This window comes from Oncorhynchus kisutch, linkage group LG24 (assembly GCF_002021735.2).
Source record: "Oncorhynchus kisutch isolate 150728-3 linkage group LG24, Okis_V2, whole genome shotgun sequence".
Classification (NCBI taxonomy): domain Eukaryota; kingdom Metazoa; phylum Chordata; class Actinopteri; order Salmoniformes; family Salmonidae; genus Oncorhynchus; species Oncorhynchus kisutch.
Window position 1 is genome coordinate 18,385,644 of NC_034197.2, and position 144,179 is coordinate 18,529,822.

At 42.5% G+C, this 144,179-nt stretch overlaps 1 protein-coding gene across 3 annotated transcripts; it reads left to right on the top strand.

Moving 5' to 3' along the window:
* The first annotated feature begins 33,904 nt into the window (after positions 1 to 33,904).
* Positions 33,905 to 117,308, top strand: LOC109869863 (vitamin D3 receptor A-like). Of its 3 annotated transcripts, XM_020460146.2 has the most exons (11): positions 33,905 to 34,021; positions 34,413 to 34,549; positions 64,214 to 64,242; positions 85,440 to 85,587; positions 96,367 to 96,497; positions 104,065 to 104,249; positions 104,479 to 104,578; positions 108,098 to 108,281; positions 112,177 to 112,331; positions 115,079 to 115,195; positions 116,026 to 117,308. In XM_020460146.2, exons 3-11 carry the CDS (start codon positions 64,236 to 64,238, stop codon positions 116,277 to 116,279), a joined length of 1,281 nt encoding a protein of 426 aa, XP_020315735.1. In that variant the 5' UTR covers positions 33,905 to 34,021; positions 34,413 to 34,549; positions 64,214 to 64,235; the 3' UTR covers positions 116,280 to 117,308. The 3 variants fall into 3 exon arrangements, with proteins under 3 accessions (XP_020315735.1, XP_020315737.1, XP_020315738.1); XM_020460148.2 differs by lacking the exon at positions 64,214 to 64,242 and having other exon boundaries at positions 33,963 to 34,021; positions 116,026 to 116,752; XM_020460149.2 differs by lacking the exons at positions 33,905 to 34,021; positions 34,413 to 34,549; positions 64,214 to 64,242 and adding an exon at positions 72,634 to 72,824 and having other exon boundaries at positions 116,026 to 116,907.
* The last annotated feature ends 26,871 nt before the right edge of the window (positions 117,309 to 144,179 follow it).

Sequence of the window (144,179 nt, forward strand, 5' to 3'; positions counted from 1 at the left end):
GGCTCATTCATCACAAAGCCCACTGATATCGCAAACTACTTTAATGACTTTTTCATTGGCAAGATAAGCAAACTTAGGGATGACATGCCAGCAACAAATGCTGACACTTCACATCCAAGTATATCAGACCAAATTATGAAAGACAATAATTGTACTTTTGAATTCCGTGAAGTCAGTGTGGAAGAGGTGAATTTTTTGTTGTTGTCTATCAACAGTGACAAGCCACTGGGGTCTGACAATCTGGATGGAAAATTACTGAGGATAATAGCAGACGATATTGCCACTCATATTTGCCACATCTTTAATTTAAGCCTACTAGAGAGCGTGTGCCCTCAGGCCTGGGGGGAAGCTAAAGTCATTCCGCTACCCAAGAACAGTAAAGCCCCCTTTACTGGCTCAAATAGCCGACCAATCAGCCTAATACTAACCCTTAGTAAACTTCTGGAAAAAATTGTGTTTGACCAGATACAATGCTATTTCACAGTAAACAAATTCACAACAAAATTTCAGCATGCTTACAGGGAAGGACACTCAACAAGCACAGCACTTACACAAATGACAGATGATTGGCTGAGAGAAATTGATGATAAAATGATTGTAGGGGCTGTCTTGTTAAACTTCAGTGCAGATTTTTAAATTATTGATCATAGTCTGCTGCTGGAAAAACGTATGATTTATTGTCACGACTTCCGCCGAAGTTGATGCCTCTCCTTGTTCGGGCGGCGTTCGGCGGTTGATGTCACCGGCTTTCTAGCCTCCACCGATCTTCATTTCTTTTTCCATTTGTTTTGTCTGTATTGTACACACTTGGTTCCCATTACGTTTGAATTATTTCCCTATTTAACCCTCTGGAGCCATCATGGTTTTGTGCATGTTAACTGTTGTCAGTTGTCTCGTTTATGTGATTCTGGATTTTCGTTCTCCTTGTTGGAAGATTATATTTGAGTAAAGTTACTATTATTACTCATCTCTGTGTCTTGCGCCTGACTCCGCCTTACCCACATCACCTAGACTCTGACAGTTATGGCTTTACACACCCTGTTATAATGTGGATAAAGAGTTACTTGTCTAACAGAACAGGGTGTTCTTCAATGGAAGCCTCTCAAATATAATCCAGTTAGAATCAGGAATTCCCCAGGGTAGCTGTTTAAGCCCTTGCATTTTTCAATTTTTACTAATGACATGCCACTGACTTTGAGTAAATCCAGAGTTTCTATGTATGCAGATTACTCAACGCTATACATGTCAGCTACTACAGCGACTGAAATGACTGCAATACTCAACAAAGATCTGCCGTTAGTTTCAGAGTGAGTGGCAAGGAATAAGTTAGCCCTAAATATTTCTAAAACTAAAAGTATTGTATTTGGAACAAAACACTCATTAAATCTAAACCAAACTAAATTTAGTGATAAATTATGTAGAAATTGAGGAAGTTGAGATGACTAAACTGCTTGGAGTAACCCTAGATTGTAAACTGCCATGGTCAAAACATATTGATGCAGTAGTAGCTAAGATGGGGAGAAATCTGTCTATAATAAAGCAATGTTCTGCCTTAACAACACTATCAACAAGGCAGGTCCTACAGGCCCTAGTTTTGTCGCAGCTTGACTACTGTTCAGTCTTGTGGTCAGGTGCCACAAATAAAGATCAGGGCAGCACGGCTGGCCCTTGGATGTATACAGAGAGCTAATATTAATAATATGCATGTAAATCTCTCCTGGCTGAAAGTGGAGGAGACATTGACCTCATCCCAACTTTTATTTATGAGAGATATTGACATGTTGAATGCACCAAGCTGTCTGTCTAAACTAATGGCACACAGCTTGGACACCCTTGCATACCCTACAAGACATGCCACAAGAGGTCTTTTCACAGCCACAAGAGGTCTTTTCACAGTCTCCAAGTCCAGTACAGACTATGGGAGGCACACAGTAGAGCCATGACTACTTGGAACTCTATTTTCCATCAATTAACTGACGCAAGCAGTAAAATTAGATTTAAAAAACAGATTAAAAAACACCTTATGGAATATTTGGGGACTATAAAGCAACACAAACGTTGGCACAGCCACACACATACACACAGACACACACACACACGCACACACACAATAACATACGCACTATACATACACATGGATTTAGTACTGTAGATATGTGGTAGTGGTGGAGTAAGGGCCTGAGGGCACACAGTGTGTTGTGGAATCTGTCAATATATTGTAATGTTTATAAATGTCATGTTCTGACCTTTATTTCCTTTGTTTTGTCATTATTTAGTATGGTCAGGGCGTGAGTTGGGGTGGGCAGTCTATGTTTGTTTTTCTATGATTTTGGGATTTCTATGTTTCGGCCTAGTATGGTTCTCAATCAGAGGCAGGTGTCATTAGTTGTCTCTGATTGAGAATGATACTTAGGTAGCCTGGGTTTCACTGTTTGTTTGTGGGTGTTTGTTTCCGTGTATGTGTTTTTCACCACACGGTACTGTTTTGGTTTTTGTTCGTTTCACGTTTTTGTTTTTGTATCAGTTGTGTTCATGTTGAGGATTTCTTATTAAAGGAACCATGGACACTTACCACGTCGCATATCGGTCCTCCGATCCTTCTCGTCTCTCCTCTTCAGACGAAGAGGAGGAAAACCTTTACGATAAAATTTTATAAAATGCCTTAATCTTGCTGGACCACAGGAAGAGTAGCTGCTGCTTTGGCAGGAACTAATGGGGATCCATAATAAATACAAACACAAAAGTATAAACCCTTTTCCAATCCGCGACACACTGACGTCACGCACGGATGCGAGCAACTCTTGGTGGCAGTAAGAAAGCCATCGCCATCTGCGCTCATTCAACATAGCCTAGATTTACGTTATTACTTCGACACTAAATTACTTTTTGGGATTCTCTCTTACAATGATGTTTTGATTCTTACCTGAACAGTTGCTGATATTATATTTGGTTGTGATCTTTGCAAATAACTATTTTGGATGCAGCAGCTGTTAGCTAGAACGGTAACGTTCATTGATTGGCTAGCTTTTGCTACAGCCTAAGAGCCACTTACTGGTTGAAGTTGAAGTGTTTAAGTAGAATGTAGTTGATTTGCAATGATGACACAAACATTATATTAATTCTGGGCCTTAAAATCCATTTATAATCCAAAAGTAGTATGAAATGCACTCATAAGCAACATGTAAATCGAGGCATTTTTTGCTGGCGTTCTGCAAGAACTCCCCCTTGTCCTGCCACCAACTTGCACACGACACCCTTGCAAAGCAATGTTTGCAAACACAGAAAGCGGTCTATTGGATTCTTCACACACCACAGTAAGACATCCTGTTACACTAACTTGTCATGCTTTTCTTTATCCAATGAAAGAAAGATTTGCTTTTACACTTACAAGACCATCACGCTTGATTGAGCTGTTTTGTCTTTTAGTAATGTGCTGCATGCCTGTATTTCCTTAAACCTTTATTTTAGCAATACGTCATAAAATAATAACAATAACATTTTTGTCAGTAGGTACCCAACATAACAACAGGTGGTGGTTTGTTGGACACAGTAGCTCAGATAGAGCCTGTATGCAACTGTTAACTTACCTGTTTAATGTTTTCAAACATGGTCCTGTTTTATCATTTGCTGTGCTGATCAACGGACAGTTCATTAACTCTCTCAAAATAATGTGTAGCTTAGCCTCCCGAGTGGCACAGCAGTCTAAGACACTGCATCACAGTGCTAGAGGTGTCACTACAGACCCAGGCTGTGTTGCAGCCGGCCGCGACCGGGTGACCCGTGAGGTACCACACAATTGGCCCAGCGTCGTCCCGGACAGGGGAGGGTTTGGCTAACTGGGATGTCCTTGTCCCATTGTGCGCTAGTAACTCCTTGTGGCAGCCGGGCGCCTCAATGCTGACTTTGGTCGCCAGCTGTACAGTGAGTCCGTACGGGAGTTGAAGTGATGAGACAAGACTAACTAACAATTGGATATCACAAAATTGGGAAGAAAAAGGGGTAAAAAATTCAGAAGTTTGGGGTCACTTAGAAATGTCCTTGTTTTTGAAAGAAAAGCACGTTTTCTTGTCGATTGAAATAACATCAAATTGATCAGAAGTACATTGTCGACATTGTTAATGTTGTTAATGAATATTGTAGCTGGAAATGGCAGATTGTTTATGGAATATCTACATAGGCGTACAGAGGCCCATTATCAGCAACCATCAATCATCTATTCCAATGGCACGTTGTGTTAGCTAATCCAAGTTTATCATTTTAAAATGCTAATTGATCATTAGAAAACCCTTTAGCAGGCATCCCGGGTGGCGCAGTACTGGGTTCGTGCCCAGGCTCTGTTGTAACCGGCCGCGACCGGGAGGTCCGTGGGACGACGCACATTTGGCCTAGCGTCGTCCAGGTTAGGGAGGGCTTAGCCGGTAGGGATATCCTTGTCTCATCACGCACCAGCGACTCGTGTGGCGGGCCAGGCGCAGTGCACGCAAGGTTGCCAGGTGCACAGTGTTTCCTCCGACACATTGGTGCGGTTGGCTTCCGTGTTGGATGCGCGCTGTTAAGAAGCAGTGCGGCTTGGTTGGGTTGTTTATCAGAGGACGCATGACATTCAACCTTCGTCTCTCCCAAGCCTGTATGGGAGTTGTAGCGATGAGACAAGATAGTAGCTACTAAACAATTGGATACCACGAAATTGGGGGGTAAAAAAAAAAACCCTTTTGCATTATGTTAGCACAGCTGAAAACTGTTGTTCTGATTAAAGAAGCAATAAAACTGTCCTTCTTTAAACTAGTTGAGTATCTGGAGCATCAGCATTTGTGGGTTTGATTACAGACTCAAAATAGCCAGAAACATATAACTTTCTTCTGAAACTCATCAGTCTATTCTTGTTCTGAGAAATTAAGGCTATTCCATGCGAGAAATTGCCAAGAAACTCAAGATCTCGTAGAATGCTGTGTACTACTCTCTTCACAGAACAGCGCAAATTGGCTCAAACCAGAATAGAAAGAGGAGTGGGAGGTCCCGGTGCCCAACTGACACAAGAGGACAAGTACATTAGAGTGTCTAGTTTGAGAAACAGACGCCTCACAAGTCCTCACCTGGCAGCTTCATTAAATAGTACCTGCAAAACACCAGTCGCAACGTCAACAGTGAAGAGGCGACTCCTGGATGCTGGCCTTCTAGGCAGAGCTGCAAAGAAAAAGCCATATCTCAGACTGGCCAATAAAAAGAAAAGATTAAGATGGGCAAAAGAACACAGACACTGGACAGAGGAACTCTGCCTACAAGGCCAGCATCCCAGAGTCGCCTCTTCACTGTTGATGTTGAGACTGGTTGAGACTATTTTCCCTCATCAATATGCACACAATACCAATACCTGATAATGACAAAGAGAATTTTTTTTTTTTTATGTTTGAAAATGTATATATATAAAAAACTATCACATTTGCATAAGTATTCAGATCCTTTACTCAGTACTTTGTTGAAGCACCTTTGGCAGTGATTATAGCCTTGAGTCTATGACGCTACAAGCTTGGCACACCTGTATTTGGGGAGTTTCCCCCATTCTTCTCTACAGATCCTCTCAAGCTCTGTCAGGTTGGAAGGCAGAGCGTCACTGCTCAGCTAGAGTGGGGCAAAACAAGTATTTAGTCAGCCACCAATTGTACAAGTTCTCCCACTTAAAAAGATGAGAGAGGCCTGTAATTTTCATCATAGGTACACTTCAACTATGACAGACAAAATGAGAAACAAAAACCAGAAAATCACATTGTAGGATTTTTTATGAATTTATTTGCAAATAAAATAAGTATTTGGTCAATAACAAAAGTTTATCTCAATACTTTGTTATATACCCTTTGTTGGCAATGACAGAGGTCAAGCGTTTTCTGTAAGTCTTCACAAGGTTTTCACACACTGTTGCTGGTATTTTGGCCCATTCCTCCATGCAGATCTCCTCTAGAGCAGTGATGTTTTGGGGCTGTTGCTGGGCAACTCCAAAGATTTTCTATGGGGTTGAGATCTGGAGACTGGCTAGGCCACTCCAGGACCTTGAAATGCTTCTTACGAAGCCACTCCTTCGTTGCCCAGGCGGTGTGTTTGGGATCATTGTCATGCTGAAAGACCCAGCCACGTTTCATCTTCAATGCCCTTGCTGATGGTAGGCTGTGTTACTTTGGTCCCAGCTCTCTGCAGGTCATTCACTAGGTCCCCCCGTGTGGTTCTGGGATTTTTGCTCACCGTTCTTGTGATCATTTTGACCCCACAGGGTGAGATCTTGCGTGGAGCCCCAGATCGAGGGAGATTATCAGTGGTCTTGTATGTCTTCCATTTCCTAATAATTGCTCCCACAGTTGATTTCTTCAAACCAAGCTGCTTACCTATTGCAGATTCAGTCTTCCCAGCCTGGTGCAGGTCTACAATTTTGTTTCTGGTGTCCTTTGACAGCTCTTTGGTCTTGGCCATCGTGGAGTTTGGAGTTTGACAGTTTGATGTTGTGGACAGGTGTCTTTTATACTGATAACAAGTTCAAACAGGTGCCATTAATGCAGGTAACGAGTGGAGGACAGAGGAGCCTCTTAAAGAAGAAGTTACAGGTCTGTGAGAGCCAGAAATCTTGCTTGTTTGTAGGTGACCAAATACTTATTTTCCACCATAAATTGCAAATAAATTCATTACAAATCCTACAATGTGATTTTCTCGATTTTTTTTTCTCATTTAGTCTGTCATAGTTGAAGTGTACCTATGATGAAAATTACAGGCCTCTCTCATCTTTTTAAGTGGGAGAACTTGCACAATTGGTGGCTGACTAAATACTTTTTTGCCCCACTGTATTTTCAGGTTTCTCCAGAGATGTTCGATCGGGTTCAAGTCCGGACTCTGACTGGGCCACTCAAGCACATTCAGAGACTTGTCCCGTAGCCACTCCTGTGTTTGTCTTGGCTGTGTGCTTAGGGTTGTTGTCCTATTGGAAGGTGAACCTTCACCCCTGACTGAGATCCTGAGTGCTCTGGAGCGGGTTTTTATGAAGGACCTCTCTGTACTTTGCTCGGTTCAGCTTTCCCGCGGTCCTGACTAGTCTCCCAGTCCCTGCTGCTGAAAAACATCCCCACAGCAAGATGCTGCCACCACCATGCTTCACCATAGGGATGGTGCCAGGTATTCTCCAGACGTGACATTTGGCATTCAGGCCAAAGAGTTCAATCTTGGTTTCATCAGACCAGAGAATCTTGTTTCTCATGGTCTGAGAGTCCTTTAGGTGCATTTTGGCAAATTCCAAGCACGCTGTCATGTGCCTTTTACTGAGGAGTGGCTTCCATCTGGCCACTCTACCATAAAGGTCTGATTGGTGGAGTGATACAGCGATTGTTGTCCTTCTGGAAGGTTCTCCCATCTCAATAGAGGGACTCTGGAACTCTGTCAGAGTGACCATCGGGTTCTTGGCCACCTCTTGACCAAGGCCCTTCTCCCCCGATTGCTCAGGTTTGGCCAGGCGGCCAGCTCTAGGAAGAGTCTTGGTGGTTCCAAACTTCTTCCATTTAAGAATGATGGGGGCCACTGTTTTCTTGAGGACCTTCAAAATGTTTTGGTAGCCATACTGTCTCTGAGCTCTACGGACAATTCCTTCGACCTAATGGCTTGATTTTTTACCACAGGTGGACTCCAAGTTGTAGAAACATCTCAATGGAAACAGGACGCATTTGAGCTCAATTTCAAGTCTCATAGCAAAGGGTCTGAATACTTATGTAAATTACGTATTTCTGTTTTTTATTTTGAATACATTTGCAAAAATGTCAAAAATCGGTTTTCACTTTGCCATTATGTGGTATTATGTGTAGATTGATGAGGATTTGTTTTAAATGTAATCCATTATAGAATAGGGCTATAACAACAAAATGTGTAAAAAGTCCAGAGGTCTGAACACTTGCCGAATGTACAAAATTTCAATAGCAGTGCACTGTAAAGTCCACTATCCCTGTGAAGAGTATGGATTTAGGCTGTTTGAGTAGTTTTGAATCCTAAGCCACATGCCTACACAGTTATAAGTACAATACCAACATAGCTACTGTAGTTGGTCAAAGCTGTGTGCTGGAAAACCTTGGTCGAGCATGGGTGGAATAGGCATTGTGGTGCTCATGTGAACTTCCTTTCTTTTTCACCTTCAGACCAATGCTTATTCTCTTTTTTGTTTTAAATGTCTGTGATTTTTACTCCAAAGGTGATTATGCAACATCATTATACAATAATATAATACACCATAACACAGCAATAAATGTTAAAAGTAAACAATAATGACAAACGGCAAAAGAGATAATGTAGTTGTTAGTATTTATTTAATATTAACAGCTTTTCCAGAAGAAAGTGGGGGAAAAACAACAGAAACCCATTTAAGCCAATATTGAGTAATCTGGCGATATTTCTCCTGATCTCTCAAGACAATCAAACAAGCTCCTGGAAAATATACAAATAATTAACATGTACCCATTAACAATTTAAGTGAAAATGTACCTGACAGTAGTTTACTGAAGAAAGGCCTAGTACTACATTACCTGTAAGCAAAAGTGAGTTATCACTAAATATACAATTTACAACCAAATGTACATTCAGATCTAGTCAACTTTGTAAATGCAGTTCACGGATGGTCACAATTGCTCTTGATAAGCTACAGGTTTATGTAGGCTTTTTTGTTCAAGCCCAGTTCACCAACACCTGATTCTACTATTCATGGTCTCGATGAATGAACAGAAATTAATGCATAACACTGTGGATCATCAATGGCAATTTTGGTAACTCCCTAAACAAGTACTGCAAAAAATAACAAACTGTCGAGAAACAGCTGTAATATAGTCATGAGACAAGTACAGAACTTTTTTACACATCTGAAATTGGATAGGTGCTCTAAATCCTTCAATATTAAACTTCAGCTACAAATGTCCTAAGTAATGATGTACACAGCTGTCCTACTCCAGTAACAGAGCACAAGTCCTCATTTATAAATACCAGTATAAATATGAAAACAGATGGGAGTACTCAGATTTGGAACAGAACATACATTTTAAGTATTGATAGTGTGCAAAGTACCATGTGTGCTGTGTGCATTTGAATTGGTGTAAGCTGTTTGTCAGTTCCACATGGGCCAGCTTGCATTTCTCATTGACATGTGCATGCCCACGATCTGCCACTCTGCCGTAAAGCACTGTGTCCCTGGGCAGTACTGTTCAGATGGCGTGCATCTCACTGATGAGGGCAACGACCTCTTTCTTCCTTGAGAGTCTGAGAGATGGTCTCTCCTCTGTTCTAGCAAGACTCAAGCAGTTGTACACACCACCATTGTCACTTGCCTGCCATTCCACAAACCCAAAGGCTATTTTAAGAGCCACCTAAGCAATGCAAATAAGCACTGTGTGTCAAAACTACACACTAAAGTGAGTGGTCAAAATGTATCCTCAGACAGGCAAACCCAGGACCTTCAGTTCCAAAGGCAGTGACACTAACTGTTACACTACAAACCTTGTTATAAACACAGCAACTTCACAGTATTTTAATGGGCAGTATGGTGATGACAGGAAGCTTTAATTGTAATGCATGTAATGCTTTGTAGGTTAGCAGTTAGCAGTAAAACCTTGAAATCAGCCCTTGTTTGACAGGAAGCCAGTGTAGAGAGGCTAGCACTGGAGTAATATGATCAATTTTCTGGTTCTAGTCAGGATTCTAGCAGCCATATTTAGCACCAACTGAAGTTTATTTAGTGCTTTATCCGGGTAGCCGGAAAGTAGAGCATTGCAGTAGTCTAACCTAGAAGTGACAAAAGTATGGATTAATTTTTCTGCATCATTTTTGGACAGAAAGTTTCTGATTTTTGCAATGTTACGTAGATAGAAAAAAGCTGTCCTTGAAATGGTCTTGATATGCTGCAACCTGATCTCATAGCATTTCGTATTGTTTGGTATGTAAATTGAAGACACCCTGTTAGTATAATATGTATATTTCGTATGGTATGTATTCATTTGTGGATGTCCAGCATCCATTTCACATAATATGTTACAAATTACAATTCGTATGATTTGTTGCGAATTGCAATTCGTATGATATGTTGCAAATTTCAATTCGTAAAATATGTTATGAATTGTCATTACGTATGATATCTTATGAATTACAATTCGTTGTGGCTAATGCTAACGCTAATGTTAGCTAGGTGGCTAAGGTTAGTTAGTCTAGGCCCGGGGTTAGTAATTGACCATGATGAGATCAGAACACTCAACCTTTGGGTTGCTAGACATTCACATTATACACCCATCCTTCCACCCTGACCAAGCACCCTTGTTTTTGCCTTAAGTAACCTTCTGTCTTATGTAACCTTACCAAACGTACATACTGTATCATACTAATTTCAGTGTCCTGGATTTACATTTACTATGTTACATCTAGTGTATGAGACCAGGCTGTAACATGTGATCATCCTGGGAAAAAAATCTAAGGGAAGAGAACAAAAGAGAGCAAGGAAAGGAAAGAGATGATACAAATGAAAACATGTCAATCAATGACAGTGGTGGAAAAAGTACCTAATTGTCAAACTTGACTAAAAGTAAAGATACCTTAATGGAAAATGAGTAAAATAAAAGTGAGTCACCAAGTAAAATGCTACATGATTAAAAGTCTAAAATAATTTGTTTTAAAATATACTTAAGTATCAAATTAAAGGTATAAGCAAACAAGACGGCACAATTTTCTTGTTTTTATTTTATTTGCGGCTAGCCAGGGGCACACTCAGACATAATTTACAAACAAAGCATTTGTGTTTAATGAGTCTGCCAGATCAGAGGTAGTAGGGATGACCAGGGATGTTCTCTTGATAAGTGTGTGAATTGGAACATTTGCCTGTCATGCTAAGAATTGAAAATGTACTTTTGTATTTGTATTTACTATGGATCCCCATTAGTTCCTGCCAAAGCAGCAGCTACTCTTCCTGGGGTCCAGCAAAATTAAGGCAGTTTATACCATTTTAAAAACATTACAATACATTCACAGATTTCACAGCACACTGTGTGTCCTCAGGCCCCTACTCCACCACCAACACATACCTACAGTACTAAATCTGTGTGTTTGTGTGTGTGTGTGTGTGTGTGTATGTGCATGTGTCTGTGCCAATGTTTGTGTTGCTTCACAGTCCCCACTGTTCCAAGGTGTTTTTTAATCTGTTTTTTAAATCTACTTTTACTGCTTCCGTCAGTTCCTTGATGTGGAACAGAGTTCCATGTAGTCATGGCTCTATGTAGTACTAGTCTTTCTGGACTTGGGGACTGTGAAGAGACCTCTTGACTGTGAAGAGATGTCTTGTAGGGTATGCATGGGTGTTTCCGAGCTATGTCTCTCATAAATAAAAGTTGGGATGAGGTCAATCTCTCCTCCACTTTAAGCCAGGAGAGATTGACATGCATATTATTAATATTAACACTTTGTTTACATCCAAGGGCCATCCGTGCTGTCCTGTTCTGAGACAATTGCAATTTTCCAAAGTCCTTTTTTGTGGCACCTTACCACACTACTGAACAGTAGTTAACCTGCAACAAAACTAGGGCCGGTAGGACTTGCCTTGTTGATAGTGTTGTTAAGAAGAAAGAGCATCACTTTATTATAGACAGACTTCTCCCCATCTTAGCTACTACTGCATCAATATGTTTTGACCATGACCGTTTACAATCTAGGGTTACTCCAAGCAGTTTAGTCATCTCAACTTCCTCAATTTCTACATCATTTATCACAAAATTTAGTTTGGTTTAGGATTTAATGAGTGTTTTGTTCCAAATACAATACTTTTAGTTTTAGAAATATTTAGGGCTGACTTATTCCTTGCCACCCACTCTGAAACTAACGGCAGATCTTTGTTGAGTATTGCAGTCATTTCAGTCGCTGTAGTAGCTGACGTGTATAGCATTGAGTCATCCGCATACATAGAAACTCTGGCTTTACTCAAAGTCAGTGGCATGTCATTAGTAAACATTGAAAAATGCAAGGGCTCAAACAGCTACCCTGGGGAATTCCTGATTCTAACTGGATTATATTTGAGAGGCTTCCATTCTGTGTTCTGTTAGACAAGTAACTCTTTATCCACATTATAACAGGGTGTGTACAGCCATAACACATACATTTTTCCAGCAGCAGACTATGATCGATAATTTCAAAATCTGCACTGAAATCTAACAAGACAGCCCCTACAATCATTTTATCATCAATTTCCCTCAGCCGTTCATCAGTCATTTGTGTAAGTGCTGTGCTTGTTGAGTGTCCTTCCCTGTAAGCATGCTGAAATTCTGTTGTGAATTTGTTTACTGTGAAAACACATTTTTTTCCAGAAGTTTACTACGGGTTGGTAACAGGTTGATTGGTCGGCTATTTGAGCCAGTAAAGGGGGCTTAACTGTTCTTGGGTAGCGGAATGACTTTAGCTTCCCTCCAGGCCTGAGGGCACACGCTCTCTAGTAGGCTTAAATGAAAGATGTGGCAAATAGGAGCAGCAATATCGTCTGCTATTATCCTCAGTAATTTTCCATTGTCAGACCCCAGTGGCTTGTCATTGTTGATAGACAACAATAAACAGCTGCCTCTGATTGGGAACCATACTAGGCCAACAAAGAAATAGAAACATAGATTTGCCCACCCTAGTCACACCCTAACCTAACCAAATAGAGAATAAAAAATGCTCTCTAAGGTCAGGGCAAACTGTCTGCTAAATCTTTCACACCCGCGGCCCAACGATGGTACTGGACCTGAAATTATTGGCCGTTTTTTGGATTCTTATAAGGCTAAAATCAGTTCTTTAAAATCAATTTTCAAATGTTCCAAGCTTGCCTTCCTGATGTTGTTTGACCTCACATGGTCTACAACAGTGTCAGCTATACTTTACTTTGTATGCGGTACAAGTCAAATTATTTTGGAAGCTCCTTCTTTGAGTATGATTTAGGCTGTTTGAGAAGGTTGAAATCATAAGCAACCTACCTACACATACTTTGAAGTACAATACCAACATAGCTAATGTAGTAGGTCCAAGCTGTGTGCTGGAAAACCTTGGTAGAGCATGGGTGGAATAGGCACTGTTGTGCTCATGTGAATTTCCTTTCTTTTTCACCTTCAGACCAATGCCTATTCTCTCTTAAAATGTATACAGTGGCTGGCTGGATATATAGCCTTAAAAGTCAACTATGTCCGACTCCCAACCTATGTATTTACATTGGTGTGAATGTGTTTATTACCGGGATGATTTGGGTTGTATTATTTTTCTGTATACTTAATCTCAAAGGAAGTGTCTTATGTAGGTGTGCATCCTTTTCAGACAAAGCTGCTGCTTGTTAATGTTTCCTCAGGAGCTCAAGTAAGTGGAAATTGTCCATCAAACATTTCCCTTGTATTATGTCGGCTGGGAACCCTCCCAACTCGCCTACGGGCCTGTATAAAGTGGATTCAGATGTTGGAAATAAGGCGTAATGCAGCAAGAGGTTAGAATAAGTGTTAGGATTTATGAATAGGTCATTTATAGTGAGTATACAAAACCATGCTCTTTCCATGACATAGATTGACCAGGTGAATCCAGGTGAAAGCTATGATCCCTTAAAGATCTCACTTGTTAAATCCACTTCAAATCAGTGTAGAGGAAGGGGAGGAAACAGATTGAAGAAGGATTTTTAAGCCTTGAAACATGGATTGTGTATGTGTGCCATTCGGAGGGTGAAGAGGCAAGACAAAATATTTAAGTGCCTTTGAATGAGGTATGGTAGAAGGTGCCAGGTGCACCTGTTTGTGTCAAGAACTGTAACGCTGCTAGGTTTTTCACGCTGAACAGTTTCACGTGTGTATTAAGAATAGTCCACCACCCAAAGACCATGTAGCCAACTTGACATAACAGTGGCAAGCATTGGAGTGAACATGGGCCATCATCCCTGTGGAATGCTTTTGACACCTTGTAGAGTCCATGCCCCGATAGATTGAGGCTGTTCTGAGGGCAAAGAGGGGTGCAATTCAATATTAAGAAGGTGCTCCTAATGTTTGGTATACTCAGTGTAATTGATGATGATTGTGGTAAATTATCACTTCTATAACGAATAGAGCCTCGATTCCACTTCATTTAAAGCTTACTACATTCACTCAAGATCAAGACTGCATTCACAGGCCTGGTTAGTGGCCTTTTATTTGCTTTTCCAGCTAGACTCACAGTGGCTTTGGGGCTTTTTAAGTAGGACAGTCTGGGATATGTGCCCCTGTGGTGATCACAGTAAAAGTAGAACAGTAATCATGGTGGACTGAAAATGGCAAAATTCCATTGTGCATCATCCTTTAAAGCTTTAATATGTCACTTTTTGGGCGACCTGACCAAATTCACATAGAAATGTGAGTTATAGATCTGTCACTCTCATTAAAAGCAAGTCTCAGAAGCGGTACATCTGTCCTACTGTATGTGTGCTATTTCTATGCTTCCCGTTGTTAAGGTACGTTTTTGCATCTTTTACTTTCAGTTTTCTACACCAGTTTTCTACACCAGTTTTCTACACACTTTTCCAACATCTGAAAAAACAATATTTTGGGTTATCGAAAATATATTTCACAGCGGTTTAGATGGTACAATGACTTGCAACACTGTTTGTTTTGTCACAAACTGAAATTAGACAAACTATTAGAATTTTAGCAACCAGGAAATGGGGGAGCAATTTATGCATATTGCACCTCTCATACAAATTTCACTTGCCATCAAGAGCACTGGGCAAATGGGAATTTCCACCGATGGAGATGAATCCAGAGGAAATGTGACTCCAGTGGAGTCTGCATTTGGGAGAGAGGGATGCCTTGTGTATGGAGGGGGTGTGAGCATGAGGTGTGCATGAGGTGTCTCCTGTTCCTCAGTTGCACTGTGATTACACAGCGGACACACCCCTGACCCAGGCACCAAGAGACACTCCCACATACATTGATACACCCATGAAACACAAACCCACAGTGATGGCCTAGATTCAGGCCCGTGCAGGAGCATGCACATAAAGGCAGAGGGAAAATATTACACATGCCACATATCCAGACAGATGTTCACATAGACATTCACACATAGCAAAATAGCGTTCATGACAGATTCTCACACACACACACGTCATCTGCAAAAGTGCTTTGTGAGAATGAGAGTTCTGTTAGGTTATTTGAGAGACACACCCAGGTCACAGAAAACTGCCTGAGTGGGGCCCATGTGGCCATACAACAACACTCCTTTCCAATGAGTGAGCTACTGTTCACAATATGACTTGGAGGAAACACTTGGTTCCTTTCTGACAAAAATAAATAATAGGTCTACCACTGGTCAAAAATGTGGGTCTGATTTCAAGGTCTGACATGTCCCAGCTCAGCTCACAGCCCCACACATGATCACTGACAGACAAAGAGGCCAGACTGTCCAGACTGTCTCCCAAGTTAAGCTCTAACTCAACAACACTGGGCTGCGTACAGAATCAGTTCCCCTATAACCTGAGGAGAGACAGAGAGATGCTTTGATTATATATAATTCATAACTAGACACATTTTTTTATCCCAATTGTGAATGTCTCAATAGAATCATAGCTCGCTGTAGAAATTCAACAACATTCTCTACGTCCCTTTTCAGTCATCATAGACACATAATTCCAAAACTTCACAAATGCTGAATTGTTTACCTCGTCTTAGCTGGTTGACTCTGATGTCAGGACACCCCCATGGCGCAGAGGCAGTTTTAACATGTGAATCTTGGTGTGGCAAACTTAAACTTTTTGCTTTTTAGATGCATGCCAGCAAAGCCACTACACAACATTTAACAACACATTAGTTGTGCTATAACGGTGACAAACGGTTCCCACAAACTGTTAGGGCCTACCTAAAGATGGCCCAACAGCAGAGCTTTCTTTTCAGCACCATAGAGTGAATCCTTACCACTGCTACACCTGGTTAACAGCAGAGCCTTGTCTGGCAGTGAAACAGTTCATTCAGCCTCATTTACTGCCTTTTTAAAAACTATAGCTGATATGACTGACTTGCTTAAACAAATGTGGTTACTACTGACTCCTTGTGGATTTGTTTAAGTCGATAAGAACCGCATTCTCCTTCAATAATAACGTATGCCAAAATGAGTTTTGAACCTTTTGTTCAGCACTTTCAAAATGGACACACACAGAAATTCAGATAGGTCAGATACATTTAGCAAGATGTTGAAGCCTTAACTTTGCTCTTCTTGAAGTCATCACACACAGAGAGAGAGAGAGAGAGAGAGAGAGAGAGAGAGAGAGAGAGAGAGAGAGAGAGAGAGAGAGAGAGAGAGAGAGAGAGAGAGAGAGAGAGAGAGAGAGAGAGAGAGAGAGAGAGAGAGAGAGAGAGAGAGAGAGAGAGAGAGAGAGAGAGAGAGAGAGAGAGAGAGAGAGAGAGAGAGAGAGAGAGAGAGAGAGAGAGAGAGAGAGAGAGAGAGAGAGAGAGAGAGAGAGAGAGAGAGAGAGAGAGAGAGAGAGAGAGAGAGAGACTCTGTTAGCCTACCATTTGAATAATTTTATTAGGCCTATTTGGTCTAAAAAATAAGGAAAATACAAACATTGGGATATACTTTTATATACAATTTAAGCAAATAAAACAACCCTCGCAATATCAACTGGAAATGCATGGATACTGAAATACTGAACTTTTTGAGACTGTCACTGGCAAACATGGTTACAGACAGAACAACATCATATAGAATCTCCTCCTCATCAAGAAAAGTACATGAGCTAATTATAATACACAAAGTAAGCAAAACAATGAAATCATTCCAACATTGCCTTAAATGATTAATAAGATATTAATGAGATAGACCTCTATAAGCAATAGGCCTCTAACAATTGAGAGGTACTATCTGTTGCATAAGGGAATGATGAGCAGATAACAGGCAATCCGTGACTTTGATTAAGACATTAATGAACGAGCTAAGATGGATGTAGTCAATATAACTATTTGTTCAGTACTTTTGAAATGTACAGCGACAGAATTCAGAACATGGGTCGTTCTTACAGTATTCTCCCTGTACACCAAGTCAGAACTGTAGGATCAATAAAGGGGGAATATAAGCAGACAAAGGAAGCTCTTACAATATTAGATTATTACATTTATCTAAAACAGGCTATAGTCTACATGTGCGCCACCAAGTCAGAACAGTCGGTTAAGTTATGAGGGGGAAAGGCTGAAAGGATTATTAGGGTGAGGCACATGGGCTACTAACAGCCTATTACACAACATACACTTAGTATTACTTTCTTAGCTGCTGTATACATATCCCCCTGGCATATTATGTCATTTTTGCAGCAGGCTACAATATATTTTTGGACTTACCGTTGTTGTGCTGTGTTAATTTGAACAGGAAGGTGGCGCGGCGGTACTTGTCATCAAACTTTGTCATCAGTCTGGCATTCTCTGGATTTATGGTGCTTTCAAGACAACTGGGAACTCTGAAAAAACAAGGTTGGTGATCTAGAAAGAGGCCAGAGTTCCCAACTTCGAATTCCAAGTTGGATGAATGTTCAAAACATATTTTCCCAGTCAGAGCTTGTTTTTTCCCAAGTTCCCAGTTGTCTTGAATTCACTGAAGTCTGAGATTTCCCAGTCCCTAGTTGTTTTGAACACAGCAGAAGTCATGATGGATTGATGGATTTTCTGGGGCCCTGGTGTTGCGTGTGAAAGTTGATCCTTTTAAGCTTGGAAAAGAGATCCTTTCAGACAGATGTTTTATATCCTTAAACCCAGACTTGGACCACACACTCTCCACCGAATAGCAGGCAGGGGAAGCAAAATAGTGATTGCTTTGCAATGCTTGCAGTTAGCCACTGATTCCTTCCAAACCTCTCATTGTTGAATTTGCGATTTCCGACATGTTGTGTAATGTTTATGTCCAATGGCCAATGAGCACCAATACGTGAAAATACGGGCCTGTATAAAGTGGATTCAGAATACGTGAAATCTATAATTTCTCTTCATATGACAAGGATTTGCCAGTAGATTGTCGACGTGATTCATGATGATTTCTTGTCTAGCTTGCTAGCTAAGATTTTGAAAGTATGACATTAAAATGATCAGTCCAATAAAAGCTACCGGTGAAAAGTGTAAGAACACCTACACCTACTCATTCAAGGGTTTTTCTTTATTTTTTACTATTTTCTACATTGTAGAATAATAGTGAAGACATCAAACTATGAAATAACACATATGGAATCATGTAGTTACCAAAAAAGTGTTAAACAAATCTAAATATATTTTATATTTGAGATTCTTCAAAGTAGCCACCCTTTGCCTTCATGACAGCTGTGCACACTCTTGGCATTCTCTCAACCAACTTCACCTGGAATGCTTTTCCAACAATCTTGAAGGAGTTCCCACATATGCTGAACACTTGTTGGCTGTTTTTCCTTCACTCTGTGGTCCAACTCAGCCCAAACCATCTCAGTTTGGTTGAGATCGGGGGATTGTGGAGGCCAGGTCATCTGAGGCAGCACTTCATCGCTCTCCTTCTTGGTCAAATAGCCCTTACACAGCCTGGTGGTGGGTTGGGTCATTGTCATGTTGAAAACAAATGATAGTCCCACTAAGCCCAAACCAGACGGGATGGCGTATCACTGCAGAATGCTGTGGTAGCCATGCTGGTTAAGTGTGCCTTGAATTCTAAATAAATAATAGACAGTGTCACCAACAAAGCACACTCACACGATTTACATTATTTTATTTAGCCTTTATTTAAACTAGGCAACTCAGTTCAGAAGAAATTCTTCTTTACACTGATGGCCTACCCAAAACCTAACCCGGACGATCTTGGGCCAAATTTGCGCCGCCCTATGGGAATCCCAATCACGTCCGGTTGTGTTACAGCCTGGAATCGAACCAGGGTCTGCAGTGACCCCTCTATCACTGAGATGCAGTGCCTTAGACCACTGTGCCACTTGGGAGTCCGAGTGGTGCATAACACCTCCACCTCCTCCATGCTTTACGGTGGGAAATACACTTCATCCATTCACCCACACCGCATCTCACAAAGACACGGCGGTTGGAACCAAACATCTCCAATTTGGACTCCAGACCAAAGGACAAATTTCCACCGGTTTAATGTCCATTGCTTGGTTTTCTTGGCCCAAGCAACTCTCTTCTTCTTATTGGTGTCCTTTAGTGGTGGTTTCTTTGCAGCCATTCGACCTTGAAGGCTTGATTTACACAGTCTCCTCAGAACAGTTGATGTTGAGATGTGTCTGTTATTTGAACTCTGTGAAACATTTATTTGGGCTGCAATTTCTGAGGTTGGTAACTAGGGTTGCAAGAGGTAATAATGACAATTACAACAATACTGAATTAGCACTTATTTTAACTTAATATAAAACATAAATAAAATCAATTTAGCAATTTAATAAATAATGAAACATGTTCAATTTGGTTTAAATAATGCAAAAACAAAGTGTTGGAGAAGAAAGTAATATGTGCCATGTAAAATATGTGCCATGTAAAAAAGCTAACGTTTAAGTTCTTTGCTCAGAACATGAGAACATATGAAAGATGGTGGTTCCTTTTAACATGAGACTTCATTATTCCAAGGTAAGATTTTTTAGGTTGTAGTTAATATAGTATTTATAGGACTATTTCTCTCTATACCATTTGTATTTCATATACCTTTGACTATTGGATGTTCTTATAGGCTCTATAGTATTGCCAGTGTAACAGTATAGCTTCCGTCCCCCTCCTCGCCCATACCTGGGCTCGAACCAGGAACACATCGACAACAGCCACACTCGAAGCATCGTTACCCATCGCTCTACAAAAGCCGCGGCCCTTGCAGCGCAAGGGGAATAACTACTCCAATCTAAAAGCGAGTGACTTTTGAAACAGTATTAGTGCACACCCAGCTAACTAGCTAGCCATTTCACATTGGTTACACCAGCCATTAGGCTGATGGGCTTGAAGTCATTAACAGCGATGTGCTTGCAAAGAGCTGCTGGCCAAACGCACGAAAGTGATGTTTGAATGAATGATTATGGGCCTGCTGCTGCTCAGTCAGACTGCTCTATCAAATCAGACTTAATTATAACATAATAACACACAGAAATACGAGCCTTTGGTCATTAATATGATCGAATCCGGAAACTATCATTTCAAAAACAAAACGTTTATTATTTCTGTGAAATATGGAACCGTTCTGTATTTTATCTAATGGGTGGCATCCCTAAGTCTAAATATTCTAGCAACCGTCAATGTATGTCTTAATTACATACAATTCTGGCAAATTAGTTTGCAATGAGCCAGGCAGCCCAAACTGTTGCATATACCCTGACTCTGCGTGCAATGAACGCAAGAGAAATTACACAATTTCACCTGGTTAATATTGCCTGCTAAACTGGATTAGTAGTTATAACTAGTGATTATGATTGATCATTTTTTATAAGATAAGTTTCATGCTAGCTAGCAATTTACCTTGGTTTCTACTGCATTCGCGTAACAGGCAGGCTACTTGTGGAGTGCAATGGTTAGAGCGTTGGACTAGTTAACTGTAAGGTTGCAAGATTGGAACCCCTGAGCTGACAAGGTGAAAATCTGTCATTCTGCCCCTGAACAAGGCAGTTAACCCACAGTTCCTAGGCAGTCATTGAAAATAAGAATGTGTTCTTAACTGACTGCCTAGTTAAATAAAAGGTATAATATATATATATATATTTTAATAATCGGAAATCGGCGCCCAAAAATACAGATTTCCGATTGTTATGATAACTTGAAATCGGCCCTAATTAATCGACCATTCCGATTAATCGGTCGACCTCTACTCTACATCCATCACATGTACAGCTGATTCTCAAAATCTTGCACACAAATGAGATGCTATTGAGCCCACACTACTACACTGTCTGAGCCAAGGACTGCATGCTTTCTGGTAAGTTTTGATTACGATACTGGATGGGGTGAATATATGTTTTATGACATACATGATTTTTTTGTTAACTAGTAAATAGTAGTCTACAGCAAAGTGTGTTTAAATCATTTATAACTTGTTAACAATTTATGCTACTTAGTTTTTGCTACCATGTGGATTTTTAGCTTGCTTGAGCCTGCTAACTGAGGAGTGTTAATTCACCTGTTTCCATACATGTTTCATTTGAAAACATTTATCTTACTAAGGAGTTGTTTTCTAATCTTTACAGGAAAAGGCCACAGGCATTATCTGATGTGTGGAGACATCACTGCAGCTAATGTGGAAGGAAAAGCTGTGTACATTTGCAAATACTGTGCAAAATCTATTGTGAAGAATGCAACAAAGATGAAGAATCATCTGGCCACGTGCAAAAGTTCCCTCAGCGCTCACAAGAAGCAATCTCTGACAAAAGTCCCTCTACTTCTATTCGAGGTGGAAATTATGAATCAGACACCTTATTGATAGCAACAGCTCATGGTCCTCCTGGAATCACAAGTGTTTTTGACTCAATGGAGGAACATAGTCTGAGAAATGCTGATGAATGTCTTCCTCGAGCTGTGTATGCAACTGGTTCACCTCTGATGTTCACAGACATTTGCACAGATTTCTGAATGTTCTTTGCCCAGCATACACCCCTCCAACCAGACATGCTTTATCTACTAATTTGCTGGATGCAGAGTTCAACAGAGTTCAAGTGAAGGTCAAGCAAATCATAGAGAAAGCAGACTGTATTGCAATCATCTCAGATGGGTGGTTGAAGGTTTGTGGGCAAGGAATAATTAACTACATCATCTCCACCCCTCAACCAGTATTCTACAAGAACACAGACACAAGGGACAGACACACTGGTCTCTACATTGCAGATGAGCTGAAGGCAGTCATCAATGACCTTGGTGCTTGCACTGGTGACAGACAATGCTGCAAACATGAAGGCTGCTTGGTCTAAAGTGGAGGAGTCCTACCCTGACATCACACCCATTGGCTGTGCTGCTCATGCTGCACAGCTCAAACTGCTCCTCAAGGACATCATGGCACTGAAAACAATGGATACACTCTACAAGAGAGCCAAGGAAATGGTTAGGTATTTGAAGGGTCATCAAGTTATAGCAGCAATCTACCTCACCAAGCAAAGTGAGAAGAATAAGAGCACCACATTGAAGCTTCCCAGCAACACCCGTTGGGGTGGTGTTGTCATCCTGTTTGACAGTCTCCTCGAGGGGAAGGAGTCTCTCCAAGAAATGGCCATATCACAGTCTGTCGATATGGACAGCCCCATCAAGAGGATCCTCCTGGATTATGTATTTTGGGAGAGAGTGGTAAGCAGCCTGAAACCTATAGCAGTAGCCATTGCAAGGATTGAGTGAGACAATGCCATCCTGTCTGATGTTCAAACTCTGCTTGCAGATGTAAGAGATGAAATCCATACTGCCCTGCCCACTTCCCTGTTGCTCCCACGAGAGAAAACTGCAGTTCTGAAATACATCAAAAAGTGTGAAGACTTCTGCCTGAAGCCCATACACGCCGCAGCATACATGTTGGACCCCAAGTATGCTGGCAAGAGCATCCTGTCTGGTGCAGAGATCAACAAGGCCTATGGTGTCATCACTACCGTGTCTTGCCTCCTTGGCCCGGATGAGGGCAAGGTTCTTGGCAGTCTGGCAAAGTACACTTCCAAGCAAGGGCTTTGGGTGGAGATGCAATATGGGAGTCGTGCAAACATACTGTATCTCATCAGCCACCTGGTGGAAGGGACTTTGTGCCTCCATCATCCTCCAAATCCCACCAACATCAGCTGTCTCAGAGCTCACCTGGTCTTTGTTTGGGAACACACACACACACCAAAGCACGCAACAGGCTGACCAATACAAGAGTTGAAAAAATTGGTGGCCATTCGGGCAAATTTGAGGCTTTTTGATCCTGACAATGAGCCATCCTCAACAAGGTTGGAAAGTGACAGTGAAGATGTGCCCTCAGTGTCTGATGTTCAAGAGGTGGACAGGGAGAAGACATGGAAGCCTGAGAGGAAGACAACCAAAGCTTTAGTTTCTAGACTTTCATTTTACAGATGTATGTTGAAAACGTTTTTGGGAGATGCGATGGATCATTGGGGATCATTCAATATTCCCTTTCTTTTGTTGTTCAGTGAAATTATCCCATGTGTAGAGTCAACTCATCTAATTAAAATTAAATTCTTAACAATTTTTATTTATTTATTGAAAGGATTTAATCATTTGCAATTATGTCTACTTATGATAAGGTAAAAGGGTTGTTTCTGTCTCCATATGAGATGTTAAATCCAATGCAAAAAACATCTACATTTAAATGGATGTTTAATATTCATATTCATTTGCATATATTCCCGTTAATTCCTATATATTAGTAATTAATTGCCACAGAAAGTTTCCACCTCTGAATTTTCCCCAAAATGTGCAACCCTACTGGTAACTCTAATGAACGTATCCTCTGCAGCAGAGGTAACTCTGTATCTTCCTTTCCTGTGGTGGTCCTCATGAGAGCCAGTTTCATCATAGCGTTTGATGGTTTTAGCAACTGCACTTCAAGAAACTTTCAAAGTTCTTGAAATGTTCCATATTGACTGACCTTCATGTCTTAAAGTAATGATGGAATGTCATCTCTCTTTGCTTATTTGAGCTGTTCGTTGCCATAATATGGATTTGGTCTATTACCAAATATGCCTATGTTCTGTATACCACCCCTGCCTTGTCACAACAGAACTGATTGTCTCAAATACATTAAGAAGAAAACAAATTACACAAATGAACTTTTAACAAGGCACACCTGTTAATTGAAATGCATTCCAGGTCACTACCTCATGAAGCTGGTTGAGAGAAAGCCAAGAGTGTGCAAAGCTGTCATCAAGGCAAAGGGTGGCTACTTTGAAGAATCTCAAATATAAAATACATTTAGATTTGTTTAACACTTTTTTGATTACTACATGATTCCATGTGTTATTTCATAGTTTTGATGTCTTCGCTATTATTCTACAATGTAGAAAATAGTAAAAATAAAGAAAATCCCTTGAATGAGTAGGTGTTCTAAAACTTTTGACCAGTAGTGTATAACGTGATTTGACGTCATTTTACCTGTGGCCAATGAACTTAAGCCTTCTTGGATGGGCATTTCTAATGTAAATCTATGGTAGCACCCAAGGGGGCTTGAACTGCCTAGCTCTCCCTGTAGATTCTGCAGCAACATAGTGTCCCCATGATTGACAGAACACTGAGCCAATCGCAGCGCAACTAGTGAAGATTACCAATGCCTATGCTCTGTATTCTCCGCTGGCTGCCCCTCCACCACAGAAAGCACTGAGCTAGGCTGAAACACCTGCATGTTGAAGCTACCTTACTCAAGGAAGAAAGAAAGAGACCATGTTGGTGTGCGACTTTATTCCCTCAATAAATTAGTTGAACTGATATGTGACACAAATTAATGCCAAAATAACATGCAAAATATGCCCCACCTGCCCTGAATGAGTCACCACTGCTATGGCGTCATCTTCAATGAATTCAGATGAGTTTTATCAGAGATACTTTGAGGAGAAACTCCATTGGAATAGTATTAATGCTCATTGTGTACGTTGCCCATAGTGCTGAGTGATTAGTGCTTTTGATGTCGTTTCGGATTCAGTTCGATTATGAAAAAATTATCACTTTTTACGATTTATTATTTTTTTGAACATTAAATACATTATGAAATATAACATTTTAATGGAAATACCAAAAGCCCAAAATAGTGAGTGTCCACTTGCCAAAACATTGAAAATATTCCATTGTCTCTGTCAGGTCCACATTAGGTAGACATCAATACAAAAATAAGAAATGACTATGAAATAATCAAATATTTCAGTTGTGTATATTACTTCGTTTTTATTTAATGACTTAACTGATTTTCATTCTTTAAAGTAACCTCATCTCTGTTCAGGCAGTAGCAGTCTGCCAGCCAAACCTAACGCAATCTGGCCCTAACCAGACTAGGAAAGAGGGATGCTGGCCTTGTAGGCAGAGTTCCTCTGTCCAGTGTCTGTGTTCTTTTGCCCATCTTAATCTTTTCTTTTTATTGGCCAGTCTGAGATATGGCTTTTTCTTTGCAACTCTGCCAAGAAGGCCAGCTTCCCGGAGTCGCCTCTTCACTGTTGACATTGAGACGAGTTTTACGAATACTATTTAATGAAGCTGCCAGTTGAGGACTTGTGAGGCGTCTGTTTCTCAAACTAGACACTCTAATGTACTTGTCCTCTTGCCCAGCTGTGCACAAGGAGCTTCCCACTCCTCTTTCTATTCTGGTTAGAGACCGTATGATCTGTTCTGTGAAGGGAGTAGTACACAGCATTCTACGAGATCTTCAGTTTCTTGGCTATTTCTCACATGGAATAGTCTTCATTTCTCAGAACAAGAATAGACTGACAAGTTTCAGAAGAAAGTTCTTTGTTTCTGGACATTTTGAGCCTGTACTCGAACCCACAAATGCTGATACTCAACTAGTCTAAAGAAGGCCAGTTTTGTTTCTTTAATCAGAACAACAGTTTCCAGCTGTGCTAACATAATTGCAAAAGGGTTTTCTAATGATCAATTAGCCTTTTAAAATGATAAACTTGGATTAGCTAACACAACGTGCCATTGGAACACAGGAGTGATGGTTGCTGATAATGGGCCTCTGTACGCCTATGTAGATATTCCATAAAAAATCTGCCGTTTCTCGCTACAATAGTGATTTACAACATTAACAATGTCTACACTGTATTTCTGATCAATCTTATGTTATTTTACAGGATTTTATTTTGTGCTTTTCTTTCAAAAACAAGGACATTTCTAACTGACCCCAAACTTTTGAATGGTAGTGTATGTCTCAAGTTTTGAGGGAACGTGCAATTGGCATGCTGACTACAGAAATGTCCACCAGAACTGTTGCCAGCTAATTTTTATGTTAATTTCTCTACCATAAGCCACCTCCAACTTTGTTTTAGAGAGTTTGGCAGTACGTCCAACCGGCCTTACGACCACAGACCACGTGTAATCACGCCAGCCCAGGGGCTCCACATCCGGCTTCTTTACCTGTGGGATCATCTGAGACCAGCCACCTGGAAAGCTGATGAAACTGATAAGTATTTCTGTCTGTAATAAAGCCCTTTTGTGGGGAACAAATGTATCTGATTGGCTTGGCCTGGCTCCCCAGTAGGTGGGCCTATGCCCTCCCATGGCTGCTCCACTGCCCAGTCATGTGAAATCCATAGATTAGGGCCTAATGAAAATTAATTTCAATTGATTTTTTTTCCTTATATGAACTGTAACTCAGTAAAATCGTTGAAATTGTTAGATGATGGGTTTATATTTTTGTTCAGTATAGGTTTCATAATTGCTTAATGAAAATTGAACAGACTTCGGTCAATCAGTTGTCCATGCGCTGTCAACAGGATTGCCAGGTATAGCTCAGATTTGGAGCTCAATTACCTGTGAAAACCCACCCACAAGGTTTGAAAACTAGAGAGGAGTTGCCACATTTATCAATTAAACCCTTTTTCCATAAGTTATTGAGTGAATTAAGAGGAACATCCACATCATTTATAGCATAGGCAAAGAAGCTAAAAATTCAGGTTTCCATCAAAATAACAATTATTGCAAGTTTAAGAATATGGTGCAAGAGAAAAGATACATCACCATTATTTTCCATTAATGGATGTCTATTTAACTTGTTTTAACTCTTATGATTAAGCAATTTTGCCTGGGGAGGTGAGGTATATGGCCAATATACCAGGGCTAAGGGCTGTTCTTAGGACATAGCCCTTAGCTGTGGCTAATAACAGCCCTAAGCCGTGGAATATTGCCCATATACAGTTGAAGTCGGAAGTTTACATACACCTTAGCCAAATACATTTAAACTACATTTTTCACAATTCCTGACATTTAATCCTAGTAAAAATGCCCTGTCTTAGGTCAGTTAGGATCACCACTTTATTTTAAGAATTTTGAAATGTCAGAATAATAGTAGAGAACTATTTATTTCAGCTTTTATTTCTTTCATCGCATTCCCAGTGGGTCAGAAGTTTACATACACTAAATTCTTATTTGGTAACATTGCCTTTAAATGGTTTAACTTGAGTCAAACATTTTGGGTAGCCTTCCACAAGCTTCCCACAAGTTGGGTGAATTTTGGCCCATTCCTCCTGACAGAGCTGGTGTAACTGAATCAGGTTTGTAGGCCTCCTTGCTCGCACACACTTTCTCAGTTCTGCCCACCAATTTTCTATAGGATTGAGGTCATGGCTTTGTGATGGCCACTCCAATACCTTGACTTTGTTGTCCATAAGCCATTTTGCCAAAACTTTGGAAGTATGCTTGGGGGTATTGTCCATTTGGAAGACCCATTTGCTTTAACTTCCTGACTGATGTCTTGAGATGTAGCTTCAATATATCCACATAATTTTACTCCTCATAATGCCATCTATTTTGTGAAGTGGACCAGTCCCTCCTGCAGCAAAGCACCCCCACAACATGATGCTGCCACCCCCATGCTTCACGGCTGGGATGGTGTTCTTCGGATTGCAAGCATCCCCCTTTTTCCTCCAAACATAACGATGGTCATTATGGCCAAACAGTTCTATTTTTGTTTCAAAGGCCGGGGGACATTTCTCTAAAAAGTATGATCTTTGTCCCCATGTGCAGTTGCAATCTGTAGTCTGGCTTTTTTATGGCGGTTTTGGAGCAGTGGCTTCTTCCTTGCTGAGCAGCCTTTCAGGTTATGTTGATATAAGCCTCATTTTACTGTGGATATAGATACTTTTGTACCTGTTTCCTCCAGAATCTTCACAAGGTCCTTTGCTATTGTTCTGGGATTGATTTGCACTTTTGCATCAAATTACGTTCATCTCTAGGAGACAGAACGTGTCACCTTCCTGGGCGGTTTGATGGCTGCATGGTCCCATGGTGTTTATACTTGGTACTATTGTTTGTACAGATGAACGTGGTACCTTCAGGCATTTGGAAATTGCTCCCAAGGATGAACCAGACTTGTGGAGGTCTACAATTTTCTTTCTGAGGTCTTGGCTGATTTCTTTAGATTTTCCCATGATGTCAAGCAAAGAGGCACCAAGATTGAAGGTAGGTCTTGAAATACATCCACAGGTACACCTCCAATTGACTCAAATGATGTCAATTAGCCTATCAGAAGCTTCTAAAGCCATGACATCATTTTCTGGAATTTTCCAAGCTGTTTAAAGGCACAGTCAACTTAGTGTATGTAAACTTCTGACCCACTGGAATTGTGAAACAGTGAATTATAAGTGAAATAATCTGTCTGTAAACAATTGTTGGAAAAATGACTTGTGTCATGCACAAAGTAGATGTCCTAACTGACTTGCCAAAACTATAGTTTGTTAACCAGAAATATGTGGAGTGGTTGAAAAACAAGTTTTAATGACTCCAACCCAAGTGTATGTAAACTTCTCACTCCAACTGTACCACAAACCCCTGAGGTGCCTTACTGCTAATATAAACTGGTTACCAACTTAATTAGAATATTAAAAAGTAATTTGTCATTCCTGTGGTACACAGTCTGATATACCATGGCTTTCAACCAAATTAGGGCACAAACAACACAGTTTATAATTGTAAATAAATCCTGTTTGCGCATGTGCACAACTATATTTAAATCTGACAGGAGAGTTTGTGTGATGAAAGTTGGACAGAGGATCTCAATCTCTGTGCAAGAAACACTTGGATGAACTTCAAAAACTGAATGTTAGTCTATTTCTGGCAATCGTGCCATTAATATGTGCCAGATGTTAAGACTACGAACAGTTATAATGGACAATTTGCAAGATTGACTTATTTGAATAGGCATATGCTACTGACTAAAATCTGGGTTTATAATTGCAATTTAACTTTGCCATGGTTTTCTGGGCTAGATGCAGACAGCCTATAACCCCTGATAGGCCAACATCTAATTTCAGGTTAGTCCACAATGAAATTGACATTAAATGTGGAGAATAATGTATTTGCAATAGAGCTGTAACCATGATCACAATTGATTACTTCCAATTTAATTAACTAAACATGGCCATTAATAATTGCATAATTACACAAGGCTACAACAACAAACGGGGTTATATGCTGTTTATTAAATATTTTGCCAGCTCCGGGTAGGCAACACAAGTGGCACAAATTGATTTGCAATGACTCCAGTGAAATCTTCCTTTCAACATATTTATCGCATCAAATGGTAGCCTACAATAGCATAGAAATTAATAAACTACTTCATGGCCAACTGATGCAAATGTAGCCTATCATTTTCCACATTTAATGCAATTTCAATTGTAAACTTTTTCCCATAACAGAAGCACGCGAGGGTGTTCCATAACTTCCATTCTAAATTCTACATGCGCATCGCTCCAGACACTAGAACTGACCATGAGTAAAACACTAAGCTTGATACGATTATCCATTATTATTTATTTCACCTTTATTTAACCAGGTAAGCTAGTTGAGAACAAGTTCTCATTTGCAACTGCGACCTGGCCAAGATAAAGCAAAGCAGTTCAACACATACAACAACACAGAGTTACACATGGAATAAACAAACATACAATCAATAATACAGTAGAAATATATATATACAGCATGTGCAAATGAGGTAGGATAAGAGAGGTAAGGCAATAAATAGGCCATGGTGGCGAAGTAATTACAATATAGCAATTAAACACTGGAATGGTAGGATGTGCAGAAGATGAATGTTGCTAAGTAGAGATACTGGGGTGCAAAGGAGCAAGATAAATAAATACAGTATGGGGATGAGGTAGATTGGATGGGCTATTTAAAGATGAGCTATGTACAGGTGCAGTGATCTGTGAGCTGCTCTGACAGCTGTTGCTTAAAGCTAGTGAGGGAGGTAAGAGTCTCCAGCTTCAGAGATGTTTGTAGTTCGTTCCAGTCATTGGCAGCAGAGAACTGGAAGGAGGGGCGGCCAAAGGAAGAAATGGCTTTGGGGGTAACCAGTAAGATATACCTGCTGGAGCGTGTGCTACGGGTGGGTGCTGCTATGGTGACCAGTGAGCTGAGATAAGGCGGGGCTTTACCTAGCAGAGACTTGTAGATGACTTGGAGCCAGTGGGTTTGTCGACAAGTATGAAGCGAGGGCCAGCCAACGAGATCATACAGGTCACAGTGGTGGGTAGTATATTGGGCTTTGGTGACAAAACGGATGGCACTGTGATAGACTGCATCCAATTTGTTGAGTAGAGTGTTGGAGGCTATTTTGTAAATGACATCACCAAAGTCGAGGATCGGTAGGATGGTATGTTTGGCAGCATGAGTGAAGGATGCTTTGTTGCGAAATAGGAAGCTGATTATAGATTTCACTTTGGATTGCAGATGTTTGATGTAAGTCTGGAAGGAGAGTTTACAGTCTAACCAGACACCTAGGTATTTGTAGTTGTCCACATATTCTAAGTCAGAACCGTCTAGAGTAGTGATGCTGGATGGGCAGGCAGGTGCGGGCAGCGATCGGTTGAAGAGCATGCATTTAATTGTACTTGCATTTAAGAGCAGTTGGAGGCCACGGAAGGAGAGTTGTATGGCATTGAAGCTCATCTGGAGGTTATTTAACACAGTCTCCAACGAAGGGCCAGATGTTTACAGAATGGTGTCGTCTGCATAGAGGTGGATCAAAAAATAACCAGCAGCGAGAGCGACATCATTGATGTATACAGAGAAGAGAGTCGGCCAGAGAATTGAACCCTGTGGCACCCCCATAGAGACTGCCAGAGGTCCGGACAACATACTGAAAAAAGGTGCAGATTCACAAAATTAGCATCGGTGCATTGGATTGAAAATGTTTCAATTAACAAAGCATGGCCAGCCGTAGAAAATTGCTTATTGAAATTCTCAATTATTGTGGATTTATCGGTGGTGACAGTGTTTCCTAGCCTTAGTGGGCAGCTGGGAGGAGGTGCTCTTACTCTCCATGGACTTTACAGTGTCCCAGAACTGTTTTGAGTTTGTACTACAGGATGCAAATTTCTGTTTGAAAAAGCTAGCCTTAGCTTTCCTAACTGCTTGTGTATATTGGTTCCTAACTACCCTAAAAAGTTGCATATCACGGGGGCTATTCGATGCTAATGCAGAAAGCCACAGGATGTTTTTGTGCTGGTCAAGGGCAGACAGGTCTGGAGTGAACCAAAGGCTATATCTATTCCTAGTTCTAAATGTTTTGAATGAAGCATGCTTATTTAAGATGGTGAGGAAGGCACTTTTAAAGAATAACCAGGCATCCTCTACTGACGGGATGAGGTCAATGTCATTCCAGGATACCCCGGCCAGATCAATTGGAAAGGCCTGTTCGTAGAACTGTTTTAGGGAGCGTTTGACAGTGATGAGGGGTGGTAATTTGACCACAGACCCATTACGGATGCAGGCAGTGATCGCTGCGATCTTGGTTGAAAACAGCAGAGGTGTATTTGGAGGGTGAGTTAGTTAGGATGATATCTATGAGGGTGCCCGTGTTTACGGATTTGGGCTTGTACCTGGTAGGTTCATTGATAATTTGTGTGAGATTGAGGGCATCAAGCTTAGATTGTAGGAAGGCCAGGGTGTTAAGCATGTCCCAGTTTAGGTCATCTTGCAGCACGAGCTCAAAAGATAAATGGGGGGCAATCAATTACATATGGTGTCCAGGGCACAGCTGGGGGCAGAGGGTGGTCTATAGCAAGCGGTAACGGTGAGAGACTTGTTTCTGGAAAGGTACATTTTTAGAAGTAGAAGCTCAAATTGTTTGGGTACAGACCTGGATAGTAAGACAGAGCTCTGCAGGTTATCTTTGAAGTAAATTGCAACACCGCCCCCTTTGGCAGTTTTATCTTTGCGAAGAATGGTATAGTTAGGGATGGAAATTTCAGGGTTTTAGGTGGTTTTCCTAAGCCAGGATTCAGACACGGCTAAGACATCTCGGTTGGCAGAATGTGCTAAAGCAGTGAATAAAGCAAACTTAGGGAGTAGGCTTCTAATGTTAACATGCATGAAACCAAGGCTTTTATGGTTACAGAAGTCAACAAATGAAAGCACCTGGGGAGTAGTAGTGGAGCTAGGTACTGCAGGTCCTGGATTAACCTCTACATCACCAGAGGAACAGAGGAGAAGTAGGATAAGGGTACGTCTAAAGGCTATAAGAACTGGCCGTCTAGCACGTTCGGAACAGAGGGTAAAGGGAGCAGGTTTCTGGGCACGATAGCATAGATTCAAGGCATAATGTACAGACAAAGGTATGGTAGGAAGAGAGTACATTGGAGGTTAACCTAGGCATTGAGTGATGAAGAGAGAGCTATAGTCTCTTGAGACGTTTAAACCAGGTGATGTCATCGCATATGTGGGAGGTGGAACAACATGGTTGGTTAAGGCATATTGAGCAGGGCTATAGGCTCTACAGTGAAATAAGACAGTAATCACTAACCAGGACAGTAATGGACAAGGCATATTGATATTAGGGATAGGCATGCGTAGCCAAGTGATTGTATGGTTCCAGTGAGTGGTTGGGCTGGCTGGGGACACGGCAATTCAGACAGTTAGCAGGCCGGTGCTAGCAAGCTAGCAGTTAGAAGTCCGGGGCTAGCAAGCTAGCATAAGAGCCTTAGAGGCGATGGGGAAAAGTCTGTTTTTGCCTCCTCGTGCGGTGACGTCGATAGACCAGTCGTGGAATTAGTAGGGTTTCAAGTAGCAGAGGGGTCTAAGTCCAATTGGCAAAATGGGTATAGTGGTCCAAGAAACTGGCCGGTGGATCAGCTAACAGTTCAATATGCTATAGATAACTAGCAGGCCGCGGTTAGCAGAAGTTGACATTAGAATGCATTTTACTTTAAACCACCTCTGAGCGAATTGACCTAAACAGCTCTAGTGCACCTAAAGTCCTTTTCCAATGCTTTGCCGACTTAATATCAGTTCTAGCACTTTAATATATATATTACGGAAAATGGGTGTCTCCTTAACGATCAAACTAAATAGCCTACCTACAAATGGTAAAAGGTTTTCACTAACAAATGTATTTATAAAGCCCTTTTTACATTAGTAGGTCACAAAGTGCTATACTGAAAACCAGCCTAAAATCCCAAACAGCAAAGCAATGTACGGCTTGTGCTGCTCTGTCTCAGTAATTCAGCTGCCTCTCAATCAGTGCTCTCAACGTGCGCACACACCCCTCCCTCCCCAGCATTCAGTCACCTACTCACTGCCTGATAGTCAGCATCAGCAGGTAACAGAGAATATGTTTTTATTTTTAAAGAGAAATGCCAAGGCGGCTGCAGTGCAATTTAGAAGTAGCCCAAAAACCCGCTACCAAAACACTTTCACCCGCGACACCGTTTTCAAAGTACCCCAAGTCATAAAACCGCCAACATGGCAACCCTGGTCGTCAATGGGACGCGCGGTGCATTTTGGACAACATTAGCATGAATTTCGTGAACAAGAAGTACAACATCACACATATTTTCACTGTAATGTCCTATCGTTTTGGAATCTTGACATTACGTACTTAAGAGGAAAATAGGCAGATGTCTCGACTCATAACTCGTTCAGATGGTAGTCGAAACAAATGAGCAAGTCGGAAATGTTCGAGTTTCTTTGGTCCGCCTAGCACGTTAACGCAGCATCATACACTGCCTTTGGGAAGGTGTTGCGTGACGATAATTTAGCAACCTTGTGACGCACCATGACAGCCGGAACGCGATTGGTCGACAGTCTGCAGGGTGGAGCGTTATACACATTGAATTAGGATAGGAATTAGAATACTAGAATAAGTTATACGTTCCTCCATTCATTGCCCAATGGGATTTCCTTCTCCTCCTTTCTCTAATATCGGGGGTTCTATTCGACCAGAAAAGTGAGCCTGTAATGCTCCTGTCCAATTAAAATAAGATACTATTCTTACACGTTAGTTATGATTGGTTGCTGGCGGTGATATGTATAGATGTGCATTTTCTGCTGAACTATGGGGCGGGACGAAGCAGAATGGTGTTTATTCAGGAATAGACTAAAGACGTGCCTCTTCGTACTGATTGATTACCGTGAGTTGTTTTGCGAATGAGTTTACCATTTGGCGTTCATAACATGCACGTTTCAAATACATTTGATAACGAGGCGCTGGCTGAGCAATGTGTTTTTGTTGCGTTTGAGACTGAAATAATTGGCTCGCGTAACGCTGTACGCTTGAACAGCGCGGCTAGCGCTCTTGCTAATGTTGACAGAATAACTGTCATTTTAGTGCGATCAATTTGGTTATGTTAAATGGTGTATTCTAGCATTGTAATATAACTATAATATGGTTATTGATGGAATATCAGAGTAATGTTAGGTAACTTGTTATTATACATAAATGTTGCTTTGATTTATCGTATCCTACTCCTAGCTAGCCGATTGACGTTAGCTTTGTGTAACGCATTGCCATTTCTTTCACAGTTAAACACCAGAAAAGTTTCCATTGAACGAAGAATACGTTCACCAGATAACGTTACCAAACCTTTAGAGAATTCTTGAACTGGCTTCAAGTTTCAGTCCAGATACCCAGCAAAGTAAAGGGCGATATGATACATCAGGTAAGAAAATTGCTTTCAAGTTAGCTCGCCAGCTTGCATAAGGATAGCTAACGTTAGTTACTCAACTCGATTAATTCACAGCAGAGACTGCAAGCCAGCCACAGCTAGCTTTGAAGCTAGGACCCTTGGTAGCGCATGAAAACCCTTCTGTATGTCGTGTTTTCAGTTGTTAGCTTCGCCCACCGTTGGCTGCGTGTGAACTTCTTCGTGTGGCTTTCTGGCAGACTAGACGCTAATTCTTCTTCTGTGGGTTTTTTGGCAGACTACAACCCCCAAAAGTTTATTACCTCCACCAACTGGACGGGGTTAACAAACCAAGGTAAAAAGAAAACCCATATGTGATAAGGAACCTAATTTAATCCACCCAAAATAAAGCTATAAATTAAAGTCCCTTCAAATCTCTCTCACTTCTGAGTCTCTATGACTTACTTGAGGGTGGTACTGCTTGTGACAATACTCCATGCAACTCCTCCGCCAAGAAGTCTTTCAGTCCCAGGAACCGTTCCACTGCATCCACAATTTATATATATTTCCTGGACTTTCTCTCCACCTTGGCAGTGCCATTAATCATCATAGCTTTAAAGGCCACAAAGTCCACCTTCTTAACCTTGAACATATCTGGGACCTGCTGTTGGAAGGGCAAACAGTGAAAGTTTGTCTTTGGACTCTTCAGGCGCACCATTCGAAACCTCAACCATTTTAACAGCCACTGCATATGAAATGCTCTGGACAGCCCTGACTTTGGCCACCTCTTCTCTTTTACCCTTGTTGGGCATTCCAAAGCCATGGCTTCATGGTTCCCACCAGAATTGCAACATGTCACATTCATCACTTTTAAAATGAATGATATGATCTTTTCCACAACTTGGACATCTCAGCTTCTCCCTTCTGCAAAAACTTGAAACATGTCCAAAAGCGTTACAATGGTCACACTACGTTGGTATTGGAACAAGTGCTCCGACTCTCTAGTAAATATTATTATAATATATTTTTTTAACCTTTTTATTTAACCAGGCAAGTCAGTTAAGAATAAAATCTTATTTTGAATGATGGCCTAGGAACAGTGGGTTAACTGCCTGTTCAGGGGCAGAATGACAGATTTGTACCATGTCAGCTCGGGGGTTTGAACTTGCTACCTTCTGGTTACTAGTCCAATGCTCTAACCACTAGGCTACCCTGCCACCCCATATAACCCAACTGCCCTAGGGAGAGACTCCATATAAAAAACAGAACACATACTCTTAACTTTTTCTAGATTCATCTGACAAACATGAATAACTCCAGGAATATTTTCATGTCTGCAACATCAAATTCCCACGAAACGCCAGATATTACCCCTCTGAGGGGTGCCCTGTTCCGAAGAGACACACAGAACACATCAAACTTCTCAAATCGGGTGAGACGCAACACACTTCTGATACTCAGATTATTCATACCCCTTGACTTATTCCACATTTTGTTATAGCCTGACTTCAACATGGATAAAATATTTCTCACCTATCTTCATGCAATACCATATAATGACAAAGTGAAAACATTCTTTAAAAAAAACATTTTTGCACATTTATTGAAAATTAAATACAGAAATGTCTCATTTACATACTGTAAGTATTCACACCCTAAGTAAATGCATGGTAGAATTTTATTTGGCTGAGATTACATCTGTGTCTTTCTGGGTAAGTCTAAGAGCTTTGCAGACCTGGATTGTACAATATTTGCCCATTTATTAGTTTCAAAACTCTGGCACTCTGGAATGTTCATTGTCTTCTTGGTAAGCAACTCCAGTGTAGATTTGGCCTGGTGTTTTTAGGTTTTTGTCCTGCTGAAAGGTGAAATCATCTCTGTGTCTGGTGTAACACAGATTAAACTGGGTTTTCCTCTAGGATTTAGCCCGTGATTAGCTCCATTCTGTTACTTGTATGGCCTGTGAAACTCCACAGTCCTTAACTATTACAAGCATACCCATAGCATGACGCAGACACTCACCAATATGCTTGAAAATATGGAGAGTGGTAGTCGGTAATGTGTTGGATTTGCCCCAAACAGGACAACAAGTGAATTACTTTGCCATATTTCTTGCAGTATTACTTTAGTGCCTTGTTGCAAACATGATGCATGTTTTGGAATGTTTTATTCTGTACAGGCTTGCTTTTTTTCACTCGGTCTATTACATTTAGTATTGTGGAGTAACTACAATGTTTTCTCCTATCACAGCTATTGACCTCTTAACTGTTTTAAAGTCAGCGTTGGCCTCATAGTGAAATCCCTAACTGTTTTCTTTCCTCTCCGGTAACTGAGTTAGGAAGGATGCCTGTATCTTTGTAGTGATGGGGCGTATTGATACACCATCCAAACTGTAATTAATAACTTCACCACGCTCAAAGGGATATTCAATCTTTTTTTTTTAATTTTTTTACCCATCTACCAATAGGTGCCCTTCTTTACAAGGCATTGAAAACATCCCTGGGCTTTGTGGTTGAATCTGTTTGAAATTCACTGTTCGACTGAGGAACCTTACACATAATTGCTTGTGTAGGGTCCAGAGATGAGGCAGGCATTACATTTTTTTTGTGTTAAATACTTATTGCAAACAGTGAGTCCATGCATCTTTTTACTCCTGAACTTATTTAGGCTTGCCATAACAAAGGGTTTGAATACTTATTGACTCAACACATTTCAGCTTTACATCTTTATTTAATTTGTCAATTTCAAAAAACATAATTTCACTTTGACGTTATGGGGTATTGTGTGATTATCCTTGATGTTTTTACAACTTGATTGTAGTCCACCTGTGGTAAATTCAATTGATTGGACATGATTTGGAAAGGCACACCTGTCGAAATAAGGTTCCACAGTTGACAGTCCATGTCAGAGCAAAAACCGAGCAATGAGGTTGAAGGAATTGTCCATAGAACTCCGAGACAGGATTGTGTCGAGGCACAGATCTGGGGAAGGGTACCAAAACATTTTTGCAGCATTGAAAGTCCCCAAGAACACAGTGGCCTCATCCTTAAATTGAATAAGTTTGGAACCTCCAAGACTCTTCCTAGAGCTGAGCCAAACTGAGTAATCAGGGAGAAGGGCCTTGGTTGGGGAGGTGACCAAGAACACGATATTCACTTTGACCGAGCTCTAGAGTTCCTCTGTGGCGATGGAGAACCTTTTCAGAACGATAACCATCACTACAGCACACCACCAATCAGGCCTTTATGGTAGAGTGGCAAGATGGAAGCCACTCCTCAGAAAAATGCACATGACAGTCCACTTGGAGTTTGTTAAAAGGCACCTAAAGGACTCGCAGACCAGGAGAAACAAGATTCTCTGGTCTGATGAAACCAACATTTAACTCCTTGGCCTGAATGCAAAGCATCACGTCTGGAAGAAACCAGGCACAATCCCTACGGTGAAGCATGGTGGTGGCAGCATCATGCTGTGTTTTTTTTTTTTTTTTCAGCAGCAGGGATTGGGAAACTAGTCCGGATCGAGGAAAAGATGAATGGAGCAAAGTACAGAGGTCCTTGATGAAAACCTGCTCCAGAGCGCTCAGGACCTCAGACAGGTGAAGGTTCACCTTCCAGCAGAACAACGACCCTAAGCACACAGCCAAGAACTTAGGAGTGGATTTGGCACAAGTCAAAATGTCCTTGAGTGGCCCAGCCAGAGCCTGGACTTGAACCTGAATGAAGATCTCTGGAGAGACCTGAAAAAAACGGAGAAACTCTCCAAATACAGGTGTGCAAAGCTTGTAGCGTCATACTCAAGGCTGTAATCTCTACCAAAGGCGTTTCAACAAAGTACTGAGTAAAGGTTCTGAATACCTATGTAATATTTTTTTGGTGCAAAAATATCTAAACTGTTTTTTTGCTTCGTCATTAAGGGGTGTTTATGTTGCTGAGGAATTTGTTTTAATTAATACATTTTAGGATAAGGCCTGTAATGTAACAAAATGTGGAAAAAGTCAAGGGGTCTGAATACATTCCGAATGTACTGTCCCTCTGCCAGCTAAGCCTTTGTAGTTAACATTTAATTGAGAAGGTTGAGGAAAGTATTTCCAGAAGCCCACGAAGCTTATCAAATCAACTGGCCACTAGTAATGGGCATTCTGTGTCTTTCTGTGAGCTGGATCATTTTGCTCCCAAACTGCTCTTTGCTAAGTTAATGCTTTGAAATTGACCCAAAATCATGAAAAAATACTCACTCAAAATTTTAAAGCCTAAAACGTTGCCTACTATATGAAATGTGAGTTCAAATACATTTTTACCGTACCACTTTATTAGATGGCATGCAAAAGAAAAAATGAAGACAATGAGTCTCTTCTCACTATATTGTTCATGCGCTGAGGAATTACTATCTTGAGACTGTTTTTATAATTTATCTGCTGATAATCGATGTCTGGAGCTCTAACCGCAGTAGTAAAAGTATGCATATCAGGGTGCTAAATGAAAGGGTCTTTTTACTATGTGATTTGGTTCCTGTCTTTCACCAAAAAGTTGTTAGTTCGAACCACCAATCACTACTGGCTACACACAGTCACAGACAAACGTCTGCAACACACAGACCAAAAGGGGCAATATTGCTGGAAATGATTAGCCAGATATTGTGTGAGGTTTGGCTTTTTAAGGCAATGGTGCCTAACCAGGGTGGGACAAGGTACATTTTTGCATTGGTTAGATGGGAGCTTACGGTGTCTGATCCTTAAGAGATTTGTTTATGACTCGTTTTGTTGGAACACATGAAAATTGCACCACTCTTAGGTGGTCTGTGAGCTACTGGTAGCTCGTGATCGACCTGTTTGAGAGGCCCCTGTTCTAGTGTGTTGGGGGTCCAAATGAAACTTTGGTTCTGGTGTTATACTTTGTATTCCATGTTTTCTAGAGAAGCTTCTCAGGAACACAGAACACTATTTCATGAGGATGGGACTTTATTTTGTGGGGTAAAATTACTACGGTACCTGTAGTTTAAATAATTAAGCATATTCCTAATTCAAGTCCTGGATTTTCACTCGCACTGGCCAATCCACGATTCATTCTGATCTATACTCCAACCCTCCGATGTCCACAGAGTAACCTGTCTTTCCCAGTATAAGGCCATTTCTATTTACAGTTCATCCCTCCATTTTAGGATGATATCTTACGAGGGTCCTGAACCTCCCTAATTTGTAGCACTTCTACCAATATTGCTCTACAAATAAATACTTTACCCAAGTCTATAAAGATATTATGCCCTAACAACCATTCCTGGACCTTACTCTAAATGCAAGCCACTGATGGACAATACCAGTAAACTATTGGGACTCCTGAGTGGGGTGTACTCCCTTGGGGACAGGCAGTGGCTGAGAAAGCAGATGTTCTGACTTCATACATTGCACTCCTTGAGAGAGGTAGTTAGCAAACTAGGCCAGAGACCTGGTTTGAGACACCAATACTCCTTAGCCGGCCCACAAGAATGGAATGGTCTACCGTATCAAAAGCTTTAGCCAAGTCAATAAAAATAGCAGCACAACATTGCAATGGTGACATCATTTAGGACCTTTTTTGAGGTTGCAGTGACACATCCATAACCTGAGCGCAAACCAGATTGCATACCTGAGAGAACTATAGACATCAAGAAAGCCAGTCAGTTGATTAGTGACTCAATTTTCTGGACAGAAACTGATAAATGTTACTAAGGCTGGGAATGTCAATACAATCAAACTTAGCAAGGGCAATGATCACAAGGCAGTCATAATGTAGCTAAAAGGCTAGCATATTTATGTAGCAAGCTGAGATCACAGAGCCTAACGTTAGCTAGCAAGGTGTAAGGAGGATGTCATGCCATTGGAGGAGTGGGTGAGTGACTGACTTTTTCCACTCAGTTTTTTCGGTGGCTACAGCTAGAGATGCTAGTTTCATTTGCTTAGCAAGAACTTCAATGACTGTTACAGTTAGCATGTCTTTTGCATTAGCAAATTCACTCTGGCTATGTACTCTGGTCTGAATGTGCCAAACCACAGAACTGATGCATTTTACGTCCTGCTGTGTCAGTAAACCTAGGTTTAAAAAAAAGTAATACTTAAGAACGCTCTAGATAACAACATGTAACCAGCTCTGTTTCAGCAAGTAAAATGGCCAGAGTAAGGTCTTCTCTCATTTGTGACTGGAAGTAGCTTGCTAGCTAGCCAGTTTGTCTGGGTGCTTGGTTGGGACAAGCATGCAGAAGGACGAGGAGGCTATAATACCGCATCGTTTATTAGTGCAATTTTGACAGCCAATTAGGTGAAAAAGTCCAATTTTGTGGTATCCAATTGTTAGTTACTGTCTTGTCTAATCGCTTCAACTCCCATACGGACTTGGGAGAGGCGAAGGTCGAGAGCCATGCGTCCTCCGAAACACAACCCAACCAAGCCGCGCTGCTTTTTCACACAGCGGGCATCCAACCCGTAAGCCAGCCGCACCAATGTGTCGGAGAAAACACCGTACACCTAGTGACCTGGTCAGCGCGCACTGCGCCCGGCCTGCCACCAGAGTCGCTAGTGTGCGACGAGACAAGGATTTCCCTGCCAGCCAAACCCTGGGCCAATTGTGCGCCGCCCCATGGGCCTCCCAGTCGTGGCCGGCTGCGACAGAGCCTGGGCTCTAACCCAGAATCTCTGGTGGCACAGCTAGCACTGCGATGCAATGCCTTAGACCACTGTGCCACTCGGGAGGCCTTGTCTAATGTTCCTTAATGAGAATTTAGCTCATCTTGCTCTAACATTAGTTAATCTTGTTGATATGCATAACTCTGAGAGAGAGCCTACCTTTTCATGGTTGTTTTATCAATAGGACTGCAAAGTTCTCAAATATAAGAGGACTCCTGTGGTGACATTTGCAGACATCCATTCAAGTGTATTTTGTGACTTTTAGCGAATGCGTTCTAATGATCTAAAGTCGCACTGTTACAACTGCCTGTAAACACAGTCCAGTTCAAAGTGAATGATGGCTGGCCCGTGTGGCAAATGGCTTGTTGGTGTAAAGGTCTACTGTAGCTCTGATTGGCCATGGCACACTGGTCTGTGTAGACTCCAGTCCTGGACAAGACGGCTGTTTTATATACTGCAGTGCCGAATTGTCCAAATGCACGGCCACTTTCCCACTCTATTGCGTTCACAAATGGCTTAGTATACGTAATTCCAAAACATTCTAAGAATTTATGAAAACGTGAAAATTACAATGTCTAATATTTTTTGTTGTCATAGTCATCCTGGGGCTGTATATTAATATATTTTAATAAGATTTAATGTTGCTAAAATGCTGTCAGTTGCCCTTTAAATGCAACAATTTTCCCAAGATATTTTAATAGAGATGGTTAACTGCAAGCGTGCTGCAATAAACACATTTCCACTAACCAGCTGATGATCATTTGAAACTGAACTTCTTATTGAAAGTTATTCTTGAAAAGGGAGAAGTTAACAAATTTAGCAACCGCATCCTCTTCGATAACACCTGCTGCAGCCGCTGCAAACTAGCCGACAACAAAAGCTAGCTAGCAAGACCATGGGAAAACTACTGCTCACTATTGCCTGTTGGCCTTCAAGAAGGCAGACGTTTCCATACGTTTTTGTAAAAACGGTCCTATTCATTAAGTCAACCTGATTGCTTGATTCCACTGTCACTCCAAAATGTTGCCCTAATAAAGTTGAATGGCAGATGCCTTTTATCTAGCTTCTGATGTTCTAGCCAATGGCTGACTTAGCTAGCTAGATTGTATCTCCCCAGAGACGGCAAAGAAAAATCCTGATTGAAGAGAAAAAAAGATCCAATCTTCAGTTTTTGTTGGAAAGTAAAGGATTAAGTCAGAACATCGTTGAAGATAATATTTAAAAAAAAATATATATAAATCCTTAGCCCCCCCACGGGGGGGGGGGGGGTCTCCTATAATTTTTGTGTAGAAGGACTGAGAAGCTCAGCTCTAGTGACTTTTTAAAAGGACATTCTACTCCAAAATGAATGAAAATAAAAGTATGGTGACAATAACACAAGTATGAAGTATGAGCCCAATAACACATAAGTAAAATTATTTGTTGAAATAACGGGGTTCCCTATCTGCATTTACCTCATAGGGCTAATCATTAGCCAGATTCCAAATGTGATCTTTTAACTAGTTATTATGCTATTGATTATTTTGGTCCCAATAAACACAGTGAATATAATGTAGGCCTAAGACGCCACTTGCTTGTACTAATTCATGTCACACTTTCCCTGGTTGCCATGACTTTTTCTCAACTAAAAATGTTTCGTCACTCCCAAACAAATGTTTTTGAGGTAGATTGCGGTGTTACATTTAGCCCCACTCTCTCTTATGCACTCATTGTGGAGCGGTGATGTGCTTAACCATGCAGATGCTAAGACTATGGTATTAAAATGGTGCAGTTAATGCATATTTAGGAGCATTTAGCAGCATTTAGCAGCCTTGTTTTAAGAGGGATCCCCCATTTTAAAACTGCTGTTTTCGCGATTGCTATAATTGTTGTGCATTGACTGCTTGTAAGAATGCATATTTCCTTCCCTATGATACTCATTTACATTTTACATGTTCTATATTTTTTTGTGTGGCGGCAATAATTTTGCCATGGCACAGGGCCACAGCAAAAATGAGTGCAGCAGAAACCATTTGTTCCACACATAATAATATAGGTAAATGCATTATTCAATACTGTATATGTTACCTTGGCTAAGAGCCACGGCTCATGACAACTTAGTTGGCTAGTTTAGCGATCTATCAAGACGTGGGCGGATTGTAATCCTACTGCTATGACTGGATAGAGTGAGGCTAACCGCTCACTTTCACATATCTCCTTGCATGTTTTGGTCAGATCACTTTCTGCTGCTACTACAGTGTTTCTGAACATACTAGCTAGATATATACAATCTTTGGCTACTATGCACTTGGATTTGTTTTGGAGAGGGACAATATATTGTGTAATTATCGGCTCGTCGTTCTGTCAGGTGGCAGCCAACTTGTCGGGTGAAGGAAGGACGGGGAAAAATGACAGTTTATAACACTGATATCGAAATTCTAACAACGACGATGTGTTCAATAGGCTTATTTGTAAAAAGTTAAGGACGGGGGGACATGACTGAAAATGGCGGCGTAGGTTCATAAAAATGTTCATATGACACTTCTATTAATCCACAGATAACAAGGATTCTCCTTTTTTAAATCATAGATAATCTTTCCTCATTCATCTTTCAAGTACCCACTTTGGTTTGTATGCTCTTGAAAAACGATGAGTTGATGGGCGAGGCAGGACTTGGAGCACATCTCATTGAACCAAGCGGGATGTTTTTTCTCTTGAGCTGATGGTCGTGGGGCGGGAACATAATTGTAAATCATTTGTAGACTGCAAAATTGGCCGCAAGAAGCCCAAACATATATAATATTTGACTAAAATTGAATCCTTTCAAACCTTGCTTACATTTTGTATACAATCAGTCTCTTATGCGCGGGAACAGATTTCCATAACTTAAATCACGTGGAGCTGATTTCCTGGTGTTTAGTCTTTTATTCCCAAAACTTGGACAAATAAAACCACCCACCGGTCAAATTCAGTTGGAAGCTGTTGTGTGGTTTATGATTTGATTAAGGTTACCTTTTGAGTGGCCATAATAGAACCCCATTCAGTCAAGTGTTCCTAGCTCATCTGAGTTATTTCCTAGTAGCTGTAAAAATACATAGTAAGCTTAAGCTACAGCAGTTCCCTGGTTTGTGTTGTACAGATTAGCTTTCTCTTGACAGCTCCTAGATGGTCAAGGCTTGTGAAATATTCCCATGTACATGCTTTGAAAACAGAACTGAAGGTGTATCATTCGTTGTGTTCCCTCTACCACCCATTGGGGAAACAAATGGCATGCTGTACTGGCGTGCCCCTGACTCACAGCGAGTGACACGGGAGATCATTTGACAAGATGAAAAACGTTTTAAAAAACGATGAGTAGAGACCCATGCCATTATTAGTTCTACATGATTACCCTTTGCCTCACTATCTTTGGCTATTTTCCTTGAAGATGGAGTTTAGGTATAAGTATTTCACTGTTGTTCAATCACTACACCCCAGTAGCCTTGCAGCCTTAGTAGTGGTACCATTTCTTTAAAGGTGCTAATGGTTTCCTCGAGTGTAATTGCAATGGAACAACATAAGTGTAGGTATAATTCAGGCATTTAAGAAAAAGCGTGGAAGTTATGGTTTTGTGATTTAGGCCTAAGGGGCTTTGTAAGGAGTTGCCGTGTTTGTAACCTGCAGGCCACGTGGCTTGCTGTGGTGGATCTGGACACCTTGACACTGTCTCCAAGCACATTGACAGAAGCCACATGGCTGGTTAATCATGTGCTAGCATTCAATGCTGACAAAAAAAGTTGAAGTACTACACTGAGAACAATTGAGCGTTCACTTTGTCCAGCTTGGCTTAGTGATAGTTGACTTTTTTTTCTTCTCACTATATACCTAAACTCAGCAAAGGAATGTCCTCTCACTGTCAACTGCATTTATTTTCAGAAAATGTAACGTGTAAATATTTGTATGAACATAAGATTCAACAACTGAAACATCCTAAACTGAACGAGTTCCACAGACATGGGACTAACAGAAATTGAATAATGTGTCCCTGAACAAAGGGGGGGTCAAAATCAAAAGTAACTGTCAGTATCTGGTGTGGCCACCAGCTGCATTAAGTACTGCAGTGCATCTCCTCCTCATGGACTGCACCAGATTTGCCAGTTCTTGCTGTAAGATGTTACCCCACTCTTCCACCAAGGCACCTGCAAGTTCCCGGACATTTCTGGGGGGGAATGGCCCTAGCCCTCACCCTCCGATCCAACAGGTCCCAGACGTGCTCAATGGGTTTGAGATCCGAGCTCTTCACTGGCCAAACACCGACATTCCTGTCTTGCAGGAAATCACGCACAGAACGAGCAGTATGGCTGGTGGCAGTGTCATGCTGGAGGGTCATGTCAGGATGAGCTTGCAGGAAGGGTATCACATGAGGGAGGATGATGTCTTCCCTGTAACGCACAGCGTTGAGATTGCCTGCAATGACGCCAAGCTCAGTCCAGTGATGCTGTGACACACCGCCCCAGATCATGACGGACCCTCCACCTCCAAATTGATCACGCTCCAGAGTACAGGCCTCGGTGTAACACGCATTCCTTCCATCACCCCTGGTGAGACAAAACCATGACTCGTCAGTGAAGAGCACTTTTTGCCAGTCCTGTCTGGTCCAGTGACGGTGGGTTTGTGCCCATAGGCGACGTTGTTGCCTGTGAGGACCTGCCTACAAGCCCTCAGTCCAGCCTCTCTCAGCCTATTGCGGACGGTCGGAGCACTGATGGAGGGATTGTGCGTTCCTGGTGTAACTCGGGCAGTTGTTGCCATCCTGTACCTATCCCGCAGGTGTGATGTTCGGATATACCGATCCTCTGCAGGTGTTACACGTGGTCTGCCACTGTGAGGACGATCAGCTGTCCTTCCTGTCTCCCTGTAGCGCTGCCTTAAGCATCTCACAGTACGGACATTGCAATTTATTTCCCTAGCCACATCTGCAGTCCTCATGCCTCCTTGCAGCATGTCTAAGGCATGTTCACGCAGATGACCAGGGACCCTGGGCATCTTTCTTTTGGTGTTTTTCCAGAGTCAGTAGAAAGGCCTCTTGGTGTCCTAAGTTTTCATAACTGTGGCCTTAATTGCCTACCATCTGTAAGCTGTTAGTGTCTTAACGACCGTTCCACAGCCGCATGTTCATTAATTGTTTATGGTTCATTGAGCAAGCATGGGAAAGTGTTTAAACCCTTTACAATGAACATCTGTGACGTTAATTCAGAAAAATGCAAATATCTTTGAAAGACAGGGTCCTGGAAAAGGGGATGTTTTCTTTTTTTGCTGAGCTTATTAGATTTCACTCACTCGCCCTCGGCCCGGTAACGCTCCTTCCTTCCCCTCATTTTGTAGCGAACTCAGCCTGCTCTCTTTTACCATCAGATGTGCCCAGCCTTCAATCTGTAAGTCTTTGCTTTTGATCTGCGGTTATGTTGTTGGTTGACCAGGCTAAAAGCTAGTTTGCTCAATAGCTAACGTTAGCTGCCTGGCTCGCTGGCTTGGTAAGATCACTGCATATAGTGAACATTCTTTGGTAACTGGTTAGATGGCGTTATGTATTTCCAAAACATTGGTTTACTTTAATGCAGCTCTAGCTAGGTATTGATTGCAACTGGCTGACTCCTGCAGTGCTAACGTAACATTAGCAGGCTGGTAGTGCTAACGTTAGAAGGCTAGATGGCCACCTTGCAAATACTTCAAATTTATTATAAGTTGTAAATGGGATTTGGTTTAATTTGATTTGGATTTGGATTTGGTTTTGGTTTAATTTGAAGGTATACATTGAAGTTATTTCAGTTTATAATATAGGGAATAGGCTGTCTTGTCGGGCCCTCCATGTTACATCGCACCCGTAAAACATTTTCTAACATGACTAGTAATGGATGAGGTTACGTTTATGCTACCTACCCTTAATATTTTTCTGCAACAACAATTTCTGGTAGTGCCACTACTGCTCATTAAGCCGTAATGGGCAGTGCTGATGTGTAAAGTGTGTCATTGGGGTCTGCAATGCAGGTGTTCACATGCGTTTCCCCTGCGCAGTGCTTTTGAAAAGGCCTCTTGGTTTAGCTCTTTCTGACCGGTTGTCATCGCTCTCAGAGGCCCAGTGCTTGGGGGCTATCCACTCCCCCTCCCTCCGCTTCCTCTCTCTCCCTTCTCTCTCCCTTCTCTCTCCTCAGCTACTGCTGCAGCTCATGGATCGAGTGGATCAGGGAGGGACTGGGTATAAACCGAGCCCAATGGATGGGATTGGTTGAGAGACCACAAGCCCCCCATTGTAGCCCCCTCCCCTTTTCATCTGCTGTCATGCGCCCCCTCCCACTGCCACTGCTGCACAGAAGAGCTGCAGACTCCTGTGGAGCCTACAGAACACAGGGGTAAGCCCATGGGACAGGACCAAGCACGTTTAGTGTTTCCTTCCTCTCCGGTCTCCTCTCCTCCCTCCCTTTTTGAATGGTTCTGTTTTTCATTTTGTCGTTTGTCTCAAATGGAGGTGTGCAATATGAGGTAGCTTGTGAAAACATTCTCACTCTCTTCTATATAATTATGGCAAGTTCATTACTTACATTGTCAAAGTATATATAATAAATAAATGGTGGGACCAACAGCAATAATAGTAGTAGTTGAAATGGGATTACCATTAACCACAACTACAACAACAATATTGATGAGAATAACAATGCATCAAAGCAAGTAGTAGACCAGTCTCAACATGACTGAGAAGATGCATGACATGGTATGAACATGTTCAATTTGGTTTAAATAATGCAAAAACAAAGTGTTGGAGAAGAAAGTAAAAGTGCAATATGTGCCATGTTAGAAAGCTAATGTTTAAGTTCCTTGCTCAGAACATGAGAACATATGAAAGCTGGTGGTTCCTTTTAACATGCGTCTTCAATATTCCCAGGTATGAAGTTTTAGGTTGTAGTTATTATAGGACTATTTCTCTCTATACCATTTGTATTTCATTAACCTTTGCCTATTGGGTGTTCTAATAAGTACTTTAGTATTGCCAGCCAAATCTTGGGAGTTGATAAGCTTGAAGTCATAAACAGCGCAATGCTTGAAGCATTGCGAAGAGCTGCTGGCAAACGCAATAAAGTGCTGTTTGAATGGATGCTTATGAGTTTATTCTTTCAGTGAAATCCAGAACCGTTCCGTATTTTATCTAACGGGTGGCATCCATAAGTCTAAATATTGCTGTTACATTGCACAACCTTCAATGTTATGTCATAATTATGTTAAACTCTGGTACATTAGTTCGCAATGAGGTTGGCAGCCCAAACTGTTGCATATACACATACTCTGCGTGCAATGGACGCAAGAGAAGTGACACACGTTCCCTAGTTTAATATTGCCTGCGAACATTAATTTCTTAACTAAATATACAGGTTTAAAAAAATCTACTTCTGTGTATTGATTTTAAAAGGGCATTGATGTTTATGGTTAGGTTTTCCGCAAATGCGCTTTTGTTAAATCATCCCCCGTTTTGTTGAAGTTGGTTGTCTTTTGTTAGGAAGAATTGGTCTTCACACAGTTCGCAACAAGCCAGGCGGGCCAAACTGCTGCATATACCCTGACTCTGTTGCACAGAATGCAAGAGAAGTGACACAATTTCCCTAGTTAAAATAAATTAATGTTAGCAGGCAATATTAACTAAATATGCAGGTTTAAAAAATATATACTTTTGTATTGATTTTAAGAGGCTTTGATGTTTATGGTTAGGTACAAATTGGTGTAACGACAGTGCTTTTTTTGCGAATGCGCTTGTTAAATCACCCTGTTTGGCGTAGTAGGCTGTGATTCAATGATAATTTAACAGGCACCGCATTGATTATATGCAACACAGGACAAGCTAGATAAACTAGTAATATCATCAACCATGTGTAGTTAAGATGTGTGTGTTAAGATTGATAGTTTTTAATAAGAGATGTTTAATGCTAGCTAGCACCTTACCTTGGCTGCACTCGCATAACATGTAGTCGGCCTGCGTCGCAGTCTCCTCATGGTGTGCAATGTAATTGGCCGTGATCGGTGTCCAAAAATGCTGATTACTGATTGTTATGAAAACTTGAAATCGGCCATTCCGATTAATCGGTCTACCTCTAATTTAGTCCTAGAAACGTGTCGTTTTTGGTGTGTTCTATTAGAATTTATATTTGTCATCCTGATTTCCTGACCTTTCTTGGATGATCATTTATTTATTTTTAGATTAACGGTCAGACAGAAGCTCTGCAGATGATCTAGGTGCTGCTGCAACTCCTCCTTAGTGGGAGACTGTAGCACCAGGTCATCTGAATACAGCAGACACTTGATTTCAGTGTTGAGTAGGGTGAGACCAGGTGCTGACGATTCTTCTAATGTTTTTGCCAATTCATGAATGTAGTTATTAAATAGTGTTGGACTTATTGGGCAGCTTATTGGACAGCCACTCCCCCTCAGTCCATTCTCCACCCTCCAGAGGCCAAAATTGAAAACGAGGAAAGCTTTAAAACAGAAACTACTAAAGGGGAGGCCAGACACTCTTTTCGCAGACCTCTACAATAACGGTGATGTTACCAGCCAAATGCATGGCGCTCAGCAATGTGCCCTCACCAGCCATCCTTAAAGAAAGAAGGACTATGTAATGGGTGGAAGCTGAAAGTCAGAGTGAACACCCTGACAGCACCATGATGACAATCAACCTCTACAAGACTGGGACTGTCATTGTGCGTAAAGGTAATATTAGGCTGTTTGAAACAGACTTTCAGACCATTAAGGAGAGGGCAGAGAGGGGGAAGGACACCACCAGTGACGTGCCCTAACACAAAAACAACTCCACCAGCCTCACCCCAACTATCCCCACCCAAAAAGGCACATCCTGCACCTCTCTTCCCACCATAGTGGAGGACACGCCCCAGGAGGAACGCAACCCCCTCAGTGCAGAGCAGGCTCAGGCCATCACCACCGTGGCTGCCATGAAGGATGAGTTCACCAAACTGGAGGGGTAGGTGGTCCTGCTCAGGGAGAGCGTGAGTAAACGGCAACGTGAAAACCACACCTTAGAGGAGCTCCTAACCAAGCTGCGGACAAAGCAGGACAGCAGCCTTGCAACACAGCTAAAAGAGGTTCAGCAAGAGCGAGACTGACTCAAGATAGAGCTCCAAAAAGACAGGCTGCAGGAGCAGCTCAATCACCACTCGATGACCAGCCTTCACACAGCAGAGCCCACCTCAACCAGCCAGACCTCCCCAGCCCTGCCTGCCGCACGCATCCCCCACCAGAACAGCCTTCCACTGACAACGGGACCAGCACAGACCGGCAAATTAGGCAGTCCAAACTGTTGCATATACACTGACTCTGCGTGCAATGAACGCAAGAGAAGTGACACAATTTCACCTGGTTAATATTGCCTGCTAACCTGGATTTATTTTAGCTAAATATGCAGGTTTAAAAATTATATAACCCTGTGTTGATTTTAAGAAAGGAATTGATGTTTATGGCTAGGTACACATTGAAGCAACGAATACGCACCGCATCGATTATATGCAACACAGGACATGCTAGATAAACTACTAATATCATCAACCATGTGTAGTTAACTAGTGATTATGATTGTTTTTTATAAGATCATTTTAATGCTAGCTAGCAACTTACCTTGGCTTACTGCATTCGCGTAACAGGCAGGCTCCTCGTGGAGTGCAATGTAATCGGGTGGTTAGAGCGTTGGACTAGTTAACTGTAAGGGTGCAAGATTGAATCGCTGAATTGACAAGGTAAAACATCTGTTCTGCCCCTGAACAAGGCAGTTAACCCACTGTTCCTAGGCCGCCATTGAATTTTTTTTGTTCTTAACGGACTTGCCTCGTTAAATAAAGATTTAAATAAAGGTGTAAAAAAACAATTGGTGTCCAAAAATACTGATTTCCGATTATGAAAACTTAAAATCGGCCCTAATTAATGGGCCATTCCGATTTAATCAGTCGACCTCTAGTCTCTGTCTTTCTCTCTGTATGTTTTCCTGGTGTTCTTGTCCTTGGAAACCACTGTTTGGTTCGGGAGTGTGATACGGGAAACCCTGAGGTCTTCTCTGGTCAGATTTGTTTTGAGTGTGCTTGTAGCGCACCAGCCAAAGTATGCAGTAAAACACACTGTGCCCCCTTCTCCACCTCCTTCCCTCTCTTAGTAATAACTCTGTCAGATCAGAGTGGGAAGTGACGCAGACTTGGTGAATGAACGTGCTAGTTATTATTTTTGTGTTTGGTTTCCCCTTGACATGTGGGGTTCCCTGTATTACAGGTTACATTTACACGCTCCCTGCTCTGTGTTCACCTTTCATCCCAGCACATGCATATGGAAAACTTAAAAACAAATACAATGAGTGTATGCTCAGATTGTGAGAACTAAGAACATCTCAGAAATGTATGCTTCTACTTTGGTGCCGCACAATAGAAACAAGGAAACATCAGCTCTGTGGGTGGATATTGTCTCTGTAGAGAAATGTCATAGTCTCATGCATCATCTCAAATGAAGGCATGTTATTTAATGCTCAGTTGTAGTACTCAAGTCATACTGATGCGTGGTAGGCATGCACGCTATAGAAGACACCATGTGAGCAGGGAGGCAGTAAGGCCCCAGGATGGCTCTGACTGATGCCGCAGGGAAGTGAGGTATTTTAATTCCCCTTGGCCACAAAATGAAAGCCTACAATGGACCCGCGCTCATAAGTCTGTCCTGCGTGCCAGCTGGGCCTGCTCAGCTTCAGGAGATAGACTGTAGTAGTGGGTGACATGATAGCAGAACACTCCCGAATAGCAGTGTCAGCCAATAGCCAACACAACTTTGCCTCTTTATCCTGTGCACTCAGAGTTCTACACAGGGGGTAATGCTACTACCAACTTTTTCAGTTGGTGACACCAGTACAAGATTGTAGGTTGGGAATGACCTGGCCCGTGTCCCATAATGTGTATTTCATACAGAACCAGGCTAATAATGACAAATCATCTATCAAATTAGCATACCCTTTTGTTCTTACAGTAAATCTATCCAAAGCAATGTAACAGCAAAGAAAAGACACTGTTAAAGTGCAACACTTACACTGCTCAAAAAAATAAAGGGAACCCTTAAGCAACACAATGTAACTCCAAGTCAATCACACTTCTGTGAAATCAAACTGTCCACTTAGGAAGCAACACTGATTGACAAATGTCACATGCTGTTGTGCAAATGGAATAGACAACAGGTGGAAATTATAGGCAATTAGCAAGACACCCCCAATAAAGGAGTGGTTCTGCAGGTGGGGACCACAGACCACTTCTCAGTTCCTATGCTTCCTGGCTGATGTTTTGGTCACTTGAATGCTGGTGGTGCTTTCACTCTAGTGGTAGCATGAGACGGAGTCTACAACCCACACAAGTGGCTCAGGTAGTGCAGCTCATCCAGGATGGCACATCAATGTGAGCTGTGGCAAGAAGGTTTCCTGTGTCTGTCAGCGTAGTGTCCAGAGCATGGAGGCGCTACCAGGAGACAGGCCAGTACATCAGGAGACGTGGAGGAGGCCGTAGGAGGGCAACAACCCAGCAGCAGGACCGCTACCTCCGCCTTTGTGCAAGGAGGAGCACTGCCAGAGCCCTGCAAAATGACCTCCAGCAGGCCACAAATGTGGATGTGTCTGCTTAAACGGTCAGAAACAGACTCCATGAGGGTGGTATGAGGGCCCGACGTCCACAGGTGGGGGTGTGTGCTCACAGCCCAACACCGTGCAGGACGTTTGGCATTTGCCAGAGAACACCAAGATTGGCAAATTTGCCACTGGCGCCCTGTGCTCTTCACAGATGAAAGCAGGTTCACACTCAGCACATGTGAGTGGAGAACGCCGTGGAGAACGTTCTGCTGCCTGCAACATCCTCCAGCATGACCGGTTTGGCGGTGGGTCAGTCATGGTGTGGGGTGGCATTTCTTTGGGGGGCCGCACAGCCCTCCATGTGCTCGCCAGAGGTAGCCTGACTGCCATTAGGTACCGAGATGAGATCCTCAGACCCCTTGTGAGACCATATGCTGGTGCGGTTGTCCCTGGGTTCCTCCTAATGCAAGACAATGCCAGACCTCACGTGGCTGGAGTGTGTCAGCAGTTCCTTCAAGAGGAAGGCTTTGATGCTATGGACTGGCCCGCCCGTTCCCCAGACCTGAATCCATTTGAGCACATCTGGGACATCATGTCTCGCTCCATCCACCAACGCCACGTTGCACCACAGACTGTCCAGGAGTTGGCGGATGCTTTAGTCCAGGTCTGGGAGGAGATCCCTCAGGAGACCATCCGCCATCTCATCAGGAGCATGCCCAGGCGTTGTAGGGAGGTCATACAGGCACGTGGAGGCCACACACACTACTGAGCATCCTTTTGACTTGTTTTAAGGACATTACATCAAAGTTGGATCAGCCTGTAGTGTGGTTTTCCACTTTAATTTTGAGTGTGACTCCAAATCCAGACCTCCATGGCTTGATAAATTTGATTTCCATTGACAATTTTTGTGGTTTTGTTGTCAGCACATTCAACTATGTAAATAAAGTATTTAATAAGGATATTTCATTCATTCAGATGTTCTGTCATTTTTCACTGCAGATGTGGAAGTGCGACATCGGCGGATTTGGCATCCAATGCAATTAAATAAAAAAAATCCTATTTAGATGTTACTTAGATTGACCAGTGCGTCTGAATCTAGGGGGTTAAACCACATCAGGGGACCATTTACTGAGGTGTGAAAAATCGGAGAAATGTCAACATTTTGGTGGTGGTTGCCCTTTAATTCAGGTGCACACCCGCCAGACTGTTCTGTTTAGCTAGCTGTGTTGTAGCACACTTGTGATGGAGTTTTCAAAAGAAATGGCCAATGAATTAGGGTGCTTTGTAGGTAACTTTTTTTTTAAATTGCCTGCGCCTAACCATTTTTGGGTAGATGCAATCATTAGCAATGCTAATTGTTATGTCTCGACATTCAGATAAATTTGCCAGTGGCACACTGGGTCACGAAAGCTACTGGCCCGAATGGGGGAGGGGGTATACATGCTGTCTTGCTCATAATAACCACACAGTTTTACCGCTACACTCTTCAATTGAAATGGCGGGAAACAAACAAAAGTGCTGACATCTCTCCATAAAACTGATCAGGATTTATTTAACCAAGATGGCGTAGCAGTCAGACGTGTCTTTGTCTTATCCTGTGTAAATAGTCGTTATTTTCCCCTGTATTTATTTTTATTTCACTTTCTATCTATGAACTAAATCTACTTTCCTGCAACCCGCCTCACCCTCACCCAATGTGGGATGAATCTGCTATTTTTATTCCTTATAACTGGAACCTCCAGGAGCGAGCCAGCTTACTAGCTATCAGTCTTTGTTAACCACGGCTAGTGGTCTTCACATTAAGCTCGGACACCAGCCAGCTTTAGCTCGGCAATACCTGCCAGTCTGCACAGCGCGATATCACCCCAGAGCATGTTGGACTGCTTCTCTCTACCACATCACCGGATTCCTGCCTCAAGCGCTGGACCATTACACCGGCTCATCTCAGCTAGTTAGCTGCAATCGAGTGGCTTCTGTTAGCTAATGCCTCTGTCCTGATGAAAGCACCAGTTAGCCTTGAGCTAGCCTCAACCTAGGCCCATATACCAGCTAGCTTCTTAGCCTACAATGCCTCTTTTGCCAATTTGTCCTGGATCCTTTATTGTCGACACAGAGCCCCGCCGTCGTAATCGTCCGATGTGGTTTCAACAGGCTTTTCAGTTGCGATGTCACCGAAGAACCGGCTCACTAGCTTTCTGAACGCCGTGTCTCCCGCTCGCCTAGCATAGTAGTGACTACCGAATTGCTCCCCGACTCACCCATTGCTACTCATTGGATCCTATGATCACTCGGCTATACAGCTGATGCCTGCTGGTCTGTTCATTAACACTGTACCTCATTTGGTTTATCTGTTGGCCACAGCCTCAAACTCAGGTCCTGTATGTACCCAACTGACCCTCTCAGCCTGTTCATCGCCTTTTACCCGCTCTCCCGACCAACACCTGTGATTGCCTTATTGCCTATCTCTAATGTCTGTCTTGTCGACTGCTGTTTCGGTTAGTTGTTTTATTTCACTGTATAGCCCCAGTCCTGCTCAACATGCCTTAGATAGCTCTTTTGTCCCACCCCCCCATGCAGAGACCTCACCTGGCTTAACTGGTGCCCCCAGAGACGCAACCGCTCATCGTCACTCAATGCCTAGGTTTACTTCCACTGTACTCCTATCCAACCATACCCTAGTCTGTACATTATGCCATGAATCTTTTCTACCACACCCAGAAATCTGCTCCTTTTATACTCTGTCCCAACGCACTAGATGACCAGTTCTTATAGCCTTTAGCTTTACCCTACTAATCCTCTGTTCCTCTGGCGATGTAGAGGTTAACCCAGGCCCTGTAGCCCCTAGTCCTACACCTATTCCCCAGGCGCACTCATTTGACTTCTGTAACCATAAAAGCCTTGGTTTCATGCATGTTAACATCAGAAGCCTCCTCCCTAAGTTTTTATTTTCTGCTTATGCACATTCCGCCAACGCTGATGTCCTAGCCTTGTCTGAATCCTGGCTTAGAAAGGCCACCAAAAATTCGGAATTGTCCATCCCCAACTACAACATTTTCCGGGAAGATAGTAACTCCACCCCCTTTGGCAGTTCTAAGACAGAGCTCTGCAGACGATCCAGGTCTGTGCCCAAACAGTTCCAGCTTCTACTTTTAAAAATCCACATTTCCGTAATAAGTAAGTCTCTCACTGTTGCCGTTTTGTTATAGACCCCCTCAGCCCCCAGCTGTGCCCTGGACACCATATGTGAATTGATTGCCCCCCCCCCCCCCCCCCCCATCTAGCTTCAGAGTTCGTACTGTTAGGTGACCTAAACTGGGATATGCTTAACACCCCGGCTGTCCTACAATCTAAGCTAGATGCCCTCAATCTCTCACAAATTATCAAGGAACCTACCAGGTACAACCCCAAATCTGTAAACATGGGCACCCTCATAGATATCATCCTGACCAACTTGCCCTATAAATACACCTCTTCTGTCTTCAACCAGGATCTCAGCGATCACTGCCTCATTGCCTGCATCGGTAATGGTCCGTGGTCAAATGACCACCTTTCATTACAGTCAAACGCTCCCAAAAATACTTCAGCGAGCAGTCCTTTCTAATTGACCTGGCCCGGCTATCCTGGAAGGATATTGACCTCACCCCGTCAGTCGAGGATGCCTGGCTATTCTTTAAAAGTGCTTTCCTCCCCATCTTAAATAAGCATCCCCCATTCAAAAAAATTTAGAACTAAGAACAGATTCAACCCCTGTTTCACTCCTGACTCCTTGACTGCCCTTGACCAGCACAAAAACATCCTGTGGCGTACTGCATTAGCATCGAATAGCCCCCGCGATATGCAACTTTTCAGGTCTGGAAGTCTGGAACCAGTATACACAGTTAAGAAAGCAAAGGCTAGCTTTATCAAACAGAAATTTGCATCCTGTAGCACAAATTCCCAAGTAAGTCCATTGAGTATTAGATCACCTCCTCCCAGCTGTCCACTGCACTGAGGCTAGGAAACACTGTCACCACTGACTTTAAAACTACGATAATTAAGAATTTCAAAAGCACTTTTTTATAGCATGCCATGCTTTCCTCCTGGCTACCCCTACCAACAGCTCTGCAACCTGCTCAAGCCCCTCCCCCCCCACTTCTCCTTCACCCAAATCCAGATCGCTGATGTTCTGAAAGAGCTGCAAAATCTGGACGCCTACTTATCAGTTGGGTTAGAAAATCTGGACCCTCTCTTTAAAAAATGATCCGCTGCAATTGTTGCAACCCCTATTACTAGCCTGTTCAACCTCTCTTTTGTTTTGTCTGAGATCTATAAAGACTGGAAAGCTGCTGACTGGAAAACTCTAGACCCAAACTGTTACAGACCTATATCCATCCTGTCCTGCCTTTCTAAAGTCTTCGAAAGCCAAGTTAACAAACAGATCACTGACCATTTTGAATCCCACAGTACCTTCTCCGTTATGCAATCTGGTTTCCGATCTGGTCATGGGTGCACCTCAGCCACGCTCAAGGTCCTAAACGATATCATAACTTCCATCCGATAAAAGACAGTACTGTGCAGCTGTCTTCATCGACCTGGCCAAGGCTTTCGACTCTGTCAAACACCGCATTCTTATTGGCAGACTCGACAGCCTTTGTTTCTCAAATGACTGCCTCGTCTGGTTCACCAACTACTTCTCAGAGTTCAGTGTGTCAAATTGTAGTGCCAGTTTTACGGACCACTGGCAGTCTCTATGGGGGTGCCACAGGGTTCAATTCTCGTGCCGACTCGCTTCTCTGTATATATTAATGATGTCGCGCTTGACTTTAAGGGCAAAATTGTCTATAGGAAGTATCTGCTTTTTTTCCCAAGACTGAAATACCTAGTTTGCATACCCATTCCTACCTTAGCATTTACTGGTAGATATCATAAATTAGTACTCCTCCTACCCCTTCTGCTGTCGGTTTTCGCTCCACGCAAGAACCAGCTGCTTGAGAGCTGAGCATGCTCTCTTCCTGACAGATTATTTATAGGTTAAATGTGTGCAGCGCACGTGTGATAAATAATTAACATAACAAATAACTTCAGTAATCCATAAAGAAAAGCATTATTACAAACGGCCCATTGGTGGAGATGAGGCCTGACAGACACCGACCGGGCATTCCCATGCCGTTGTTGCCTATTCAGAAAGTTGGTTGGTTTTTGGTCAGTTGCTGTTTTGAATAAATCATGATAAAATAATGGAAACCAAAAATGAACGTGACCAGAAAAAATATCACTGGCACCCTTGCGACCAATTAGAAATGTGTGCCGCACTGCCAAGTCAAGCGGTTGCAAATGCGACAATTTTTGTTGCAGTATCAAACCCTGTGTGCTGCTTTTGCGTTAACAGACCATCAGTCAGACGCTTTGTTTCTGAGGGTGTCCTTTTACTGAAGGAGGGAGCAACACTAGGCCAATACCAAATAAAAGTGAGGTAATGATTTTCGGAACTGCCCCCCTCGTTCTTTTCCCCATATGGACTTGGTTGTTGTATTTCCTCCCTCAGTCGGTAACATGTGGGAGAGACTTCCTGGCTGAGGAATACAGAGTGAGAAACCTCCAGGTCCACCCTGGACTGGAGGGACAATGTAGCTGTGTGTGTGCTTTGCCAATTATCTCCATAAGGCCTTGTTTACACTTCCGTTCAATAGAGGTGGTGTACCAGATTGAGATTCGATAATTCAGCTTGACTGTGAAAAAATATTTTGTACTGTGACATGTTAAGATTTTAAATATGATGGATAAATCTGATTTAATGCTTCTGTTATAATTCTCAGTGATGGAACTTTGGCTCAGTGGCAGGCAGCAGTGTTAGCCCCCAGGCCCTGTGGTCAGATCCACCTGTGTGTGTAGTTTGGGGCCTGGATTTGTAGAGCAGATGGCAGCTTTCCCTGCAGGTACCACCCACACTGTACACTACTGCTGGCTCTGGCTGTGTGGGAGGTATTTTTCTGCTATACTAATCAAGTGTGGTAAGTGCAGTGAGTGGGTCTTGAATTAGTGGTGTTAATGTGCCCCCCCCCCCCCACTTTTCCTCTTCCCAGTTCTCCTATAAATCTGCATGTGAGCTGGCATGTTGGCGTCTCGACTCGCTCGCACTTGCTGTTAGTTCCTAGAACAGGCTGTAGATTTGTGGCTTTTTTTAATTTAACATATTTAAGGAGCAATGGATGAGTAATTTCCTCCGTTACACGTGAGCCTGTTTTCTACGTTACACGTGAGCCTGTTTTCTGCTTCTTTTTTTCATTAATTGACACCATGGTTGCATGGTGGAAGGGGGATTATTTTTGGGGTAATTTTGTATTAGTGAAGCTGTGTGGTGGGAGTTTCAGGGCATGTTGAATCCCTGCGTGGTGGTGGTGTGTCTGTCTATACTGGACGTGTGGGTTTGGACACATGAAACTTTCCTGGAGTCACATCAATTGAACTCTGCACACTGAGTGGAAAGGAAAGGGGATTAACCTCGCTGAAATATGTGGGACGTCCCACCTGGCCAACATCCCAGTGAAAATGCAGAGCACCAAATGAAAGCTACACTGGTTGTGAAACCAGCCAACGTGTCAGATTTCAAAAATGCTTTACGGCGAAAGCAAACAATGCTATTATCTGAGGACAGCACCTCAGTAAACAAAGAGAAAAGCATATTTCAACCCTGCAAGCGCGACACAAGGCAGAACATTTTTTATTATTAATGCCTTTGACGAGCTTCTTCTGTTGGCACTCCAATATGTCCCATAAACATCACAAATGGTCCTTTTGTTCGATTTAATTACGTCGCTATATATCCAAAATGACCATTTATTTGGCGCGTTTGATCCAGAAAAACACTGGTTCCAACTTGCGCAACGTGACTACAAAATATCTCAAAAGTTACCTGTAAGTATTGTCCAAACATTTCAAACTACTTTTGTAATACAACTTCAGGTATTTTTTTACGTAAATAATTGAAAAAATTGAAGACTGGATACACTGTTCAATACCGGAGGAAATCAAAGTGGAGCGTGCTTTCAGGTCACGCGCATCTAACAGAGTACACTTCCCTGGAGCCTCATTCTGAACAGTGTTACTTCATCATTTCTCAAAGGAAAAACCTCAACCAATTTCTAATGACTGTTGACATCCAGTGGAAGCGATGGGAACTGCAGGAAAGTCGATTAGAATGAAAACCCATTGAAGAGTGACCTCAAAAAATAAAATAAAAAATCTGAACCGTTTGTCCTCTGGGTTTTGCCTGCCAAATAAGTTCTATTATACTCACAGACAGGATTCAAACAGTTTTAGAAACTTCAGTGTTTTCCATCCAAATCTACTGATAATATGCATATCTTAGCTTCTGGGTCTGAGCAGCAGGCCCGTTTTACTTTGGACATGCATTTCATCCGGATGTGAAAATACTAGCTCATCAGCATGCTTTCTGAAAAAGCTTTTCGTAAATCCAGATGCCCTGATATTTATAAGTGGGGACAAGATCAATGAGGGCACCATTCAATGTACTTATGCATACAGCAAATCATTATATTTAGAAGAGACGATTCGTATTTTTTAGTTTGATTGAAATGTTTAGCTAAGCTGTGTGATAACAAAAGATCCTCTAGACTACCACTCCTTCAGTAAACCAGGCAGAGAGAACCGGTTTTTCTGGTTGAATGCCAACACTGGTGGGGGTTCCTGCTCAGCCCAAGCCGTGTTACAGCTACATACTTAGCTGTCTAGATGGAGGGTGTGATCATAGTGCTCCCACAATCATTACAGTGGTGATACTTAAGGTGATGTTGGGACGGCAGGTACCCTAGTGATTAGAGCATTGGGCCAGTAACTGAAAGGTTGCTAGATCGATTCCCCGAGCTGGCAAGGTAAAAATCTGTCGTTCTGCCCCTGAACAAGGCAGTTAACCCACTGTTCCTAGTCCGTCATTGTAAATAAGAATGTGTTCTTAACTGACTTTCCTAGTAAAATAAAGGTTAAACATGTTTTGCCATCATTACTCTCAGCAACAGTATTGGCAGCAATTGATGGGATTAATTATCCCGGCCTTCACACGGTGTCTGAGTCAGGTGAAAGAATCAGGAGGCAGGAATCTGCTGTGTGTGGTGTGTACCCATCCGCCCGTGTTTGCGCCGTACTTATGTTTGTTGTATTTGGGTACCCAAATATGACTGTGCCTGAAGCTGCTCTTCTGTCCTCAATGTCCTTCCCAGTGTCTGTTCATTCAGATATGGAGGAAAAACCTAAACCTTCTGACTGTTCCTTGGCGTTGCATAGCTACCTGTTGGACTGACAGTGGCACTAAAAAGTATGTGAACCCTTTGGAATTACCAGAATTTCTGCATAAATTGGTCATAAAATTTGATCTGATATAGACAGACAGTCTGCTTAAACCAATAAAACAAACAAACGTTTTCATGTCTTTATTGAACAAAACATTCAGTGTAGGGTGGAAAAAGTATGTGACTTGCATTTAAAACTGGTTGACCCTCCTTTTGGCAGCATTGAACTCAACACAATGTTTTCTGTAGTTGCGGATCAGACCTGCACAACGGTCAGGAGGAATTTTGGACCATTCGTCTTTACAAAACTGTTTCAGTTCAGCAATATTCTTAGGATGTCTGGTGTGAACCGCTAAATCGGGTTGAGGTCAGGACGCTGACTGGGCCACTCCAGAATGCTTATTTTCTTCTGCTGAACACACGAGTTCAGGGGCCATTCTGTTGTTGATTTTACTACTGTGTTTTGGGTTGTCCTGTTGCATCACCCATCTTCTGTTGAGCTTCAATTGGTGGACAAATAGCCTTACATTCTCCTGCAAAATGAATTTAAAATGATGCTCCATCCCATACTTTACAGTTGGGATGAGGTTTTGATGTTGGTATGCTGTGCATTTTTTTTCTCCACACATGGTGTTGCGTGTTCCTTCCAAACAACTCAACCGTAGTTTCATCTGTCCACAGAATATTTTGCCAGAAGCACTGTGTAACATCCAGGTGCTCTTTTGAACTTCAGACGTACAGCAATGTTTTTTTTTTGGACAGCAGTACCTTCTTCCGTGGTGTCCTCCCATGAACACCATTCTTGTTTAGTGTTTAATGTAACATAGACTTGTCAGCAGTGATGTTAGAATGTTCCAGAGATTTCTGTGTCTTTAGCTGACACTCTAGGAAACTTCTTAACCTTATTGAGCGTTCTGCGCTGTCCTCTTGCAGTCATCATTGCAGGACGGCCACTCCTAGGGAGAGTAGCAACAGTGCTGAACTTTCTCCATTTTATAGACTATTTGTCTTTCCGTGGACTGATGAACATCAAGGCTTTTATAGATCCTTTTGTAACCCTTTCCAGCATTATGCAAGTCAACAATTCTTAATCTTAGGCCTTCTGCGATCTCTTTTGTTCAAGGCATGGTTCACATCAGGCAATGCTTCTTGTGAATAGCAAACTCAAATTTTCTGAATATTTTTTTTTTTGTATAGGGCTAGGCAGTTTGAACCAACATCTCCAATCATGTCTCATTGATTGGACTCCAGGTTAACTGACTCGACATCAATTTAGCTTTTGGAAAAGTCATTAGCCTAGGGGTTCACATACGTTTTCCAACCACAATGTTTAAATTATGTATTCAATATGACAAGAAAATTCCTATTTGTTATTAGTTTAGGCACACTGTGTTGGTCTATTGTTGTGACTAAAATGATGATCAGATCAAATTTTCTTGACTAATTTATGCAGAAATCCAGGTAATTCCAAAGGGTTCACATTTTCTTGCTACTGATACTGTACTGTTGGCTTCCCCTCCACACAATATGACCAGCTCACCTGAGGTTATCTAAGTAGGTCATGTTTTCCCCAATACACAGTAGTCTGAAGTGGACTGATATATGGGTCTTGTTAACCAGGGTTATGTGTTTTTCACGGAGAAAGGGAAAGATAAATCTTACTGCGTCTTATACAGTTGAAGTCGGAAGTTTACGTACACCGTAGCCAAATACATTTAAACTCAGTAAAAATGAATGTCCTAGGTCAGTTAGGATCACCACTTTTTATTTTAAGAATGTGAAATGTCAGAATAATAGTGATTTATTTCAGCTTGTATTTCTTTCATCACAATCCCAGTGGGTCAGAAGTTTTCATACACTCAATTAGTATTTGGCAACATTGCCTTTTTTAAATTGTTGAACTTGGGTCAAATGTTTTTGGTAGCCTTCCACAAGCTTCCCACAATAAGTTGGGTGGATTTTGGCCCATTCCTCCTGACAGAGCTGGTGTAACTGAATCAGGTTTCTGGGCCTCCTTGCTCGCACATGTTTTTTTCAGTTCTGCCCACACATATTGAGGTCAGGGCTTTGTGATGGCCACTCCAATACCTTGACTTTGTTGTCCTTAAGCCAATGCCTAAGTATGTATGCTTGGGGTCATTGTACATTTGGAAGACCCATTTGCGACCCAAGCTTTAACTTCCTGACTGATGTCTTGATGTAGCTTCAATATATCCACAAATGTACTCCTCATGATGCCATCTATTTTGTGAAGTGGACCAGTCCCTCCTGCAGCAAAGCACCCCTACAACATGATGCTGCCACCCCCGTGCTTCAGCTTGGGATGGTGTTCTTCAGCTTGCCTCCCCCTTTTATCCTCCAAACATAACGATGGTCATTATGGCCAAACAGTTCTATTTTTTGTTTCATCAGACCAGGGGACATTTCTCCAAAAAGTATGTTGCAAACCGTAGTCTGGCTTTTTTATGCCGGTTTTGGAGCAGTGGCTTCTACCTTGCTGAGCAGCCTATGTCGATATAGGACTCGTTTTACTGTGGATATAGATACTTCTGTACCTGTTTCCTCCATTATCTTCACAAGTTCCTTTGCTGCTGTTCTGGGATTGTTTTGCACTTCTTGCACCAAAGTACGTTCATCTCTAGGAGACAGAACGCGTCTCCTTCCTGAGCGGTTTGACGGCTGCGTGGTCCCATAGTGTTTATACTTGCGTACTATTGTTTGTGCAGATGAACGTGGTACCTTTTTAGGCATTTGGAAATTGCTCCCAAGGATGAACCAGACTTGTGGAGGTCTACAACACACAGGTACACCTCCCTATTGACTCAAATTACGTAAATTAGCCTGTCAGAAGCTTCTAAGTCCATGACATTGTTTTCTGGAATTTTCCAAGCTGTTTTAAAGGCACAGTCAACTTACTGTATGTAAACATTTGACCCACTGGAATTGTGATACAGTGAAATAATCTGTCTGTAAACAATTGTTGGAAAAATGACTTGTCATGCACAAAGTAAATGACCTAACCAACTTGCCAAAACTAGTTTGTTAACAAGAAATGTGTGGAGTGGTTGAAAAATGAGTTTTAATGACACAAACTTCCGACTTCTACTCTGTAATGTCAGAAATTAGCACTGAATGCTGCTGATTCCTTCCTGTCTCTTCTCTTTCAGGAAGCTTTTTAGAAGTGAAGTGATGGAATGTAAGTTCTTTGCATCTTTAGACTGGCTCTCCATTGATAGAAGCTCTGTAGATGTATTGTTTTCAGTTACATTTTAAGCTTTTCATTCCATAAAGCAAGCTTTTCCTCTCCCTTTGCACAGTTTCACTGCATTTGTGAGATTCATCTATTTTTATTCAGTTTATCAATACATAATCAAATCTCTGCACCTCTGCATGCATTCCTCCCCATCTGAAATGGGCTCCGCAGCAATACTCCTGGAAAGAGTAACCTTGTGTCAGTGTTACCCCACCACTCCAGCTCAAAACCGCTAGTCGGGAAAATATGATTGATAGAAAAGTGATTTATGACGAAGCCAAAGTGTCAAATGCCAAGGTCTCCAGAAGACTACTGTGGACATGTAGGACCGCTCAGTTCTCTGGGTCCTCATGCTAACCCAAATGCGCCTACAGGATACAATGTAAATCTTCTATCAATGAAATAACTGCACATGACTGACTCTGTTATACACTATTTTCATTTGAGTAAGACCTACAGTGCCTTAAAAGTATTCACACCTCTTGACTTTGTTTGTTTTACAGCCTGACTTTAAAATGTGTTTTTGTCATTGGCCTACACACAATACCCCATAATGTAAAAGTGGAATTATGAATTATTTTATACAATGAGTTAAAAATGAAAGGTTGGAATATCTGAAGTCAATAAGCATTCAACCCCTTTCTTATGGCCAGCCTAAATAAGTTCAGGAGTAAGAATGTGCTTTGTTAGGGCCAGCCTAAATAAGTTCAGGAGTAAGAATGTGCTTTGTTAGGGCCAGCCTAAATAAGTTCAGGAGTAAGAATGTGCTTTGTTAGGGCCAGCCTAAATAAGTTCAGGAGTAAGAATGTGCTTTGTTAGGGCCAGCCTAAATAAGTTCAGGAGTAAGAATGTGCTTTGTTAGGGCCAGCCTAAATAAGTTCAGGAGTAAGAATGTGCTTTGTTATGGCCAGCATAATAAGTTCAGGAGTAAGAATGTGCTTTGTTATGGCAAGTACGTCACAAGATGCATGGATTTACTGTGTGCAGCAGTGTTTAACATGCTTTTTGTATGACGACCTCATCTCTGTACACCACACAGTTATTTGTAAGGTTCTTCAGTCGAGCAGTGCATTTCAAACACCGATTCAACCACAAAAAAACAGGTTTTCCAAGGCCTCGCAAAGAAGGGTCCCTATTGGTAGATGGGTAGAAAGAAAAGCCGACATTGAATATCTCAGCGTGGTGAAGTTATTACTTACACTTTGGATGGTGTGTCAATACAAAGATATTTAGGCATCCTTTCTAACCAAGTAAGGGATTTCGCTGAGACCAATGTAGACTTTTAAACAGTTTGACTTTTCCCATCACTGCCATTAAACTGAGGATGGATCAACAACATTGTAGTTACTCCACAATACTAACCTAACTGACGGAGTGAAAAGAAGGAATGTACAGCAGGTATTCCCAAACTGGGGTAGGGGTTACGTGCGCATTCTTGGCATTTCTTTTCTTCACATTTTCAAACTACATTTTATATTTTACAACAGGGCTATACATTTGGGTGAGTTTTTTTTCTCTCTCGCCGGAGTAGCCTCTTTTCCCTGCCAAAAATCAAATGAAACCAAACGCAACAGATACCATTAATAAGAAGGGGCTCGAAGAGTCTTACTGTATATGGTGAGTTACAGAGTGGCTAGGACAGGCAAGCTCCATACTATTGTGGAGGGCTTAATTCTTCCTGCTGCTGCGGATATGGATGGGACAATGCTGGGGAAGGGCCCAAAAAAACTACACAGACAATTCCTTCATCAAACAACACTGTTTCACGATGCGTCAGTGACATGACAGGAGATGTTTTGAAACAATTACTGCTTTGCATATAAGCCAGTGAATTATGTGTTACAGCTGGATGAGTCAACAGACGTAGCGGGCCTGGCACAGCTCCTGGTATATGTCTGTTACGTTTATGGGGGGGGGGGGTCAATTAAGGAAGACATCCTCTTCTGGAAACCAGGACAACATGAGAGGATATTTTTCAATTACTGGACAGCTTTGTGACATATGGACTTTGGTGGTCAAGATGTGGTGGTATCTGTACTGATGGTGCAAAAGCCATGACAGGGAGACACAGTGGAGTGGTAGTGTGCATTCACACTGTAGCATCAAGTGTACCGAAGACACTACAGTGGAAATGGTTAACTTTGTTAAAGCAAGGCCCCTGAACTCGTGTATTTTCTGTATTATGCAATGATATGGGCAGCGACCATGTAACGCTTCTACAACATACAGAAGTGCGCTGGTTATCAAGGGGCAAAGTATTGATACGTTGTTTTGAATTGAGAGACGAGCTTAAAGTTCTCTTTACTGACCATTTTCACTTGTCTGACCGCATGATGACGAGAGACTGGCCTATCTGGGTGATGTTTTTACTCCCCTGAATGATCTGAATCTAGGATTACAGTGACTCTCCACAACTATATTTAAATCAAATTTTGTGTCACACATGGTAAGCAGATGTTAATGTGAGGCTATGATTAAGAAGTTGGAGCTCTTTTCTGTCTGCAAGGACAGCACACAGGTCTTTACATCGTTGTATGATTTTCTTTGTGTGTGCAAATGAACTCAAGTTTACGGATAATGCCAAATGTGATATAGCGAAGCACCTGAGTGAGCTGTGTGCGCAATTACGCAGGCACTTCCCGAAACGGATGACACAAACAACTGGATTCGTTATCCCTTTCATGCCCTGCCTCCAGTCCACTTACTAATATCTGAACAAGAGAGCCTCATTGAAATTGCAACAAGCGGTTCTGTGAAAATTGTATTTAATCAGACGCCACTGCCAGATTTCTGGATTGGGCCGCGCTCAGAGTATCCTGCCGTGACAAATCATGCCGTTTAGACACTGATGCCCTTTGCAACCACGTACCTATGTTGAGAGTGGATTCGTGGCCCTCACTAGCATAACTAAATACAGGCACAGACTGTGTAGAGAAAGATTTAAGACTGAGACTCTACAATACAGAGTATTGTGCATCCTTTAAAGCACACCCTTCTCATTAACCTGTGGTTATTTGGTCATCAAAAATTGTGAATAACTCAAGTTTTATATGTAAGATGGCTAAATAAAGAGCAACATTATGTATTATTATTTGCCCTGGTCCAATAAGAGCTCTTTGTCACTTCCCACGAGCTGGATTGTGGCGACCAACTCTTCTCATTCTCATGTTTAATAAATGTATTGTTTAGTGTGTGTGGAAGGCTTACAATGATGTTAAAACATTTGAGTCCACTGACCCTGGTTCTAGGGGGATTACACAACTGGAGGTTGAATGTTTGAAGGGGTACGGGACAATAAAACGTTTGAACCAACGCTATTCAGAATCAAAATATTCCAAAACATGTATCCTGTTTGCAACACGGAACTGACGTAATAATGCAAAAAAATGTGGCAAAGCAATTAACTTTTTGTCCCGAATACCAATACAACTCATTACTGAGTACTACTCTCCATATTTTCAAGAATGGTGGTGTTTGCATCATGTTGTGTTTAACTTGCAATCATTAAGAAATGTAGTTTATCAGGATGAAAAATAAAGGGTATGTGCAGGCAAAATCCTAGAGGAAAACCTTGCTAGTGGCAGGTAGCCTAGCGGTTAAGAGCATTGGGCCAGTAGTCGAAAGGTTGCTGGTTCAAATCCCTGATACAACTTGGTGAGAAATCTCTATGCCCTTGAGCAAGGCACTTAACCCTAATTGCCCCTGTAAGGTGTCTGCTCAATGACTATAATGTAAAAATGTTGTCTGCTTTCCACCAGACGCTGAGATGAATTCACCTTAACTTAAAACAATAACTTAAAACACATGGCCACATCTAAGCTGGAGATGCTTACCACAAAGACGGGGTATGTTCCTGTGAATTGCTGAGAAAGTTTTGACTGCTTGAAAGTATATGGTGAGACTTAAATGGTTGTTTTAGTAATGATCAATAACCAATTTGACATAGCTTGAAGAATGCTGAAAAGAATAATGGGCAAATATTGTACAATCCAGGTGTACAAAGCTCTTGGAGACTTAACCAGAAATACTCACAGCTGTAATCGCTGTCAAAGTGATTCTAACATGTATTGACTCCGAGGTGTAAATACTTATGGAAATTAGATTTCTGTATTTAATTTTCAATACATCTGCAAAAGATTCTCAAATGTTTGCACTTTGTCATTATGGGGAAAAATAATCAAATTTTGAATTCAGGCTATATCACAACAAAATGTGCAAAATGGCAAGGGGTATGAATACTTTCTGAAGGCACTGTAACTAGGCCCCTACATGCAATGTACAGCAGATGGTGCATATCATGCCCTACAACAGTTCAAGACTCAAATTGGGTACATTTTGTTTTGCTTAATGAAACTCAACCAATTTAGTAATTGTTCAATTATCTACAAAGACGCAATGAAGGGGAATTCTTGAAGGGTAGGTAGCATAAACGTAACATGGATTGCATTAGAATATGCATCAAAAGTCCCAATGTAAAGTTGCACCTCATTTTTCTATTTTTCGAGTTATTACCTAAAAAGATCTTTATTCCAAAGAAGTCATATCGGAAACGTTTTTTCCAGGTGTGATATAATATGGAGGACCCGGCAAGCCAGCCTATTCCCTATAATGCAGGGATCAACTAGATTCAGCCACGGGCCAATGTTTTAGTTTTTTTGTTATTCTTGAGCGTGGTGGTCAGGGGGCCGGAACATAATTACAATTATTTTGTAGACTGCAAGAATCCCAAAGAGATGTAATATTTGACTAAAACATACAAATTTCAAACCTTGCTTACGTTTGTCTTTTTATTATGCCTGGAAATACTTGACACAGATTTCCCAAATTGAAATCACTTGTAGCTGATTTCCTGGTGTTGAAAATAAAAATTCAACAATTGTATGTATTTTTTTGCTTAAAACCGGTCCGGGGGTCGCCCGTTGGGGAACCATGCTATAATAGAAACTCCAAAAGAAATAACTTCAAATTAAACCAAGTCGTTTGCACTCATGGTTTCAATTGAATTTGCAGCCAACTTTTTAAATGTATTGTTACAAATCAACTTGCGAGGTTGCTAGCCAGTTAGACTGCTAATGTTAGCCTTACCAGACTGCTAACATGACATTAGCGCTGCATGAGTCAGCCAGTTGCTGTCAACATCTAGCTTACATCTACAATAAAATAAACCAACATTTTGAAATATAGAACGCTATCTAACCAATTATCCAAGAATGTTCGCAATAAGCTGTTAGACTATATGACCAAAAGCTTGTGGAACATCTCATTCCAAAATCATGGGCATTCATTTACAGTTGGTCCCCACTTTACTGCTACAACATTCTCCACTCTTCTGGGAATGCTTTCCTCTAGATGTTGGAACATTGATGCGGGGACTTGCTTACATTCAGCCACAAGACCATTTGTGAGGTTGAGCACTGATGTTGGGCAATTAGGCTTGGCTCGCAGTCTGCGTTCCGATTCATCCCAAAGGTATTTGATGGGGTTAAGGTCAGGGCTATGTGCAGGCCAGTCAATTTCTTCCACACCGATCTCGACAAACCATTTCTGTATGGACCTCGCTTTGCGCATGGGGGCATTGTCATGCTGAAACAGGAAAGTGTCTTCACTAAACTGTTGACACAGTTGGAAGAGCAGAATCATCTAGAATGTCATTGTAGGCTGTAGTGTTAAGATTTCTCATCATTGTTCAGGCTAGGCTCCTTAGTTCCAATGACAAACATCCCCAGACCATTATACATCCACCAAACTTTACAGTTGGCACTATGCATTGGGGCAAGTAGCGTTCTCCTGGTATCCGCCAAACCCAGATTTGTCTGTCGTACTGCCAGATGGTGAAGCATGATTCATCACTCTAGAGAATGCGTTTCCACTGCTCCAGAGTCCAATGGCGGAAAGCTTTACACCACTCCAGCCAACGCTTGGCATTGCGCATGGTGATCTTAGGCTTGTGTGAACGACTGAAAACCCATTTCATGAAGCTAACGTTGCTTCTAGAGGTGAGTTTGGAACTCGGTAGTGAGTGTTGCAACTGAGGACAGACAGGCTTCAGCAACAACGCTTCAGCACTCAGCGTTTCAATTCTGTGAGCGTGTGTGGCCTACCACTTTGCGGCTAAACCGTTGTTGCTCCTAGACATTTCAACTTCACAATAACAGCACTTACAGTGAAATCGGGGAAGCCCTAGCCCGGCAGAAATCTTACCCCATTGAAGTTGACATTTTTAAATGGTTAGGGTAGGGTTTAAGTGTAGGGACGTCCCAAGGTTCCCGGATAGCACTAACCCTCTGTAAATAGCGTCAAGCACTCGTCATGGAAATTGCGGTGGTGAAACGTGAATTTGGACCAGTCCCTGACAAGTGACAATCCATACACCAAAATGTTGCTTCAAAGTGCTATTTTGTAACCTGCTATGTTTTTGTGTCTCTGAAAATATTTAAATGACAGAGCTTGAGCAATACCCTAAATAAAGGGCTGTAGTCAACGTTACCACAGAGATGAACGTTTAGCACGGCACTTGCTTTTACATTTTGGCATAGCATCCATGGTTTGCTACGACACCCCACACCCTACCATGACACTTCACGTAACTGTATATAGCCAGTGCACATTTTTGGCACTGTTGAGCTATCAAACGTATATCTACTCGGCACTCACCGTAGAAGCACCATCAGTTCACAATCCAGTCCAGTTGCGGCCTCTACTAGACCCAGTAATCAACACATGTACATTGTTTTTAAATTACACTTTTACAAGTGTCAGTCACATGACAGCTCCAATAAGCCCTTTATGGCAGAGATATGTATATAATGATGAGATGGTCATGTCTCCACCCTAACAATGGGAGTCGTTGGCGGGAAGGCAGGCGACAAGTTTTATGTCCAAAATATTTTGGCGAGAATGAAAGCACTAGCTTCGCCTATTCCTCTCTGCTTATGGTGAACGAGAGGCTTGTAGAATCATGACTCTGGAGTTTTCAATTCATTGTTCGCCGGTAAGGGGTCCTCCATGCTATGTGCATTACTTTCTCAAATTAGCGAGATTAGTCGAAAGATGTTATTTTGACTGAAGGAGTCTCAGATCAGTCAGTTAAAAGAGCCGAACTTCCCATCACTATCTGACTGGTGTAGTTGTGTTCGATGGTAGTGTCAGTCTTACTGTAGCGTGCCAAGACGAGATGTGTTTATAGCATGTAAGGAGCGCGCTCTTCAGGAAAAATGTAATGCAATTTCTTTTAAATTCTATTAAAGACAGCGTTTTCTACATCTTTATGTAGGTTATTTTTGGTGGATTAAACGCAGACAAATACATCCATAAAAGGCTAATATCAGCATATTTTGTGTTTTATTATGTTGGTCTACTGATAAATTGGTCAGGCTAGTTGAGATGAGCAAGATGCAAGTCTGCACTCACACAGTATCTGCAACATGGGTTTGCTTCACGCTCTTCAGTGTGGTAGCCACAGGACAGGACCAAAACAGTGGAGAAGTTGAGCCTCACTCTTCAACGCTCTTAGTTGCGGAAATTGACCCGCTATGCTGTTTACTTTCTGCATCTACATCCTATCACGGAGTCTTTTTGAGTGGCTGAAGTGAAGATGAATGTGTTCTTAATCATACATCTCATCAAGTTGTCTATAGGGCAATTACTGCCATATTAAGCATATTTTATGTCAGCAGGCTAATATGTTTGTTTGGCTTGGTGCCTTTTTTGACTTAACGTGAAGTTTTGGGAGAGTGCAAAGCTCAGATCTAAATCTGTTCCCCTTTTTAAACCAAGTAAACCTCAATGTTCTTGTTGGGTCCACCCCATTAGACAAAGTTGAGGTCTTTGTGCTGTCCAGAGAATGTGACGTTGGGGAGTTTTCCAAGTATGTTTATAAGAGACTCATCACCTGATTGTATCTTTTGAAGTGCTCATCCTCTGCCCCGTCTGTCTTGAGATGGTGTACACTCCCCTACACTTTCCATAATCTGTTTTTTGTTTTTCTACTACTGTGCTGTAATAAAATATAAACCTTCCTTTTTAGTGAAGTCAAGTACCTACTCTTGATATAAAGGCTTGTCACTTAACTGTTGCAATTTCACTACCTAGCCTTCCTTGCCAATGGCCATTTCTTTAGATTCATGGAATTACATGGCAGTTTTTTGAGCATACATTTGTACGGTCTTCCTATGATATTAGCACATTTGTCGTCCTAGTCTCCTATGTTGGGGTAAAAGTGGGCCGCTCTCTTTTCTCCATGCCAGTTCTGGAGTTTGCCCTGCTGACCACATGAGTATGTTAAACATTAGCTATCACCACTCACCCCTCTGGCTTCACTATTGAACAGGTATAGACTGAGACATTACTGCAGCTGAGGGTAAAGAAGGAGAGTGGGTGAGGGTGAATAAGAAAGCCACTAAAAAGAGGACGAGGGAGAGAGAAGACAGGTATTTTCTCTCTGACCTTGGGGTATTTTGACTGGAGCCTGTCTGTATTTTCTAATTGAGGAAATGGATCCACAGACCCCTCTCTGAGTCGCTCAGGTCAGTGCTGCTTTATCTTACCCCGTTTGACGAAGTCTGACAGTCTTGATAAGCCAATCTTTATAGTATACGGAACAAAAATATAAACATGCAACAATTTCAAAGATTTTACTGAGTTAGAGTTCATATCAATTCAAAGGGATCAGATAACCAGTTAATATCTGGTGTGACCACCATTTGCCTCATGTAGTGCGACACATCTCCTTCGCATAGAGTTGATCAGGCTGTTGATTGTGGCCTGTGGAATGTTGTTCTACTCTTCATTGGCTGTGCGAAGTTGCTGGATATTGGCGGGAACTGGAACACCCTGTTGTACACGTCAATCCAGAGCATCCCAAACATGCTCAGTGGGTGACATGTCTGAGTATGCAGGCCATGGAAGAACAGGGACATTTTCAGCTTCCAGTAATTATGTACAGATCCTTGCGACATGTGGCCGTGCATTATCATGCTGATACATGAGGTGATGGTGGCGGATGAATGGCACGACAATGGGCCTCAGGATCTCGTCATGGTATCTCTGTGCATTCAAATTGCCATCGACAAAATGCAATTAGGTTTGTTGTCCATTGCTTATGCCTGCCCATACCATAACCCCACCTCCACAATGGGGCACTCTGTTCACAACGTTAACTTAAGCAAACCGCTCGCCCACACGACGCCATACGCATGATCTGCGGTTGTGAGGCCGGTTGGACGTACTGCCAAATTCTCAAACTATATTTTTTTCTAGGCGGCTTATGGTAGAGAAATGAACATTTAAATTATCTGGCAACAGCTCTGGTGGACATTCCTGCAGTCAGCATGCCATTTGCACTCTACTCTAACTTGAGACATCTTGGGCATTGTGTTGTGTGACACAACTGCACATTTTAGTGTACTTTTATTGCTCCCAGCACAAGGGGCACCTGTGTAATGACACACTTCTTAATAGGACACATCTGTCGGATGGATTATCTTGGCAAATGAGAAATGCTCACTGAGGATGTACGCACATTTGAGCGCAGAATTTGAGAGAAATAAGCTGTTTGTATGTATAGATAGTCTCTGGGATCTTTTTCTTTCAGCTCATGAAACATGGGACCAACACTTTTTACATGTTGTGTTTTATATTTTTGTTCAGTATAGTTTTAGGTTGTCTTGTGGTTTCTGCCTAACAGGGCCTATGTGAGGTGCTCTACCTTTATTTCAGCAGATTTATTTTTAAGCTTGGTCTCTTCAGCAGTTTCTTTGGGAGCTTATCTTGTTTGTGCATTGGGCTATTAAACAAGCCTGTTTTAGATTCCCAGCCAATGAATGTGTGAACACAAGCTGTCGCCCAACAAAGACCACCCGGTGAGCTATGAGCGGTGAGCGTGTTGAGTGCTCATTGACAACTCCACTCGCTGAATGCTTAGTGAGCCCTTCTCGTGCTGGAATGTAAGTGCCTAGCTTCTTGGGTTTTAATGGGCATGTTAAATGTGACTCTTCAAGGAAAAGTGATGGTGGCCAAAATAAAATCTTAGCTTATTTTTATCATTACCGGACTTTGCTGCTCAGCTTTAGTTCAGTTTGTTTGTTCATGGACTGTGGCTGCCTGCTGGGTGTTTCATTGATGTTTGGTTCTATACTGCAGTTCCATAATTGACAGAATTCTATGGATCTTTGCTGGATCTCCACTCAGCAGATGAGTTCTCACTTGGGTTGAAGTCTGACATGAAGAGACCCCACATGACTTTCCAGTTTAGGTGGCATTGTTGTTCCCCACAGGAGGATCACTTTACTACGACATAGGCCTACTTTTGTATTTTGGCAAATCCCTGTCAGGTGTTTTGTTTAACATACAGTGCCTAGTGAAAGTCTACACACCCCTTGCACAGTCTTCACATTTTGCAGTTTTAAATTAGGATTAATTGGGATTTTGTGGTTGTTCATTTGGATTTTTTCCTACCTTTCTACACAACCTACTCCACATTTTATTTGATAGAAAAAAGACCCCCAGCAATAAAAGATTGTGTACAGTACCAGTCAAAAGTCTGGACACCTACTCATTCAAGTTTTTCCTTTATTTGGACTATGTTCTACATTGTAGAATAATAGTGAAGATGTAAAAACTATGAAATAACACATATGGAATCATGTAGTAACCAAAAAAAGTGTTCAACAAATGTAAAATATATTTGAGTTTCTTCAATGTAGGCACACTTTTCCTTGACAGCTTTGCACCCTCTTGGCATTCTCTCAACCAGCTTCATAAGGTAATCACCTGGAATGCATTTCAAATGTAAAAGTACATTTGTTGAATTACTTTCCTTAATGCGTTTGAGCCAATCACCTGTGTTGTGACAAGGTAGGGGTGGTATACAGAAGATTACCCCATTGGTAAAAGACCATGTCCATATTATGGCAAGAACAGCTCAAATAAGCGAAGAGAAACGACAGTCCGTCATTACTTTAAGACATGGTCAGTCAATACAAAGTTTCAAGAACTTTGAAAGTTTATTCAAGTGCAGTCGTAGAAACCGTCAAGCACTATGATGAAACTGTCTCTCATGAGGACCGCCACAGGGAAGGAAGACCCAGAGTTACCTCTGCTGCAGAGGATAAGTTCATTAGAGTTATCAGCCTCAGAAATTGCAGCACAAATAAATGCTTCAGAGTTAAAGTAACAGACACATCTCAACATCAAACTGTTCAGAGGAGACTACGTGAATCGGACTTCAGGGTTGAATTGCTGCAAAGAAACCACTACTAAAGGACACCATAAGACGAGACTTTCTTGGGCTAGGAACACAAGCAATGGACATTAGACCAGTGGGAATCTGTCCTTTGGTCTGATGAGTCCAAATATGAGATTTTTGCTTCCAACTACCGTGTCTTTGTGATACGCAGAGTAGGTGAACAGATCTCTGCATGTGTGGTTCCCACCGTGAAGCAGGGAGGAGAATGTGTGATGGTGTGGGGGTGCTTTGCTGGTGACACTGTCTGTGATTTATTTAGATTTCAAGGCATTCTTAACCAGCATGGCAACCACAGCATTCTGCAGCGATACACCATCCTGCCTGTCCTTCAACCCAAATATCTCCAAGCCTTATGAGCTCTTTTCTATGCTATATAAACAAATGTGTTGAAGGACAGGTGGAAACACATGAGGTTTGCCAGACTTTTACAGGATTGCATAGGCGTTATAACAGCAAAAACAAGTCAAAATAAGTCCTGTTCTAGGATGATGGTCTAGGATGTGAAGATTGATGTACATTATTAGTCCGTATCTTGTTATACTATAGCTACCCTCCTGGCAGATGTGAATCGGCACGAATATAATTTAAATCAATAATATGAACACATTTAGTATGAGGCTATGAGAAGAAAGTATTTCTACAGTAGAAATGGTTAATAAGTTGTCCTAGGTTCCACACTACAGTATACGTTCCTATTTAAAAATCCTCAGCCTTTTTTGGTGGTACTAAGCTAACATACAGTATGGAATTGTTTTAAGATCGTCATATTATGGATTATTTAGGTATTTTGAATTTTAGGACCCCTTTACGTATCATTTATTTATTTGATAAAACATTTAACTTGGCCTTTAGCCCTTAGATACCCATTGAATTACATGTTCATAAATGGCTAAAAAGACAGTCAAAAAATAAATAATAAGGAATATGTTTTTGAAGTGTCTGTCCTATATCTAGGAGATATAAGAAAGGTCAGGATTTGTTATTTTTTGTTGACACATTTAACCCCTTTTTTGCGGGGACACAAAAACCCTAACCCAATGGGTTACCCTGAGATGACTCCCGTGAAACTTGTGGGGGTCGTAGAGCACAACGGAGAACACTGTTCGAGTCTTCCCTTTCCATGGTGAGGTAATATTAGTTGGTAGCTCAAACGGTTTTGACGCTACAGACCGAAGTTGGCACAGCATTACCAACTCCAGACGAGTCCTGTGACACTTGTGGGGATCTTAAAGCAAAATGTAGAGCACCACAGTGTGGTCATATTAGTTTGTAGACCAAACTGTTCAGCCGCTACAGAAGTTTTCGTGAGAAGACCTATGTCTCATGGTCTGACAAACACTGCTGCATTTCGGTGACATTCCACTGCAGATGCTGATGGCAGACAGGCGGATGCGGTGGATTGCAAAGGACCTGATATCTGTAGTTTAAACTGACAGATTTGTATTATACTATTTAGATTGACTCATGGGCGTGTCAATGGATGTTAAAGGATTCAAATTGCTGTCACTATTTTAACTTTATAAATGTAGTTTAGGAATGTAAAGGATTTCACTTTGTTCTGACACGCTCGCTGCTGATAAATATGCACTGGGTTAAACTAATGGTAGACAAAATATATCAGTAGAGCCAATATAATAACTGGCTTATGAAAACACTTCTCTCAGGATGCAATGTTTTTTTTTTAAATATTTTGTGATCTTAGATGTATCTATGCTCCCCCAATCTTTCTACCCCAGGTCCTCATTTAAAAAACAGCCTGAGCTATAGGTTGGCGACACAGGTGATTAAAAAAAAAAAGGAATGTCCTAGAAAAATAATTTAATTTGGTAAATTTGCAGTTGCCCTGAATATGTGGTTATATGTGCATGCATATTCACTGCAGTGTACAAAACATTAGGAGCACCTGCTCTTTCCATGATAGACTGACCAGGTGAATGCGATTATCCCTTAGTGATGTCATCTGTTAAATCCACTTCAATCCGTGTAGATGAGCCCTGCAACGTGGACTGTGTGCCATTCAGAGGGTGAATGGGCAAGACAACAGATTTTAGTGCCTTGAAAGGACTGGACTGATATGTCAACCCTTAGGGGTGATTATTAGAATGGGACTAAGTGAACCACAAATGTTGTCAGTCAAACCTGCCTAAGATGGCTGACGTATCAACCTTACTAGGAGTAACAAAATGGCTTGCTGCTCTAAAGGGGAGTTCATCTCCCTCCAATTTATCGCACGCTATGATAATCTGTCAGCCCAATGGGCTATACCGTTGGACATGTCTCACGCTAGTTTTAATCCTAAAGGTTAGGTGCCAGTCTGTTTTTGTTAACTGTGTTCTGTGCTTATCTGGGATATCAGAGTTCAGTCAATAATTTCCACAGAGAGGGACTCTAATCTGATTTGCATGTCTGTGTGTCGATCCTCTGACCGCTGTTCTCCTCTGATGAACTTTGAACTATGAGGGAAGGCAAATAGAGGATGGGCTGAATGCACATTTTTGAAAGCTCATTTTGGAGATGGGATAGGATGGGAGATTAGATTTTGTGGTCCCAACTGTCATCTAGTTAGTGGTAACAGATGATGCACCTTGACCCCGGTCTGAACAGAGCTACCACACTTCATCCTGTCTAGTTTTGGAGACCATGAAGACTATAGTTCTGTTTTTAGTTTGCTCTTAAATGTATGTTATCTGCTAATGTAATGGAATGTCATAAAAGCTTGATCAAAGGGAGAGATCCTAATATATGTATGTACATACAGTCGGGCAAAAAAGTATTTAGTCATCCACCAATTATGCAAGTTCTCCCACTTAAAAAGATGAGAGGCCTGTAATTTTCATCATAGGTACACTTCAACGATGACAGACAAAATGAGAAAAAAAATCCAGAAAATCACATTGTAGGATTTTTTATGAATATATTTGCAAATTATGGTGGAAAATAAGTATTTGGTCAATAACAAAAGTTTATCTCAATACTTTGTTATATACCCTTTGTTGGCAATGACAGAGGTCAAATGTTTTCTGTAAGTCTTCACAAGGTTCACACACTGTTGCTGGTATTTTGGCCCATTCCTCCATGCAGATCTCCTCTAGAGCAGTGATGTTTTGGGGCTGTTGCTGGGCAACACGGACTTTCAACTCTCTCCAAAGATTTTCTATGGGGTTGAGATCTGGAGACTGGCTAGGCCACTCCAGGACCTTGAAATGCTTCTTACGAAGCCACTCCTTTGTTGCCCGGGCGGTGTGTTTGGGATCATTGTCATGCTGAAAGACCCAGCTATATTTCATCTTCAATGCCCTTGCTGATGGAAGGAGGTTTTCACTCAAAATCTCACGATACATGGCCCCATTCTTTCCTTTTACACGGATCAGTCGTCCTGGTCCCTTTGCAGAAAAACAGCCCCAAAGCATGATGTTTCCACCACCATGCTTCACAGTAGGTATGGTGTTCTTTGGATGCAACTCGGCATTCTTTGTCTTCCAAACATGACGAGTTGAGTTTTTACCAAAAAGTTATATTTTGGTTTCATCTGACCATATGACATTCTCCCAATCTTCTTCTGGATCATCCAAATGCTCTCTAGCAAACTTCAGACGGGCCTGGACATGTACTGGCTTAAGCAGGGGGATACGTCTGGCACTGCAGGATTTGAGTCCCTGGCGGCGTAGTGTGTTGCTGATGGTAGGCTTTGTTACTTTGGTCCCAGCTCTCTGCCGGTCATTCACTAGGTCCCACTAGGTGGTTCTGTGATTTTTGCTTACTGTTCTTGTGATCATTTTGACCCCACGGGGTGAGATCTTGCGTGGAGCCCCAGATCGAGGGAGATTATCAGTGGTCTTGTATGTCTTCCATTTCCTAATAATTGCTCCCACAGTTGATTTATTCAAACCAAGCTGCTTACCTATTGCAGATTCAGTCTTCCCAGCCTGGTGCAGGTCTACAATTTTGTTTCTGGTGTCCTTTGACAGCTCTTTGGTCTTGGCCATCGTGGAGTTTGGAGTGTGACTGTTTGAGGACAGGTGTCTTTTATACTGATAACAAGTTCAAACAAGTGCCATTAATACAGGTAACGAGTGGAGGACAGAGGAGCCTCTTAACCTTTAGTGACGCCCAACCCAAGAATGGGACCGTTATCATCATCTGACACTAATTAGCATAACGCAACGGACATAAATCTTCCTAGAAAATATTCCTATTCGTGAAATTCACCAGTGAAATATATTTCCGCATAGTGAGTCTTTTTTTTTTAATACATCAAAAACTATACTATGGTAACTCCTCCAATGAGATGCGCTACTAGACTCTGTTCATTCACTCTCTACATGCACAGAGGATGCTGACCAATCACAAGCGGGCGCTTTCAAAATATGCTTTACAGCCAACGCTAGACAAGCATTTGTGTAAGTTTATCATAGCCTAGCATAGCATTATGCCTTGCTAGCAGCAGGCAACCTGGTCACGGAAATCAGAAAAGCAATCAAATTAAATCGTTTACCTTTGATGAACTTCAGATGTTTTCACTCATGAGACTCCCAGGTAGACAGCCAAAGTTCATTTTTTCCCAAAATATTATTTTTGTAGGCGAAATAGCTCCGTTTGTTCTTCACAGTTGGCTGAGAAATCGCCCGGAAATTGCGGTCACCACAACGCTGAAAAATATTCCAAATTAGCTCCATAATATCGACAGAAACATGGCAAACGTTGTTTAGAATCCATCCTCAAGGTGTTTTTCTAAATATCTATTCGATAATATATCCATTGGGACAATTCGTTGATAATACAAATTATCCAGTTTCAGATGCCCATATCCAGGGCTGCTTAGGGAAGCCTGGTGATTTCATTAGTATATCTGTTTGTACAGCTGGGCATGTGTTGAACCCTGCCCACTGTGCCCATGGCTAAACAACCATGTCTCTGCTCCAGAAGTGCCCAGGATTGATGACATGGCCTGTATGCTAGGTTCTGCACAATTAATCTATTTCAGATCGAAATTGCAGTATTGGCATGTGCAATAATACAGGAGTAGTAACGGCCCAGTGCACGACTTTAGTGAAGAAAAAATTCAGGAGGTGCTGCAACACCCACAGCAACCCTACTTCCTGCTGCCGTGCAAGTCTCCATCCCAACGCTGTATAACAAAATTTAAAGGAGAAGTTGAAACATGCTACTTTGAAGGAATGGACCATACTACAATGTTTTGGACACAGGCTGCATCTTGCAATCAGTAGGCTACATATTACATGTTTTTCAGGTATTTTGATTTATTTCAATTATCATAATGATTAAGCCTACAATCATAATATTCCTATTCCATCTACAGCCTATGGCTGCCTGAATAAATAATAAACTTAGGTTAATAGCACACTATATTTTGATTTATGTTTGTGGGCCTCCCGAGTGGCGCAGTGGTCTAAGGCACTGCATCCCAGTGCTAGCTGTGCCACTAGAGATTCTGGTTCGAGTCCAAGCTCTGTCGCAGCCAGCCGCGACCGGGAGACCCATTTGCCCAGCGTCGTCGGGATTAGGGGAGGGTTTAGCCGGCAGGGATTGTCTTGTCCCATCGCACACCAGCGACTACCGGCGGACCGGGTGCAATGCACTCTGACACGGTCGCCAGGTGTATGGTGTTCCCTCCAACACATTGGTGCGGCTGGCTTCCGTGTTAGGCGGGCATTGTGTCAAGAAGCAGTGCGGCTTGGCTGGGTTGTGTTTTAACCGTGTCTGATGGTATTACTAAGTGTTTGAAATTCGACCTTTGCCTCTCCAGAGTCCATATGGGAGTTGCAGTGATGGGACAAGACTAACTACCAGTTGGATACCATGAAATTGGAGCAAAAGTGTTTGTTTATGTAGTAATAATATACAGCCGATAACGATGTTAGAAAATATTTGGTTCTGTGTTCAGTTAGCACAGTATGTATTAATTTGTTGATCTCATTTTAGAAGTGATGTTCTCTACCCTGACACTTGTTTTAACAATGTCTGATGGAATTACTATCTGGCCCCCCAAAAAAATCACAATTAGATATTGTCTAAATCATGCAGCCCTACCGTATGCCACCATGTGTTTTTTACCTGACGTGGCACATGTGTGCATCTCACCCTGTCTTACCCTCGCCTGCTCTTACCTCAGTAAGAATAGGATGCTGCCCACCTGCTTTGTTGTTTTTGTTGGGGCCCTTCAGCTCACTTTCGCCCCTATGATTGTTGCTTTGATAACATGCAAAACAAGGAGGCACAACATGGTGCATTGACCTGATGTTTTTGAGAGTGTAACTAGTGTGCTGTTTCCCAGACCAATCAGAGCAATGCATCCACGGGCTGCGCCTTAGCTGCATTAGCTAAATAAGTGTAATTTATTTGACAGTGCAGGTGATGAAGACTGGCTCCAGAGTAGTGTCTTTACACATTTAGAGATGTAAAAAATAGTTGACAAAAATATTTAGCTCAGAAAATCAAACTTACTTGGCCTACAGCAAGATGACCTTGACACAGGCAAAACTTCTCAATGGCAGAGCTATAGTAGTAACAGCCTGTTACCTGAATGGGGAGTCCGAGGATCCTGTAAGGACTTGCCCCATCCTGGCAGAAACCATGCACATTCTCATTGCGTTAAAGGTGCAGTCAATCTACACAGGACCTTCTAATAAGCTTGTTTGCATGGGCAGGAGTTTCGGCTTGGCTGGTGACATCACCAGGTGGTAATTTGGTTTATAGACTAACAGACATCCAAACCTCTCTGCCAATAAGAGCTAGTTTTCAGTTGTCCCCTCCCCACTCAGACCACTCCCAGACAGTCATAGCAAAATTAATCCGTCATAGCTAAAAATCTATTTTTTGTCAATTTTAATGGACAGCTATTATGGTAAGATGATCGTTACCAATAAATTATTTGATATTGATATAAAAATGGCTGCATTGGCCATTTAATGCAAACATAAACATTAGCCTAACGTTTTAGATAAACAATGAAACACCCCTTAACCGGGATAAACCAATTACATAAAGGAGTGTAACCTGTCTAAATCTGTGGAATTTTTCGCTCTCATCCAGGGTGGCACAGTGTTGGGCCAGTAACCGAAAGGTTGCTGGTTTGGATCTCCGAACTGACTAGATGATCAAAAAAAATGTATGTACCCTTGAGCAAGGCACTTAACTCTACTTGCTCCAGTAAGTTAAATACTAAGCCTAAACATTTTTTAAGTAAATTATTACCAGACTCTGGCGTTTGTTCTTTACATGATACAAAGCATAATATTAGAAGGGGTTAGCGATTTTTAATCTAGCAAGCCAGAGTTTGTACCAAACAATCAGTCCTTTTTGTGTGGAAAGAAATGGAGGGGAATGTTCCGACTTAGCGATGGCTCACAGGCACATCGTCAGTGACTTAACGCGACTCACATGGCCCCCTCTCCTACGGCTCCCCCATCTTGAATGGTTTCTGGGTCGTTTGCTCTGTGTGAGTGCCCGGTTAGATAACGTCAACACTTTCTTCCCTTTCATTTGATGTCCTGTAGCTGTGCTGTTCTGTGGAGGCTACTGGTGGTTGGTTGATGTTTCTCACGTCTGGAGGGACAGACAATGGGAACAACCTGCACTTTCAGTGTCGTGACTGGTGGCAAAATTAATAATTCTGATTATTAGTTGTGCCTGAGGCACTGAGGAGCAAGGTCTATTGCACAGCAACGTGACATGCAACCAGCCTTTTCATTCTCTGAGTGAGGCTCCAGGCAGGCAGTCTTTTACTGTCATATGTCTGTGTTGGAACATCAGATTTGTAATGGCAAGAACTCACAAAGACAAGAAGGTCACAGCACTTTAGTGTAGGGGGTGTGTCTGACCAGACGAGGACATGGATGCAGTCGAAGCAAGGGTGGCGGATCCTTGACCTGGGTAGATCACATTAAACTTCTGTAGCTTAATAGTGTAGCTTAATAGTGTACTTGTTCCATTGTTTTACATATGCTTCCATCCAGTGAAACTTGCAGAGCATGCATTGTTGCTTCACGTGTTGATACAGCTGTCTATTTACTGGGTCTTGTTAGCATCTGCTCAATGCCTAAATGGTATTGACCGGACTGAGATTTGTGTTCAATGCACAGCATTGTTGGTGGGTGGATCATGTTTAGAAAGAAAGCGATTATCCCCATGTTGTGTAGAGTTCAAAGATAATTGTTTTATGGGACAACTGGTTCTGTCCTTGTCAAAATTACAATTAGACCAAGCTACAAGGCAAACCAAAATACAACAGATGTTGAAAGTGCACGCTCACTACTACACAATTAGGAATGGTAGTCCTAGTTTCCATTTAGGTCTCTGTGTTTGGGGTGTGATGGTGATCAGGAGCCCATGTTACAGTGATTGGCACAATGACGTGAGACTGGCAAAGTGCGACTTGTCTAGCGTTGGGGCAGCCTGGCCTTTTTTTATTAGGCATTGATCTTTATGCAACTCTTAGCCAGTCAAGCAACAACCTGATGTTTCCTTCCAGAAATGGAGGCTCCCTTGTCTGTATACATTGTTTTCAGCTTCTTGCTAAGCGTGCAATCATCAGTATTTAATGGAAAAACAACTTGTTTTTCTGCTCTTGCCCTGTCGTGAACCATGGACAAACACACTAAATGCTCCAACCAACCAGTGCCTTTGTCAGCAGAAATGGATAACAGCTGTTCAAATCTTGGCTAACCCGTGTTGGTTTCTCTAGTACAATGATGAATAATGTTATGGCCTGTGGTAGTTCTGATTTTGATTTAGCAATGTCTATCAATCAACACCCCACATTGGCATTATTGAACCCCCCCCCCCCCCCCATTTTTATTTATTTATATATATATATATTATTTCTCATTAAGAAGGAAAGAAATTCCACAAATTAACTTTTAACAAGGCACACCTGTTAATTGAAATGCATTCCAGGTGACTACCCCATGAACCTGGTTGAGAACTCGGGAGTGGCTTCGGGACAAGTCTCAATGTCTTTGAGTGGCTCAGCCAGACCCCGATCAAACATCTCTGGAGAGTCCTGAAAATAGCTGTGCAGCAATACTCCCCATCTGATCTGACAGAGCTTGAGAGGATCTGCAGAAAAATGGGAGAAAAAATGGGAGAAACTCCCCAAATACAGGTGTGCCAAGTCATACCCAAAAAGCCTCGAGGCTGTAATCGCTTCCAAAGGTGCTTAAACAACCTACTGAATGTTAAGGGTCTGAATACTTATGTAATATTTCAGTTTTTTTGTAATATGTATGTTTGCAAAATGTTTTTAAAAATCTGTTTTTGCTTTGTCATTATGGGGTATTGTGTGCAGATTGGTGAAGGGGGGAAAAACGATTGAATCCAATTTAGAATAAGGCTGTAACATAACAAAATGTGTGGAAAGTCAAGGTGTCTGAATACTTTCTGAATGCACTTGTACATGTAGGTGAAAGGAACATTTTCGGGGAAGTGATCATAATCATTGGGCAACCCAAAAATACTCATGACTTGTCCGACAGGAGAACTGCCCTTCAGTACTTAATTTCAATCGCTGCAACTAGGATATAATTTATTCTGCTCTGGTCTGTCCAGACGATGCCAGAGGGTCTTTAGCTGTCAAAGGAAATGAGAGGCAGAGTGAGATTGAAAAGGCTTTGGGCGTGTTACCTCTGGTGTGCATTACTTCACTGTTGTTTTTTTCATTGACAGGGCCAAATGGTGTGTTCGTATTGACTCCCTACATAGCCAATAACGTGCAGAATCATGGGGGTGTTCTTTTTGTCTTATGCTAATTTCTCCAACACCTGTCCCTATAAAATTAGATGCAACAAATGCAACCTGTCTGATACACGGGGGAAGGACAAAGACCTGTGCCAGACCACTGATCACCAACTACTCTCTCTCTCCTCTCTCGTTGCAGTGATGGAGCCCATGGCTGTGAGCACCTCAGTGGTCGGGCTGGATGAGTTCAACCGCAACATGCCGCGCATCTGTGGTGTCTGCGGCGACAAGGCCACCGGCTTCCACTTCAACGCCATGACCTGCGAGGGCTGCAAGGGCTTCTTCAGGTGGGTACTGACCAGGACGGGGCATACTAGGAATGGTGGAGCAGGAAGGGTGGTCCAGGGTTGTGTTCATTAGGCACCAAACAGATGAACACGGGGAGGGACTACCTGGACTTGTCTAATAAGAAACACAAATTGTCCATTGTTTTGGCCTAATGAACATGATGTAGTGAAGAGGCTTATAGAGTTCGAACAATTCACACTGTTTGGACAATTATCTGAGGGATGTGGCTGGAGATATGTAACCACTCAAATTTCCATAGACCGAGCTATCGATGCAAGTTCTGACCTTTCATGAAATCAACATTATAGTTTTAACCATGTTTTGAGGCCGCACAGTGTTTGTTTACAATTGCATCGTTTACAAACAAAACCCCCCAAAATAGCTATACTTTGGGTTGTCATTGTATGCTAAATTTGAATCAAGCTCATGAGGCATTTATAAGTTATGTTTGTCAAGAATCAGTGGGTGGGGGGGGGCGCTAGAGAGCGTGCTTTGCTAGAGCTCTGCTCTATTTTGAAACAAATGAGTATTTATCTTAACCTCTCACGACCTATAACTTCAAACAAATATGACAAAGGGAAAAGGCACCAAAAAAGGGGGCGCTAAACAAGATAATTTGAATGAGAGACAACGAACCAATTTCAACGTCGCTGACCCACGAGGAGTTAGCTGAAGAGCCTAGCTTCCAAGAGTTCCACACAGAGCCTACTCAAAGTGACATACTGGCTGCCATAAACTCACTAAGCAAGAAGGTGGACACAAGGTTAGCTGATATCTCAGAGTATTGGGACTTTGGCTGAAGCTGTGAAAGCAACTAAAGGAATGGTGCATGAGGTTGAGCAGACGACAGTCGATCACGAGGCCAGGCTACAGGACATAGAGAAACAGTGCGCAATGTTCAAAAAAGACAACAAAACCCTGAAAGCCCGACTGGAAATGCTCGAGTCGCATTCAGGACGCCAGAACATCCGAATATGTGGCATCCAGGAGGACACTGAGAAAGGGAAACCCACTGAATTTGTCTCGGAGCTGATACCGGCCCTGCTGGGGAGTGAACACTTCAAAACGGCCATCCTGATCGACCGCGCACACAGATCTCAGGCAACGAAGCCGGCCAAGGGCGGGCCACCAAGGCCATTCATTGTACGGCTGCACTATCCCCAGGCCAGGGATCTCATCCTCAAGCTGGCTAGTCAAAAGTTACCCCTTAACTACAATGGAGCCAGGGTGTCTTTCTACCCAGATCTTACCTTGGAGGTGAGGAACCAACGGAAAGAGTATGATGAGGTATGCAACAAATGCAGGGCGGCCAACATCCGATATGGATTCCTCTTCCCAGCCCGGTTTAAGGTGACAGTCAAAGGATCAACACGTACGTTTGACAACCCAAAAGAGGCCGATCTGTTCTTGACAAGCAAGCTCCCTGGCTGAGGATTTTATTTATTTATTTTTATTTTACATTTATTTAACCAGGCATGTCAGTTAAGAACAAATTCTTATTTTCAATGACGGCCTGGGAACAGTGGGTTAACTGCCTGTTCAGGGGCAGAACGACAGATTTGTACCTTGTCAGCTCGGGGGTTTGAACTTGCAACCTTCCAGTTACTAGTCCAACGCCCTAACCACTAGTCTACAGTGCCGCCCCAGGATACAGAACGGCTGTGTCAGCCGGCTAAATGACCAAATACAGGCCAGGAATGTGTTTGAATTTCCGGCCTATGTCTTTTCGATTAGAAGATCAGAAATTGGGACTTAGTGGGGCAAAAAAGTATTTAGTCAGCCACCAATTGTGCAAGTTCTCCCACTTAAAGAGATGATAGGCCTGTAATTTTCATCATAGGTACACTTCAACTATGACAGACAAAATGAGAAAAAAAAATCCAGAAAATCACATTGTAGGATTTTTTATGAATTTATTTGCAAATTATGGTGGTGCCCCACTGTATATACTACAATTTGAGATGCATTTTCAACGTAATGTATCGCGATCATAAGGTTGAGGCAGTGGTAATAGCTCTTGATGCAGAGAAGGCGTTTGATCGGATTGAGTGGAAGTATATGATGTCGGTTCTGGAGCACTTCGGGTTTGGAAATGAATTTATTAATTGGATAAGAGTTATTTATGCACACCCTATGGCGTCCGTGGTAACCAATCAAGAAATGTCAGTCATTCCGCTTGTTCAAGGGGTGCCGACGGGTGCCGTATTTCGCCTGCTCTCTTCACTATAGCCATGGAACCCCTTGCTACTCGCATTCGGGCATGTGCCGATATAGCTTCTATTAAAATAAAGGACACACAGCACAAAATGTCCCTATATGCAGACAATGTTCTTTTGTTTTTGTCCAAGCCTAAAACTTCTATTCCACCCTTACTTAACTTGATAAACACATTTGGCTCCTTCTCTGGCTACAAGATAAAGTGAGTTGATGCCAATATCACGGCCTGTGGATATGCAATTTCTGCAATCTACCTCGTTTAGAACAGTGATGGACAAGTTCACAAGCCTTGGCATTGTAGTGACGAGACATTGATCAGCTATTGAAAACGAATTGGGACATGAAAATATATCAGCTTATAGATTTTTGGAAAACTCTGCCCATCTCCTTGGTTGGTCGTATAAACGCTATTAAAATGGTTGTCCTACCCAGGTTTCTTTACCTCTTCCAATGTCTACCCAATTTCATACCACAAAGCTATTTTAAGAAACTGGATTCAATAGTAACTCCATTTTTATGGGATAACAAGGCAGCCAGAATTTCAAAGAAGCATTTATGCAAGTACAAAATAGAGGGGGGCTTTGGCCTTCCTCACTTTAAACTGTATTATTGGGCTGCTAATCTGAACATTGTGTCTTTCTGGAGGGAAAGCTTACCTGCGATGAGACAGAAGGATATGCCTGCATGGCTTTTGATTGAGCAGGCCTCCTGTCAACGTTCCTCACTCCCTGCACTTCTTAATAGCCCATCATATGTGAAAAAATCCACTTATGACTAACCCAGTCATTTGTCATACGCTTAGGATCTGGAAACAGATTAGGTATTTTCTTAACATACCCACTGTATACATTGTCAGCCTGATTTGCCTGAATCATGCTTTCCACCCTGCATTGGATGATATGGTGTTTTCACAGTGGAGCGAGAAGGGGCTCACAACAATTGGTGATATATACATAGATGGTCAGTTAGCTTCATTTCAACAATTACAGGGAAAGTTCAACATGCCAACAACACATTTTTTCAGATACCTCCAAATCAGGAATTTCGTAAGGACACATATCCCACAGTATGGCATGTAGTCCTACATTAGATAGCTTGATCCTTGTCAAACCCCATTCAAAAGGGTCGGTCTCTAGACTGTATGATGTGCTACAGGCCCACATAGTTATTCACAGACACCATTAAAAGGGCTTGGGAACAAGAATTTGGGTCAGAAATCTCAGATGAGGACTGGGTAGAAGCTCTCAGGAATATAAACCACAGTTTAGTGAATGCCAGACACAACCTTGTACAGTTTAAGGTGATACACAGGTTACATTACTCAAAAGTAAAACTGCATAAAATATTCCCGGACACCTCACCACTGTGTGAGAGGTGCAAGCAGGAAGAGGGGACGTTGACCCACTTATTCTGGACATGTCCTAAGTTACATGTTTACTGGGCTCTCATTTTTGATTACTTATCTAGAGCCTTTGATAGAGTTCTAGCCCCAGACCCATTAATCGCTCTGTTTGGTACAGCTGATGGGAATAATCAGGAAGGGAAACCTGTCTCTCTTTGTACTCTATTAGCCAAAAGGCTCCTATTGCAATTTTGGAAATTGGAGACTGTACCTACCTTTTTGAAATGTGGTTACGGAATGTATGGAATGTAATACATATGGAAAAGATTCGATACATTACTTCCAATAGAAGTCCAATGTTCTACAAAATATGGCAGCCGATACTGGATAAATGGTCTAGTCCCGCTTCATAACTGGGTTGACGATCTGCTGCTACTCTGTGCTGTACTCCACTCAATATTTATTTTTGGCATAACTACACTGCTTGTAATGACTATATGCTGTCTTCATATACATGTACCACCTAATAGGATTTTGTTTTATGTTGTGTATGTGTGAGTTAAGTTTTGGTTTGTCCTCTAAATAGTTAGTGTTGCTGTCTTTTTTTTTTTTTTAAGTATTTTTTATTGGAAAATAATAAACCTATTATTTAAAAAAAAAAGGATGATCAATTGAAACAGGATGTACCTGAGCTCAGCTTCATAGCAAACTGTCTGAATACATATGTAAATAAGATATTTGTAAAAACCTGCAAACATTTCTTTTTAAAGTTTTCGCTTTGTCATTATGGGGTACTGTGTGTAGATTGAGGAGGAAAAATATGTATTTAATCCATTTTCGAATAAAGCTGTAACACAACGTGGGTGTATGTTAGAGGTCGACCGATTTAATCGGAATGGCCGATTTTCAAGTTTTCATAACAATCGGAAATCGGTATTTTTGGGCGCATATTTTTCTTTCTTTAATTATTATTTGTATACCTTATTTAACTAGGCAAGTCGGTTAAGAACACATTCTTATTTACAATGACAGCCTAGGAACGGTGGGTTAACTGCCTCGTTCAGGGGCAGAATGACAGATTTCACCTTGTCAGCTCGGGGGATTCAATCAATCATAATCACTAGTTATAACTACACATGGTTGATGATATTAGTTTATCTAGCGTGTCCTGCGTTGCATATAATCGATGCAACGCTGGGGGATGATTTAACAAAAGCGCAATTGCGAAAAAAGCACAATCGTTGGACGACTGTACCTAACCATAAACACCAATTCCTTTCTTAAAATCATTACACAGAAGTATATATATTTTTAAACCTGAATATTTAGCTAAAAGAAATCCAGGTTAGCGGGCAATATTAACCAGGTGAAATTGTGTCATTTCTCTTGCATTCATTTGCCAGAATTTTACGTAATTATGAGAACATTGAAGGTTGTGCAATGTAACAAGAATATTTAGACTTCAGATGCCACCCATTAGATAAAATACTGAACGGTTCCGTATTTCACTGAAATAATAAACGTTTTGTTTTCGAAATTATAGTTTCCGGATTTGACAATATTAATGACCAAAGGCTTGTATTTCTGTGTAGGCTGCAGCTGGCACGTAAGCATTCATTCAAACAGCACTTTCATGCGTTTTGCCAGCAGCTCTTCGCAAGCACAGCGCTGTTTATGACTTCAAGCCTATCAGCCTAATGGCTGGTGTAACTGATGTGAAATGGCTAGCTAGTTAGCTGGGTGTGCTCTTAATAGCGTTTCAAACATCACTCGCTCTGAGACTTGGAGTGGTTATTCCCCTTGCTCTGCAAGGGCCGCGTCTTTTGTAGAGCGAAGGGTAACGCTGCTTCGAGTGTGGCTGTTGTCGATGTGTTCCTGGTTTGAGCCCAGGTAGGAGCAAGGAGAGAGAAGGAAGCTATACTGTTACACTGGCAATACTATAGTGCCTATAAGAACATCCAATAGTCAAAGGTATATGAAATACAAATGGTATAGAGAGAAATAGTCCTATAAATACTATATTAACTACAACCTAAAACCTCTTACCTTGGAATATTGAAGTCTCATGTTAAACGGAACCACCAGCTTTCATATGTTCTCATGTTCTGAGCAAGGAACTTAAACGTTAGCTTTTTTACATGGCACATATTGCCCTTTTACTTTCTTCTCCAACACTTTGTTTTTGCATTATTTAAAACAAATTGAACATGTTTCATTATTTATTTGAGGCTAAATTGGTTTTTATTGATGTATTATATTAAGTTAAAATAAGTGTTCATTCAGTATTGTTGTAATTGTCATTATTATAAATAAATAAAAATCTGCCGATTTTAATCGCTATCGGCTTTTTTTGGTCCTCCAATAATCGGTATCGGCATTGAAAAATCATAATCGGTCGACCTCGTATGTATGTCCAATCTATGATTTCTACATTCACTTTAGGCCTTTAAATGAATCAATCATGCCCCTTTAATGCTCTGTACTTCCCACACATAGGAAGACAGACCACATTATCCAGGGATTAAAAAGGTAGCCGAGTTAGCCAGTTTTGAAACGCACAAAAATAATTGACAAGTGATTGATACTCTGAGAGCCAAGCCAAAACAACTCCACTAATGCTGCTTGTCCACATGGGAGCTTATTATCTGAAATCCTTTATCTTTTTAAAGATTGTGTAAACTGGTGTTTTTGAGCAGGAACAACAAGATCATGTATTTTTGTTTGACACTAGAACTGCCAAAGCAGTCATTTTCACTGCTCATGATTTTGAAGAAATGTCTGCCATTTTTTAAAAGTCATGCCCTCCTCCATCCTTGACTTTTCCTGAATACGTTTATGTAACACTGTCAGTGTTAGAATCTTAATATCACAAGCAGAACTGGAGTTAGAACCAGTTTTAGGTGGGCTTATAACAAAAAGTTAAAGTATCAAATCATTAATTGTGAATGAAGAACCGGAATGACCATGGCTACTGAGTGACACAGTGGTCTAAGGCATTGTAAATAATTATTTGTTCTTAACTGACTTGCCTAGTTAAAGCTTAAATATATATATTTTAATGATACTGTATTGATCCATTCTAATTGTAATCTTAAAATGGTATGTACCCTAAATCAGTTCATCAAAGCAGTTTTATCAATCTACTCTGGCCTACTTGGAGTAGGATACAGGTAACATTTATTTGTCACATGCGCCAAATACAACCTAACTGTGAAATGCTTGCTTAACCAACAATGCAGTTTAAAAAGTAACAACAATGTGCTAAATAAACTAAAGGGTAAATGGTCACACAATACAATAACAAGGCTATATACAAGTACATAGTTTAAGTGCAAGGGTACGGGTTAGTCGAGGTAATTGAGGCAATATGTAGGGGTAAAGTGACTATATGCAGAGATGATTAACAAACCTCTTGTGTGGGGGAGTGTATCATGTGTGAGTGTGTGGTTAGAGTCCAGTGAGTGTACATCGAGCCTGTGCAAGAGAGTCGGTGCAAAAACATAATAAATGGGGTCAATGCAAATATATTCTGAGCAGCCATTTGATTAATTGTTCAGCAGCCTTATGACTTTGGGTACAAGCTCTTAAGGAGCCTTTTGGTCCTAGACTATGTGCTCCGGTACTGCTTGCAGAGAGAACAATCTACAGCTTGGGTGGCTGGAGTCATTTGACAATTTGTATTGCCTTCCCTGACACCGCCTGGTAGGGCATTATTTTACCAAAGACCAGTATTGATGCACAGACGGGTTTTACTTTACCTGTATAACTGTATTTTAATGTTTGGTTTGTTAAATGTGATACACCGTCCATTTTCATAGTTTACTTCGCTACCTTCTCTCTGCCTCTCTCTCTCTCGGTCTCTCGCTGTGGGTCTCTGCCGCTTTTCACACAGACCCCGCCCCCTGTCACTCAAGGAGCACAATTGTTGCCAATGCAGCACATGCAACAATGTTGACAACTATGCTGTTTTCACTTTTCTTCTTAATATAAATCCACTAGTGTTCTATAATTACACTGTTTGTGTTTCGTAAATCTGCAAACTGCTGGTTTATACTGTATTTTCTAAGCAAGTTGGACCTAAATCTTGTTAGCCGCTAATAGCTAGCTAATAAATGTATTGATTCAGCGCAAACATAATTAGCTATACAGCCAGATAATACCAGTGATGGTGTAGACCTAAATCAGCATGTTTGTGTAACAGTATCTTCTAAATCAAAGAGGAATACTCAAAGCAAGAATATGTTAACAACTTTTAAGTAGCTACTAGAAAACATTAGAATGGAGAAAGCACCTTTTTAAAGCCACTTAGAATTCATGTGTTGCCGTCCTAGGGTCATTCACTACTCATAAAGCATATTTAGAACTTTTATTCAAAAACATAAAATAGTCACACCGCTCAATTTTTATTTATTTAAAGAAAAAATACCCTGATATATTTTGGCCATGTTGTCCAGCCCTACCGCCTGGTATATAGGTCCTGGATGGTAGGGCTGTACGCACTACCCTCTGTAGTGCCTTGTGGTTGGATGTCAAGCAGTTGTCATACCAAGCGGTGATGCAACCAATCAGGATGCTCTCTATGGTGTAGAACTTTTTGAGGATCTGAGTGCCCATACCAAATCTTTTCAGCTTCCTTAGGGGGAAGAGGCAATGTTGTGCCCTATTCACGACTGTTGGTGTTTTTGGACCAGGATATGTCCTTGGTGATGTGGACACAAAGGAAATTGAAGCTCTCAACCCTGTCCACTACAGCCCCGTCGATGTGAGTGGGGTGCATTCTCAGCCCTCCTTTTCCTGTAGTCCACAATCAGTTCCTTAGTCTTGCTCACATTGAGGGAGAGGTTGTTGTTGTCCTGGCACCACAGTGCCAGGTCTCTGACCTACTTCCTGTAGGCTGTGTCATTGTCGTCGGTGATCTAGCCTACCAGCGTCGCGCCATCTGCAAACTTAATGATGGTCTTGGAGTCGTGAGCGGCCACGAAGTTGTGGGTGAACAGGAATACAGGAGGGGACTGAGCACGCACCCTTGAGGGGCCCCGGTGTTGAGGGTCAGCGTGACAGATGTATTGTTGCCGACCCTCACCATCTGGGGGGTGTCCTTCAGGAAGTCCAGGATCTAGTTGCAGAGGAAATGTGCAGGTCCAGGGTCCTTAGCCTAGTGATGAGCTTTGTGTATACTATGGTGTTGAACGCTGTGCTGTTGTCACTGTGGAGTGGGCAGTGTGGAGTACAATAGAGATTGTGTGATCTGTGCGGTATGCAAATTGAAGTGGGTCCAATATTTCTGGGATGATGGTGTTGTGAGCCATCACCAGCCTTTCAAAGCATTTTCTGGCTACAAATGTGAATGCTACGGGGCAGTAGTCATTTCTTGACGACACAGACAATGGTCATCTGCCTGAAACATGTAGTTATTACAGACTGAGTAAGGGAGAGGTTGAAAATGTCAGTGTAGACCTTTGCCACAACGTGTCCTGGTAATCTGTCTGGCCTTGTGAATGTTAACCTGTTTTAAAGGTCTTACATTGGCTACGGAGAGCGTGATCACACAGTCGTCCGTAACAGCTGGTGCTCTCATGAATGGTTCAGTGTTGCTTGCTACAAAGTCAGTATAGTAGGCATTTAGCTCGTCTGGTAGGGTCGCTTCACTGAGCAGCTCACGGCTGGGTTTCCCTTTATAATCCGGGATAGTTTGCAAGCCCTGCCTCATCCGACGAGCGTCAGAGCTGGTGTAGTTGGATTCAATCTTAATCCTGTATTGACACTTAGCCAGTTTGATGGTTTGTCTCTGAGTGGGTAGCAGGATTTCTTATAAGCGTCTGGATTAGTGTCTCGCTCCTTGAAAGCAGTAGCTCTAGCCTTTAGCTCAGTGCTGGCTGTACTCCATGGCTTCTGGTTGGGATATGTACATGCAGTCACTGTGAAGCCTGTGACTGATGAGGTAAACTCCTCAATGCCATCGGCTGAATCCCGGAACATATTCCAATCACATATTACCCTGAGAAAGCGTGCGTAATTGTACATGCTGAACACCTTTTAAAATCTGGGAAAATATCCACCATGGGCAACAGGTAAGTGAGTGTCGGAGAATGTGGTGATGAGGCTTGTGGAACTTTACGTTGGCAAGGGGAGAAGGGTCACCATGGATGATAGAGAACCTGAGACTATTATGCTGTACTGACAAAGGTATGTCAGTGTTTCAAGCAAGTGAAAGTTTAAAAAAAATTGTGTCAACTGTTAGGACAAGGAATAACCGCTAAATGAAATCCAACTGATTCCGTTGCATGAGGATGCACTCAAGCACGACCTGACGATTGACTATTTTTGACTGCTGTCATATCGACACTTACAGTGCATTCGGAAAGTATTCATATCCTCTTCACTTTTTCCACATTTTGTTACGTTTCAGCCTCATTCTGAAATAGATTTTTAAAATAAGGCTGTAACAGAACAAAATGTGAAGGGGTCTGAATACTTTCCAAATACACTGTGCTTCCAACACCTGTATATCTTACAAGTAAAGGGAAAATTGTTTGCCGTAGACAAGCTATTCCCGCTGAATTTAAAGCTGAGCTGTTCCCCTCCGATTCTTTTCATTCCCATTTGTTTTTAAACATCAAGAAAATGTCTTAACTTCTAAAAACCTATGGGGGTTGTACCTACAGAGTTCATAGTGATGGAAGTAGTTATACTGCAGGGCAGAAAGCACCCCAAATAGTTTCATCATAATACCGTCAAGACTACTTGACGCAGCTTGGGAAAATGTAACCGATGTATGTGGATTACAGAAAGTGCCGTCAGAAAAGTAGAAAATGCCAGGCTGTGTCTTTCTCAGACATCATGTTCTCATTAAACAAAACTCTTAGTCAGTGGTCCTCTCATGTCTGCCATGCTTAATTTGTTAACTATTTGGGAGAAAGGGCATCAGACACCCTTTGAAACCCCTGTGTGTGTTTGGGGGGGAACAAGAGGGACTATGTGCCTCAGGTGCTTGCTGTGTGTCAAGGCTGTATTTCTGTTTTTCTGTTCGAATGGAACACTATGTGACTGCTCATGAAATGTTTGTTTTTACTGTGAGGGGGGTAGTGTAACCCAGTTGCGTAATAATCCCGACTGCCTTCCATTTCCTGTAAAATAGCAATATTAGCAGCACGGTTTTAATGCATCTTCCTCTTTTAATGTGCTAGTGAGCCAGCTCTGTCTCTATCGCCCCCACCAGACGCAGCATGAAGCGTAAGGCCAGTTTCACCTGCCCCTTCAACGGCAGCTGCTCCATCACCAAGGACAACCGGCGCCACTGCCAGGCCTGCCGGCTCAAATGCTGCGTGGACATGGGTATGATGAAGGAGTGTGAGTACTCAGAGACACCTGATTTCTAACTGGTCATAAATACAGTAACTTCAGCCCTTTAAGTGCTTGGCTCATTCTGGCTGAAGACTGTTTACATCATGTGAAAGAGCAATACAGACGTACAGTACACTCTTTACTGTACAGTATGTTACTACTGTCTGTTTTACATAATCATCTTTGCCTGGACATGTTATTTTTTAATGTCTGTATTTGTGTTGCTTTCAGACAGAAAAATAGACCAGGGTTGTACTGTATTTTACGTTCTGTACCGACTAAGAAAATATGGTTGTTTCAAAATATTCTCCAAAATTAGCTGGCTAAGGTCATAGAATCCTTCGTTATAAAATGCCCTCCAGTTTACCATGCTTCAACACCAACAAGTCAGCAGTGTTATGAAAATAAACAAGCTGTGCATTTTGAGGTAACAGAGGGGCGAAGGAGGGGAGAGCGAAATAAAGACCAGTCCAACAATGCTCCGGCTGCTTCTGTGGAGCCTAGCCCGCAAACAGTCACAAGCCTAAATGAGGCCCCTGGAAAGGGATCCAGACAGCTAAAATGGCCTCTTTGTCTGCACCAGCGCTAAAGCTCCAGGCCACAGTGCTGCCTGGCACAGCATGCCCCAGTCATGTGGGTACTCACTCATGTGAAAACAATAACATGTGGCATGCCCTGAAATATTTCAGACGGGTGTGGCATGGAGTGAGACTTGCGATTGGATGAGAGCGGCGACTCTGCAACCAATCGAGCTAGGATCAGCTTGATGTGGACACAAATGCAGGCGGTTATGTAAAGTAGAATGTTGATGTTAAATGCTCTTTGAAGTTTGCCCGTTGGTCCTCTTTTTTTTTTTGGAGTGATAGTTAACATATGTGGCTGATAGAGTACTATGTTCACATGTATAAATCATGTTGAATGCTACACAGAGGTGTTTTGCACAGCTGTGTGTGTTAATGACGGTAATGACAGTTGAAGGTCATAACCAGTGGGTGTTGTAACGCTTTAATTGGTCAATCCAAGGCCTCGCCCCTAGTTTGTTGCTTTTTCAACGCATCGCTGCATCGCTTGCTGAGGATCCAGCCACGTTGTCCGCAGTTGATAGTGTGTGCCAAGACAACAGAGCAGTCCTGCCCACTCTGCCGCCTGCCAAATCAGTGAAGAGTACACAATTATCCACACTCCCTTATGCTACAGGGTTAACAGGAGGGCAGCCAGAAATAGCCCCTCTGTGCTCATTCTGCAAAGAGGTGAAATTAAATTACTACTATTGAAATTAAATTACTACAAGACAAAACTGCTCACTCAATCAAGCCTGATGGTCCTGGAAGTTTTTAAAATGAAAGTTTGCTTTCATATCATTGAAAAGAAAGCTTGAAAAGGTAGTGAAATGGGATAATGTCTTAGTGTGGGTAGTGCCTAAAGAATTCAATACTTTACCTTGTATGCAGTACAAATCACATTGTTGGAGCACCTTTGAGTATTAATTAGGCTGTTTTGAGAAGGTTTGAATCCTAAGCAACCTGCCTACACATAGTTTGATATACAATAGACTGACATAACTACTGTAGTATGTCAAAGCTGTGTGCTGGAAAACCTTGGTAGAGCATGGGTGAAGTATGTATGGTGGTGCTTGCGCATTTCTTTTCCTTTTTGGCTTCAGATCAATGCCTACTTCTCACTTAAAACATTTCTTTGTTTCTAGTTAATAATAGCTGGGGAAGGTCATTGTGATATTGATGATATTCTGACCCAGAGTATTACAATACCAAACTACTACATTCAGTTTTGACAGTCAAGGCAAATCAAGTGGCCCTTAATTATGATCCTTTTAAAATATTTTCTATGGACTTAATCTTTTATGATTCATCTTTGAATTCCCATCGAGGATCGCTCTCCCTGCATCTCAGTCCTCCGCCATGGCGATCCAGGCACTAGACTAATTACTAAATGTGGACACATTCTGTGGTAAACAGCTCGATTTTTCTGTCCTCAGCCAGCTGTCTGTCACCTCAGTGCTGTGCCAGCAATACAGAAGGCACTGTGAAATACTATCTAGACAGCGCAGCAGACAATAGCTGGCAAATTCTGGGAAATCATCATTGTTGGCTAGCTTGGGTGCTTCGGCAGTCCTTTTGACTATGCCATGCTAGATGGGCTACGGAGTGTCCCATTCTGGCTTGAGGTCAGCCCAGTCAACCAGCCAGTAACAGTAAGACTGTCTACGATGGAGTAAGTGTGATCCACCTCTAGTTCTGAACATGTCTCCATTGTGGATAATCCATTGTGGATAATCCTTAAATATGGCAATAGATTAAATCAAATGTTGGCGACAGCAGCATAGTTAAATAGGTAGCTACTAGCTAGCATACAATGCATTCGGAAAGTGTTCAGACCCCTTCACTTATTCCACGTTTTCCTACGTTACAGCCTTATTCTAAAATTGGTTAAATAAAATGTTTTCCTCATCAATCTACACACAATACCGTATGGTAACAAAGCAAAAACAGGTTTTTAGACATTTTTACTAAGTTATGTAAATAAAGTAATTCCGTTTTTTATATATAAGTATTAAGACCCTTTGCCATGAGACTAGAAATTGAGCCCAGGTGCATTGTGTTTCCAATTATCATCCTTGAGATTTTTCTACAAGTTGATTGGAGTTAGAGTTCCTCTGTGGAGATGGGAGAACCTTCCAGAAGGACACCCATCTCTGAAGCGATCTACCAATCAGGCCTTTATGGTGGAGTGGCCAGACAGAAGCCACACCTCAGTAAAAGACACATGACAACCCGCTTGGAGTTTGCCAAAAGGCACCTAATGGACTCTTAGACCATGAGAAACAAGATTCTCTGGTCTGATGAAACCAAGACTGAAGTCTTTGGCCTGAATGCCAAGTGTCACATATGGAGGAAACCAGGCACCGCTCATCACCTATAGCATCCCTACGGTGAAGCATGGTGGTGTCAGTCATGCTGTGGGTATGTTCTGTGGCAAGGACTGGGCGACTAGTCAGGATTAAGGGAAAGATGAACAGAGCAAAGTACAGAGATCTTTGATGAAGCCCTGCTCCAGAACGCTCAGGACCTCCAGTCTATTTCATTGTTTATTTTTGATAAATTTGCAAAATATTATTTTATTTCTTTGTCATTATTGGGTATTGTGTGTAGATTGGTGAGGGGAATTTGTTTTTAATACATTTTGAGGCTGTAATGTAATAACATGTGGAAAAAGTGAAGGGGTCTGAATACTTTCTGAATGCACTGCATAACACGAGCCAGCTGCCTGGTTGTGGTTATGGTCAGCTCCCAAAAACTGTTTTATGAACTTCTTTTCGTTCAATTTGCTGTCCACAGTGGGAAGACTATTGGCAAATAATAGACAAAAACATCAAATACATTCTACCACAGGCACAGCTGCTGTTAACTTGATCTGTCAGCATGTGAGCATGAAACAGCCAACATTTGTTTTACAGTTGCGTAATACCTTTTCTGACAAGGGTAGTCCGGAAAGCTTTTTGTATGAATAACGCAAATGCCATTTTGTGCAAATGAAGTGAGCAGAAGTTTCTAGAAAGCATCAGTCAAGACAGGAATGTCCTGCCGTGAAGCTGATTCACATGTGACTCACTTAGAAAAGGCATTTAGTTGCTGTGTATCTACAAGGCTAACGTGTAGCAGTTACATGACTATACCTACCACGTGCATATTGATTTTGTTCATCCACATCGTATGCCATCATGACATGCAGGTTAAAATATCAACTACACTGAACAAAAATAGAAACTCATTTAACAGAGTTTCTATAAGGAAATCAGTCAATTTAAATTAAGCCCTTATCTATGGATTTCACATGACTGGGAATACAGATATGCATCTGTTAGTCACAGATACCTTGAAAAAAAGGTAAGGGTGTGGATCAGAAAACCAGTCAGTATCAGGTGTGACCAACGTTTGCCTCATGCAGCGCGACATATCTCCTTCACATATAGTTGATCAGGCTGTTTGTGCTCTGTGGAATGTTGGCCCACTCCTATTCAATGGCTGAGCGAAGTTGCTTGATATTGTCGGGAACTAGAACACGCTGTCGTACACATCTATCCAGAGAATCCCAAACAGGCTTAATGTAGGCCACTAAAACAACATTGGTGGTGGCATGTGGTAGAGAAATTATCTTCCAACTGCGTGCTCCCTCAACTTGAGACATCTGTGGTGTTGTGTGACAACATTTTAGTGGCTTTTTATTGTCCCCAGCCATCACAAGGTGCACCTGTGTAATGATCATGCTGTTTAATCAGCTTCTTGATAAGCCACACCTATCAGGTGAGTGGATTATTTTGGCAAAGGAGAAGTACTCACTTACAGGGATGTAAACAAATTTGAACACAATTTGAGAGAAGCTTTTTGTGGTTTTGGAATATTTCTGGGATCTTTCATTTCAGCGTATGAAACATGGGACTAGCAGTTTACACGTTGCTTTATATTGTTGTTCAGTATAGTTTTAAGATTTTCTTGTGGTTTCTTCCTAATTGTTCCTATGTGGGGTGCTCTACCTTTAGATGTTTCTTTGGGAGAATATCTTGTGTTTGTGCATTGGGCTATTAAACAAGCCTGTTTTAGATTCCCAGCCAATGAATGTGTGAACACAAGCTGTTGCCCAACAAAGACCACTCGGTGAGTGCTATGAGCGGTGAGTGCTATGAGCGGTGAGTGCTATGAGCGGTGAGTGCTATGAGCGGTGAGTGCTATGAGCGGTGAGTGCTATGAGCGCGGTGAGTGCTCATTGACAGCTCCACTCGCTGAATGCTTAATGAGCCCTTCTAGTGCTGGAATGTAAGTGCCTAGCTTCTTGGGTTTTAATGGGCATGTTAAATGTGACTCTTCAAGGAAAAGCCTAAATAAAATCTTAGCTTATTTTTATCATTGCCGGACTTTGCTGCTCAACATTAGCTTTAGTTCAGTCTATTTGTTCATGGACTGTGGCTGTCTGCTGGGTGTTTCATTGATGTTTGGTTCTATACTGCAAAATGAAAGTGAAATGCAACTTTTCAGGGAAGTTAGAAACCAATATACACAGCCGAGCTAGACAATCTGGACCCTTTATTTCTAAAATGATATGCCAAAATTGTTGCAACCCCTATTACTAGCCTGTTCAACCGCTCTTTCATGTCGTCGGAGATTCCCAAAGATTGGAAAGCAGCTGTGGTCATCCCCCTCTTCAAAGGGGGGGACACGCTTGACCCAAACTGCTATAGACCGATATCTATCCTACCCTGCCTTTCTAAGGTCTTCGAAAGCTAAGTTAACAAACAGATCACCGACCATTTCTAATCCCACCGTACCTTCTCCGCTATACAATCTGGTTTCAGAGCTGGTCATGGGTGCACCTCAGCCACGCGCAAGGTCCTAAACGATATCTTAACCGCCATCGTTAAACAATACTGTGCAGCCGTATTCATTGACCTGTCCAAGGCTATTGACTCTCTTCTCTGTATACATCAATGATGTCACTCTTGCTGCTGGTGACTCTCTGATCCACCTCTACGCAGATGACACCACTCTGTATACTTCTGGCCCTTCTTTGGACACTGTGTTAACTAACCTCCAGACGAGCTTCAATGCCATAAAACTCTCCTTCCGTGGCCTCCAACTGCTCTTAAATACAAGTAAAACTAAATGCCTGCTCTTCAACCGATCACTGCCTGCACCTGCCCGCCCGTCCAGCATCACTACTCTGGATGGTTCTGACTTAGAATATGTGGACAACTACAAATACCTAGGTGTCTGGTTAGACTGTAAACTCTCCTTCCAGACACACATTAAGCGTTTCTAATCCAAAATTAAATCTAGAATTGGCTTCCTATTTCGTAAACAAGGCATCCTTCACTCATGCTGCCAAACATACCCTCGTAAAACTGACCATCTTACCGATCCTAGACTTTGGTGATGTCATTTACAAAGTAGCCTCCAATACCCTACTCAACATATTGGATGCAGTCTATCACAGTGCTTTGTCACCAAAGCCCCATATACTACCCACCACTGCAACCTGTACGCTCTTGTTGGCTGGCCCTCGCTTCATAATCGTCGCCAAAGCCCCGCCTTATCTAAACTCACTGGTCACCATAGCATCTCCCACTCGTAGCACGCGTTCCAGCAGGTATATCTCACTTGTCACCCCGAAAGCCAATTTCTCCTTTGGCCGCATCTCTTCCAGTTCTCTGCTGCTATTGACTGGAATGAAGTGTTTCCAGTTTCAGTGATTTTTATAGTTATCTCCCTCACAAGCTTTAAGCACCAGCTGTCAGAGCAGCTCACAGATCACTGCACCTGTACATAGCCCATCTATAAATAGCCCAAACAACAACCTCTTCCCCGACTGTATGTATTTATTTTGCTCCTTTGCACCCCAGTATTTTTTACTTTGCACACATCTGTCAAATCTACCATTCCAGTGTTTTAATTGCTATATTGTATTTACTTCGCCACCATGGCCTATTTATTGCCTTACCTCCCTCATTTGCTCACATTGCTCACATATACTGCTGTTATATTGACTGTATGTTTGTTTTACTCCATGTGTAACTCTGTTATACAGTGCCTTGCGAAAGTATTCGGCCCCCTTGAACTTTGCGACCTTTTGCCACATTTCAGGCTTCAAACATAAAGATATAAAACTGTATTTTTTTGTGAAGAATCAACAACAAGTGGGACACAATCATGAAGTGGAACGACATTTATTGGATATTTCAAACTTTTTTAACAAATCATAAACTGAAAAATTGGGCGTGCAAAATTATGCAGCCCCTTTACTTTCAGTGCAGCAAACTCTCTTTTTTGGTGAGCTCCGTTCCCTTTGTCATTGACCTGCACTGCAGCCTCCTCACAACGCAATTCATAATATTATCACCCATCAGACTATAGTCAATTTCATCTGGTCTTTTAGGCCACATCTATTATTATAGGGCTATGTGTGAAATGACTTTTGATATAGTTTAGGTGTAGACAACTTGTGAAGGAAAAACTAACAACAGTGTGTTGAATAGGCTTATTTAGGAAAAGGCAAGGACTGGTGTTTAGGACTGATGTTTGCATGTTAGCCTCTGTCTGGTACATTTGATATGATTATTTGTTTCATCTGTTGAAACTAGAATGAACTTCTAGTTTAGTTTCCATGTATTTACTTATGTGTAGTTGATAGCCTCTGTCTGGTACATTTCTATATTTCTACATTGCTTTGTGTATCATCTTGTAGTGGTTTACCGCAGTATGGAAAATTGGCATTATGTTTGTTTGAGAAACAGAACAGCTCAGATGACACTTGTTGGTGCTAATGGTCGTTCTCCTTGGAAGAACATGAGCCTATACGCATTCTACTGAGTCTTGTTTCAACCCTCTCTCATAGCTTTCTTCACACAAACAGCAGCTATCAGCTAGTGATAGAAGCTCACTTAATCGACCACTGTTGTCAGGAGATCTGAGAGCGGCTCCTGTGAAAGGCAATCAGGCTAGCTGTGTTACCGGTTTCCCACCACTCTAATCACCTGTCTCCCATTCGCCTCCCTCTCCCCCAGTCATCCTGACAGATGAGGAGGTGCAGAGGAAGAAGGATCTGATCCAGAAGAGGAAGGAGGAGGAGGCGGCGCGGGAGGCCCTGAGACCAAGGCTGAATGACGAGCAGAGCCAGGTCATCGCATCATTGGTGGAGGCACACCACAAGACCTACGATGACTCCTACTCCGACTTCACACGCTTCAGGGTCTGTACTGATCTAAATATGCCCACTCACGTTTGAACTTTTTTTGCTATATATACATTTTATTGCGATATGAAATCATAGCTATTGCATGACATGCATTTGAATGTTAACATTTTCACTTCAAGTGATTCTGCGTCTGTTGTTTTGTCAATCACTCCCATGTGCACTTTACAAGATAAAACAAGAATACTTTTTGTCTATGTTAAATGCATGTGTTGTGTGTTTGCAGCCCCCGGTGCGAGACGGGCCAGTAACACGCAGTGCCAGTCGTGCAGCCTCCATTCACTCGCTGTCAGATGCCTCCTCAGACTCCTTCAACCACTCACCAGGTGAGGGACACATGCTCACGCGAAGGCACACAGTATACATGCACCACAATCGCATGTTCCATTGACATGATGAGGAGGACTACCCTTGTCGTCATTGACAAGTCTCTCCAAATGTCTTGAGTAAATATGTATTCAACCCCTTTGTTGAGACAAGCCTAAATAAGTTCAGGAGTAAAAATGTGCTTAACAAGTCACATAATAAGTTCCATGGACTCTGTGTGCAATAATAGTGTTTTAAAACAACCTATTCTCTGTACCCCACACGTACAATTATCTGTAAGGTCCCTCAGTCGAGAAATGAATGTCAAACACAGATTCAACCACGAAGACCAGGAAAGAAGGGCACCTATTGGTAGAAGGGTAAAATAACAAATCAGACATTGAATATCTCTTTGAGCATGGTGAAGTTATTACTTATACTTTGGATGTATCAATACACCCAGTCACTACAAAGATACAGGTTTCCTTCCTAGTTGACGCAATGGAAGGAAACCACTCAGGGATTTTACCATGAGGTCAGTGGTGACTTTAAAACAGAGTTTAATGGGTGTGATAGGAGAAAACTGAGGGTGGATAGTTACTTCCACAATACTAACCTAAATGACAGAGTGGACAGGAAGCCTGTACAGAATACAAATATTCCAAAATTGCATTCTGTTTGCAATAAGACACTAAATGTGGCAAATATATTAACTTTATGTCCTGAATACAAATTGTTTAGGGCAAATCCAACACAACATATCCCTGAGTACTGTTCTTCATTTTTTTCAAGCATGGTGGTGGCTGCATCATGTTATGGGTATTCTTGTCATCGGCAAGGACTAAGGAGTTTTTTAGGATAAAAATAAACTGAATAGAGCTAAGCAAAGAAAATCCTGAAGGGAAAACCTGGTTGTCTGCTTTCCAAACACACTGGGAGACATTACCTTTCAGCAGGACAATAACCTCAAACACAATGCCAAGTCTACATTGGAGTTGCTTACCAAGATGACGTTGAATGTTCCTGAGTGGCCTAGTTACAGTTTTGACATAAGTCGTCTTGAAGATCTATGCGTAGACTTAAAAATGGCCGTCTAGCAATGATCAACAACCTTCTTGAGGGAGAATAATTTTAAAGATAATAATGTGCAAATATTGCACAATCCAGGTGTACAAAGCTCTAAGAGACTTACCCAGAAAACTCACAGCTGTAATTGCTGCCAAAGGTGATTGTACCATGTATTGACTCAGGGTGGTGAATACTTATGTGAATTAGATTTCTGTGTATATACACTGCTTAAAAAAATAAATGAAATACTTCAACAATAACTCCAAGTCAATCACACTTCTGTGAAATCAAACTGTCCACTTAGGAAGCAACACTGATGACAATAAATGTCACATGCTGTTGTGCAAATGGAATAGACAACAGTTGGAAATTATAGGCCATTAGCAAGACACCCCCAATAAAGGAGTGGTTCTGCAGGTGGTGACTACAGACCACTTCTCAGTTCCTATGCTTCCTGGCTGATGTTTTGGTCACTTTTGAATGCTGGCGGTGCTTTCACTCTAGTGGTAGCATGAGACGCAGTCTACAACCCACACAAGTGGCTCAGGTAGTGCAGCTCATCCAGGATGGTACATCAATGCGAGCTGTGGCAAGAAGGTTTCCTGTGTCTGTCAGCGTAGTGTCCAGAGGATGGAGGCGCTACCAGGAGACAGGTCAGTACATCAGGAGACGTGGAGGAGGCCGTAGGAGGGCAACAACCCAGCAGCAGGACCCGCTACCTCCGCCTTTGTGCAAGGAGGAGCAGGAGGAGCACTGCCAGAGCCCTGCAAAATGACCTCCAGCAGGCCACAAATGTGCATGCGTCTGCTCAAACAGTCAGAAACCGACTCCATGAGGGTGGTATGAAGGCCCTACGTCCACAGGTGGGGGTTGTGCTTACAGCCCAACACCGTGCAGGACGTTTGGCATTTGCCAGAGAACACCAAGATTGGCAAATTTGCCACTGGTGCCCTGTGCTCTTCACAGATGAAAGCAGGTTCACACTGAGCACATGTGACAGAGTCTGGGGACGCCGATCTGCTGCCTGCAACATCCTCCAGCATGACCGGTTTGGCGGTGGGTCAATAATTTCTTTGGGGGGCCGCACAGCCCTCCATGTGCTCGCCAGAGGTAGCGTGACTGTCATTTGGTACCGAGATGAGATCCTCAAACCCCTTGTGAGACCATATGCTGGTGCGATTGGCCCTGGGTTCCTCCTAATGCAAGACAATGCTAGACCTCACGTGGCTGGAGTGTGTCATCAGTTCCTGCAAGAGGAAGACATTGATGCTATGGACTGGCCCACCTGAATCCAATTGAGCACATCTGGGACATCATGTCTCGCTCCATCCACCAACGCCACGTTGCACCACAGACTGTCCACGATTTGGCGGATGATTTAGTCCAGGTCTGGGAGGAGATCCCTCAGGAGACCATCCGCCACCTCATCAGGAGCATGCCCAGGGCGTTGTAGGGAGGTCATATAGGCACGTGGAGGCCACACACACTACTGAGCCTCATTTTGACTTGTTTTAAGGACATTACATCAAAGTTGGATCAGCCTGTAGTGTGGTTTTCCACTTTAATTTTGAGTGTGACTCCAAATCCAGACCTCCATGGGTTGATAAATTTGATTTCCATTGATAATTTTTGTGTGATTTTGTTGTCAGCACATTTAACTATGTAAAGAAAAAAGTATCTAATAAGAATATTTCATTCATTCAGATCTAGGTGTGTGTTATTTTAGTGTTCCCTTTATTTTTTTTGAGCAGTGTACTTTTCATAACATTTGGTCAAATTTATATTTAAAAAAAAATCCAGCTGTAACACGACAAAATTTGTGTCAGTCTAGGGGTATGATTACTGTTACTGCAGTACTGCAGGCCTATTTCAATCATATTGAAATGCATTTAATGTTCAATAAATTGAGTTCTGTTTTGCTACGGTCTGAATATATTTCATAATGTGCCGTAAGCATTAGAATTTTATTGGATAAGCATTAGAGTAAGCTACCTCAATATTTGCAGCCCGTAGGTGGTAATATCTCTCTGGGTGCTGATCTATTGTCGTTAATGTGAATAATACAAATGTTAAGATGAGATTTGAATTGAGAAAGATGATCTGAGAGAAGCACTGCCTTTCTTTCGATCCAATCAGTATCGACACATGCTCCAAAATGCACTTTTAGTGTCCTCTTTGCGTGGTGTTTTGGGAAACGCATGTTATATCTTCGGCTGTTGTAGGAAAGCTGCGTCGTTAAAGCACTCATAAGCCTAAGTTACATCACTTTCGGGAAACTGGGCCCTGGAAGAGTTGAATGGCCTTTTGTACCATTTCATTGTCACCCTTTTGCTTCCTTTAGCAACCATTTATTGCCACTGACATCTCTCCCTCGTTCACATTCCCCATGAACTCTAACATTTATCCTTTCTCTTTATTATTGAGCACCTCTCTTTCTACCATCTCCACCTTTATTCTCTCTCCCTGTGTAGAGTCGGTGGACACCAAGTTGATGAAATTCAGCAGTCTGTTGATGATGTACCAGGACAGTGCAGGCAGCCCGGACTCCGGTGAGGACGATGGCTCCAAGCTCTCCATGTTACCCCACCTGGCTGACCTGGTCAGTTACAGCATCCAGAAGGTCATTGGCTTCGCTAAGATGATCCCTGGCTTCAGGTGGGTGACTTTGCATATCATATGCCTTCTGGTCTGGGGTCAGTTCTACATTTTGCCCACTAATGGTTAAAGTTAGGATTGTACGTAGTAGAAAATTCACCCCGGAGCCCTACAATAGTACATTAAAGGGATTGTGTAGGACCTACACAAATGGTTGCTCCATCTTCTGTATCTTTAATTAGGCAATTACACAACAACATGTTGATCTGTTAGGCTACTTCTGTCCAGTAAGCCTTTAGTCGTTATTTCTGTGGGTGGACGACTTCATTAATTGCATAGCTACAAGCTGTGTGTGTGTGTGTGTGTGTGTGTGTGTCATTTTATAAACACTTCGGGCCTCCGGCGAGTACTGCTCAGTGCTCTTCCTGGAATACGCTGGAACAGAGTGATTGCATCACATGACGTGTTCAAAGGTTCCTGATCCATCCCCAGATGTATGCAGTCAGTGAACATGTTGTACAGAACATGCTGTGAATACATATTCACAACAAGTTGTTTCATGTATAACATGTGGTTCTAACAAAGCCGTAATGATGTCCTCGGCATGGGGAAGGGTGTGCCAGACAAATTTAACATTCATAGACTCACTAGAGAGTTGATTTACTGCGGGTATGAATTCTCAAAATGATTAAATGCGGAAAGGCCAAAGTCAAATATGCATAGGGAAATGGTAAACTCTCATACTGTGGAAAATTGTACATTTTACTGACCTGCGTTTGAGTCATTCCTGCACCCTCTCCCCAATAGTTGCTCTCCATGAACTATCAAAGCCTATGCGCTGTGCTTACAGTACTTATTTGAACTTCGGTCTCAGAAAGCATTCAGGCAAATGGCTGAAACCTGTATTTGTGAGTAAGGGTTAGCTCACAGGTGTAAACGGATCTCTCTCACCATATATTCAGGATTCCCATTCAGTTACAGGATCTGTTTAGAATGACCTGGCAGCCTGTGTTAGTGTGGCTCGAGACGTCAGTCGTTGGCAGGGAGACTGCAGTCGTTGGCAGGGAGACTGCCTGTTCCCCAGCAGTCAGAGGTGCTGTTCGGGCACAGCGGATCATGATTCCCTGTAATTAGGTGTGCGTGCTGAAAGCAAAACAACTTAATAAATCGGACATACTTTATCTTATTTACCTTCTGCTGGCAGCTGTAGCACCAAAACAACTGTAAAAGCTACCCGTCTTCAGTTTGCTAGGGGGAAAGAAAGTTTTGTTACTACTTTTCGCACAACAATGTTTGCATATATCCCAATGCAAATGTTGTGGCTGTAGGTTTGAATGGGAAAAACTCTGCTCGCTTCTAGTGACTAGTCTTCAATCATTTAAGCTAGAGGGGGGGGGGGACCCCTCACTTCTTTGCATTCACATTGCTGTGTTTAGAAAGGGACCAATGTCTTTAAAAAATTATGTCAATGCACTGGGTCTTTACAAAGTGCAGGACAAGCTATTCCATCAGAACATGTTATCGGACAGATACATATACCTACTTGCATTTTGGAAGCTATTAGATTGCATTATACCCAGGCTAGTAAAACTGACTATCCTACCGATCCTCGACTTCGGCGATGTCATCTACAAAATGGCTTCCAACACTCTACTCAGCAAACTGGATGCAGTCTATCACAGTGCCATCCGTTTTGTCACTAAAGCACCTTATACCACCCACCACTGCGACTTGTATGCTCTAGTCGGCTGGCCCTCGCTACATATTCGTCGCCAGACCCACTGGCTCCAGGTCATCTACAAGTCCATGCTAGGTAAAGCTCCGCCTTATCTCAGTTCACTGGTCACAATGGCAACACCCATCCGTAGCACGCGCTCCAGCAGGTGTATCTCATTGATCATCCCTAAAGCCAACACCTCATTTGGCCGCCTTTCGTTCCAGTACTCTGCTGCCTGTGACTGGAACGAATTGCAAAAATCGCTGAAGTTGGAGACTTATCTCCCTCACCAACTTCAAACATCAGCTATCTGAGCAGCTAACCGATCGCTGCAGCTGTACATAGTCTATTGGTAAATAGCCCACCCTTTTTCACCTACCTCATCCCCATACTGTTTTTATTTATTTACTTTTCTGCTCTTTTGCACACCAATATCTCTACCTGTACATGACCATCTGATCATTCATCACTCCAGTGTTAATCTGCAAAACTGTAATTATTTGCCTACCTCCTCATGCCTTTTGCACACATTGTATATAGACTCCCCCTTTGTTTTCTACTGTGTTATTGACTTGTTAATTGTTTACTCCACTCTTTGTTGTCTGCTCACACTGCTATGCTTTATCTTGGCCAGGTCGCAGTTGCAAATGAGAACTTGTTCTCAACTAGCCTACCAGGTTAAATACCTGGTTAAATTCTTTAAAAATTATTTTAAAAGTTAAGGCATAATAGTTGTAATTGGAAGATATTATTATAATGTAAATATTATTCTTAACAGAATACATAGCAGAAGAATAACTGCAGATTAAATAATGCTGTAATTGAAAAATGTAAACCCAATGTAGTCTACTACCACTGTGCTAGAATAGATTTTGTAAAAACACACATGGCTTATGATGCTAGTAGTATTCACTCAACTTACTAAAATAGCCCGCGATAATATCTCCACATCTACAAACCACCCCCAAAATAGGTCACTATAACCAAAGAAGAGGAGGCAAAGTGACAATCTGTCTATGTGAAAATACAAGGTTAAACAGTGGAACTGGGCTTTTTTTTTTGTATGGAGGTTAATGGGCAACATAAAATTGAATTGCTAATTTGCTACGCAAGGTTTATTTGATCGAATAGAATTTTAGGTTTTTGTGACTGTGCGCACGTGGCATTACGGCAACTTTGGGACAAACTACTTTATATCGGAGTTGTGCATGTTGTTCACGCGTGTATCTGCCCTCATTGGCTAGAATGTTCCCGACTAATCCTACCGTCTCCCACCTGCCTTCCGCCTTTTGCAGACGTATTCCCAAAGTTTAGAGCAGTCAGTCCAGTATCCTGTTGGTATATAGATAATCTTTGCCAATACTAACCAGTTGGCCTATGAAAACCATAGTACTGCTACAGTCACAACTACTTTAGTGTGACCATTTTAGGTGCATATGTGCCTAAATATTTTGGTGTTCGACCTGATATTTAAATTTTGGAGCACCAGTGTGCCGAGAAAAAGGAAGGATTCTAGCTTTATTACCTCAAATATTTTCATTGTGCACCTAAATATCTTGGTGTGTGCCTCCATTTTCTCACTACCACGACTCTTTCACAAACATATACTTCAAGACTAGCAAGTACACACATTTACCTCAGGTAATGTCGTTTTCTAGTTTGGTGTTAACCTTGGTACGGGTGTGTGAATATGGATGGGGAGAGATGTGGGTGGAGGGGAAGAACAGCATGCCCCTGTGTGCTCATGCTCAAAAGAAAACAGTGGAATGCCGTCGTCCTGGTAACCATATAATCCATTGTACATCTTGTCCTTCCTGTTTCTCTCCTCCCCTAGAACATTCTAGAGAACAGTGCTGATTCACTCATCCTGTCAGAAGACATGTCTGTGGGTACAAAAAATGAGTATGAGATGAAAATAGTTTTTTTTTGTTTTCAGACAATCCTGCAATTCCAGTTTCAAGGATAAGAACTACTTTGTTTTGTTAGGAAGTAAAATACAGGCATTATCCAATGGGCTTCAAGATTCCAGCCTGGGTATGGTGTTATGCTGATTCCCCCATCTTTTGCTACCAATGGAACCCAATCTTTAAATCTGGACTGAATCGCACAATGGGAGAAACGGGTTCCTATTGCCTCATTCTTCAGCTGGTACAAGAGGCCCTCTGTGTGATGTGGTGATGGGTAAGGGCACCCTGTCACACTGCATGTTTGGCTCAGTACATGTTGTTGTGTTTCCAGAGGGCTGACTGCTGAGGACCAGATCGCCCTGCTCAAGTCAAGTGCCATCGAGATCATTATGCTACGCTCCAACCAGTCTTTCAACATGGAGGATATGTCCTGGAGCTGTGGTGGTAGCCCTGACTTCAAGTACTGCATCACCGACGTCACCAAGGGTGAGACAGAGACACACACATATGTATATGTACAGTGCTGTGAAAAAGTATTTGCCCCCTTCCTGATTTCTTATTTTTTTGCACATTTGTCACACTTAAATGTTTCAGATCATCAAACACATTTTAATATTACACAAAGATAACCCAAGTAAACACAAAATGCAGTTTAAGTGCTGATTTTATTTATTAATTTATTATTATTTATTTATTAATGGAAAGAAGCTATCTGAACCTTCATGGCCCTATGTGAAAAAGTAATTGCCCCCTAAACCTAATAACTGGTTGTGCCACCCTCAGCAACAGCAACTGCAATCAAGCGTTTGCGATAACTGCTAATGAGTCTTTCACATCGCTGTGGAGGACTTCTGGCCCACTCTTCTTTGCAGAATTGTTTTAATTCAGCCACATTGGAGGGTTGTTGAACATGAACCACCTTTTTTTTAAGGTCACGCCACAGCATCTCAATTGGATTCAAGTCCGGACTTTGACTAGGCCACTCCAAAACCCTTTAATTTTTTTTTTTTTAAAGCCATTCAGAGGTGGACTGGTGTGTTTTGGCTCATTGTCCTGCTGCAGAACCCAAGTGCGCTTCAGCTTGAGGTCATGAACGGATGGCCGGACATTCTCCTTCAGGATTTTTTGGTAGAGAGCAGAATTCATGGTTCCATCAATCACAGCAAGTTGTCCAGGTCCTGAAGCAGCAAAGCAGCCCCAGACCATCATACTACCATCACCATATTTGACTGTTGATATGATGTTCTTTTTCTGAAATGCTGTTACTTTTACAGCAGATGTAACGGGACGCACACCTTCCAAAAAGTTAAACGTTTGTCTCGTCCACAGAATATTTTCCAAAAGTCTTGGGGCTCATCAAGATGTTTTTTTTGCCAAAAGTGAGACGGGCCTTTGTTATTTTTGGTCAGCAGTGGTTTTCGCCTTGGAACTCTGCCATGGATGCCATTTTTGCCCCGTCTCTTTCTTATGGTTGAGTCATGAACACTGACCTTAACTGAGGCAAGTGAGGCAGAGGTTTAGATGTTGTTGTGGGTTCTTTTGTGACCTCTTGGATGAGTCGTCGCTGCGCTCTTGGGGTAATTTTGGTAGGCCGGCCACTCCTGGGAAGGTTCACCACTGTTTTAAATGTTCTCCATTTGTGGAGAATGTCTCTCACCGTGGTTCGCTGGAGTCCCAAAGCTTTAGAAATGACTTTTTAACCATTTCCAGACTGACAGATGTCAATGACTTTGTTTCTTATCTGTTCCTGAATTTCTTTGGATCGCGGCATGATGTCTTGCTTTTTGAGATTTTTTGGCCTACTTCACTTTGTCACACAGGTTCTATTTAAGTGATTGATTCAACATGTCTGACAGTAATCAGGCCTGGGTGTGGCTAATGAAATGTGATTAACCACAGTAAATTCATGATTTAACAAGGGGGAATGTGATTTTCTGGATTTTTTTTCTCATTTTGTCTGTCATAGTTGAAGAGTACCTATGATAAATTACAGGCCTCATCTTTTTAAGTGGGAGAACTTGCACAATTGGTGGCTGACTAAATACTTTTTTGCCCCACTGTGTGTGTGCGTGTGTACACACACTCTTCACACTACATAAAGTGCATTCAGGAAGTATTCATACACCTTATTCCACTTTTTGTTAGTCAGAATTCAAATTTGATGAAATAGATTTTGTTTCTCACATCTACACACAATGCCCAATAATGACAAAGTGAAAACATGTTTTTAGACATATTTGCACATTTATTTGAAATAAAATACAGATCTCTTTTTTAATAATGTATCCTTTAAATGTATCCTTTATTTAACTAGGCAAGTTCATTTACAATGATGGCCTACTAAAAGGCCTCCTGTGGGGACGGGGGCTGGGATTATAAAATAAATACAATATTAATATAGGACAAAACACACATCACAACAAGCGAGACAACACACCACTACATAAAGAGGGACCGAAGACGACAACACAGCATGGTAGCAACATAACAACAACATGGTAGAAACACAAAATGGTAGCAACATAAAACATTATTGGGCACAGACAACAGCACAAAGGGCAAGAAGTTAGAGACAACAATACATCACACAGTACCAGTCAAGTTTGGACTCCTACTTATTCAAGGGTTTTTCATTATTGTAGAAAACAAATAAAAATATATTTGAGATTCTTCAAAGTAGCCACCCTTTGCCTTGATGACACGCATACAGCCAAAACAACTCTGGAATGGCTTCAAAACAAGAATATGAAAGTTCTTGAGTGGCCCAGCCAAAGCCCAGACTTGAATCCCATTTGAAAATCTATGGAATGACTTGGAGATTGCTGTTCACCACCGCTCCCCATTTAACTTACCGGAGCTTGAGAAAATCTGCAAGGAAGAATAGGAGAAAATCCCAAAGCTGATGAATACATACCCAATGCGACTCAAAGCGGTAATAGCTGCCCAAGATGCTCTTACAAATTATTGACACACGGTATGAGTAGGTCTACTTATCTAAATTTGATTCCTGCGTTCATTTTTCTGAAAACATGTTTTCACTTTGTCATTGTGGTTTTGTGTGTAGATGGTTGAAAAAATGATGAATATATTTAATTGTTTTTGTATTCAGGCTGTAACACAACAAAATGTGGAATAAGTCAAGAGGTATGAAAAGTTTCTGAAAGCACTGTAGTTCAATCACTATGTCAAACCACATCAACACACACTCACCCCCTGTCTGCCGCTCCCTGTAGCGGGTCACACTCTGGACCTGTTGGAGCCGCTAGTGAAGTTCCAGGTGGGCCTGAAGAAACTCCAGCTCCATGAGGAGGAACACGTGCTGCTCATGGCCATCTGCCTGCTGTCTCCAGGTATCTACCTGACTGCTGCCATCTGTGCTCGTTTGTACTTGTTTATACTGAGTGTACAAAACATTTAGTTTTCACCTGGTCAGCAGGTGCTCCTAGGATCCCTTATTGATGTCGCTTGTTAAATTCACTTCAGTCAGTGTAGATGAAGAGGAGGAGACAGGTTAAAGAAGGATTTTTGAGACAATTGAGACATGATTGTGTATGTGTGGCTTTGAAAGGGGTATTTTTATTTCTTTTTATTTAACCTTTATGTAACTAGGCAAGAACTAATGATTATTTACAATGACGACCTACTCCGGGCAAACCCAGACGATGCTGGGCCAATTGTGCGCCGCCCTATGGGACTTCCAAAACGGCCGGTTGTGATACTGCCTGGAATCGAACCAGGGTCTGTGGTGATGCCACTAGCACTGAGATGCAGTGCCTTAAACCACCGTGGCACTCGGGAGCCCCAATGGTAGTAGGTGTCAGGTGCACCGGTTTGAGTGTGTCAAGAACTGCAATGCTGCTGGGTTTTTCACATTCCACAGTGTCTTGTGTGTATCAAGAATAGTCCACCACCCAAAGGACATCCAGCCAACTTGACACAACTGTTGGAAGCATTGCAGTCATCCAACATGGGCCAGCATCCCTGTGGAACGCTTTCGTCACCTTGTAGAGTCCATGGCCCGATAAATTGAGGCTGTCCTGAGTGCAAAAGGGTGTGTAACTCAATTTTAGGAAGGTGTTCCTAATGTTTTGTACACTGTATGTTTGTATGGTGTGTTTGTGTGCATTCCCATCTCTTCTTAACTCCTTTTGACAGTCTCTCCCTCCTCCCCTCAATGTAGATCGCCCAGGGGTGCAGGACCACGCTAAGATCGAGGATCTCCAATACAGTCTGTCGGAGGTGCTCCAGGCCTACATCAGGGTGAACCACCCGGGAGGACGGCTGCTCTACGCCAGAATGATCCAGAAGCTGGCCGACCTGCGCAGCCTCAACGAGGAGCACTCCAAACAGTACCGCTCGCTGTCCTTCCAGCCCGAGCACAGCATGCAGCTCACCCCGCTGGTGCTGGAGGTATTTGGGAGCGAGGTGTCCTAGCAGCCACGCCGACCCCCACCACCACACCTCTGGTTGGAAGATATGGACAGACGATCCCTCCCGTGAGGACCCCCGGGAGTTCATTTGTTGAGTTGCTGGATAGAGGGCTCAGCGATGGGGGTGATGAAAAGGTCTCTGAGGGGGAATAGCGGAATGGACCGGAAAGTCACACTGTCACAGAAAAGGTTTTGGGGGGTTAATCAGGGTATTATGGGTAAATAGAGGAGGAAGGGGCTTCGATAAGGTTGTAATTTCCCGTTCATAAGAAAAAGGGAATTTCAAACAGAATGTATTTATAACTAAACTATAAATATACAGTACCAGTCAAAAGTTTGGATACACCTATTCATTCAAGGGTTTTTCTTTATTTTTACTATTTTCTACATTGTAAAACAATCGTGAATACATCAAAACCATGAAATAACACATATGAATCATGTACTAACCAAAATAATGTTAAACAAATAAAAAATCTATTTTATTCTTTAGATTCTTCCAAGTATTTGGGTGACCCTTTGCCTTGATGACAGCTTTGCACACTCTTGGCATTCTCTCAACCAGCGTCACCTGGAATGCTTTTCCAGCAGTCTTGAAAGAGTTCCCACATATGCTGAGCACTTGTTGGCTGCTTTTCCTTCACTCTGCGGTTCAACTCATCCCTAACCATCTCAATTGGTTTGAGGTCGGGTGATTGGGGAGGCCAGGTCATCTGATCCAGCATTCATTATTCTCCTTGGTCAAATAGTCCTTACACAGCCTGGAGGTGTGTTGGGTCATTGTCCTGTTGAAAAGCAAATGATAGTCCTATTAAGTGCAAACCAGATGGGATGGCGTATCGCTGCAGAATGCTGTGGTAGCCATGCTGGTTAAGTGTGTCTTGAATTCAAAATAAATTATGACAGTGTCACCAGCAAAAGACCCCCACTCTATCACACCTCCTCCATGCTTCACGGTGGGAACTACACATGCGGAGATCATCCGTTCACCTACTCTGCGTCTCACAAAGACACGGCGGGTTGGAACCAAAAATCTCAAATGTGGACTCATCAGATCAAAGGACAGATTTCCGTTGTATGTCCATTGGTCGTGTTTCTTGACCCAAGCAAGTCTCTTCTTCTTTTAGGTGTCCTTTAGTAGTGGTTTCTTTGCAGAAATTTGACCATGAAGGACTGATTCACACAGTCTCCTCTGAACAGTTGATGTTGAGATGTGTCTTACTTGAACTCATTTATTTGGGATGCAATCTAAGGTACAGTTAACTCTAATGAACGTATCCTCTGCAGCAGAAGGAAACTCTGTCTTCCGTTCTTGTGGCGGTTCTCATGAGAGACAGTTTCATCATAGCGCTTGATGGTTTTTGCGACTGCGCTTGAAGAAACTTTAAAAGTTTTTAATGTTTTGGATTGACTGACCTTCATGTCTTAAAGTAATGATGGACTATTGTTTCTCTTTGTAATTTGAGCTTTTCTTGCCATAATATGGATTTAGCCCTCTTTGGTAAAATACCATCTTCTGTACCACCCCTACCTTGTCACAACACAGCTGATTGGCTCAAACGCATTAAGAAGGAAAGGAATTTCACAAATGTACTTTTAACAAGGCACACCTGTTAATTGAAATGCATTTCAGGTGACTACCTCATGAAACTGGATGAGAGAATGCCAAGAGTGTGCAAAGCTGTCAAGGCAAAGGGTGGCCACTTTGAAGAATCTCAAATACAATTGTTAAAAAATTTTTATACACTTTTTTGGATTCTACATGATTCCATATGTGTTATTTCATGGTTTTGATGCCTTCACTATTATTCAACAATGTAGAACATAGTAAAACAAAAACATTTGAATGAGTAGGTGTGTTCAAACCTTGACAGTACCTTGACTGGTACTGCGTATACATACATGCAAGCTAATATCTATATTTAAGGTTGTTTCTACTAAAACAAATGGATGAGTAGTCCTCTGTATATATGTAGGCCCCAATTTGTGTGCATATGAATGTGTGTATGTATTGACGTAGGGTGTTTCAATTGCACGCACACACAAATACACCCCGAGTAGAGTGCAAGGGACCTTTTTTAATTTTATTTTTGTTTCTGTATGAGAATATTGAATGACCACAAAAGGGTGTTGAGTACAGGCTCTGACGAAGTGTTTCGTAGTGGGACTGACATCTGTTTAAGGCTCCATTAATGTATTGTGGAAAGTGTCGGCTACACACAGGATATATGTGGATCATTTGGTAACCATTTGGTTCCGTTGCCCCCTTTCAAACTTCAAAATATACACATTTAGCATTTAAAACCTCTTTCCTTCATAAGAGTAAAGAGAAACATGTTTTATTATTATTGGTTAACTAGCTAAAATAAGATGGCTAAACTAACCTGGTAAGGTGACAAACTGCCCTGCCTCAGGGAGAAGTTAGTCTGATATTGTTAATTGTACAATATACATTTTGAGTAGTACGTACGCAAGCTTACAATCAAGAGGGGGAGTCATCGCTGGTCAAACCTGTTTGTAATGATTACTGTAGTAACTACTAAAACCTTTTAATCAAATCTGCAGATGCTCTTCATGCCTGATCAAATTATATTCATGATACAATTACAATGTCACCCCCACCCGTTTCTGTTTGAGAGCCATGTTATGGCCTTAGTGGGTTGAAGGTTCAGCACATCACCAGTGTGTTTCCGCTCACGCCGTCTGCAGGTCTTGGTCACCCTCTTGTGGTCGTTGTCTGTAAATACCACTTGTTATTTCTGTACATAATAAGGAAAGAAATAGGCAAATACTAAGAATTCAATTGTTGGGAAGAATGCTCTGGTGATATATGCAAATATGAGATGCGCTATTTTCTTATGTTCCTCTTTTGAGGTCTTGATGAGCTTTGACAGCTATATATATATATATATAGATATACTTTTTGGGGGGTGTGCAAACTCATTGGTTTTATTCGATTTAAGATTGTGTTTCCTGACATCAGCGTTCATGCCGCTGCACCAAAATCTTTTCACATACTGAGGAGACATTCTGACTCAACCTGCTGCTCTGTAAAGCTACCATACCGTTAGAACCAGGAAAAAGACAACACAATCTTGTTCATGCTCTTTACTACTAACACTGCCTCAACTCAAACAGACAAGGATAAAGGCCAATCAGTCGCCGTCGTGGCGGACATGCCTCTCTCTCCAACACGCCGGCCAGCCTGGCAGAACTCTTCATAGCTTTAATGCGACGGCATCCATTCAGGACCAACTCAACAGCTGTAGTGCATCAAGAGCTGATGGGACTGAGTTTGTGAGCAGCGGCTTTGGATGTGCCACACCGATGGAAGGTGTGACGTCTCTTACCTGGGAACTGATTAACACTGAACTGATCCAGTGGTGAGAGTTTGGGGAGGTGGGCTCAGGTGTGAATAAAGGAGTGACTGTATGGAAGTGTATAGAAAGTAAGAATCACAGAAGTGCAGTGTACAGAGCTCCTGAGCCAAAGTCTGATATTTTCTCCCATTGCAGCAGATGTCCAGACCCCACTGTGTGTAGACCAGGTGTTGTGGAGAAAGCAGACTCTTTTGTTGTTGCATTCTATCACATATACATAAATCCATTTAAAGGAATGCAGGAAAGATCGGGTCAGGGGTTCTGATGGGAGGAACTCCTCCAAGAGCTCTCTCTGGCTGCTGCCAAGCTGGCTCAGAAAGACCGGCCCAAAAACTGCACCCCTCTCCCAATGCAGGTCAGCAACTCCACCTCAGTAGCCTTACAAAACCCCTTAAACATTTAACAGATACCTCAATGAAACTGAACACTTTCATAATAGAATAGAAGGGAACCAAACATGTGACACACACACCATGACGTTTCTTCAGCAACTTATGCAGTGTTCTGTTTTTTTATCAAGCAAAAAGTTGCCAGGTTCTTTTGAAGAAAAACTGCCTCAAGGGCTGTGTTGCAGGCCATGTATAGGGATCCATTGTCTGTTTTTCTAATCGCAGCGCGATAATCATGTGTAAAAGAGGCAGGCGATATAAACAACGGTCCACAATGTAAACAAAGAGTCAGTGAATCTAAATCCATGGTTCCCGCTGCCACTGTCAAAAGTCCAGTCCTAATCAATATTTTTGAGGAATAAGCGAGGCCGAGGAATGACTCCGTAATAATATGTATATCATGTAGTCACCATGGCTGAGTTCAGGCAGGGCTTCTGTGATCAGTACCTTTTTAGGTTTACTATGACGTCACCTGGATTGGCTAAAATAATACATGAAGGCAATACATTTTCTTCTTTCAATGTATTGTTTAGATCAGTCGATTTATTGCAGACAGGTTCCTGATGAGGCACTGATCACAGCGGCCCTGCCTATATTTTGGCCTGTATGGTTGCTGCTGCTGTTGGTGGCTTTGTTGTATTGCTCTGGTGATGTGGGAAACAAGCTGAATCCTGAATCCTTGTTATTTCATTGTATAGAGCCCTGTTTTAACCAAAACAAACTACCTCTCCCATTGCACATGTATTTTTGGCATGATTGTGTTTAATCTTTTCTTATTTTAATACTAATTCATTGTATTTATTCATTTTACTTCTCAAATGCTGGATGATTTATCTCAACACACCTCAAAAATAAGCCTACAGATCAAGAGGAAACGGTTGTTATTCCACGTCTGTCTGTCTGTTGGGGGGGTGGGGGGGGCTGAAATGACTCATCTTTGTATTAAGTGTTCAACCCATTTATGCAAACTGGGATTGAACAGCTTGTGAACCGGGGTATTTTGACATCACTTCCACGCTAGAGGCCTCAGTTAGCGTCAGTTAGCGATCTGCAGAGTGTGTGTATGATGTCGTAGTGTCAAGATTGATGGATTTTCTTATAAACCGCTTATCATGTTTATATCCTGTCTTGATGATTTCCATGTCTGCTTTGCAGCCAGCTGCTCAGTCACCGGCTCGGTCTGCCCTCAGCTCTGTGTTCTACTGCCCCTTTTAGCTCATGGTTCTGCAATCCAGGTCTTTTTTGTATCACGTGGATGTAAAGGACACAGCCCCATGGTAGCACAGTGCTTTACCAACTAACCATACCGTTTTAAACGGGTTTCTGTAAAGGATTCAATGAAAACGCGTGTCTGTGTGTGTCTGTCAGTTTTTTTGTGGTGATGGTTGATGAGGCTGGGCAGTTATCTACCAACGTTCTTGAGAAGCGTGGAAGTTTTTCTTTATGATCGAGAGAGATGAGGAAAGATTGAGTAATCGCATGAATGTTGCGCACTGTTTTGGAATCTTTTTCTTTTTGCTCTGATTGTCCTCTGCTACCTCTTTTTAATATGCGCTTGCTCACATGCACACGCACGCATACAGTACTACAAACGCATACAGTACTACAAACGCATACAGTACACACGCATACAGTACCTCAAACGCATACAGTACTACAAACGCATACAGTACTACAGTATGTGCACAGACTCAATATGCACTTCTATTTCACCAGCAGTTTTTGCCAATGATGCACTTGTTTGTCTCCTCTGCTCTGGCTTTTGTCTGAAATCTATTACTGATGATCACTATAGCAAATCACCGGTCGTTTAACATTGAATGCACATTATAGCTCAGTTACCTTGGTGTGCCTAGAAACCAGAGCCTTATTTTGGGACAATAAATATCAGGGGTTTATTAACGAAACACATTTTTTAAATTCTTATTTAAGACCATGTTCAAATGGCTTTTCACAACTCAGTTTTATTTTATTATCAATCTTTATGGGTTAGGAGAACATGCCATCAGCTCACCCCTACCGGGAAGCACATTTTAAATGAGGATCCACCAGACGCAAATATGCTTCACATCTTTAAAGCTGAGGTGACGCTTTAGTTTCAGGGGTGGGGATGTACAGAAGGCCAACATAACACGTCTATATACACTGTCTCACCTGACAGGTTTTAGTCCATTCATGTCGACTGCATTGCACTGTGGAGAGGATTTAGTTGAGTATATTTGTGTGAAATATAACAGATGGACATTTTTTACTCTTATTATATTCAGGGCCGTGCTATGCTAATGTAGTTGTTATTAGGTTAGTTATTATATTCAGGACTGTGCTATGCTAATGTAGTTGTTATTAGGTTAGTTATTATATTCAGGGCTGTGCTATGCTAATGTAGTTGTTATTAGGTTAGTTATTATATTCAGGGCCGTGCTATGCTAATGTAGTTGTTATTAGGTTAGTTATTATATTCAGGGCCGTGCTATGCTAATGTAGTTGTTATTAGGTTAGTTATTATATTCAGGGCTGTGCTATGCTAATGTAGTTGTTATTAGGTTAGTTATTATATTCAGGGCCGTGCTATGCTAATGTAGTTGTTATTAGGTTAGTTATTATATTCAGGGCCGTGCTATGCTAATGTAGTTGTTATTAGGTTAGTTATTATATTCAGGGCCGTGCTATGCTAATGTAGTTGTTATTAGGGCCTATGTTTTCTCCTGCCTAACGGATGTAGCCTAGCGGTTAAGAGTGTTGGGCAAGTAACTGAAAGGTCACTGGTTCGAATCCCACAGCTGACTAGGTGAAAAATCTGTCTGTGCCCTTGAGCAAGGCACTTAACCCTAATTTCTCCTGTAAGTCGCTCTAGATAAGAGCATCTGCTAAATGACTACAATGTACATGTCGGGAAGTATTACTGGAATGGAAGGAGGTGTGAGCTGTTAAGAATCTGGACTGCTTTATTCCTGTTGGAGGACAGTACATAGTTGTTAGCAAGGAGTGTGTGTCTTGGAGTTTTCTGTATTCTGGTTTTTAATCCCCACTGCTCTCCTTGATACATTTTCTTAGGTCAATATTATTGTATTTAGTTGATGATGAAGCATCAGTTGATCTTGTGACTGGTCCAAAAACACAACATACACTGGTGTACTTTGTTGGACATTTTTGTTGACGGACTTCTGGTGTCCAGACCATTTCTCATTTAGTAATCAATCATTGTAATTAATCTCAAAGTCCCAAGATAAGTCATTTTTTATACATGCACACCATCTCATTCTCATGACTCAATGCTTCACACGGTCTTTCAACGATCTTGGTGTTTGTTAATGATATCAATGCTCTAGTTGATAGTAAAACCATTGTCTTTGTTCAATCGCCGGCTGTTTTTGTGTTAGTCTTCTGAAGTTGATCCATTATTGTACATTGATTTATGTGCATTGTATGTAGTGTATATAATGTTTTGAAAAATCACAAATAAACCTCTGTACATATTGATGCAAAAATCCATGTCTTCATATATTCTCAAAAGGAAACCATACTAGATTAGTTACCCTCAAGATGGGCCTGTAAAAGTCATGAACATGGAAATGATTTGTATACATGCAAACAGCTCTTGCTGTTAGTTTATAATTTGTGTACCGTCCCAACAGATCCACAGATGACACAATTTCTCTCACTCCACACTGCCCTTTCCCACTTGGACAAAAGGAACACCTATGTGAGAATGCTGTAAATTGATGACAGCTCAGCGTTCAACACCATGGTACCCTTGAAGCTCATCACTAAACTACTGACCCTGAACACCTCCCTCTGCAACTGGATCCTGGACCTCCTGACGGGCCGCTCCAAGGTGGTGAGGGTAGGCAACACCAGTGTGCCGACGACACAGCGGTGGTAGGCTTGATCACTGATGACATTGAGACAGCCTAGGGAGGTCAGAGACCTGGCAGTGGTGCCAGGACAACAACCTCTCCCTCAATGTCAGCAAGACAAAGGAGTTGATCGTGGACTACTGGAAAAGGAGGGGACGAGCACACCCTCATTCACATCGATAGGGCTGTAGTGGAGCGAGTCAAGAGTTCACGTTCCTCTGTGTCCACGTCACTAAGGATTGATCATGGTCCAAATACACCAACACAGTCGTGAAGAGGGCACAATGCTTCTTTCCCCTCAGGAGGCTGAAAAGATTTGGCATAGGCCTTCGGTTCCTCAAAAGGTTCTACAGCTGCACCATCGAGAGCAACTTGACTGGCTGCATCACCGCTTGGTATGGCAACTGCTTGGCATCCGACCGCAAGGCGCTACAGAGGGTATTGCGTACAGCCCCGTACATCACTGGGGCTGAGCTCCCTGCCATCCAGGACCTCTATAACAAGTGATGTCAGACTCCAGCCATCCAAGTCATAGACTCGTATCATAGACTCATACGCTGCTGCTGCTACGGTCTTATCTATCCTGTTAGTGGCTTGTCTTGTCACTTTACCCCTACCTATATGTACATTACATGGCTACCTCATACCCATGCGCATTGACTCGGTACTGGTACTCCCTTATATATATGCCATGGTTTTTTACTGTACATTTAGTCCTCGTGTCACTATTTTTTTATCTTATGTTTAACTTTGCGTTGTTGGAAAAGGACCCGTAAGTAAACATTTCACATTTCGTCAAATACCTGCTATCTACGAAGCATGTGACCAATACAATTTGATTTATGCCTTCCTCACATAAATAATTGCCGCAGTAGAGGGAGCTAGTCCCCTGCTCAGTCAACTTCCCTTTATTGAACTGTCCTGCCTCCCCACTCATGGGACTAATGTGAATTGTCCATATATGAATTGGTTATAGTGATCAACAAGAGACTGAGTGGGGTGCACGAATTAGGATTTTGTTAGCTAGTTCAAGCGTAGTTTGGTGGTGGTTATCATATGACTTGGCTTGTGAATGTTTAACGTGTGAGACTGTTTTCTGTAAGTGTAATTAAGTCTGTTTTCTTATTCTCTTCATACTTTACACTTAAATTGGGACCCATTATAGCTGAGCAGATGCTCTGACGGAGGAGGAGAGCGGCTGTGTGGTAAATCTCTGAAGACATCCAAACATCACGAGGCCAAGCTCCTCTCTCTGGCATGTGACCCACTAGAATGCATTCCATGTACTTGTACTGGAGTCTGCACATTCTGGAAGAGATGGACATACAGTTGGAAAGGAGATAAACCCCCAGAACAGTCTCTTCTTCTGAGGTATGAAAGAATCGTTTCTAGCCCTCGACTTGGGTTCCCTGAAAGTGTCGGATTTAAGTTGAAGTTGTAGATGCAGTGAGTTTTAGTGTTGTGTTGATTGCTAATTATCTCGGTGTGCCTCAATATTTTTTTAAGCAACATGCAGGAATGTGATTTAGCAAAAGTCTCCTAGTCAAGTTAATGATTCAGCCCCCTTCTGAGATTATTAGTCATATTAGTCATGTTCCTTCCTGGAATAATGCTAAGTATAACAGCATAAATATGTCCAGCATACCTTCGCTGGGCAAGGCTACAATGTGAAAGTAATTTTGCAGTGACAGCCAAAATACACTATATATACAAAAGTATGTGGACACCCCTTCAAATTAGTGGATTCAGCCATTTGAGCCACAATCGTTGCTGACCGGTGGATAAAATTGAGCACACAGCCATGCAATTTCCGTAGACAAACATTGAAAGTAGAATAGTCCATACTGAAAAGCTCCGTGACTTTCAACTTGGCACAGTCATAGGATGCCACCTTTCCAACAAGTCTGTTAGTCAAATTTCTGACCTGCTAGAGCTTACCCCCGTCACCTGTAAGTGCTATTATTGTGAAGTGGGAGCATCTAGGAGCAACAACTGCTCAGCCGCGAAGTGGTAGGCCACACAAACTCACAGAACGGAACTGCCGAGTGCTGAAGATGCAGCGCGTACAAATCGTTTGTCCTCAGTTGCAACACTACCGAGTTCCAAACTGGCTCTGGCTTCACCATCTGGCAGTCCGACGGATGAATCTGGGTTTGGCGGAAGCCAGGAGAATGCTACCTGCCCCGATGCATAGTGCCAACTAAAGTTTGGTGAAGGTGGAATAATAGTCTGGGGCTGTTTTTCATGGATTGGGCTAGGTCCCTTTAGTTCCAGTGAAGGGAGATCTTAACTCTACAGCGTAGAATGACATTCTCGAGACGATTCTGTGCTTCCAACTTTGGCAACAGTTTTAGTATGACAATGCCCCCGTGCACAAAGCGAAGTCCATACAGAAATGGTTTGTCGATCGGTGTGGAAGAACTTGACTGGCCTGCACAGAGCCCTGACTTCAAACTCATCGAATGCTTTTGGGGTGAATTAGAGCGCCGACTGCGAGCCAGGCCTATTCGACCAACATCAGTGCCCGACCTCACTAATGTGGTTCTTGTGGCTGAATGGAAGCAAGTCCCCGCAGTAATGTTGCAACAACTAGTGGAAAGCCTTCCCAGAAGAGTGGAGGCTGTTGTAGCAGTAAAGGGGGGACCAACTCCATATTAATGCCCATGATTTTGGAATGACATGTTCGACGAGCACATGTCCACATACTTTTGGTCATGTAGTGTGCTTCTGAGGAGAATGGGGCCTAAAGGGGTTAAAGGCTGTGGCTCCCCCTCCTGATCGCTCCTCTTGGTGTGGCCCAGATGTGCTAGTTTTAGTTTTTCAGATAACTTGGCAGGTCTGAGCAGAGATGAGGAAGGAGGGAAGTTCTCCTTGGCCCTGAGCTGTGGAGAGGTTGGGGAGAGGGGGGTGCTGGGGGGTTTGGTTCAGCTGAGAGGAGGCCGTGACAATTTGGGCTAGACTGTTATGAGAGAATGAGGAGGTTAACAGAGAAAAAGGCCTGTGGTAACAGTGCTGACGCACGAGGGAAACATTAAGGGAGGGCAAATGGAATCCCTTGCAGGAGTCTCTAATCCCAGTGTTGACGGGGTCATGGAGCTGCTGGCGACAGCATGAATGTACATTGCAACCCGCTGAAGGGGGAGAGAAACTAGCACTCTGATTGACGTAGTTAAGTAATTCATAGGTAACTGATAGTTATCAGCTAAGTGCCGGCCTCTACCCAAACAAAGTGTTCCGTGGACCAGGGAAAGGAATAGAATCTAGCTCTTTTTAAAGGTCTGATAACTATCAATGTCTTATGAATGATTTACCTCTCCATATGTGCTAGTGACCCTCGACCCAGAAGAGCGTTCCATGGAGGGTTTATTAAGCTGCCGCTCCAGGAAGTATGATAGGTGGCCAAGCAGCAGGAGCTAAGGAGACAGACTCAGCAGTGGAAAGCAATGGAACTTTGATTTCCTACCCCACAGCACAGCAGCCCCCCATCTGCCTTTCCCCTCTGTAGCTTGGGATGGCAGGACGCTGCTTGGTGGAAGAGTCTCCGAAAAATCGTTCCTTTAGAGGGAAATGCTATCAGTCACACTATCGACTGTGCTCAACACTTCCTTGCTTTACTATTGTGTGTGTGGGATCCATCACATATGGGTAGATCAATTTAAATTCAATCACTTTTTGACAGCATCCCTTTTGACACGAATGGAACCTTCTTCAATACTTATTTGCCCATTGTAAAAGTGATCAGAAAGTGACTTTTTGGACCTGAAGGCCAAAACAAACAGTACCAGTCAAGTTTGGACACACCTACTCATTCAAGGGATTTTCTTTATTTTTACTATTTTGTACATTGTAGAATAATAGTGAAGTCATCAAAACTATGAAATAGCACATATGGAATCATGTAGTAACCAAAAAAGTGTTTTAAAAAAATCAAAGAATATTTTAGATTTCTGATTCTTCAAAGTAGTCAGCCTTTGCCTTGATGACAGCTTTGCACACTCTTGGCATTCTCTCAATCAGCTTCACCTAGAATGCTTTTCCAATAGTCTTGATGGAGTTCCCACATATGCTGAGCACTTGTTGGCTAAGCGCAAACCAGATGGGATGGCGTATTGCTGCAGAATGCTGTGGTGGCCATGCTGGTTAAGTGTGCCTTGATTTCTAAATAAATCAGACAGTGTCACCAGCAAAGCACCCCCAGGCCATCACACCACCTCCATGCTTCACGGTGGGAACCACACATGCAGAGATCATCTACTATGTGTCTCACAAAGACACAGCGTTTGAAATCAAAAATATTTAATTTGGACTCATCAGACCAAAGGACAGATTTCCACCGGTCTAATGTTGATTGCTTGTGTTTCTTGGCCCAAGCAAGTCTTCTTATTTTTGCTGTCCTTTTAGTAGTGGTTTCATTGTAGCAATTCAACCCTGAAGTCCGATTCACGCAATCTCCTCTGAACAGTTTGATGTTGAGATGTGTCTGTTACTTTAACTCTGAAGCATTTATTTGGGCTGCAATTTCTGAGGCTGGTAACTCTAATGAACTTATCCTCTGCAGCAGAGGTAACTCTGGGTCTTCCTTTCCTGTGGCGGTCCTCATGAGAGACAGGTAACTCTAATGAACTTATCCTCTGCAGCAGAGGTAACTCTGGGTCTTCCTTTCCTGTGGCGGTCCTCATGAGAGACAGGTAACTCTAATGAACTTATCCTCTGCAGCAGAGGTAACTCTGGGTCTTCCTTTCCTGTGGCGGTCCTCATGAGAGACAGGTAACTCTAATGAACTTATCCTCTGCAGCAGAGGTAACTCTGGGTCTTCCTTTCCTGTGGCGGTCCTCATGAGAGACAGGTAACTCTAATGAACTTATCCTCTGCAGCAGAGGTAACTCTGGGTCTTCCTTTCCTGTGGCGGTCCTCATGAGAGACAGTTTCATCATAACACTTGTTTTTTTGCGACTGCACTTGAAGAAACGTTCAAAGTTCTTGAAATGTTCCGGATTGACTGACCTTAATGTCTTAATAAAGTAATAATGGAGTGTTTATCTTTGCTTATTTGAGCTGTTCTTGCCATAATCTGAACTTGGTCTTTTACCAAATAGGGCTATATTATGCATACCACCCCTACCTTGTCACAACACAACTGAGTGGCTCAAATGCATTAAGAAGGAAAGAAGGCACACCTGTTAATTGAAATGCATTCCAGGTGACTACCTGATGAAGCTGGTTGAGAGAATGCCATGAGTGTGCAAAGCTGTCATCAAGGCAAAGGGTGGCTACTTTGAAGAATCTAAAATTATTTGTTTAAGACTTTGTTTACTTCATGATTCAATATGTGTTATTACAGAGATCTGTCCTTTGGTCTGATGAGTCCAAATTTGCGATTTTTGGTTCCAACCGATGTGTCTTTGTGAGACGCAGAGTAGGTGAACAGATCATCTCCGCATGTGTGGTTCCCACCGTGAAGCATGGAGGAGGTGGTGTGATGGTGTCGGGGTGCTTTGCAGGTGACACTCAGTGATTTATTTAGAATTCAAGGCACACTTAACCAGCACGGCTACCACAGCATTCTGCAGCAATACACCTTCCCATCTGGTGTGCGCATAATTTGTTTTTCAGCAGGACAATGACCCAACACACCTCTAGGCTGTGTAAGGGCTATTTGACCAAGAAGGAGAGTGATGGAGTGCTGCATCAGATGATCACCTGACAATCACCTGACCTCAACCCAATTGAGATGAGTTGGACCACAAAGTGAAGGAAAAGCAGCCAACAAGTGCTCAGCATATGTGGGAACTCCAAGACTGTTGGAAAAGCATTCTAGGTGAAGCTGGTTGAGAGAATGCCAAGAGTGTGCAAAGCTGTCATCATGCAAAGGGGTGGCTACTTACTTTGAAGAATCTCACATTTCAAATATATTCTGATTTGTTTAACACTATTTTGGTTACTACATGATTCCATGTGTTATTTCATAGTTTTGATGTCTTCACTATTATTCTACAATGTAGATAATAGTAAAAATAAAGAAAAACCCTGGACACACCTACTCATTCAAAACATTTGACTGGTACTGTACAAAATAAAGGTGTTCAAAGTTGAGCCATTTTGCATACCCCACCATACCATGAGACATCCATGTCTTCCTCACTGGAAAAGATAAACAGTTGAGATTGATAGCATTTAAAAGCTTACAAACAGGGTTGTCAAAGTATTTTATAATTTCCTGTGTGTGTGTATATGTATATGTGTATATATATATATATATATATATATATATATATATATATATATATATATATATATATATATACATACACACAAAACAAATGGTTTTTAACCTTTTAAAGTCACATCAAATAATGTGTAAACTCAATGTTTTACTTATTCACATACTGTATGTTGTATTTTAGACATCATCTAAGGTGTTTGTGCTCTGCCCGCCATCGGTTGAGACACAACATGCTCTTGAATACAGGGTGGGTATCATGTTTTGGCGGTTAAATCTACTAAAGTGGGAATAACATTTGAAATGGTTCCACGAAGGTGGTTGGGGGTCCACACATCCGAGAATGTTGACTTGAATAGGAATATCAGTTTTAATTGACACTATCAATCCTCCCTAGTAAACCTATTGAAATCATAGAAATATAGATAATAGAATAGACATGACCATTTAAGTTGACATTCAACGATGTGTGGACTCCATTTAAGTTGACATTCAACGATGTATGGAATCCAATGTAATTTTCAACGTGGTACGAGCTAAATTGCAGTGGTCTCAAGAAATCGGTCTGTTCTATGAATTATATGTGAAATTGGGTTTAAGCTACAACATATGCGAATGTGAAAAAAACCTGAGTGTCCCCCCCCCCAAAAAAAACCACTATAAGCTTTTAAATGATCTCGAACTCAAACGTTTATCTTTTCCAAATGATAAAAACATGGGTGTGTTATGGTGGAGTACGCAAAATGAGTCAACTTCATCACCTGAATGTTTTGGCATTTCGGTCCAAAAAGTCCCTTTCGGACCACTTCTTCCATGGACAAACATGGGATGTTTTGTGCTGTCAGAGTGAGTCAATTCAAATGGATTTCCCCAGATCTTATTGTTTTATGTTGTTCTCATGTTTTTGCTTGCTCTTTACAGCATTTGTGTTTGTATTGTGGAACTGATCCGTCTGTATATAGTGTTTAAGTGTGCTGGTTTATGTTGTATGTTTGTGACTGTCTGCCAATATGTTGGTGCGCGTACGTGCCCACTCTGGATTGGGTCCAGTGGCTGGTATTTATAACCCTGCTGTCAGGGCCTGGCTACAGTCAGACCGTGGGAATGTGGTAAAGGATTTCTGTGGTATTTTTAATGTTTGTTATTAAATATCCCCACACGGGACCATGACCAAACTCTCTGCCCCCTTCTATCTCTCCTCCTTTGCCGCCTCCTCCCATACACATTTTTGCGTCCCGGAGAGAAAAAGCACCCTGGATCCGATAACAGCATGGCTCACATTACCGTGGAGATCCAGGAAGAGCAGCAGACAACTGTTGCTTCAGCTGGAGAAGCGAAGCGGTCATTGTTACTGCCAAGAGGCAGACTGACTGTACTGTATACCGACCCCACCCTAAACACAAGCTACAACATAGCTGCTATATCACTGGCTTGCAGTGGGGCGGAAATATTTCTGAAAATGAACGCCAAAAGACACCCTCTGTTTGTGATCCCATAGTTTGTTATTTCAGAGATGTTTCCCAGATTACCTAGTGGCATTCTCAGTTAGATATGGAGCGACAGGTGATACTGTGTCCGTTAGCCAAAGCTGAGAACATAATTTCACACATCAGCGGATTAGCAAGTGAGAGAGAACCCTCCTCTGACTCTTTCTGATGGTCACAGCCAGGGCTGTCACACGATAAAAAATGGTTTTAATTGCAGGATTTGCTGTGATTTAATCACAAATTCTGAATTTGCTCAAATTAAACTGCATTTTAAGATTTTTTTTCCGTACATTAAACGTTACAAGAATATTGACGTAATTTTGTCTGAAGTAATGGTTAGCACAATTTGGTGATCTGAGAAAGCACACGAACTTCAATGTCAACTTGGTTTTACATTGTTGTCTTTGGCTGTATAGATGATTTATTTGAATGCCTTCAGACAATGCGATTAATCACGACACAAAAGGTGTGCACTACAATTCCAATACGTTGACTCTAGTTATTTAAGTCTGACTGCCCTACGTTTCTTGCATGTGTATATTAGTATGACTTCTCTTTCTATCGTTTGCATCACACTTTTTATGATTTATGATCGTCATATGGTGGAACTTGTTACTTGCCTTTTGAGTTTTTGGATTTCATTATATTATAGATTTCGTTCTGGGTGATCGATGCTTTTGCAGTATTCATCCCTCCTCGCATGTTTACAAACTAAATTACAACCATCTCATCCTTTTCTCTGCTGACACTCAATTCCAGGAAGTAATTTACTTCATCATCCACTAACTTTAAAAAAAAAGTTCTTTCCATCGTTTCCCGTGACTGGCCCTCAACTACCAATTTGTTTAGGAAGCACAATCACAGAGACAGAAGAAAAGCTTTTCCACACAAGCTGCCAAATGTATCCTTGTGGTTTTCTGTGTGTTTATGTTCATTTCTAGAGGGACAACATATCTGTGGAAAACTAAATGCTCAGGGCTGGTGCTTTCCCTCTAGGGAGTGTAATGGTGGTAAAAATAGGAAATCTGTTTTTGGGACTGGAATTGCGATTGAAGTGTGTATCCCAGGGGTTTATTCATATTGCATGATGGGGAATCAATCATTCTCCTCTCACTCCACATAAGAAAAGCACACAACAATTTCCCCCTCTCTTAAGAAAATAGGACCTGACACATTGTAATTGCCCATTTGATATACCGTGTAACTGTCACATACTGTATATAACTTCAATATGGAAGTTGTGGCTCTTTTTCTCAGGTCCACACTTGCACTGCTCTCCATACCTCCAGCTGAACACATGTTGATGGCTGTAACTGTAGGAAGTGTGTGTGGGTGGAGGAGAATTCTGGCATTGGAAAATCCTCCTCTGCACTGACTTTTGGTTTGAACTATGTTAAACACAATCTGCTACATAGATCCACATGTTACTACTGCATGAAAATGATTCATTTTAGCTCCTACTGCCTCTCATAAAATAAATCCTCTACCACCATACTGCCGGGAGTTGTCTTTTCATTCATTCACTTCATTCATTCAGTCTTCCATGGCCAATGCAACTACGGACACAGCGGCACAACAAATACCAATTTACCCTGGCCTGGATAACTGGAAGTCTGGGACTGGTCTACTGTACCATGTGAACCTGAGTTAACAAAGGCGAATTCTATAGGAATCAGAGGCCCATTCTACTACAAGGTATTCCTAATTACAATGTCTGTAGTCAGTTTCTCGGTCACCCTGTCCACTCTCTGTCGAGGTCCAGATTGCAGACATGGCCCAGCCTCCACAGCCCATCATCATTTCACTGCAGCAGCCTGAGGGAGTGGAGAGAGATGGCTGTCACCGCTGGACCGGTGACTGGATGTTCTGTTGAAGTCGCTCTGCTGCTCCTGGATGGGAGGAAGACCTGGCTGTGGATGAAAGGTTTGTATTGGCTCAGTGTAACATGTAAAGGCTTGTCTCCGTTAGTGACAGTAGTTCCCTCGATGACTTTTCATCTTCCTCAAAGATAGTTTTCGTCAGCAGTCCGTTGTCCGTCAGGGTGTGGTCGGTCGGTCCTCTGCAGGGGCCAGATAGTGTAACTGTGACTAATAGAAAACAGGGAATCATTCAGCGTGCACAAACAGAGATGTGCCTGTATGTCGCCAGCGCTGGGAATGGCCCAGATGATTAGCTACAGGAAGAAATAATTGCCAAATTTGCCACTCCATTTCATATAGAAAGGGTTTGTATGTGTGTGTTTTTGTTCTGCATGTCCTTATTTTCTCCAGTTGTAGGCCTATACTGCCTATGCTGCCTATGCTGCCCTAGCAAAAAGGCAGTAACTGGAAATGGAAATGAGTTAGTCATTTTTGCTACATTAAATACATGTTTAATCATGTGGACAAGTATCCTGCCTCTATTGTGTTTTGGAGAAAATGGGGGGTCATGTTAGCAGTAACTGCATAAAGTTAAATGAAAGCCATTTTTCTCAGTTCCACGCTATGAGCAGTTACTGCCTTTTTGCTTGGTAGGGCAGTACATCTCTTTCCATTAGGTCAATTGGAGAACATTAAAAGGAAGGGGGGGGGGGGAGCGAGCTGCTGCTACTACTGAAGAGGAGGGTGCTACAGTATGGAGTCCTACAGTCATGACTGCAACCAGGCAGCAGGCTGCCACAGAGTCAGGGCTGTGCTGTGTGTCTTAGAGGAAATGATTTCACGAGGCGCTGGGGCCTCCACACTGCCCCAGGGTTGGTCTCCTCGGGCGCCGGCCACCTCCCTCAGCCAGCCTAAGTGTGTTGTTTATTTTAGTTTGCCTGTGAGAGTTAAAAATGGAATGTTTCAGCAACATAAAACGTTTCCTGTTTTGACGACTCCCCCTCGGAAAGCATTCCCTCTGCAGAAAGTTTCCTCAAAAGGGAGCGGTGATAGTCTGCGAGAAACCGTATGCACGAGTACTGTGTATTTTTGTTCTTAAAATGCCCATATCTTTGCGTGTGACAGGGTAGATTAGATTGCTTCATCAGCAGTGTCTCTATGCAGTTGCAGAATTCCTCCAACTCCAGAGAACCCACTATAATTCATTTTCTCAGAATGTGAGAGTGAAAGAGAGGTGTGAGAGAAGGAAGAAATACAGAATGCTAGAGAGGCACAGATCGAGAAGATAGTGGGAGTGAAGAGATGAGCGTTACAGCATGCATTAGAGTGTCGAGAAGAGGATGGGGGTCTATGTTGACAATGTGTTGGTTTCCGGCTGTGTGCAGGTGCATTCTACCAGAACTCTAAGCCCCACCACCCCCTGCCGTCCGCCTCCGCTCACCTGACCACACACCACAAAGATCCTTAGATATGCATCCACCGCTCAATCTGAAGGTTGTTACGTTATGATGCTCCTACCCTCTGTTTCTTTGTAATAGAGTTGTCATAATGCTGCACACATGCAACTGCTCTTTGAAATTGTGTTCATGCAGGTGGGGGTGGTGGGAAGAGAAAGGTATTAGGGTAAATGAGACCGAGGGAAGATCTCAATTGCATACTACTCACATCCTCTCTCCTCATCTCCTTCTCAAAACCCATTGGTTGAGAAAGCCAGAGGTCCCGCTCCTCTGAACTTCTCCTCCAATGGGTTTTGAGAAGGAGATGATGCGAGAGCACTCAAGGAGTATGCAATGGAGATCTTCCCAGTGTGTAAGGCCTCATTCTACAGGAGTAATGTGCTACCTTTGTCACTCAAGGGACAGAAGCACAATATTGTCAGTGATGACTCATGGATGCAACCCCCCCCCCACTCCAAGTTTCCCCCAGTGCAACACTGTAACTCACTTCTCCAACACCATCACCTCTACCACCACTCATTCCTCAGCTCTGACTCCTCCACACTCTTTTTCCACTCTGATGAGTTGTTCCTCACCCCACTCAGCCTATCTGTCTGCACCCCCCCTCAATGTACAGTTGAGGGTACTGTACATTATCTTTTGTGTGTGTTCATATGGCATTTACCAACTGTGCTAATCTGCCAAATCTCTTAAATATCCGTGTTTGCTTGATGTTTTGATCATTATTTTGAAAAATCTATGTTTACTTAGCTGAGGCCCTGAAATGGCTGTGTCTCTGACAGACAGGCCACAGCTGACTGGAACAGCAAATCTCCCATCAACCCCCAAACACACGTACACTCACAAATGTCTTACAGTGTCTAAAGCACATTTGTCTCCAAACCAAAGCATTCTGATGCCTTCCTAAGACCCTTCCTTTTTCCTCCTCTATATTTAGTCATGGCTCGACCGGACGATGAGGAGAACACTTCCCAATCAGCCACCACATTCCCTGAGACAACTGGCCTTACTGGCCCCTGTAAAACCCATCCTCTGGTTCCTGGCTGCCATGTTCCTTCCTCTATGATCCCCTGTTTATCCCACATTCCCTTTCTCCATGGGAATTTCAGTCACAGGGAAAAGGGAATTTCTCCCTGACCAGAAGTAGCCTACAGCAATGACTACTGGGATAAAATAATGAAAGCTAATGTGCACAGACCTAAGCAGGTGATCACAATCAAGGTGAATTAATAGCGTGTTGATACATCAACATTAGGAGGACAGTAGGACCAGAGAAGAGAATGGTGTGTTTCTGCTCCCCAGAGTGTGGTGCCCCCCACCCCAACACATCCCCGGGGGCACACTGCCTGCCCTCCAGTACCCCTACAGCACCCGATATCACAGGAAGGCCAAAAATATAATTGACATCAACCACCCTAGCAACCGCCTATTCACCCCGCTATCATCCAGAAGGAGAGGTCAGGTGCATCAAAGCTGCGACCAAGAGACTGAAAAACAGCTGCTATCTCAAGGCCATCAGACTGCTAAATAGCCATCACTAGCCAGCCTCCACCCAGTACCCTGCCCTGAACTTAGTCCCCATCACTAGCCGGCAACCACCCGGTTACTCAACCCTGCACCTTAGAGGCTGCTGCCCTATGTACATAGACATTGAACACTGGTCACTTTAATAATGTTTACATACTGTTTAACTCATTTCATATGTATATACTGTATTCTATATCCTATTCAACTATTGCTGTATGTATATATACTATTCTATCCTATGTATTCTAGATATACTACATATTCTATCCCCATACTGTACATAATGTCTATACTTCCCATCACACATACTGTATATGCTCCAGACTCTGACATTTTGCTCGTCCTAATATTTATACGTTTCTTAATTCTTTTACTTTCAGGTTTGTGTGTATTGTTGTGAATTGCTAGATATTACTGCACGGTTAGATCTAGAAACACAAGCAATTAACTACGTGCTTCTACACCTGCATTGCTTGCTGTTTGGGGTTTTAGCCTGGGTTTCTGTACAGCACTTTGAGATATCAGCTGATGTACGAAGGGCTATATAAATACATTTGATTTGATTTGACTACACCCTGCAATATCTGCTTAATGTGTATGTGTCCAATAAAATGTGATTTGTACTGTGTGTGTGTGTGTGCTATATGTGTAGACAACCATACGCTCTAGTTGAGCTCGACCCTGTAGGGGAGAGAAAAACATGACCTTTGTGGCGCACTACTCCCTGAGAGGCCAGAGTCAGTACTTAACCCTTGGGACCGACCAGTCAACATGGAGTCATTCATCACATAAGGCCAGACCCAAACACTCCTCCTCCAGGTCTGTCTGAGAGCTCACTTCCCCCACAGCCCCTAGTCCCAACCCCTTCACATACATTATGTGCGCCAATCAAATATATTCATAGTTACTTACATAATAATTCTGACCTTCATCAAGTGGTTATTCTAGTCTGCTTATCCACAATTGGTCTCTTATTTATTACTGGAAACCAAGGTAACCTCGCTCATAAGACAACCTATCTGTCAATGATACAGTGACGAATGTTGAGAAACCAAAGAATTGCGCACATTCACAATCTAAAAGTAGGTCAAGATGAAGTGTTTCTTAAGTCTTTTCCATAAACCTGCTGATGTAATGGTGACCTACAAAAGCAGATGGGGTTGGGGGCCCTCTGCGGTGGCCTGGCTGCTCCAGCCCAAGCGCCTGGTGGCTCTACAGGAGGAAAGGAGCACTGGCCCTTTAAGATCGCCTTCTCAACACAACTTTATGTTTTGTTAACGTTTTTCTTCTGCTTGAGTTCCAGTTCCTCCTGCTTCGTGAAACAAAGCCATAATAGAATAAAATGTGTATCCAATTGTTATTTTTTCCAACATCAGGCAGATGTGTTCCATTTGATGTAACAGAGTAGCTCTCCTCTGAGTGAGCAGCAGCATTGTTACATTACTAAGTTCAGAGGGTAATGTTTGCTCTTACATCACGACCAGGACTATCCGGCGTTGTCCACCATGACCTCTCAACTCGACTTTCTACACTCTCAGGACCAGACCAGGTCGATCAGACGTGGTCAACCATGGTTTGACCATGTGATCCAGTTTATGACATCAGGGGGACATTATATACCAGATTTTAACCCAAGAATCAGTCCTGTGGAGATGTTAAACATCCTCTTGTGTGGCTCATCTATTATGGCCTCTCATACAAGGTGCAGAACCATTCAAGCGTGCTGTTGAACCCACCACTATGTCCTTGAGCTAAGAGCTCTGTCTGCTACAATCATTGGATATGGCCTCAAAGACAGAGATTTGAACCCAGGCCCAGGCAAGCATCTGCAGCCTGGGCAAAAGGCAGGGGTGGATGGAGAGAGGGAGGTGAATTGGACATGGAGGAGAGCTTGCATTCTTGCTCTGTTCTGGTTGCATGTGAAGCTGAAAGCTACATAGCATTACTGTGGGTCTGCGTGCTGTGGTGAGTTAGGCCTGTTTCCCAACAGCACCACATACAAAGCCGGACCAGACCAGACCACACAGATACCAGGACCCAGCTGGGGCTCTCAGCCCTCCTCTCACAGAACTTCACTCTCACTCCACTGCTCTATCCCTGACTCGCTTTCTCCCCCCTCTCTCTTCTCCCTTACATACCGGGCTCTGTGTTTCTCCCCCTCTCTTCTGCTCTATCCCTGCTTCCTCTCTCTCTTGCTCTCTCTCTCCTCTGTCTCCATGTACTTATCTTCCTCCTCTCCCTCTCTCTCTCTCTTGCTCTCTCTCTCCTCTGTCTCCGTGTACTTATCTGCCTCCTCTCTCTCTCCTCTGTCTCTATGTACTTCTCTGCCTCCTCTCTGTCTCCATGTACTTCTCTGCCTCCTCTGTCTCCATGTACTTCTCTGCCTCCTCGCTCTCTCTCCTCTCTGTCTCCATGTACTTCTCTGTCTCCATGTACTTCTCTGTCTCCATGTACTTCTCTGCTTCCTCTCTGTCTCCATGTACTTCTCTGCTTCCTCTCTGTCTCCGTGTACTTCTCTGCTTCCTCTCTGTCTCCGTGTACTTCTCTGCCTCCTCTCTGTCTCCGTGTACTTCTCTGCCTCCTCTCTGTCTCCGTGTACTTCTCTGCTTCCTCTCTGTCTCCGTGTACTTCTCTGCCTCCTTTCTGTCTCCGTGTACTTCTCTGCCTCCTCTCTGTCTCCGTGTACTTCTCTGCCTCCTCTCTGTCTCCGTGTACTTCTCTGCCTCCTCTCTGTCTCAGTGTACTTCTCTGCTTCCGCTCTGTCTCCGTGTACTTCTCTGCCTCCATGTACTTCTCTGCCTCCTCTCTGTCTCCGTGTACTTCTCTGCCTCCTCTCTGTCTCCGTGTACTTCTCTGCCGCCTCTCTGTCTCCGTGTACTTCTCTGCCGCCTCTCTGTCTCCGTGTACTTCTCTGCCTCCTCTCTGTCTCCGTGTACTTCTCTGCCGCCTCTCTGTCTCCGTGTACTTCTCTGCCGCCTCTCTGTCTCCGTGTACTTCTCTGCCTCCTCTCTGTCTCCGTGTACTTCTCTGCCTCCTCTCTGTCTCCGTGTACTTCTCTGCCTCCTCTCTGTCTCCGTGTACTTCTCTGCCTCCTCTCTGTCTCCGTGTACTTCTCTGCCTCCTCTCTGTCTCCGTGTACTTCTCTGCCTCCTCTCTGTCTCCGTGTACTTCTCTGCCTCCTCTCTGTCTCCGTGTACTTCTCTGCCTCCTCTCTGTCTCCGTGTACTTCTCTGCCTCCTCTCTGTCTCCGTGTACTTCTCTGCCTCCTCTCTGTCTCCGTGTACTTCTCTGCCTCCTCTCTGTCTCCGTGTACTTCTCTGCCTCCTCTCTGTCTCCGTGTACTTCTCTGCCTCCTCTCTGTCTCCGTGTACTTCTCTGCCTCCTCTCTGTCTCTCCTCTCTGTCTCCATGTACTTCTCTGCCTCCTCTCTGTCTCCGTGTACTTCTCTGCCTCCTCTCTGTCTCCGTGTACTTCTCTGCCTCCTCTCTGTCTCCATGTACTTCTCTGCCTCCTCTCTGCTTACTCTCTGTCTCCATGTACTTCTCTGCCTCCTCTCTGTCTCAGTGTACTTCTCTGCCTCCTCTCTGTCTCCGTGTACTTCTCTGCCTCCTCTCTGTCTCCGTGTACTTCTCTGCCTCCTCCCTGTCTCCGTGTACTTCTCTGCCTCCTCTCTGTCTCCGTGTACTTCTCTGCCTCCTCTCTGTCTCCTCTCTGTCTCCATGTACTTCTCTGCCTCCTCTCTGCTTACTCTCTGTCTCCATGTACTTCTCTGTCTCCTCTCTGCCTCCTCTCTGTCTCCTCTCTGTCTCCATGTACTTCTCTGCCTCCTCTCTGTCTCCGTGTACTTCTCTGCCTCCTCTCTGTCTCCGTGTACTTCTCTGCCTCCTCTCTGTCTCCGTGTACTTCTCTGCCTCCTCTCTGTCTCCGTGTACTTCTCTGCCTCCTCTCTGTCTCAGTGTACTTCTCTGCTTCCGCTCTGTCTCCATGTACTTCTCTGCCTCCATGTACTTCTCTGCCTCCTCTCTGTCTCCGTGTACTTCTCTGTCTCCTCTCTGTCTCCGTGTACTTCTCTGCCGCCTCTCTGTCTCCGTGTACTTCTCTGCCGCCTCTCTGTCTCCGTGTACTTCTCTGCCTCCTCTCTGTCTCCGTGTACTTCTCTGCCGCCTCTCTGTCTCCGTGTACTTCTCTGCCGCCTCTCTGTCTCCGTGTACTTCTCTGCCTCCTCTCTGTCTCCGTGTACTTCTCTGCCTCCTCTCTGTCTCCGTGTACTTCTCTGCCTCCTCTCTGTCTCCGTGTACTTCTCTGCCTCCTCTCTGTCTCCGTGTACTTCTCTGCCTCCTCTCTGTCTCCGTGTACTTCTCTGCCTCCTCTCTGTCTCCGTGTACTTCTCTGCCTCCTCTCTGTCTCCGTGTACTTCTCTGCCTCCTCTCTGTCTCCGTGTACTTCTCTGCCTCCTCTCTGTCTCCGTGTACTTCTCTGCCTCCTCTCTGTCTCCGTGTACTTCTCTGCCTCCTCTCTGTCTCCGTGTACTTCTCTGCCTCCTCTCTGTCTCCGTGTACTTCTCTGCCTCCTCTCTGTCTCCGTGTACTTCTCTGCCTCCTCTCTGTCTCCGTGTACTTATCTGCTTCCTCTCTGTCTCCGTGTACTTCTCTGCTTCCTCTCTGTCTCCGTGTACTTCTCTGCCTCCTCTCTGTCTCCGTGTACTTCTCTGCCTCCTCTCTGTCTCCATGTACTTCTCTGCCTCCTCTATGTCTCCATGTACTTCTCTGCCTCCTCTCTGTCTCCATGTACTTCTCTGCCTCCTCTCTGTCTCCAAGTACTTATCTGCTTCCTCTCTGTCTCCATGTACTTCTCTACTTCCTCTCTGTCTCCATGTACTTCTCTGTCTCCTCTCTGTCTCCGTGTACTTCTCTGCCTCCTCTCTGTCTCCTCTCTGGCTCCATGTACTTCTCTGCCTCCTCTCTCTCTCCTCTCTGTCTCCTCTGGCTCCATGTACTTCTCTGCCTCCTCTCTCTCTCCTCTCTGTCTCCTCTGGCTCCATGTACTTCTCTGCCTCCTCTCTGTCTCCATGTACTTCTCTGCCTCCTCTCTGTCTCCATGTACTTCTCTGCCTCCTCTATGTCTCCATGTACTTCTCTGCCTCCTCTCTGTCTCCATGTACTTCTCTGCCTCCTCTCTGTCTCCAAGTACTTATCTGCTTCCTCTCTGTCTCCATGTACTTCTCTACTTCCTCTCTGTCTCCATGTACTTCTCTGTCTCCTCTCTGTCTCCGTGTACTTCTCTGCCTCCTCTCTGTCTCCTCTCTGGCTCCATGTACTTCTCTGCCTCCTCTCTCTCTCCTCTCTGTCTCCTCTGGCTCCATGTACTTCTCTGCCTCCTCTCTCTCTCCTCTCTGTCTCCTCTGGCTCCATGTACTTCTCTCTCTCCTCTCTGTCTCCACGTACTTCTCTGCCTCCTTTCTCTCTCCTCTCTGTCTCCTCTGTCTCCATGTACTTCTCTGCCTCCTCTCTCTCTCTCCTCTGTTTATTACTCCCACTGGACTGTTACTTCTGTCATTCTGTATCCTCCTTCCCCACTTCTATACCGTATTAATATAAACCGCTTTCAATGTTTTTTCTTTCTCCAGTCTTTGTATCTAAATGTTAAGGATTCTTTGTATGTGGAAGAGGAAGCAAAATATTATACTAAAATTAAATAGGAGTCCGAGCCTGAATGCAGAGTGATCCAAAAACAATCTAAGTATTGTTAACAATGGGGTTATTTGACTGGTTGTTAGGGTTGTGTACAGGCCAATATTAAACATGATGGAAGCCTTATTGAAGCAGGAGAAAGGGCGGTTGAGTTGGTTCCAGCCCAGAGAATGAATTCCTCCTTCCCAAAGGGGAATCATCGCATGGTGAATTGTTTTAATTATGCATTTTAGGAGCAGATCATAACAGAGCTCAGTGCAGGATACAGCGAAGGGAATGCAGAATAAGACATCAGTGTGCTTCGTCCCCACTAGCCACTGTCATACAGATGTAGTTTTATAAATCCGTGACGCTAATAGACAAGAACATCTACAGCAACAATCCAACAGTAGATCCAGTTAAGCATCATTCCATTGCCATGGGTTCCACTGCAGACTTCTCAGTCTGATCTGTATCCATCCTGTCGGGGCTGGATTACCAAACGGGCACGTGCCCCGGGGGTCGGGGGCACCCCAAATAGCTCATGAACAGCTCTAAAACGATGACATTTTCTCTCATCCTCATGGCAAAATGTGACGAATAGCATGAGATGAGCTAGGAAACATCAGGTTTGGCATTTTATTGTCATGAATGTTACCCTGGAGGTCGCTCTGCAGACTAGTCACTAGCTGGCACGGCCACGAAGTCATCAAATCTCACAGAGATTATTTTCAATGGAAAGACTGTCTTGCTAAATAAAGGAAAACAGAGGTAGGTCCTCCAGCACCCGAAATGCGTCCGGGCCTGATCCTCTAGTGGCTTTCCCCAGTACACTAATATAACTATGACCTGTGACATGCTCCGCATCCAGCTAGAAAGTATTCATACCCCTTGGCCTATTCCACATTTAGTTGTGTTACAGCCTGAATTCAAAATGGATTCAGTTGATCTCACCCATCTACATACAATACCCCATAATGACAAAGTGAAAACCTGTTTTTAGATTATTTGTTGTTGAAAATATCTCATTTACACCAGTATTCACACCCAATTCCCTTTAATCATCCTTGAAATGTCACGACAACTTTATTGGCGTCCACCTGTGGCCAATTCAATTGTTTGAATGTGATTTAGAAAGAAACACACCTGTCGATATAAGGTCCTGTAACAGGTCCCTAGTGAACAGGTCAATAGTGCACGTCAGAGCAGAAACTATGCTATAAATGCGAAAACTATAAGTCCAAGGAACTGTCCGTAGATCGCTGAGATACAATTGTGATGAGGCATATATCTGGGTAAGAGTATAAAACAATTCATAGAGTGGTGAATGTTTCCAAGAGCACAGTGGTCTCAATCATTGGGAAATTGAAAAAAAGATGGAATTACCCAGACTCTGCCTAGAGCTGGCAGTCCAACCAAACTGAGAAACCAGGTATGAAAGACCTTGGTTAGGGAGGTGACCAAGAACCCAATGACCACTCTGACTGAACTACGGAGTTATTTGGCTGAGATGGGAGAATCTGCCAGAAGGACAACAACCTGTACAACACTTTACCAATCTGGGCTTTATGGGAGAGTGTCCAGACGGAAGACACTCCTGAGGAAAAGACACATGACAGCACACCTGGAGTTTGCAAAAAGCCATGTGAAAGACTCTGAAAGCATTTTCATTTTATTTATTTGAATTTAACCTTTAAACTAGGAAAGTAAGTTAAAAACAAATTCTTATTTACAATGACGGCCTACCCCGACCAAACTCTAACCCGGATGACGCTGGGCCAATAGTGCAATGCCCTATGGGACCCCCAATCACAGCCAGTTGTGATACAAAAGATTCTGTGGTTTGAGGAGACAAATATTTTACTCTTTGGCCTGAATGCAAAGCGCTATGCCTGGAGAAAACCAGGCACAGCCCATCACCCATCTAACACCATCCCTACCATGGAGCATGGTGGTTGCAGCATCACGCTATGGGGATGGTTTTCAGCAGCAGGGACTGGGAGACTGGTAAGAATAGAGGGAACAATGAATGGAGCCAAATACAGGCAAACCCTTGATG

Bases quoted from the DNA above. Each gene is read 5' to 3' on its own strand.
- LOC109869863 (XM_020460146.2), top strand. The intron at 85,588-96,366 runs GTGGGTACTGAC...CGCCCCCACCAG, and splicing joins GGCTGCAAGGGCTTCTTCAG to ACGCAGCATGAAGCGTAAGG. The intron at 108,282-112,176 runs GTGGGTGACTTT...TTGTGTTTCCAG, and splicing joins AAGATGATCCCTGGCTTCAG to AGGGCTGACTGCTGAGGACC.